Raw genomic sequence first — 122511 nt, forward strand, 5'->3', positions numbered from 1 at the left:
CACTGTCTGTGCAGAGTTTGCACATTCTCCCCGTGTCTGCGTGAGTTTCCTCCGGGTGCTCCGGTTTCCTCCCACAGCCCGAAAGACGTGTTGGTTAGGGTGAATTAGCCATGCTAAATTCTCCCTCAGTGTACCCAAACAGGCGCCAGAGTGTGGCGAACAGAGGATTTTCACAGTAACTTCATTGCAGTGTTAATGTAAGCCTACTTTGTGACACTAATAAATAAACTTTAAAAGGCATTGCAGTTTCCTCCCACAGTCCAAAGATGTGCGGATTAGGGTGATTGGTCATGCTAAATTGCCCCTTAGTGTTCACAGGACTGGCTAGGGTAAATATATGGGGATAGGATTGGGATTGTGGTCGGTGCAGACTCGATGGGCTGAATGGCCTCCTTCTGCACTGCAGGGATTCGATGACCTTTTTTCAAAATTTGTCGATAGGCCAGAAACAGCTTTTCTGACGCGGTTGAAGGAGAACTCTCTCTCCTATTTTGTGTGAGAGGGTGACTATGGGCCGGGGGGGGGCGAGGTGGTGATGGGAGAGGGGCGACGCAGAGTGCCTGCACTTTACAGCCTGCCTTTAATGAAACACTTCCTCTCAGAGTGAAATGGGCCCCTAATGGATACGACTTTGACAACGGACTGAGAGACTGCCTCTGCTACAAAAGGCTACGTCAATTACTACACAGAGAGGATGAAAGTGTAAACCATTTTATAATTGAATCCATCCATCAGCCCGCTCGTCAGCTTGTCCACGTGACTCCAGGTCCAAAGAGGCAGAGGCCGAGGAGAAGTGTTGACTCCCAGGCAGGGAAGCCTTCGTTGTCACACCAGCTGAACTGTGCTTAAAGCAGCAGCTCCACAGATAAACTGGACACCTGGAGCAGGTCAATAAAGGTCTTCCTCACACCACACCGTCCAGTTTTATCCCAACCTGTCTGAATTCATTCAGCTCCATCCTCAGGCAGCTTCTCCTGAGCAAGGAGAAAGGATTGCAGCCGGATTTTCCAGCCCTGTCTGCCATGCCGGGATTTATCTGAACTACCGATGCTAATGGACCTCTGGCTGGTTCGCTGCAGTGGGATCTCCGGAAGCTAGTGGGTGTTTACTACCAAATAAACCTGTTGGATTTTATCCCTGGTGTCGGGAGACTTCTTACTGCGTTTACCCCAGTCCAACACCGGCGTCTCCACACCCATGACATGCCTCAGAGTAAATCTCCCGCCTGCCCACTCGTGGTCAACCAGTCCACAAGGCTTTGAATTTAAAAGCCCCGGCCTGGTGTTGCCGTCGCTCCATGGACCTGAGGCTTACTCATTCCTGCAACTTCCCAAAACCCCTGCAGTACGCTTGTGGCTTCATAAGCCTCTGGTGAGGCCACTTGAGAATATTGTGAACAATATTTGGCCCCGTACCTAAGGAAGGATGTGCTGGCCCTTGGGGAGAGTTCAGAGGAGGTTCACGGGAATGAAAAGCTTGACGTATGAGGATTATCTGAGGACTCTGGGTCTGTGCTCGATGGAGTTTAGAAGGATGGGGTGGAATCTCGTTGAAACTTACAGATTACTAAAAGGCCTGGATAGAGTGGCTGTGGGAAAGGTGTTTCCATTAGTCGGGGAGACTAGGATCCGAGGGCACAGCCTCAGAGTAAAGGGACGATCCTTTAGAATAGAGATAAGGAGGAATTTCTTCAGCCGGTGAATCTGTGGAATTCATTGCCACAGAAGGCTGTAGAGGCCAGGTCACTGAGTGTCCTTAAGACAGAGAAAGACCCCCCTCCCCCCCACATCTTCAGCTATCGCAGCTTAGCCTCTAATTTCAGCTTCTCTGCCCTTTGGCCATTCATATCTTCTATTCTCTCTGTGGGCTGCCATTAGCAGCCTTTCCCCTGGTTTCTGTGGATCCCCCTGCAGTATAAATATCTCCCACTTTCTGTGCCTTTTAGCTTTGACAAAGGGTCACCTGGACTCGAAACATCAGCTCTCTTCTCTCCTTACAGATGCTGCCAGACCCACTGAGGTTTTCCAGCATTTTCTCTTTTCGCTTCAAATTCCAGCATCCGCAGTGATTTGCTTTTTATCCAGAGATAGGTAGGTTCTTGATTGGTAAGGGATCAAGGGTTAGAAAAGATAGGAGAATGGGGTTGAGAAACATATCAGCCATGACTGAATGGCGGAGCAGGCTCGATGGGCCGAATGGCCTAGTTCTGCTCCTATTCCTTATGGTTGGAGATTACGGTGACACACATCAGCTTGGTCCTCTCAGCTCACCTGAGGGAAAGCCTGGTGATCGTTGCTTTACAGACTGGCACAACGATTAGCAGCATGAATTCTAGAACCTTCTGGAGAAAGGTTTTGATTGGGAAATTGAAGTTACCTACTGTGGAAGGCTGAGCAGGTTGGGCCTGTGCTCACTGGAGCTTAGAAGATCGAGAGGTGAACTTACTGGAACACAGGTAAGATTCTGAGGGTACATGCCATCCATCTTTTGAATGGACCTACCTTGCATTAAGTTGATCTTTCTCTGCACCCTAGCTATGTACCCTATAAGATTCTGAGGATGCTGAGGAGGTAATTCTTTTTGTGGGGGCTCTAGAACAGTTTAAAGATAAGGACACTCCCACTCAAGGCAGAGATGAGGAAGAGATTCTTCCCTGAAGGTCATTCATAGTTGGAGTTCTCTTCCATAGAAAGCAGTGAATGTTGGGTCACTGAGTATATCCCAGGGTGAGCTAGATAGATGGGTGATCGACAAGGGAGTCAAGGGGAAAGGTAGCAATGTAGCTTAAGGCCAGATTAGCCGTGATCCTATTGAATGGCAGTGTAGGCTCGATGGGCTGAAAGGCCTACTGTTCTTATTTTGTATGGTCTTACATAAGTGCCCATTGCTGCTTCATCAGATGAGAAAGAGAGACAGAGACAGGCAGAGGGAGAAATCTCACCAAAATATAATGGAGTGTTGGTTCAGATAAGAAAAACAACGGCCGAAAATTTGCCAAGTGATTCCGAGGTGGCTGAGATTCCCAGAATGGAAATCTCCATTGTCCTCAGGTGGAATTTTATGATCTCGCCTGAGCGAGATGTGTGTTTCTCTGGAGATAAACAGGCCGTTTTTCTCTCCAGATCTTAACGCAGTATGTCATAAAAACATTTCTTATTTATTGACTACAGCTCAGCCTTCAACACCATTATTCCCACAAAACTCATCTCCAAACTCCGTGGCCTGGGCCTCAGCAACTCCCTCCATGGCTCGATCCTGGACTTCCGAACTCACAGACCCCAATCAGTAAGGATAGGCAACAATATCTCCTCCACAATCATCCTCAACAGCGGTGCCCCATAAGGCTGTGTTCTCAGCCCCCTACTATACTCCTTATACACCTATGACTGTGTGGCCAAATTCCCCTCCAATTCAATTTTCAAGTCTCTTAACGATATCACCGTAGTGGGTCAGATCTCAAACAATGATGAGACAGAGTACAGGAATGAGACAATCTGGTGAATGGGTGCGGTAACAATAATCTCTCCCTCAATGTCAACAAAACGAAAGAGATTGTCATTGACTTCAGGAAGCGTAAAGGAGGACATGTCCCTGTCTACATCAACGGGGACAAAGTAGAAAGGATCGAGAGCTTCAAGTTTTTAGGTGTCCAGATCACCAGGAGCCCGTCCTGGTCCCCCATGCCAATGCTATAGTTAAGAAAACTCTACTTTCTCAGAAGATTAAGGAAATTTGGCATGTCAGCTATGACTCTCGCCAACTTTTACAGATGCACTATAGAAAGCATTCTTTCTGGTTGTATCAGAACTTGATAAGGCTCCTGCTCTGTCCAAGGCCACAAGAAACTGCAAAATTAGCCTAGTCCATCACTCAAACCAGCCTCCCATCCATTGACTCTGTCTACACTTCCCACTACTTTGGCAAAGCAGCCAGCATAATAATGGATCCCACGCACCCTGGACACTCTCTCTTCCACTTTCTTCCGTCAGGAAAATGATACAAAAGTCTGAGGTCACGTACCAACCGACTCAAGAACAGCTTCTTCCCTGCTGCCATCGGACTTTTAAATGGACCCACCTTGCATTAAGTTGATCTTTCTCTACACCCTCGCTATGACTGTAACACTACATTCTGCACTCTCTCCTTTCCTTCTCTATGAACGGTATGCTTTGCTTGTATAGTAGGCAAGAAGCAATACTTTTCACTGTGTGTTAATAATGTGACAATAATAAATCAAATCAATATTGAGGAGATGTGTTTCATGCCATGTTTAAGGGGTCTGTTGATCAAAACAAACAATGACCTCCCCCCCATCCCCAGCCCACCATGGTGGTCTTGGAGGCTCCCCTTACATATTCACAGAAAAGATTAGTTAAACATCGGCAGTACCTAATGGTAAATTGCAAAACTTGTGTTCTTCAAGGACCAAGAAAATCCCGCAATAAAATATCGCCATGAGGATCTAGACCATTTATAGAATGATAGAATCCCAACAGTGCAGAAGGAGGCCATTCAGCCCATTGAGTCTGCACCGACCACAATCCCACCCAGGCCCTATCCCCATAACCCTGTACATTTATCGTAGCCAGTCGCCCAGACAACTTAGCATGGACTATCTACCTAACCCGAACATCTTTGGACACTAAGGGGCAATTTAGCATGGCCAATCCACCTAACTGCACATCTTTGACAATAAGGGGAAATTTAGCATGGCCAATCTGTCTAACTAGCATGTCTTTTCGACTGTGGGAGGATACCAGAGCACCCGGAGAGCCACACAGATACGGGGAGAATCCTCTTGCAAGAAGCACTAATGGCCATGTTTAGCCTCACTCAATAACAACGCACAGTTCTATGGATTAAAAAATTCTCATCAAACTGAAACCTTCCCGCGTTTGTGAGCAGCAGTTTAATTAAGACCGGATCGAAAGGAAAGAAGGAAGGGCAGCACTAGGAAGTGAGGAATTCTGCAGACAGAATTTAAATTCAGCGAGAGCTGTTATTGATTGCATTGTGTCCGTCAACTCCCCCAGATCTCTGCTATAAAAAGTAACAAAGACATACAAGCGAAGGAATGAGAGGTAGAAAGAAAATGCCACGGGAGAAATCACAAGGAATACTCAGGAAAATATGTAATATGTAATTAAAAAAGGTTTGGGTGTCCATTAAGCCCAGCTACTGGCCTGACTGTGAGGGATACTAAGAAAATGGCATTCACATGATAGATCCCTAGAGAGTTTCAGCTCTCTGCTACCTTTTGTGTGGGCTCCCTGCTTTCTCTCCTCATTTTAATAAGCTCTCTTGTTCTAGATTGTCTTATTGGCACGGCTGCACAGTAGTAAGCCCTGCTGCCTCACAACGCCAAGGACCTGGGTTCAATTCCCAGCTTGGGTCACTGTCTGTGCGAGTTTGCATGTTCTCCCCGTGACTGCGTGGGTTTCCTCCGGGTGCTCTGGTTTCCTCCCACAGTCCGAAACACGTGCCGGTTAGGTGCATTGGCCGTGCTAAATTCTCCCTTAGTGTTACCCGAACATGCACCGGAATGTGGCGACTAGGGGATTTTCACAGTAACTTCATTACAGCATTGCCTTCTTGTGACTAATAAACAAACTTTAAAATCCGCAGTTTCTCTATAACTGCCCTGGCAAGGCAGATATCGTTTTCTACCCCCAACCCCCACCCCCCCAGCCTTCCTAACACAGGGGAATGTGAGTCTGGCCTATACAACCTGTTGTCATAGTTTAACCCTGTTAAAACCAGTCAATCTGGACTGTACCTCTTTCCTGACAAACAGTCACCCAGACTCGAGATATTGACTCTGTGCTTTCTCATAACACCATTAGATATAGGAGCAGAACTAGGCCACTCGGCCCGTCGAGTCTGCTCTGCCATTCGATCATGGCTGATAAGATTGTCGACCCCATTCTCCCACCTTTCCCGTGTAACCTTTGGTCCCCTTACCAATCAAGAACCTATCGAGCTCTGCCTTAAATACACTCAATGATCTGGCCTCCACAGCCCTCCCTGGCAATGTGGACCACATTAGGCCACAGACGCTTGTCAGACCTGCTGAGGTTTTCCAGCATTTTCTGTTTTTGTTTCAGGTTCCAGCATCCGTGGTCATTTGCTCTTATCTGAGCGATTCTTTGTCAAGATTCCAGGCCCAAACCTGAAAGCAGTACGTACGGAGGCACTTTGTCTATGCTTAAGATGCTTGGAGAGCTATGTGTTCTCTTCCTCAATCTCCTGCTTGACCAAAGAGGTGAAGTGCGATACAGGTAGGTTGGGGGTTTGGGGTGCGTACTGCCCCTTTAAGAGTGTGGGTCATGTGATCTCCTGAAATAGGGTTAGTTCCTCCCTGGGTGGAACCTGAGTAAACTGCCTAGGATCTGACTGTGGGACAGTACGCAGTTACAGTGGGAGGCGGTGGCCTAGTGGTATTGTCACTAGACTATTGATCCAGAAACAGCTAATGTTCTGGAGACCTGGGTTCGATTCCTGCTACAGCAGATGGTGGAATTTAAATTTAATAAACATATCTGGAATTAAAAGTCTGATGACTATGAAATCATTGCTGGAAAATCCCATCTGGTCCACTAATGACCTTTAGGGAAGGAAATCTGCCGTCCTTACTTGGTCTGGCCTACATGTGACTCCAGAGCCACAGCAATGTGGTTGACTCTCAACTGCCCTCCAAGGGCAACTAGGGATGGGCAATAAATGCTGGCCAGGCAGCAACACCCATGTCTCACAAATGAATAAAGAAGAATGTTTAGCAGTGCATGAGATGACTTAATTGAAACTTTCGTGATTCCGAGGAGGCTTGACAAGGTGAATGTGAAGAGAATATTTCCTTCTGATGGAGAATCTGGAAACGGGGTCACTGTTTAAAAATAAAGGGTTGCCCATTTAAGACAGAGATGAGGAAAAAAATTTTATTGAATTCAAATTTTTATTGAATTTAAGCACTGACCATCTCCAAAAAAAAAGAATCTAACCAACTGTTTGTGGCTTTTAACTGTTATTGCTGAATTCCTGTCCCCAGCCCAACCCCATTAGCAATGTCCTGGGGGTTTCCATTGACCAGAAACTGAACTGGGCTAGCCTTATAAATACTGTGGCTACAAGGGCAGGTCAGAGGCTGGGAATTCTGCAGTGTATAACTCATCTCCTGACGCCCAAAGCCTGTCTACCATCCACAAGACACAGGGGGCAATGCAGTGGCACAGTGGTTAGCACTGCTGCCTCATAGCACCAAGGACCCGGGTTCAATTCCAGCCTTGGGTGACTATCAGTGTGAAGTCTGCACGTTCTCCCCGTGTCTGTGTGTGCATTTCCTCCGAGTGCTCCGGTTTCCTCCCACAGTCCAAAAGACATGCTGATTAGGTGCACTGGCCATGCTAAATTACCTTTTGGTATCCTGGTAGGTTGGATGGACGGTGAATGTGGGAGGTTACAGGGATAGGGCGGGGAGAGGGCCTGGGTAGGGTGCTCTGTCGGAGAGTTGGCGCAGACTCGATGGGCCGAATGGCCTCCTTCTGCACTATCAGGATTCTATGATTCGATGAAATTGGATATATATGAGAAAAGAGTGAGAAAAAAATTAGAGCAGCGATTGAACTTGTCTTCCAAAGAAATAGCACATGTAAGATGGGCTGAACGGCCTCCTTCTCTTGCTGCATCATTCTATTACAGCTTTGAAAGCCTTTATCTTAGATGCAATGAAAAATCCTCACTCAGTTGTCTTAGCTCTTGACCATCAAGGGTAAATTTGATTACACAGATTACATAGAAGACCATTATCTGATTTCCTGTTATCGGAACCTTGGCATTTTCCGAACCACATTAACCTAAGCCAATTATCCGAGCTCCCTTTTATCCAAACTCATTTGACTCCAGAAGAGTTTGGATAATAAACATATTATGACTTGGCAGAGAAGGTTAGCTGGCTGGGACGGGAGGAAGGGGGGAACGAGGGGAAGATAGTCATTGTCAGTCTGATGCTCCATCTCGTGGGCAAACAGGTTACTGCAGAGCTGCTGCACAAAACCTTTCACAACTTCTTTCATTCATTCGTGGGACGTAGACATTTATTGCCCATCCTCAGTTGCCCTTGGAGGGCAATTGAGAGTCAACCACATTGCTGAGGCTCTGAAGCCACATAGAAGCCAGACCAGGTAAGGACGGCAGATTTCCTTCCCTAAAGGGCATTAGTCAACAAGATGGGTTTTTCCGACAATGGTTTCATGGTCATCAGTAGATTCTTAATTCCAGATTTTTTTATTGGATCCAAATTCCACCATCTGCCGTGGTGGGATTCGGACCAGGATCCCCAGAACATTAACTGAGTTTCTGGATTGATAGTCTAGCGATAATACCACGAGGCCATCACCTCCCCATTAGCATCTTCGAATCATAACCATTGTTGCAGTGTAGGACACAGGGCTAACAATTTGCCCCGTAGCAAATCACAACTTGATAAAGAGCAGATCATCTATCTTCGGATTGAGGGATAACTGATGGACAGTCGAGGGCGGCACAGTGGTTGGCAATGCTGCCTCGCAGTGTCAGGGGCCCAGGTTCAATTCCAGCCTCAGATCACTGTCTGTGTGGAATCTGCAGGTTCTCCCCGTGTCTGACTGAAGCTTTCAAGGAAGTGACCTGGCGTGTAGATGAGGGTGGTGCAGTCGGTGTAATTTACATGGACTTCAGTGAGGATTTTGACAAGGTCCCACACGGAGACTGATGAAGAAGTGGAGTTTGCACATTCTCCCCGTGTCTGCATGGGTTCCCTCCGGGTGCTCCGGTTTCCTCCCACAGTCCAAAGACGTGCAGGTTAGGTTGATTGGCTATGCTAAAAAATTGCCCCTTGGTGTACTAGGATGCTTAGGTTAGAGGGATTAGTGGGTAAAATATGTAGGGATATGGGGATAGGGCCTGGGTGGGATTGTGGCTGGTGCAGACTCGATGGGCCAAAGGGCCTCTTTCTGCACTGTAGGGTTTCTATGATTCTAAGAAGCTAAGAGTCCGTGGGATCCAAGGCAATTTGGCAAATTGGATCCAAAATTGGCTTAATGGTAAGAGGCAGAGGGTGATGGTCGAAGATTGTTTTTGTGACTGGAAGACTGCGTCCAACGGTGTTCCACAAGGATTGGTGCCAGGACTCTTGTTGTACATTAATGGTCTGGTTGTGAATGTCATGCACTTTGGTCACAAGTATGGGAAGGCAACTTATTATTTATAGAGGGGGAGACTTAGGGGTGCTCTGGTGCAGAGGGATCTGGGTGTCCTTATTCATGAGTCACAGAAAACTAGCATGCAGGTACAACAGAGAATAAAGAAAGTGAATGGAATGCAGGCATTTATAACTAAAGGAATAGAATATAAAGGTAAGGAAGTGTTGTTGCAACTATACAAGGCATTGATGAGGCCGCACCTGGAGTATTGTGCACAGTTTTGGTCCCCTTATTTGAGGAAAGATGTAGAGACATCGGAGGCAGTTCACAGGAGGGTCACTGGATTGATTCCAGAGGTGCGGGGTTTGTCGTATGAACAGAGATTGAACAGTTTAGGCCGATACTCTCTGGAATTTAGAAGAATGAGGGGAGATCAAATTGAGATAGACAAGATGATAAAAGGTATGGATAAAGTAGATGTGGAGCGGATGCTTCCTCTTGTGGGACATTCTAAGATGAGAGGTCCTAGTCTTAGGATAAGGGGCAGCAAATTTAAAACAGAGTTGAGGAGAAACTGCTTCTCCCAAAGGGTTGTGAATCTGTGGAATTCGCTGCCCCAAAGTGCGGTGGATGCTGGGACAGTGAGTACATTTAAGGAGGAGTTAGACAGATTTTTAATTGGCAATGGGTTAAAAGGTTTTGGGGAGAAGACAGGAAAGCGGGGATGAGGAACATATCAGCCATGATCGAATGGCGGAGCGGGCTCGATGGGCCGAATGGCCTAATTCTGCTTCCGTATCTTATGAACTTATGAACATGCATAGAAGGTGCAATCAATAAGTTCGCAGATGACACAAAAATTGGTGGTACGGCAAATAGTGAGGAGCAAAGCTTAGATTACAGGATGGTATCGATAAGCTGGTTAGATGGGCAGAACCGTGGCAAATGGAATTTAACCCTGAAAAGTGTGAGGTAACACATTTTGGGAGCACTAATAAGGGAATATACAATGAATGGTCAGACCCTAGGGAGTACAGAGGATCAGAGCAACCTTGATGTGCATGTCCATAAATCTCTGAAGACAGGTAGATGAGGTGGCTATGAAGGCATGTGAGATACTCTGACATCTAGGCTCTGATATCTAGGGACATGCACATCAAGGTCCCTCGATCTCTGAAGTCAGGTAGATAAGGTGGTTATGAAGGCATGTGAGATACTGACCTTATTAACTGAGGCATTGAATAGACAGGGAGGTTATGATGGTGCTGTATAAAGTGCTGGTGAGGCCACAGCTGGAATAGTGTGTGCAGTTCTGGTCACCACATTATAGGAAGGATATGATTGCACTGGACAGGGTGCAGAGGAGACTCACCAGGATGCTGCCTGGGTTGGACTATTTCAGCTCTGAAGAGAGGCTGGTTAAGTTGTGGTTGTTTTTGTTGGAGCAGAGAAGGGGAGAGGGGTACAAAATTATGTGGAAAATAGTTAGGGGTAGATAAGAAGTAACTTTTTCCCTTAGGAGAGCAAAATAACCTGGTGAGGGGCAGGGAGCATAGATACATAGATTTAAGATTGGGGCAGGAGATTTAGAGGGGGATTTGAGGAAGATCTTTTTTCACCCAGAAGGTGATGGAACTCACTGCCTGGAAGAGTAGTAGAGGCAAGAACTCTCACAAATTTAACAAGTACTTAGATGGACATTTGAAACACAATAGGATACCAGGCCATGGACCGAGTGCTGGAAAATGGGGTTAGAATAGATAGGTAGACTTGATAGCCAGTGCAGACATGATGGGCCAAAGGGCCACCTTTTGTGCTGTAAAATTCTAGGTGCGTTTTGGAAGCAGTTCAGAGAAGGTTTACCAGACTGATAACTGGAATGGGATGAGTTGCCTTATGAGGAAAGGTTGGGCAGGCTAGGCTTGTATCAGCTGGAGTATGGAAAAGTGAGGGGCAACTTGATTGAAACGTATAAGATCCTGAGGGGAGTTGACAGTGTGGCTGAGAGAATCTATAACTCGGGGGGGGGGCTGAGTCAGGGGTCACCCATCTAGGACAGAGATGAGAAAATAAAGATTTGGTATTTGAGGATGGAGAGACTTTGGAATTCTCCTCCTCAGAGGCTGGTTGAGGCAAAGTCTTTGAATATCTTTAAGACAGACGTAGATAGGTTCTTCACAAACAAGGTGAAAGGTTATTGGGAGTAGGTGGGAATGTGAAGCTGTCTAGGGCAGTGGATAGAGGAGAGCCGGTGGATGTGGTCTTTCTGGATTTTCAGAAGGCGTTTGACAAGGTACCTCACAAGAGGTTATTGCAGAAGGTCAGGGGACATGGAGTTGGGGGTAGGGTGTTAGCGTGGATAGAGGATTGGTTGTCAAATAGGAGGCAGAGAGTGGGGGTCAATGGGTGCTATTCGGATTGGCGGTTGGTGACTAGTGGGGTGCCCCAGGGGTCGGTGCTGGGGCCTCAGCTATTTACCATTTATATAGATGATCTGGAGGAGGGAACCGAGTGCAGGGTGTCGAAATTTGCTGATGACACCAAGATTGGGGGAACGGCAAATTGTGCAGAGGGTGTGGAGAGTCTGCAGAAGGATCTAGATAGGCTGGGCGAATGGGCCAGGAAATGGCAAATGGAATTTAATGTTGGCAAGTGTGAGGTGGTCCACTTTGGTAGGAAGAATGGTAGGAAGGACTATTACTTACGTGGCGAAAAACTGCAGCAGGCGACGGTGCAGAGGGACCTCGGGGTCCTTGTGCATGAGTCGCAAAAACCCAGCTTGCAGGTGCAGCAGGTGGTCAGGAAGGCAAATGGGATGCTGGCCTTCATAGTGAGGGGGATTGAATATAAAAGTAGGGAGGTCTTGCTGCAGCTGTATAGGGCATTGGTGAGGCCGCAGCTGGAGTACTGTGTGCAGTTTTGGGCGCCGCACCTGCGCAAGGATATTTTGGCCCTGGAGGGAGTGCAGAGGAGGTTTACTAGGCTGATACCGGAGTTGAGGGGATTGAGCTATGAGGAGAGGCTGAATAAACTAGGCTTGTACTCGTTAGAGTTTAGAAGAATGAGGGGAGATCTCATTGAGACGTATAAGATGATGAATGGGATGGATAGGATAGAGGTGGAGAGACTCTTCCCGCTCAAAAAAGACAGTAGGACTAGGGGGCACAGCCTCAAGATAAAGGGGAGGCGGTTTAGAACGGAGTTGAGGAGGAACTTCTTCACTCAAAGGGTGGTGAATCTCTGGAATTCTCTGCCCGTTGAAGTGGTGGAGGCTGCCTCGCTAAATATTTTTAAGAAGCGGGTTGATGGGTTCTTGATAAGAGAGGGGATTAAGGGTTATGGGGAGAGGGCGGGAAAGTGGAACTGAGCCACAACAGATCAGCCATGATCTTATTGAATGGCGGGGCAGGCTCGAAGGGCTAGATGGCCTACTCCTGCTCCTATTTCTTATGTTCTTATGAAATGAGATCAGTCGTGATTCTATTGAATGGAGGAGGAGGCAAGAGGGGCCAAATGGCCTATTCCTGTTCTTAATCGGTATGTTTATACGACCCTCTTCCCTATGCTCAAACTAACATGCCATATATTAGGTCTATCATCCATGACCTTGTCTTCCAATGCTTCACAGTACATAGAGGGCAAGTCATAGAAACTCCACAGTGCAGAAGGAGGCCATTCGGCCCACTGAGTCTGCACCAGCAGTAATCCCATTCAGGCCCCAACCCAACATATTTACCCTGCTAATCCCTCTAACCTACGCATCCCAGGGCATTAAGCGGCAATACAGCATGGCCAATCAACCTAACCCACACATCTTTGGGAGGGAATGGGAATACCCGGAGAAAACCCATGCAGACATGGGGAGAACGTGCAAACTCCACACAGACAGTGACCCAAGCCGGGAATCGAAGCCGGGTTCCTGGAGCTGTGAGACAGCAATACTATCACTGTGTCACTTCATATCATCCACATCTGAATGTTATCTGGAAGAATCATTGTCCATGGTGTGATGATACTATGCCTTCAAGAAATGTATTTTAGTCAAGTTTCTGTTTTAACAATCTGTTCTAACGGTGCCATTTTGATTATAACCAACATCCTGTAGTGTTACTGCAGCAGCGTAATTGCTCTTACTTGCTAGAATGTTTGTTTTAATCAGGACTAACATTGCTCTGTTGTTCTTAGTGTTCCCCTGGGATTTTGCAGAGTAGGACTTGATTGAGTTGATTGACAGTAATGTCAGATGACTGGACGGAGCTGGGCTTACACAGAGAACTCAAGCTTAGAAACTTGGAAACTTTAGAGAGAGGTAGTACTTTCTTTCTGTCTGGAAACTGGGATCCAGGTAGACAACATCCACTGCCCTATGCTCATCAATCATCTTCATCACTTCCTCGAAAAACTCAATCAAGTTTGTGAGACACAGCCTCCCCTTCACAAAACCATGTTGCCTCTCACTAATATGTCTACTTATTTCCAAATGGGAATAAATCCTGTCTCGAAGAATCCTCTCCAATAATTTCCCTACCACTGAGGGTGAAAGAATCAATTACTAGGGGGCACAGGTTTAAGGTGTGAGGGGCAAGGTTTAAAAGAGATGTAAAGGCAGGTTTTTTACACAGAGGGTGATGAGTGCCTGGAACTCACTGTTGGGGGAGATAATGGAAGCGGATACAATAGTGACTGTTGAGAGGCTTCTTGGCAAATACATGAATAGGATGTCCCCAGAAGAGTAGGGGGTTTTAGTTGAGTCGGGCAGAATGGTCGATGCAGGCTTGAAGGGCTGAATGGCCTGTTCCTGTGCTGTAATTTTCTTTGCTCTTTGTCCTTCGAAAGAGGCAGCACAGGCAGTAATGGGCCGAATGGCCTCCTTCTGTATTGCAAAATTTCTGCTTTGCCTCTGCACTCTTCCACCATCCCTAATTTTTAATCACACACCTTGGGTCTTCAGCCAGCTTGGCCCCCAAGCTCTGGATTTCCCACTGTCGACTCCGTTTCCAACCCACCTCTTTGAACAAGCTTTAAGCAATCTGGCCTGGTCACTCTTTCTGTGGTTCAGTGTTATCATTGGGATTGATAAGGCTCCCGTCAAGTGCCACTATGGATGTTTCACTGTGTTAAGACACACTACTGTCCCGTTTCCCCCCTGAGAATCTGAGTGGGCAAGGAACGGTAGATCCATTGGCCTCGGGTGAGAGTTTACGGTTTTGGGATGAGCGAGGCGGTAAAATCCTGCCCTAGAAATACAAGCTGTTCTTTTCAATAGGGGATTGGCAATGCAATGCCTCTACCTACATTCATTTCCCTGTATGTGGGGAATCCTCCCCCACTACACTGGGGACCTGGGTTAGAGACTAGTGCATGCAGCAGTATCATAACCTCTTCACAGGCCTCCCAGATACTTGCTCCATGGACCATGTCTGTGTACACTGTCAATAGGCTGCACTCTCTGGTTAGTTACCTGAAAAACTCTCTACTGATGTCTCGTTTGGACTTGAGTCCCACACTCTGGATTTACGGGCACCCGATGCAGAAGGGGGAAGGTGGAGGACCTCCTCATGAACCTGCTTTTGGGCCCCACCAGGTCTAGACAATGGGCGACTGAGGAGTTTAACCAATCCATCTGTCTGCCCTTCTACCGTGGCTATATACGTGTCCCCGGACAGGGACCTTGTGGTGTCCCAGGTCTTCCATGCTCGTTGGGCACTGCAGGGGACTGGGGTGTGTTATCGATCCCTTTAATCACATTTTAGTTGAATGTTTTAAGTTTCCTTTACATTTTGGTTTTTGTTTCGGGCCGTTCCCTTCTTTTTGGGGGCTGCCCCTCTTGCTTTGTCCCTGAGTTTGGTTGGCAGCAGAAAGGAATATCTACATTCATAGAAACATAGAAGATAGGAGCAGGAGGAGGCCATTCAGCCCTTCGAGCCTGCTCCACCTTTCATCATGATCATGGCTGATCATCCAACTCAATAGCCTAATCCTGCTTTCTCCCCATTACCTTTGATCTCATTCGCCCCAAGTGTTATATCCAGCTGCCTCTTGAATACATTCAATGTTTTGGCATCAGCTACTTCCTGTGGTAATGAGTTCCACAGGATCTCCACTCCCTGGGTGAAGAAATGTCTTCTCATCTCCATCCTAAATGGTCTACCCTGTACCCTCAGACTGTGACCCCTGGTTCTGGGATCCCCTACCACCGGGAACATCCTCCCTGCATCTACCCTGTCTAGTCCTGTTAGAATTTTACAAGTCTCTATGAGATTCCCTCTCATTCGTCTGAACTACAGAGAAAATAATCCTAACCTCGTCAATCTCTCCTCATACATCAGTCCCGCCATCCCGGGATCAGCCCGGTAAACCTTCACTGCACTCCCTCGAGAGCAAGAACATCCTTCCTCTGAAAAGGAGACCAAAACTGCACACAATATTCTAGGTGTGGCCTCACCAAGACCCTGTATAATTGTAACATCCCTGCTCCTGTACTCCAAACCTCTGGCAATGAAGGCCAACATGCCATTTGCCTTCTTGACCGCCTGCTGCACCTGCACGCTTACCCTCAGTAACTGGTGCACAAGGACACCCAGGTCCCTCTGCACACTCCCCTCTCCCAATTTACAGCCATTCAGGTAGTAATCTACCTGTTTGTTTTTGCTTCCAAAATGAATAACCTCATATTTATTTAAATTATACTGCATCTACCATTATTAGCCCACTCACCCACCCTGTCCAGATCATTCTGAGGGATCTCTATATCCTCCTCACAGTTCGCCCTCCCATCCAACTTGGTATCATCTGCAAATTTTGACATGTTACATTTTGTTCCCTCATCCAAATCATTAATATAATATATATTAAATCTAGTATTCACTCTTATTAATAACTCTGTGAGTAGTAATCTTGTCTCAGTTAGAAGATGTGGATTCCGATCCCCACTCCAGGCATTTGAGCACAAAATTCAGATCCTGCCTCCAGTACAGCAGTGAGAAAGCCCTGCATCATTGGAAATGTCTTATTGCAAGTGGGTACGAGTGATCCAATGACTTTCCAGAGCAGGGCCATTGCTGCTTGTGGAATCTTGCTTTGTATTTGGGGCAGCACAGTAGCACAGTGGTTAGCACTGCTGCTTTAAAGCGCTGGGGACCCGGGTTCAATTCCCAGCTTGGGTCACTGTCTGTGTACAGTTTGCACGTGGGTTTCCTCCAGTTTCTTCCCGCATTCTGAAAGACGTGCTGGTTAGGTGCATGGTGCCGAACTGTTACTGTGGCGACTAGGGGAATTTCACAGCAACTTCATTGCAGTGTTAATGTAAGCCTTACTTGAGACTAATAAATAAACTCTACTTTTAAATTGGCTGTCAGGTTTGCGACAGTTGTGGCCCACACTTCCAAAGTACTTTCTTCATTGGTTGCAAAGGGAGGCGATGGCCTAGTGGTATCATCACCAGACTATTAATCCAGAAACTCAGCTAGTGTTCTGGGGACCCAGGTTCGAATCCCACCACAGCAAATGGTGGAATTTGAATTCACTAAAATAAACATGGAAGATACCATTGTCAGAGAAAACCCATCTGGTTCACTAATGTCCTTTAGGGACGGAAATCCTTACCCGGTCTGGCCTACATGTGACTCCAGAGCCACAACAATGTGGTTGACTTTCAACTGCCTCGGGCAATTGGGAACGGGCAATAAATGCTGGCCCAGTGAACGACACCCACGTCCCATGAATGAATTAAAAAAAGCACTTTGGGACATCTTGGCATTGTGAAATGTGGTACAGGGATACAAGGTATTTCTTCCTGTGGGTCTGTATCGTCCATTCTGCAAATATCGTAGCCAGTTCTGTGCAACAAGAAATAAGGGCAAGGTTCAAGGGTCAGAGGCAATGAGACAGTGCAGAAGAGAGAGTGTGCGGTGATCTTTGTAGAAGACACAAGACTGTTAACAAAAGTTTCAACCGGGATATTACTGTACACTTAAACTGTAGAAGTAGCATTTAGGAACGGAGGTTTAAAACCAATAAAATGTAAATTTATAACCAAGGTCAGAAATCAACATGTGGATGCAGCTTCCAAATAAACTAGTGGAGTCAAAACCCTGGAATGGTTTGAGAAACAGTGTGATACTACAGTAGAGTGAGGGGTGGATCTCATAGAGCCGCCACAGTGCAGAAGGAGGCCATTTGGCCCATCAAGTCTGCCCTGACTGTCTGACAGAGTATCTTACCCAGGCCCACTCCAAGCTCTGTCTCCGTATTTACCCTGCTAATCCACCCAACCTGCACATCTTTGGACACTAAGGGGCAATTTAGCCTGGCCAATCCACCTAACCTGCACATTTTTTGACACTAAGGGCCAATTTAGCATGGTCAATCCCCTAACCTGCACATCTTTGGAGTGTGGGAGGAAACCGGAGCACCCAGAAGAATCCCACAAAGACACGGGGACTCACAGACAGTGACCTGAGGCTGGAATCAAACAGGTCTCTGGCACTGTGACGCAGCAGCGCTAACCACTGTGCCACCATATCTATCTCTGGATAGATAGACTAAGATGGGCTGAATGGCCTTCATCATCTGCCTGTGGATTGGCCACACTAAAATAACTGCTTAGTGTCAAGGCAATTAGCAGGGTGGATACATGAGGTTACAGGAATAGAGTCTGGGTGGGATTTTTGTTGGTGCATGGCCTCCTTCTGTATTGTAGGGATTCTACAATCTACAGCTTTACTGGGATTGCAGTTGTGTCAACATAGCTGGTGTGCGGGTGGTGGTACTCGAGGAGCTGCTTCATACAAGAAATGGCGTTGGACTGGGACAAGCACAGTAAGAAGTCTCACAATATCAGGTTAAAGGCCAGCAGGCTTATCTGGACGCATGATCTCCTTGGAGATCTTCTCCAACCTCTCTCCACGATGTGGCATCTCCTCGTCATGGCTACCATCAACACCACAAACTGCCGGCTCCAAGTGGAGAGGATCTGCAAGAAGATCTCACATCCAAATTATCCTGTTGGACTTTAGCCTGATGTTGTGAGACTTCAGACAAGAAACACAGATCTTAAGCTTTACAACAGGGCCATCGTGTGGAGGCAGCGGACCATGACAACTGCTGCACTGACCTCAGAGAGACACCAGCCACACAATTCCAGGCGGATTCGCTTTGCCCTTTGCCCTTTGCCCCAAGTCATCTGCTGGCCGTTGGGTTCATATTTCTCATTCATATTTTATTCATGCACGTACTTGGTTTGAATGTTCCCTATGTGCAGATGCTGTGTACAAGCATATTGTACACACACTAACCTGATCTCACACGCATTCAACCCACGTTTACACCCTTCCCAAATTCACACTCCGTTTTCCAGGACTGAGAGCCCTCTGGGGCGGCACGGTGGCGCAGAGGTTCGCGCTGCTGCCTCACAGTGCTGGCAACCCAGGTTCAATTCCTGGCTTGGGTCACCGTCTGTGTGGGGTCTGCATGTTCTCCCCATGTCTGGGTGGGTTTCCTCCGGGTGTTCCGGTTTCCTCCCACATTTCAAAGATGTGCGGGTTAGGTGATTTGGCCGTGCTAAATTGTCCCTCGGTGAATCTGCGGGGCTGCGAGGGGTAGGGTCTGGGTGGGATTGTTGTCAGTACAGACTCAATGGGCCGAATGGCCTCCTTCTGCACCGTAGGGAATCTATGAAAATGACAATCCTGATGTTTAGGAGTGAATTTTCCCATTGTACCCGCCATAGGAATCAGAGAAGGGGGGATGGGGCTGGAGAGGGAGGAGGTGGGGAGAGGGAGGGATGGACCATTCAAAGGGCCATCAAATTCAGGTGGGATTTTCCAGTCTTTCAGCGAGCTTGCCGGGAAACCCCATCCTTTAGCTTACAGAGTGATTAGCAAGAAAGGAAGCACAATGTTGCTGTCCTACACCATTTGGAACTCAAGGATGCCCCAGCCGACATATAGAAAAAGATGTTTTTCCTAAAGGAACGAACCATTCCAGATGAATGTGGTGGAGTTGGAAAGAAAAGGCAAGGGGAAAATCCATTCTATTGATTGAGGCTGCCTTCCTCCATACCCACAGGTTGGGGTGCCACTGCCCCAACTGAAGAAGGCCAATACTGATGTTTATCCTGCTCACAGCTCGCATCCGGTTTATCTTATTCATTTGTGAGACTGGAATCTCGCTAGCTGGCCAGCATTTATTGCCCATCTCTAATTGCCCAAGGGTAGTTGAGAGTCGACCACAGTGCTGTGGCACTGGAGTCACATGTAGGCCAGACCAGGTAAGGATCACAGATTTCCTTCCCTGAAGGGCATTAGTGAACTAGATGGGTTTTTCTGACAATCGACAATGGTTTCATGGTCATCAGTAGATTCTTAATTCCAGGTATTTCTACTGAATTCTGCCGTGGTGGGATTCGAACCCAGGTTCCCAGAACTTTAGCTAAATTTCTGAATTAATAGTCCAGCGATAATACCACTAGGCCATCATTTCCCCCTCTTTAGGTAACTGCCGTGACTCAGTGGTGGCAATAATGTCTGGGTCAGAAAATATAAGGTCAAACCCTGTTCCACCTCACAATATCCAGGCCTGCACACTTCCATGTGTGTGTGTGTGACATTGTGAGAGATGCCCTCTTTTGGATTAACCGTTAAACCAATGGTCCATTTACCACACAGAGTGCGTCATTTTATTTTAGTTCCAGGGAACTTGGCATCTCTGGTTGGACCAGCATTTATTGCTCATTCCTGAGGGTGTTCGAAAGCCACATTGCTGAGAGCAGGAATCACATATAGGCCAGGCTGGGTAAGGATGACAGATTTCCTTCCCTGAAGGATATTAGTGAGCCGGTTGGGTTTTTCCAACAATTGACAATGGTTCCACGGTCATCAAACTTTTCGTTTCACCATCTGCCCTGGTGGGATTTGAACCTGGGTTCCCAAAGCATTACCCTGGGTTTCTGGATTGCTGGTCCGGTGGTAATACCAGAATGCCATTGCCTCCCCTTGAATGTGATCAGACGTACTTGAGAGGGATTGAGATAAATACATAAAGGAGAAAGTAATGGGATGATAGATATTTGGTCTCTTAGGGAATTAAGGGATATAGGGAAGAGGCTGGAAAAGGGAGTTAGAACTGGGATCATATTGAACAGCAAAGCAACATAGAAACTAGAAGCAGGAGTAGGCCATTCAGCCCTTCGTGCCTGCCCTGCCATCCATCTTGATCATGGCTGAACATCAAATTCAATATCCTGATCCCTCCCTTCCCTCATATCCCTTGATCCCTTTAGCCCCAAAAACTATATCCAATTCCTTTTTGAAATGCTACAACATTTTGGCCTCAGCTACTCTCTGTGGGAGTGAATTCCACACATTCATCACCCTCTGGGTGAAGAAATTTCTCCTCGCCTCAGTTCCTTCTCCTCAAACTTTGACCCCTAGTTCTGGACTCCCCCCCCCCACCATCGGGAACATTCTTTCTGAATCTATCCTGGTTAGCCCTGTTAGAATTTTACTTATAAGTTTCTATGAGATCTCTTCTCACTCATCTGACACCAGTGAATATAATCCTAACCGACTTAATCTCTCCTCATATGACAGAGCTGCCATCCCAGGAATCAGCCTGGTAAACCTTTGCTGTACTCCCTCTATAGCAAGGACATCCTTCCTCAGATAAGGACACCAAAACTGCGCCCAATATTCCAGGTGTGGCCTCACCAATACCCTATATAATTGCAGCAAAACATCCCTTTCTCTAGCTGGCTCAATGGGATGAATGGTCCCCTCCTGCTCTTATATCTTGCGGTATCTTGGGACAGGAAGGCTATGACAGGTGAGAACCTGGAAACTATTGTTATCACAAAAGAGATAGTGTTGGGTAGACAAGTCTCCTGGTCCTGATGGAATGCATCCCAGGGTACTAAAAGAAATGGCGGGAGAAATAGCAAATGCACTAGTGGTAATTTACCAAAATTCACTGGACTCTGGAGTGATTCCCACAGATTGGAAAACAGCAGATATGATGCCACTGTTCAAAAAAGGAGGTACACAAAAAGCAGGTAACTATAGGCCGGTTAGCTTAACTTCTGTAGTAGGGAAAATGCTTGAATCTATCGTCAAGGAAGAAAGGTATCTGGGTATAAATTGTCCCATTGGTAAGATGCAGCATGGGTTCATGAAGGGCAGGTCATGTTTGACTAATCTGGTGGGATTCTTTGAGAACGATACATGTGCAGTGGACAGTGGATGTGGTGTATCCGGATTTCCAGAAGGCATTTGACAAGGTACTGCACCAAAGACTGCTACATAAGATAAAGGTGCACAGTGTTACGGGTAATGTATTAGCATGGATAGAGAATTGGTTAACTAACAGAGTGTGGGTAAATGGGTGTTTTCTGATTGGTGATCAGTGACTAGTAGTGTGCCTCAGGGATCAGTGTTGGGACTGCAAGTGTTTACAATTTACATAGATGACTTGGAGTTGGGGACCAAGCGTAGTGTGTCAAAATTCACAGATGACACTAAGATGGGTGGAAAAGCAAAATGTGCAGGGGACGCTGAAAGTCTGCAAAGGGATATAGATAATCTAAGTGAGTGGGCGAGGATCTGGCAGATGGAGCACAATGTTGGTAAATGTGAGGTCATCCATTTTGGTAGGAATAACAGCAAAATGGACTATTATTTAAATGGTGAAAAAATTGCAGCATGCTGCTGTGCAGAGGGATCTGGTGCAGGAACCTCAAGGAGTTGGTTTGCAGGCGCAGCAGGTAATTAAGAAGGCAAATGGAATTTTGTCCTTCATTGCTAGAGGGATGGAGTTTAAAAACAGCGAGGTTATGTTGTAGCTGTATAAGGTGCTGGTGAGACCACACCTGGAGTACTGTGCACAGTTTTGTTCTTGCTTGAGAAAGGATATACTGGCTCTGGAAGGGGTGCAGAGGAGATTCACTGGGTTGATTCCGGAGTTGAGAGGGTTGGCTTATGAGAGACTGAGGCTATAATCATTGGAATTCAGAAGAATGAGGGGAGATCTTATAGAAAGATATAGGATTATGAAGGGAATAGGTAAGATAGAAGCAGGGAAGTTGTTTCCACTGGTGGGTGAAACTAGAACTAGGGGGCATAACCTCAAAATAAGGGGAAGCAGATTTGGGACTGAGTTGAGGAGGAACTTCTTCACACAAAGGGTTGTAAATGTGTGGAATTCCCTGCCCAGTGAAGCAGTTGAGGCTCCCTCATTGAATGTTTTTAAGGCAAGGATAGATCAATTTTTGAACAGTAAAGGAATCAAGGGTTATGGTGAGCAGGCGGGTGAGTGGAGCTGAGTCCACAAAAAGATTGGCCATGATCTTATTGAATGGTGGAGCAGGCTCGAGGGGCCAAATGGCCTACTCCTGCTCCTAGTTCTTATGATAGGGTGAGATGATGCACCATAGAAAGCATTCTTTCTGGTTGTATCATAGCTTGGTATAGCTCCTGCTCTGCCCAAGAAATACAAGAAGTCATGAATGTAGCCCAATCCATCACACAAACCAGCCTCCCATCCATTGACTCTATCTATACTTCCCTCGGAAAAGCAGCCAGTATAATTAAGGACCCCACTCACCCCGGACATTCTCCCTTCCACTTTCTTTTGTCAGGAAAAAGGATACAAAAGTCAGATCACGTACCAACCAACTCAAGAACAGCTTCTTCCCTGCTGCCATCAGACTTTTGAATGGACTTACCTTGCATTAAGTTGATCTCTCTCTACACCCTAGCTATGACTGTAACACTATATTCTACACTCTCTCCTTTCCTTCTCTATGAACCGTATGTTCTGTCTGTACAGTGCGCAAGAAACAATACTTTTCGCTGTATACTAATATGTGACAATAATAAAACAAATCAAATCAAACAAAAAGGGATGGGAAGAGGCTTGTGTGGACCATAAAATGTAGCCCTGAGCAAAAGGGCCTGTGTCTCTGGTGTAAATTCAATGTAATGTGGGATATTGCCTGCATTCTTAGCCTTCAAATGCAAATAGAAAATGCCACATTTGAACAAGGGAGAATGACTCTGTAATCATAGAACCATAGAATTTACAGTGCGGAAGCCTGCACCGATGACATTCGCACCCAGGCCCTATCCCCATAACCCCACGCATTTACCCTAGCTAGTCCCCCTGAAACCAAGGGTCAATTTAGCATGGCCAATCCACCTAACCTGCACATCTTTGGGCTGTGGGAGGAAAGGAAAGTATTCCCATTTATCCAGCCAATCCACTAACTGCATTTTGATATCACCTCATGACGTTTTGATGATTACCCGCACATTAACCCGGATAAGCACTTGCCGAGTGAAGATACAGGGGTAGATACAGTGAGAAAAAGCAGGAGGGTCACTGGCCTGGAATGGAATTTGGACAGATTTGGTGTTCCACATCCCAAAATTCTGCTTGTTTAATCTCTTCTTCACATTGTCCAATATTGAGAGATGTTTGAACAAGTCCGGTTAAAACTCTTGTGTATTAATTCAAATCCATTCATTTCATACCCATCGTTCACACAGTACACATTTGCCAGACTTTTACCCCGGAATCGGGGTGGGCGAGGCTCACAGAATGACATTCTCTGTTGGCCTCGGGTAAAATTCCAGCAATTATCGTTGTCTGCCAAATTAATTTGCCATTTGTCTATCCAGCAGTAAAATCAATCTAAATCCTTCCTCTACCAATGCATCCGCCATAACTACTGCTCCCCCTATTTCAGTGTTACTTGCATTTTGAAAAGGGAAGGCCGACAGAAACTATCAGTTCTGGATGATTAATGGGCTAAAACTCATCCATCTCGGCTCCTGCAGCAATAAGTTTTGAAAACAGAATATTACTGAGAAGAGAGATGTGTTGCTGGAGTTTTACATCTTGCACTCATCAGGACAAACGTCCAGAATTCGAAAATTCGAAACCATCACAATTGTGATGCCAGGTACACCTTGGCAACTGGCTGATCGAATCGAACAGCGTGTTCCTCCTGCTGTAATCCTCCAGCTTCATGTTTGCAAAACCCAAAACAGAAAACGACAGGATTCTACGGGGGGGGGGGCAACACTTGCTAAACGATCCCGAGTGTGCCAATAGCTACACTGTAAACCAACTTAGGATGGTCAGTCAACCTCATCACAAAATAAGAAGTAAAAAGAGGCTGGAAATCCAAAATAAAATCAAAGTGCTGGAAAAATGCAGCAGGTCTGGCAACATCTGTGGAGAGAAAAACAGTTAACATTTCAAGTCCATATGACTCATCCTCATAACCTTACAACATAGTTCATTTACACAGTAAACCGAAGGAATATGTTCAACTTTTCAGCCTTCACCAAATCAATTCAGAACATGAGAGGTTATAATTCCCTGTTGTTTTCACAGTGACAACAACACTGCCAGAGTCAACTTGCCGTTCAATAGTACCCCCCGCCCCCCACCTTCCCCTTTTCTTGTGTGGTATAAATTGTGATCATTTGAAATTTGGCATTCCTGCATTTGTCCTGATGAGTGCCAGATGAAAAGCTTTGACAGCATGCATCTCTTTTCAGCCCAAAGGGTGATTGCACCTGGGTCTTGCCCACCCATTAGTCTTGTATGTTCATATACACAGGAGAGTTGGTGACAAAATTAAGGCACAGTAAATATCCATTATACATAGTAAGATAGGTAGATGTTAGACAGATATAGAGAACATTTGTAAAAATAGCACCTTGAATATAAATATAGTATACAGAGGGAGAACAATTTGCAGACAATACGTGAAGGGGACAATAGGAGCATGGTTAGCTGCAAAGTGAACCTTAATGGAATTCAGGAGGGCACTGACGGGTTAGTATGTTAGATGAATAGAAGTTGAACAAGATTTAATGCAGGAGTAATGTTCTGGAGGGTGGGGAGGGGGGGAAGATAAAAGGAATCATGAACAAATGGTATAACTTGGTTAGGTGCAGTGGAACAGAGGGACTTTGCAATTCAAGATACACATTTGAAAGCATGTAGATACATTCTAAAGCTGGTACAGTGTACAAGGCAAAGGAGAGGTTAAATCTGCACATTCATTGGTTAGCCCAGTTAAAATATTGTATCCAATTCTGGTCACCTACTTTGGTAAGACCATCAGTTAGCAGGCACAGAAGACACTCCCTAAGGCGGGCAGGGATGAGAGGCTTTAGTTACAAGGAGGCAGTAGAAACTGGAGTAAGAAGATGCTGGAGAAACTCTGGTAGTATCCAGGAATTAAGAACACGAGTAAGCAGATTCAGCCCTTCGAGCCTGCTCCGTCATTCAATCAGATCATGGCTGATTTCTCCCTGGCCTCAAATCCACCTCCCTACCTGCTCCCCAAACCCCTTTGTCCCATTTTTATAATTAGAATGTATCTATCTCCTTTTTGAAATCATTTAACGATTCCGATTCAATCGCACTACAAAGCAGCGAGTTCCACAAATTTACCATCTCTCCTCATACATCAACCCCTTCGTCCCCAGAATCAGTCTGGTGAACTTCCTCTGAACTGCTTCCATTGCCACCACGTCCTTTCTCAAATAAGGGGACCAAAACTGGACACAATAATCCAGATGTGGTCTCACCAACACCCTCTAACAATCACAACAGCAATCTGTAGGAGGGAAAGCAGAGTTAACACTTTGGCTTTTTGTCAGAACTGAAGAGAGGAAGAATGTGTTGGATAAAGTGTAGCTGAGAAAGAGATTGCAAGACCTAGTGTGGCGAGGCCTTGTATGGGAGGGTGAGGCAGGGTTATAGTTAGTAATAACATGTACAGGATATTTAAATTTAACTATACAAGGCATTGATGAGGCCGCACCTGGAGTATTGTGCACAATTTTGGTCCCCTTATTTGAGGAAAGATGTAGAGACATTTGAGGCATTCACAGGAGGTTCACTAGATTGATTCCAGAGATTTTCGTTTGCCGTGTGAAGAGAGATTGAACAGTTTAGGCCGATACTCTCTGGAATTTAGAAGAATGAGGGGAGATCAAATTGAGATATACATGATGATAAAAGGTACGGATAAAGTAGACATGGAGCGGATGCTTCCTCTTGTGGGACATTCTAGGACGAGAGGTCACAGTCTTAGGATAAGAGGTAGAAAATTTAAAACAGAGTTGAGGAGAAACTTCTCCCAAAGGATTGCGAATCTGTAGAATTTGCTACCCTGGTGGATTACAGTGAGTAAATTTAAGGAGGAGTTAGACGGATTTTTAATTGGTAATGGGTTGAAGGGTTATGGGGAGAAGGCAGGAAAATGGGGATGAGGAGCATATCAGCCATGATCGAATGGCAGAGTGGACTCGATGGGCTGAATGGCCTAGTTCTGCTTCTATATCTTACGAACTTATGAAATAGAGGTTTAAATGGAGGAGAAAGATCACAGACTAAAGTTGCCAAACTTAACCCAAGGCTGTGACGTACCCAATCGGAAGATGAGATGCTGGCCCTCCAGTTTGCATTAGGCTTCACTGGTGCATTGCAGTGGGCCAAGGATGGGCATGTGGGCATGAGAGCAAGATGCAGAGTTAAAATGGCACGCAGCAGGAAGGTCAGGATCACGCATGTGGACTGAGCGAAGGTGGTACACAAAGTGGTCACCCAGTCTGCGTTTAGTCTGTCCAATGTAGAGACTGCGTTAGGCGCAGTGAAGGCACTGAACCAAACTGAAGCAGGTGCAGGTGGAACGCTGCTTAGCCTGGGAGGAAATGTTTGGGGCCTTGAAATGGTGAAGAGGGAGGAGGCAAACGGACAGTTGTTGCACATTCAGTGTTTGCAAGGGGAGAAGCTGTGCAAAGGGGAGGAGAGGTTGGATGTGGACCAGTGTACCATGGAGGGAGCAGTCCCTGCGGAACGCTGATGGGCACAGAGTGTGTTTTGTGACAGCATCATGCTAGAGGTTTTGGAATTGGCTTGTGGAATGTGAAGCCTAACGGGTATCCATAAAGACACCAGCAAAACTTGATGGGTTAAAAAAAAGGCTAACTGTTGTGCACAGACTGTGCAGAGAAGAACAGGCACAGGAGCTGGTTGGACTGTAGCTGTTGCTAATGCCTTAACACGATGGTGTATGAACACAGACTCCTGTCCGTCATGCTCCTGAGAGAAATATATCCCCCTGACAGAGACACGGCTCCCTGAGTAAGAGATAACTCCCTGAGAATGTGTGACCATGATTGATTAGTGCCTGTCCTGTGATTATGTGACTGAAGACACATCAGTGCCAGCAGGGTCTCTATACAAGGGGAAATAAAGAAACATCAGCAGCAGTAACCCAGGACCAAGCACTGCAGAACAAACAACAAGACCCTGAGTCCAGGACTTGGAGATATCGGAACAAAACCCATCGGCAAAGGGACTGATCACCTCACCTGGGGTAGTATCCGATTCCAAGTTGTAAGTTTGGATTTTTTAATGAAGCTTTTGATACCTTTTGGATACTTTGTATTGAACGAAGGGGCTAGAGGTTAGATACTTTGTGTATAACAAAAGAGACTAGAGGTTCGATACTTTGTGTGGAATGAAGAGGCTAGAGGTTAGATACTTTGTGTATAACAAAAGAGACTAGAGGTTAGATACTGTGTTGAAGGAAGAGGATAGAGGTTAGATACTTTGTATTGAATGAAGAGGATAGAGGTTAGATACTCTGTGTTGAAGGAAGAGGATAGAGGTTAGATACTCTGTGTTGAAGGAAGAGGATAGAGGTTAGATACTCTGTGTTGAAGGAAGAGGATAGAGGTTAGATACTTTGTATTGAATGAAGAGGATAGAGGTTAGATACTCTGTGTTGAACAAAGTGAGACAGGGGTTGAATACTTTGTATTTGACTCCTTTTGGAGTAGCGTTGTGATACTTTTGTAGTAACTTGGTAAGGTAAGGGAGACTGGTGCACAATAACTGAGAGTTTGTATGTCTTTGCCCATAACATCAGTTGATCCCATATCTGTGGGTCAATGGATAGAGAGTAAAGACAGGGGCTTTTTTTCGTCAGATAAGTTCAAGACAATGCTGGATTTGAATAAGGCAAATAGACAAAGGCCATTTTGACTGCTGGTACATCACTAATTGGGACTCGGAAATATCAGAAACCATGAAATGCATGTGTCAGCAAGGACAATATGCTTTCCTAGCATGGCCGACAGCCACTCTCAAAGGGGAAATTGCAATGTGGTTTGAACAGCTGCCAAGAGTCACACTGAAGACAGTTGGACTGGGGAAAGAATGAGGAAAGGAACAACAGGTGACAGAGTGGCCTCCGATGTTTTCAGACTGACGGAGGAGTTAGAAAGGAGATGGTCTGTGTCCACGGAGGGGCCTCCAGACATACTCACTAAAGGCAGATAGCCAGGGGTCAAGTACTAAGGAACTGAGTATGGCATTGCAGGAAGTTCAATGACCTCGCAGGAGGGGTAAAGGTCAGTGAGCACGCCGTGAAATACCACATCCCACCAGCTTGTCCCACCAGCCTCAAGCACCACAAAAAAAATCACCCCCACCCCCCCTCCGGCCCCCCAATCAGGCTACAAAGATAACTTCAACATGCTCTGCCACTGCCGCTCACTCATGGCACTGCTGCAAATGTTCCAGCCTTATCTCAGCTCACCACGTACTCAGCAATGACCCAAAGACTTTGCACTGCGCTCACGGGCCTCTTTCTTGCATAGCAAGTTGGCACACACCCAGAGGCAGCAGGAACATGGAAGGGAGCTGGCATGTCCCGACAGTGCTGGCCATTATTTGGATGCTGTGGGCATTGGCGTGGGGAAAGTCATCAAAGAGGATGGTTATCCCCTCTCCTTGCATCCCAGCTTCCTCTTCCGATTTACAAGTTGGTGTAAGCATGCTGTTCTCATTACCCTCCCCACCATCATCTCAGCCCTACCCTCGGATATCCTGAGTGCCCGCTGTGTGTGTGTGTGTGTGTGTGTGGGGGGGGGGGCAGTGGGTGTGGTAGTCTGGAGTCTGTTACATACACGATGCAACATGGGACCGGAGTCCTCAACCACATCAGCAACAGAAAAGCTCTCATCCCCTGTGAGCCAACCGTGGGTTTGGTGTTAACTCAGATGGAGCTGGCATAGCAGGTTACCGCAGACTGAAGGCATCATGGCTGCTGCCAGGGTAACACCCACTGCTGCGAGGATACAGGCCTTTGGTTACTGAAGGGGGTAATCTCCCCTGGTTGAATGACTGAGAAGATGTGACATGCAGGGCCCTCCAGAGCAATATGCCTGCTGTCAATGGCACCATGGATCACAGCGACATTTGCGATCATAGCAATGCTTGGCCCAGTGGATGGTCACTCTGCATGAAGGGACCTGAGCAGGAGGTGGCATTGCCCCTTTGGCACAGATTGAAGTCATACACTTGGACGTTCACCAGCCACCACCGGACAGTAATCGGGAGGGGAATCCTTTGCTCGTTCTTCCTTCTCCTGCACCACATGCACTCCCCCAGGGATAACGTGGCGCCCCATCTGCCCCAATGCTGACTACAATCCGGTAACTCCGCACAGACAGGGGTGGTCAAAGAGCGGCACTGCGGCACAATGGTTAGCACTGCTGCCTCACAGCACCAGGGACCCGGGTTCAATTCCCGGCTCGGGTCACTGTCTGTGTGGAGTCTGCACATTCTCCCCGTTTCCTCTGAGTGCCCTGGTTTCCTCCTACAGTCCAAAGATGTGCGGGTTAGGTGCATTGGCCATTTTTAATTGCCCCCTAGTTTTCATAAGACCATAAGACATGTGAGCAGATAGGCCATTCGGCCCATTGAGTGTCGGAGCAGACTCAATCATGGCTGATATGATTCTCATCTCCATTTCCCACTTTCTCCCCGTAACCCTTGATCCCCTCATTGAGCAAGAACCTATCTATCTCTGTCTTAAAGACACTCAATGGCGGGATTAAATACATGGAGTTATGGGGATAGGACCTGGGTGGGATTGTTGTCAGTGCTGGCTCGATGGGCCGAATGGCCTCCTTCTGCACTGTAGGGATTCTACGGTTCTCTGAAAGTAGGGTCACCGGGTCTAGCTGGGGGCTGAGACCTGACAGAGGTCTTCCAATGTTAGGAAGCTCGAAAAGGATTGATGGTAGAGAAGATGCTTATCTGAAACAAGAGGACATAAATATAAGGCAGTCACTAACAGCCAGCCTGAGAATCTTTAGGATGTGGAAGTGGCTATCACAAGGAAGTGTAGAGGCATGGAGGGGGAATCTGGAACAGAACAAGTAGATGGAAGGATGGAAGGAAGGAAGGAAGGAATGGAGGAATATAATGCCAGGATAGGTGGAGACGGCTGGAAGACCCCTGGTTCACGTGCAGTGTAATACCAGCATTGACCACTCGGCCCAGCTGCCTGATGCTGGCCCATACATTCTCAACAAGGGAAGCAAACAAAAAACGTGTCATTTTAGGATGTGGTTCGTAGCACATTGGTTCACATTTTAACTCGAGAGAGACTTTAAATAAAAACACCTGGGCTCTTTATAAAAATACAGGCTGCAATTTCTTTTACCCACAAATTCCCTGAAGTACTTGGTACAAATAGAAATAAAAAAAAACAACTTTGAAATGAGACGCGTTTGGGGACAGGTTGACATTGTCTCTCTGGTCTGCCCCTCACTTTCTCTTGCGGGTGCCCTGGCGGGGGCTCTGACGCAGGGTCACCTTCTCCCTGCCGGTGGTGTGGCCGGCTTCCGCCCCCCTCCTCACTGTCTTCGGCCCCGAGGAACCGTCCTTGTCGGGCAGGGCCCGGTAGCCGGAGCGCAGGCGGGGTTTGCGGGGCGGGGGAGGGCCGGCGGCCGCCCCCGTCGGCAGAGGAGCCCCCCCGGAATCGGACCGCGGGCCGGAGAGGGCCTCCTCCCCTGAGGCGGCCCCCAGCTGCTCCTTCTCGGGCGCCCGCCGGCCCCGCGGGCCCACGTAGACGTGGAGCTTGCCGAAGGGGGACTCGGGGGTGTCCCGCCTCAGCGGCGAGAGGACGGCGCTCTTCTGATCGGCCGGGCGCCGGGGCGGCAGGGACCCCTCCGAGCCCATCAGCGAGCGGGACAGGGAGGGCTGGCAGGAGCTGGAGGCCGTGCCCGTGCTCTTGGACAAGCAGTCGCTGCTGGGGCTCTCGCCCAGGGCCCAGTCCTTGGTCTTGAGGCTGCCGGCGGGCCAGGGCACCGGGGTGTTGCCGGGGTGGGGGAGGCTCCCGCCGGCCGCTTTGGCCCCGGCCTTGGCCCGGGGCTTGGCCGCGCCGCCCTTGTGCTCGTCCGGAAGCTGCCCCACGTTGATGTCCGGGCTGAGGCTGCGGAACAGCTGGCGCACGTGGTGGTGCGGCGACCCCCTCAGGCGCTCGCTGCTGAAGGTGCTGGGGGGGCTCTTCACGATCCGGTTGGTGGCCGGGTCGTAGTACCTCACGGGAGACTTCTTGTACTTGTACTTGGTGGGGCTGGCGCTGTCCTCCGAGGCCTTGGAGTTCCGCTTGCCCTCCCGGGAGACGGCCTGAGCGGCGGAGGTGAAGTCCGGCGACGACAGCACGTAGATGACCGTCCGGGGCTGGACGGGGCTCATGATCTTGCTGTAGGCCCTGGGCAGCCTCAAGGAGCACAGCCTGGTCCTCATGTCGGCCTTCTCCTCCTGCTCCGGCCCGGCCCAGACGTTCTCCGGCTCCTGCTCCAGCCTCCGGGACTTCTTCTTGACCACCGGGTAGCTGGCCTCGCTGGTCTGGGTGCCGTGGCTGACCTTGACCACCTGGCACCGGGACGCCAAGCGGCAGTGCCGCAGTGCCAGCTTCTTGTCCGCCTCCGGCTTGCAGGGAGGAGGGGGAGGTTCGGCCTCGTCGTCGCCCTCTGGCAAGCATGGCAACATCTCGGGAGGGGCCTCCAAGCTGGTTTCCGCCAAGCCCTTGCAGGTGACCTTTGCGGCCTCCTTCACGTCAGGTCCTTGCTTCTTCCTCTGCTTCTTGCCGTGGTTGGCCAAGGACTCGCTGTCAAAGTAACATAAATATCGGCCCTCCTTGAACTCCTTGACCAGGGCCTCCACCTTCAGGTCGTCCTCAGCCATGATTTCCGACCAGGTCTTGCCGGCGAAGGAAGCCGGCACGTTCGACAGCGACCGGAGCTTCTGCTCGCCTTCGCCGGGCTGGGGCTTCTCCTCGGCGCGCTCCGCCTGCCCGGCGTTCCCCGAGGGGACGGGGTTCTCCTCCTCCATCTTGTCGCACTCCTCCGGCTGGAAGTGGAGGACGGAGCTCAGCTGCGTCTTGTAGTCGCGGTCCTCCAGGGTGATCTGGGCGTCGGTCAGCATGCCCACCTCCTTGCTGGCCACCCGGGAGCAGTCCTTCTCCACCTTGAGCGAGGCGTCCCACTCGGAGCTGCTGGAGGAGCGCAGCTGCCCCAACTGGCTGCCCAGGGAGCAGATGCTGCCGCCGGAACTGCCATCCTCCCCGGCGCCCTGGCGGTGCCCGCCAGACTTCCGCTCGTTGGAGAGGGTCAAAGACAGCATCTTCCGGAAGCAGGAGGCGGTATCCCGCATGGCCTGCTTGTTGCAAACCATCTCGCCGCTGTTCGAAGAGGCGCAGGGACGGGGCTCTCCGTCTGGGGGCCATTTTGACACCGGGCCGCCGCTCTGCAGCCCCCTCTCCACCGCCTTCCTTTTCTTCTCGAGCTGCACCCCTTTGGCCGAGCTCTCGCTGTCGCTGTCCTGCGACGGTTGCCGGTTGCAGTACTTCTGGATGACGCTCTCGATGGTCTCGGAGACCAGGTCTTCGATGCGGTCCACTATCTTGGCCTCCTTGAGGGTACTGAGGCAAGTGACGGTGTTCCTGCCGTGCAGCTTGCACTCCTCCGCCTGGGCCAGCCCGCCCACGCAGCGGGGGCTGGTGGCCCCGCCGCAGTCCCTGAGTTGAGGCAGGGGAGACCCCGTTTTGGCGCCCTGAGAGTTGACGTTGTGCAATTTGGAAAATCTAAAAGTTGGCCCTGAGGAGACGTTGGGCAAGTTCATCTGAGCGGACACGGGGCTGCAACGGTCGTGCAGCTCACATCTGGGCGGACTGACAGCCAAGGCCTTCTCGTGGTCCTTTATCCCTTTCCTGGCAGTTGGCTTGTACACGCCCAAAGAGACACGATGCCCGTACTTGTCCATTTTATTGCACGATAGGACCCCCTCACTCACGCCCAGGAAGGCATTCCTGCATAAGCCTTTATGACTCGGGGAGCTGATGTCCGCTGAGCGCTCCCCAGGCACTGGTTCCTTAATCACGCCGTCTCTTTGACTCCGCAGAGGCCCAGCATTCACTGGGGACGTGCTGCTCCCTTTGACCCGGTTGTAACTCATCGCGTTCCTCCCGACCAGCTGGTGCGCCGATCGGACGGATTCGTTATCCGTGCTGGGTAACTCCTCCCTGGTCCCAACCGTGTCCTTGTCATCTTGGTAGGAGTGTATGTCTGCCAGCTCCTTCTTGGGCAGAAGCGGGGCACTGATTGATGGCAGATCCATGTACGTTGACCTGGGGGGGGGACACAAAGACATTTTAATACATGGCCGGGGAGGAGGGAGGAAGGGGGAAAAAAAAACAAATCTTACCAGAAGGAGTTATTAAAGATAGTTCTTGGTTCATATTGATGCCAATGGATGGAGCAAATTGGTATGGCGGGTTGGCACGCTACCACCACATGGATCACAATTTATTGAGCATCCTAACTCTGGCAGGGAGGATTGACTCAAACCCCATGTTTCCTCCGGGTGCTCCAGTTTCCTCCTACAGTCCAAAGATGTGTAGGTTAGTGGATTGGCCATGTTAAATTGTCCGCTTGGTGTCCCAAGATGTGTAGGTTAGTGGATTGGCCATGCTTAATTGCCCCTTAAGTGTCCCAAGATGTGTAGGTTAGGGGGAAATGCATGGGATTCAGGGAATGGGGCAGAGCCGGGGTAAGATAGTTTGCCAAAGAGTCAGTGCAGACCTGATGGACTGAATGGCCTCCTTCTGCACTGCAGGAATCTCCGATTCTCTAATCTCTCATTCCTGTTGGAACGGGATCTCGCGGATTCCCTGGAAGAGTGCCTGGCATTGAATCCTGCCCACATCCATTCGCAAGCAGCAGCAAACAGGGAAGGACAGACATTTTAGACAGCACTTCAATAAATTCATTTTCATAAAGTACTGAAACATTATGGAGGGACACAGTTGGAATTGGGGGGAAACACAACAATTCGGCCAAAGGCATCTCCAATGAAAGGAAGGTGCTTTTCCCCTTAATAGAGGGGTCAATAACCAGGGGGGGCACAGATTTAGAGTCCGGGCAGGAGATTTGGCCAGGTTTGAGGAAAAACTTTTTCACCCAGAGGGGGTGGGAATCCGGAACTCATTACCTGGAAGGGTGGTAGAGGCGGGAATTTTCACAACATTTAAGAAGCATTTAGATGAGCACTTGAAACGCCATAGCACACAAGGCTATGCAGCAAGTGCTGGAAAATGGGGTGAGGAGAGATGGCCAGCACATTAACAATGGGCTGAATGGCCTCTTTGTGCTATAAAGCTCTATAACTCTTACTTGGGTCTTAGGATAAATTTCAGCATTCTGAGCCAGTCCACTTTTCAAATCATCACTGCCCCTGCAACCCTGGAAGGCTTAGCATGAGATGGGTAGATGGAGTTTTTCACCCACTCTTTCCTAACTGTCGAAATACCCCCGGTGCTGGATGCTTTACAACTCAGGCAGAATGTTGGCACAGTGGTTAGCACTGTTGCCTCACAGTACCAGGGATCCGGGTTCAATTCCAGCCTCGGGTCACTGTCTGTGTGGAGTTTGCACATTCTCCCTGTGTCTGCATGAGTTTCCTCCGGGTGCTCTGGTTTCCTCCCACACTCCAAAGATGTGCAGGTTAGGTGGATTGGCCATGTTAAATCGTCCCTTTATGTCTAAAGATGTGAGTGTTAGGTGGATTGGCCATGCTAAATTGCCCTTTACTGTCCCAAGATGTATAGGTTAGGGAGATTAGCCATGCTAAATTGCCACCCTTGTGTCCAAAGATGTGAGGATTAGATGCATTGGCCATGGTAAATTGCCCCTTAGTATCCAAAGATGTGCAGGTTAGGTGGATTGGTCATGCTAAATTGCCCCTTAGTATCCAAAGATGTTTGGGTTAGGTGAATTGGCCATGTTAAATTGCCCCTTAGTTTCAGGGGCTTAGCGGGATAAATACGTGCGGTTACAGGGATAGGGCTTGGGTGGGATTGTAAGGCTCAATGGGCCAAGTGGCCTCCTTCTGCACTGTAGGGATTCTATGGATTCTAACATTACAAAGGCATCTAATTTTTAATTACCTGTTGTCTTTATATCGGGAAGGGTGGTACTGTATAACATCCTGCAGGAAACGCTCCATGAGGCTTTTAGCCGATCCCGGATTCCGGGAATCACTGGCAAATTGCTTGTGCCGAATGGTCTGGAGGTGCTGCAATAAAGGACGGGTCATCGTTAGTGAGCATCATTAACCAGCACTGCAACATTTCACTCCAACCCATTTCCCCGCACCCCCCATCCCAACTTTCCTCTACAATCTCCTCCTCCCTCCCCTAAAAATGGTTGACTTTTGCTCCAAACATCAGCAGTTTTCTCATTTAACTGCCCATACCATCAGACAGATCCCCTACAGTGCAGAAGGAGGCCACTCAGCCCATCGAGTCTGCACCAACAACAATCCCACCAGGGCCCTATCCCCATATAACCCCACTATTTACCCTTCTAATCCCCCGATAGTAACAGGCAATCCACCTAACCTGCACATCTTTGGACTGTGGGAGAAAACCTGAGCACCCAAAGGAAACCCACTCAGACATGAGGAGAATGTGCAAACTCCACACAGACAGTGACCCAAGGCCGGAATCGAATCTGGGTCCCCGGCGCTGTGAGACAGCAGTGCGAAGCACCGTGTTACCATGCTGACCCTTAGGCAATCGGCAAGTGGGTCTCCCACCCCACCCACAGCTGAACCTGATCCCAGTTCATTTTCATGGGCTCCTGTACGTAGCAATTAACTACACAATGATCTTAGCCAGAAGGCAGAGAGATGGCATGGTGGCATAGTGGTTAGCATTGTTGCCTCACAGCGCCAGGGAACTGGGTTCGATTCTGGCCTCGGGTCACTGTCTATGAGGAGTTTGCACATTCTCCCCGTGTCTACTGCTGCTTCCTCTGGATGCTCCAGTTTCCTCCCACAGTCTAAAGGTGTGCAGGTTAGGTGGATTGGCCATGTTAAATTGCCCCTCAACGTCCAAAGATGTGTAGGTTAGGGGAATTAGTGGAATAAATATATGTGGGGTGATGAGGATGGGTCTGGGTATGATCTTCTGTCAGAGTCAGCACAGACTGGATGGGCTGAATGGCCTCCTCCAAAGATGTGCAGATTTAGTGGATTGGCCATGCTAAAGTTACCTCTTAGTGCCAGGTGGATTAGCTGGGTAGATACTTGGCGGCACGGGGATAGAGCGGGGGTGGGATTGTTGTCGATGCAGGCTCGATGGGCTGAATGGCCTCCTTCTGCATTGCAGGGATTCTAGGGGTAGGTGAGAGGGTCACAATCAGATCAGCCACGATCCCACCGAACAGCAGAGTAGGCTCGATGGACTAAATGGCCTCCTTCTGCACCGTGATTCTGTGATTCCGCTTTGCAGAGGGAGGTGCCCCTGTGCACCCTCCCTGCCCAGGTGAGAGTCAGCGCAGGTTGGGAATTGTGCCTGGGATCTTGCTGTGTTGCATAACTAACTGAGCCAGTGGGAGGGCTACACTAAATTAAAAGCAAAATACTACGTATGCTGGAAAACAAAGGAGGGAGAAATAGTGTTAACTTTTCAAGCCCTATGTGACTCTTCAGAGGTTACACACTTAGTTTTAGTCTAAAATCTCCAAGAGGTAGACACTTGGCCACAGTTTCATTAGTTTGACATGAGATGCTAACCAAGCATTATCTTGAGGCAAACTGGGTGATGTTTATTTATTAGTCACAAGTTAGGCTTACATTAACACTGCAATGAAGTCAGTGTGAAAATCCCCTAGTTGCCGCACTCCGGTGCCTGTTTGGGTACACTGAGGGAGCATTTAGTACGGCCAATGCACCCTAACCAGCACATCTTTCAGACTGTGGAGGAAACCAGAGCACCCAGAAGAAACCCACGCAGACACGGGGAGAACGCGCAAACTCTGCACAGACTGTGGTCCAAGCCGGGAAACGAACCCGGGTCCCTGGCGTTGCGAGGCAGCAGTGCCAACCACTGTGTGCCACCCAGTGTGGGGCTCCCTCAGTGGTATACTGGAATGTCTGCCAAGGTGACGCGTCTGAGGCTGCAATCCTCCGACTTACGCAAGCAGCGCTCCAGGGTGTGATGAATGGGGCCTGCATTACGGAGGGACTGAATCTATATTTTCCACGTTGTAACGGAGGGAAACTCAACCCTTCACGTAAAGGCACTGCCGCGCCCACCCACCATGCCTCACCTGATCCAGACAGGTATACAACTCCTTACAGCAGGCACAATATCCCCGCCTGCTCTGCCTTGGGAGACTGTCTGGCATGGGCTGCTCCGGGTACGGTCCATCACCACTGCAAAGGACAAGAACAAAACATTAAAGACACATCGCATGGGCAAACTGGCAGACTGGGCAGGAGTTTAAGCGGAGCCACTAAGCAACAGGACGCAGCAGAGTATAAGGAGCCCACGTGACACTTCCGCCAATACAGTCTCACCCCTGCAGAGAAGTGCTTGTGTGAGCGCAGCGGTGAAAAGGTGAGCAGACGAGCGATCGAGAGACTGGAGCTCAAATCCCAACTTGGCTCCTTTCAGAATTTCAGCTCAGTTTGAAGCCCGAGGATTAAAATCCTCGGGATTTTAAAGGATTAAATCTAAATTTTTTAAAAAGTGACCATGAAGCCAATGGGAACCCAATCAGTCCACTGACATCCTTTAGGGAAGGAAGACCTCTAGTCTGGCCTAGAACCGTACTGTGATTTCTCAGCCTTTTGGCTAAAATCAAGTGTCGGATTGAGCCCGGGATGGGATGGGATGGGATGCCTTATCTTGTCAGCCTGGATCTTGTGGGCAGAATTCTCTGGCCGTGCTGGTCTAAAAGCTGGAAATCCCAGCCCGACTGTCAACGGGATTTCACATTGTCCGCAACCCGCGGGATAGGAGAATTCCGGCCTGGGTTTCTCTCTCTTGTGGACACTGAATTCAATTTGAATTGGCCTTTGGAAGCAAGCAAGGAGATGGGTTAAGGCATGTCCTGTTGACTCTGCACGCTGGCCTCACAACTCTGAGAAAGGGATAACATTCAAAAAGTCCCACGCCACGACTGCATCTTAAACCGCCCGAGGCAAGCCTCATCCCATCAGAGCGACTAGGGATGAAGAATAAATCTCAGTCTCACAATTGTCTTTTAAAGAGAGTTTAGACAGTTACATGGGTAGGATGGGTATAGAGGGATATGGGCCAAACGTGGGCAACTGGGACTAGCTTGGCGGTTAAAATAAAAGGGGCAGCATGGATGAGTTGGGCCAAAGGGCCTGTTTCCATGCTGTAAACCTTTATAACTCTTAAGTGACACCGACAGGAATAAATTGGAAAGTAAGAAAGCATATCTCCAGTCTTTATGACAGTTTTATCACACAGCATCCCCAAGTGCCAATTTATATTTAGTGGCTGAATACACTGGCCATTTACCTCCCAATTCATCATAATGCATAGGTTGGAATCACTGCCACAGTTCACACACTGTGCTATTGTATTGTCACTCACTGCCATTGTCTGCCCTTCTCTCCTGAAGGCACCAGCTGTGCTGGGCACTGCTTCCATTCAATGCCCTCTGTCAATAGGCCAGTGTTGTGGGATGGGAGCAGTGTCCCTTCCTGTCCTCACTCTTTAGCTGGGGGAGGGGGAGGGAGGGAGGGAGTTTCCACAATCGGGAACAGGCAAATGGATGGTGTATGCTAAGATCTGAGATACACCAAGGCAGCAGGGTGGCACAGTGGTTAGCACTGCTGTCTCACGGCTCCAGGGACCCAGTTCGATTCCCGGCTTGGGCCGCTGTCTGTGCGGAGTCTGCACGTTCTCCCTGTGTCTGCATGGGTTTTCTCCAGGTGCTCCGGTTTCCTCCCACAGTCCAAAGATGTGCGGGTTAGATACCATGTTAAATTGCTCCTTGGTGTCCTGGGATGCATAGGTTAGAGGGGTTAGTGGGCTAAATATGTGGGGTTATGGGGATAGGGCCTGCATGGCAATGTGGTTGGTGCAGGCTCAATGGACCGAATGGCCTCCTTCTGCACTGTAGGGTTTCTGTGATTCTGACGATGATCAGCCGCCTCTTCAAGCACCGTGATTGGGAACCAGGACCTTCCTGGAGATAACCCTGCGGTAGTTGACCAGATGTCCAAGGTGTTACAAGCATGCCATGTTGCCCTCACATTGATAAAGACAGCACACATAGCGTTCAACTGAAGGGAGATTGTGGCTTAAAAGGGTTAATAATCACACAAGTTTAAAAATCACATAAGCTGCAAGCTGAATCTCACTCACACAGGGAAAACTAGGTGAAAACCGCAGGGTCTTGATAAAAGCAGACCCAGATAAGAGTCAAAGGAACCATTTAATTGGACAATGTGCAGCTGCAGCTCATGTTTGCCCATTAGAACAAGGGTCAATAGATATCCCATTGGTCAGAGATATGGCTATCATTGCACACACAAGTTATAACTGGACACTATACCCTTATGTATGCCTGATGTAACCTTAATCAATAACTCTGAGTGGATAGAGATAACTCTGAAAACAGGATTGGTATATGCTAATTACGTGTAATCAAATTTGAAACTATAATTGCTTGTGTATTTCTGAATTCTGCAGCTAGTTACAGCTAGTTACCCGAGACCTTCCAGCGTCCCAGCTATATAGCTTGATTAAAACGGCTGTTTAAGAGAACGCTGTGACTTGGTCTGCATGCTTGAAGGGATAACATCAAAGCCCGCAATATTGTTCCTGCTGGAAAATAACCAATCCCCAGATCCGCACTAGGTTATGGGAAGAAAGCAGGATTAGGTTATTGAGTTGGAAGAACATCCATGATCGTAATGAATGGCGAAGTAGGCATGAAGGGCCAAATGGCCTCCTCCAGCTCCTATCTTCTATGTTTCTATGTTAACCTCTTCCCTCAGTGAGACTCTTAGATATCTGGCGCAACGTGAACACTTCCCCCATCCAAAATCCCTGTTGACGGTCATTCCCCAGGGCAGTAATCTCTCTTGGATACCATTTCTAATTTCCCTCCTTAACCATCTAATTGGACATTCCAGCCCTGCCGACCGCCTGCCCAACCTGCTGCCTTTCCTGATGGATCCCGATCCATATTCATTCACCCATGTGTTCCATGGAGCTGGCCAACTTACCTAGCACTGTCATTCATCTCTGCGATGCACTCTTTTGCTCACTTCCTGGTGCACCTGTCACACAGATCAAAGGAAAATTTAATGTCACTGAACCCGTGCCTTGTAACATTTTATTTGGCAGCACGATGACACTGTGGTTAGCAGCAGGTTCAATTCCCAGCTTGGGTCACTGTCTGTGCGGAGTTTGCACATTCTCCCCGTGTCTGCATGGGTTTCCTCCGGGTGCTCCAGTTTCCTTTCACAGTCTAAAGATGTGCGGGTTAGGTGGATTGGCTATGCTAAATTGCCCCTTAGTGTCCCAGGATGCATAGGTTAGGGGGATTAGCCAGGCAAATATGTGGGATTAGGGCCTGGGTGGGATTGTCGGTGCAAACTCCTTGGGCTGAATGGCCTCCTGTAGGGTTTCTATGATTATCAGGCACTTCCTTACATATTGTCCCACATACAACGATCCCAGCTATTTCTGTAAGTATTTGGAGCATCCTGCACTACAAGAAACCACCTCCATTAATACAGCGTCTTTCCATGACTGTAATGTTCCACAGTACAGCTAATAAAGTACTTTGTTTGAAGTGGTCATTGTGGGAATGAAAGAGAGACAGCAGCTAATCAAGCTCTGATGATAAGCAATGAGATAGGTAACAGGTTTTTTTTTAATGTGTGAATGGTTGAGAGGTTAATATTGCTCAGCACACCAACTCCTACTCTTCAAATCATAACAACGCGGGATCTTTTATATGCACAAGGGGGACACAAAGCCTCCGCTTAATGTCTCATCTGGGAAATGGCACCTCCTTCAGTGAGCCAAGGTTTTCTATACAAGTCCTGGAGTGTACAAGCCAAGATACAGCATTTCCCCAGAGTGCAACAGTGGATCTGGGATGGATAATTGTATTTTCCACATGTGCATCCTCAATAGTTCTACTGTTTGCAGACAATTAGTGCATGGCAAGGTCTGTTTTCTTTATTATAACAAGAATTAAAGTTTAAAGTTTTTAAAGTTTAAAGTTTTTAAAGTTATTTATTATTGTCACAAGTAGGCTCACCTTAACACTGCGATGAAGTTACTATGAAAATCCCCTAGTCGCCACACTCTGTCACCTGTTCAGGTACACTGAGGGAGAATTTAGCATGGCTAATGCACCTAACCAGCACGTCTCTCAGACTGTGGAAGGAAACTGGAGCACTCGGAGGAAACCCATGCAGACATGGGGAGAACGTGCAAAGTCCACACGGACAGTGACCCGAGGCTGGAATCGAACCCCGGTCCCTGGAGCTATGAGGCAGCAGTGCTAACCGCTGTGCTGTCATAGTTAATTACACTGATTACAAAGAGCTTTGGGACATCCATGTAAGATGCGAAATAAGTCTAAGTATTTATCTAAAGTAAATGCAAAACACTGCAAATGCTGGAATCGGAAATGAAAACAGAAAATCTCAGCAGGTCTGACAGTCTCCGTGTAGAGAGAATAGGGCCAATGTTTCGAGTCTGGATGACCCTTCATCAGAGCGAGGTCCTATGTCATAGCAACAACTTCCAGCTCCTTGGCTCTGACGAAAGGTCATCCACAATCTTCTGCTTGGTTCACAACTGCTCCAAGTTTTGTATCATCTGCACACTTTGATATCGTGCCATGTAAACCGAGGTCATTAATATACACCAGGAAAAGCAAGGCTTAACCTCCGGAGGGCAATGAGGAGCAGGGCCTGGGCAATTTGAATTGGAGTTCCATGTTCCTTCCTTGCTTATCATCCCTACAACTGTTGGTCAATTACAAGAAGAAAATGGATATTTAATTATGCTATGCTTTAAAAGTACTTTGTTGGCTGTACATACACAGAGAAGAGGCATTGTGGTTAGCACTGCTGCCTCAGAGCGCCAGGGACCTGGGTTCAATTCCAGCTTGGGTCACAAACTGTCTGTGTGGAGTTTGCACATTCTCCCCATGCCCGTCTGGGTTTCCCTCAGGTGTTCCAGTTTCCACCCACAGTCCAAAGATGTGTAGCTTAGTGGGGATTAGCAGGGCAAATATATGTGGTTACAGGGGTGGGCCTGGGCAAGATGCTCTGTCAGACAGCCAGTGTAGGCTTGATGGGCCAAATGGCCTCCTTCTGCACTGTGGAAATTCTATTCTATATCTCCTCACACACCAAAGTTCATAAGATCTACCAGGGGCAGCACAGTGGTTAGCACTGCTACCTCACAGCACCAGGGACAGGGGTTCAATTCCAACCTTGAGTCACTGTTTGTGTGGAGTTAGCACATTCTCCCTGTGTCTGCGTGGGCTACCTCGAGGTGCTGCGGTCTCCTCCCACAGTCCAAAGATGTGCAGGTTAGGTTGATTAGCCATGCTAAATTGTCCCTTACTGTCAGGGAGATTAGCAGGGTGAATATGAGGGGTTACGGGAATAGGGTCTGGGTGGGATTGTGGTCTCTTTCTGCAATGTAGGGATTCTACAATCCAACCAAATTATGCTGTGGGATTGGAAGCAGGAGTCAGGGGATATAAAGAGCTCGGTGGGAGTTATATCAGAGTCGATAGCAGGTCTTGTTTAGCTGAAAGCAAGATGTGAGCATATCAACAATGCCACACTTCCTATCCACGTCACAGCGGGGAAGCAGAGAATAGAAATGAAAACATGCCTTATCTGGGGAGGAATTAAACCCAACAGACGCAGTTACCTGAACTCCACTTTCTCCCGTACATCCAATCATCCTGTCAACAATGAAGCTGGACTTTTCAGGGTCAGCACAGTGGTTAGCACCGCTATCTCACAGCGCCAGGGACCCAGGTTCAATTCTGACATCAGTCACTGGCTGTATGGAGTTTGTACATTCTCCCCGTGTCTGTGTGGGTTTCCTCCCACAGTCTAGAGATGTGCGGGTTAGATTGATTGACCATGCTAAATTGTCCTTTAGTGTCAGGGGATTAGCAGGGCAAATATATGGGGCTATGGGATTGTGGTCAGTAAGACATGATGGGCTGAATAGCCTCTTTCTGCACTGTAGGGATTCTATGATCCACTCTCCAATCATCCCGTTAACAGCGGAGCAATCTTTGAACTTTTCAGCACCAGCTTTAAAGGGAACTAAAATATTTCTCAAAGCCCTGGACTCGCTAGGTGGAGTTTGGATCAAACCCAAAGCGGCTTTCTCCAGAAAGCAGATTGCTGGGTTAGCAACCGTCAAAGACAGCCTTCTTCAGCAGGCTGTTGGAGAGATTGAAGATAGGGCAGCTGCCAGCCCTTGAAAGTCTCTGAGAGAGACTGTTATAGATAGCAGGCATCATTCTGTGTAACCACAGGGAGGGAGAGAGAGGAAAAGTTGAAAGGTTACTAGAAAACATGTCTGCCTTATTAAAAAGCGGCCGTTTGAATGAGATCAAAGTGATGAGTGCGTAAAATTGACTGGACCCAGTCCACAGCTCAGGAGAATGCTATTTAGAATAACCAATGGATTTTTAACCTGTGTAGCCTGAAGCAGAATTGGCCATTCTGAATTACAGTACTGATTTAACAGTTGGGCGAGTCTCTGTAAGGCTATTGCGGCGGTGTGGGGGAGCGGTGGGAGTTCTCCCTGCCCGTTGCACTGTTCTAGCTGCTGGGACACAAGCGGCTGTGTAGAGGCGGGGGGGATGCGATTAGTCCCACTGTCACTCTGCACAGGGAATCGGTGAGAGAGGGAGGGTGGACAGTGATTGGGGCTGGCCGGTGGGGTGGTGGGGGGCGGGGGGGGGGTGGGGGGGGGGGGGGTGGTGTTGGCCCGCTAGGGAGGTCGGGGCTGCCGGGGAGGGGGCGGAGAGCAGGATTGGCCAGCGATCGGGGAATGGGGGTGTCGGAGGGGCAGCGATGCAGGGTCCCGGGCTAGCCAGCTGTTGGGAGGCCGGCAGTGCGGAGGCATGCGCCGATCTCGGTGCAGACAGATCAGCACACGCGCAGTGGCCCACTCAGCACTGTGCTGCTGGCCTCCCCAGCGGGAATAGGCTCCAACCACTGAATTTCAGCCCGATTCACACTGAGGCATTCTGCAGTGCACAGATTGTGGGAAATTCAGTTTGAAACTTCCGCTGAAAAGACCAACGGAATTTACTCCAGTTTTTACACAAACCCGACAGATTTTTTTTGGGAGAATTCCACCCATAAGTGATTTAATGTTACTGTTACTTTGGAAAAATTTTTAAAACCCTTGATTAATCTGGCTTCAGGTTACTCTGAAGAGTTTTGAGTGCTAAAACATTAACCCAACATACATCTACAATCAGGAGCCTTCTCCAGTTTATAGCTTATGGGTGCACTGAGTCTATGATGTATAGAATCCCTACAGTGCAGAAGGAGGCCACTTGGCCCATCAAGACTGCACTGACTCTCCAACAGAGCATCACACCCAGGTCCTTGCTCTATAACCCCACATATTTACCCTGCTAATCGCCCTAACCTACCCACCTTGGGATACTAAGAGACAAATTAGCATGGCCAATCATCCACCTAAACTGCACATAAAATCACAGAATCCCTACCGTGCAGAAGGAGGCCATTTGGCCCATTGAGTTTGCACGGACCACAATCCCACCCAAGCCCTGTCCTCATAACCCCATGAATTTGCCCTAGCTAGTCCCCCTGACAGTAATGGGCAATTTAGCTTGGCCAATCCACCTAACATCTTTGGACTGTGGGAGGAAACCAGAGCACCTTGAGGGAACCCACGGGGAACGTGCAAACTCCACACGCACAGTGACCCGAGGCCGGGAATTGAACCCGGGTCCCTGGCGCTGTGAGGCAGCCGTGCTAATCACTGTGCCGCCGTGCCATCCTAAATATATGGTATAGCAGAGCGTCAATATTGAAGCAGTCATGGTGCTGCCATGTGTAGGGAATTGCATTTTGGAGGACAACTTTTATGGATAACTGCTCCATTCTTGAGCAAGGAGTGAGCTGGCTTTTTAACATATGCGACACCAGCCTGGGCTCAGGATACATGCCCTCGCCCTTTTGTGTACACAATTAAGAGCGATCAATGTACCCTCCAGCAGACTGAGCCTACACATTTCTGCTGGTGTGATGCTTTCTATCTCAGGGGAGTTAATTATGCACGTTAACTAAATAAAGTGAAAAACGGAAAACCACACCTATTTTTGAATGCCTGATATTTGATACTCTGAAAATAGCCAGGTGCAATATTAGAGAGAAAACCACATGGAATCTGAGCTTTCAGAAGACAAGAAAGAAGAAAAGGTTTTGTTACATAAGGTAGTGTTCCACATCAGTGGCTGTTTATACAAGGTACCTAATGACCTCCCTGGTGGGACTCACTTAGTGACTCCTCTCAGTAATTGCAAAATAATCTACCTAGCCATGTGGTTTGCCCTTCCCAGGGCAGGGTGTTGTGCTCCAGGAAATATATTTCTACACCGCCTCTCACAGCCTCAGGACATAGACAAAGTAGAATCCCCTACAGAGCAGAAAGGAGGCCATTTGGCCCATCGAGTCTGCACTGACCCTCCGAAGAGCATGTCACCCAAGCACATCACCCTGCCCACCGCCGCAACCCAGAACACCCATCATGGCTAATCCACCCTAACATATACATCTTTGGACACTAAGGGGTAATTTAGCACGACCAATCCACCTAACCTACACATCATTAGACACTATGGGGTAATCTGGCATGGCCAATCTCCCTAACATACACATCTTTGGACACTAAGGGGCAATTTAGCATGGTCAATCCACCTAACCTACACATCTTTGGAGTGCGGGAGGAAACCCACACAGACACAGGGAGAATGTGCAAACTCCGCACAGACAGTGACCCGAGGCTGGAATCGAACCACCATGCTAACCACTGTGCTGCCGGCATCTCAAAGTGCTTTGCAGAAAACAAAATGCTTTGCTCGTTGGACACAGTCACTGCTGTAATTTAGAAAACAGGGAGGCTAATTGGACAGGACAGTTCACTTCAAAGCATCAGCCAAAAAGGATGACACCTCCTGACCTTGCCACTCGTCACCACCCTGCAAGTGACAGCCTGGATTCCCTGGAGCAGGGCTCGAACTCATGACCTTCTGAACCCGAGACAAGAGTGCGACTGACAGAGCCACAGGACAAAGTAATTATCATGAACCCAATGTGCTGAGTCAGCAGCGAGGCCTTGTCAACTCAGATTACCAAGATATGAATCCCTTCATTAAAATAGCAGACTGTGCTGTCTCTCAGGCATTCAACACGGCATAACTTTGAGGATTGTTCTCCCTTTTAAAGTTTATTTATTAGTGTCACAAGTAGACTTGTAGGCTATTTCCTTTCCTTTTTGTTAAAAAACCTTACCTAGGACATCATTTCAAATTGCCTGCATGACAATCACCAGCAATAACAAGCCTCTAAGCATAACTAGTTTATTTATTGTTACACGTAGGCTCACATTAACACTGCAATGAAGTTACTGTGAAAATCCCCCAGTCGCCACACTCCGACATCTGTGTGGGCACACTGAGGGAGAATTTAGCTGAAGCACCTAACCAGCCACGTCTTTCAGACTGTGGGAGGAAACTGGAGCACTCAGAGGAAACCCACACAGACACGGGGAGAATGTGCAGACCCCGCACAGACAGTGCCCCGAGCTGGGAATCAAACCCAGGGCCCTGGCGCTGTGAGGCAGCAGTGCTAACCACTGTGCCACCATCCACAGTGTGTGGAATGAAGAATAAAATTTACAGGACCATGGGAAAAGAGAAGGACTTATTAGAGGGTGCTTTCAATGAGGTACAAAGGCCTTGGGTGGCTAAGAAGAAGCGTGAGCTAAAAGGCATATTTGCGTGTTAAATTTGACAAAAGATCATCTGGACTTGAAATATCAGCTCTTTTCTCTCCTTACGATGCTGCCGGACCTGCTGAGATTTTCCAGCATTTTCTCTTTTGGTTTCAGATTCAAACATTCGCAGTCATTTGCTTTTATTAAGAAGATGTGTGGTCCCTGCTTGGGTTCTTTATACTAGCAGGATAAATATGTGGGATTACAGGGGGTAGTGCCTGGGTGGCATTGTTGTCAGTGCAGGCTTAATGGGCCAAATGGCCTCCTTGTGCACCGTATGGTACATCTCTGATCACCAACTCTCCTACCAGCTCCTCCTCAATCTACTTCCGTCACAATTTTACACGCCCGTTACGCCACCCCTCTGTCCGAAGGAGAATAATCCAAACTCCTCCAGGGTTTCTCCGTAAAGAAGACATCTCTCAGGCGTCTTTGAGGGCAAGGGCCAAGGTTGAGAAGGCGGGGTATTCATGAACAAACTGGTTTGGGAATTGAACCCGCGCTGTTGGCACTGCTGTGCATCACAAATCAGTCGCCAGCCAACTGAGGTAACTGACCCCTCAGGCAGTTTCACAAACTGATTGCAAAATTACTGATAGACACAAGGCACAGTAGGAAAAGGATAATTGATGGGGAAATAACATATTTTGTCCATAATCAGCCAGCAATTTCAGGGAACAGTCGAGTGATTAAACTATCATGGGGTCCCTCCATCCCATCCTTCAACCCCTGGTGAATTTCACCAACTCACCTCTTCGCTTTGGTCTGGAGTGCAAATGATTCATGGATTTGGCTTCGCTGGTAGCTCATCCCAAGCTGCCATTCTTCAAGTAGGGTCCTGGACAACAAATATCAAAGAAGTTATTCAAATGGTGAAGACCATAGCAGAAGAGCCTAACGCCCTCCCCACCTCTCCTGACACACTCACAGCAGAGACACAGGACAGTGCTCAGGAGCTGAGCTTGTTTCAACACCAACGGGTGGTTTGTTTTTTTCAAGCAGAGGTGTTGCAAGACTGCGAGCCAACAGAGGCCAGTGAGTACAGAGCCAAAGGGGAAAGAGGAATCATAGAGGTTTACAGCATGGAAATGGCTCAACTTGTCCATGCCACCCAGTTTTTAACCACAAAGCTAATTACCCATGTCATAGAATCCCTACAGTACGGAAGGAGGCTATTTGGCCCATCAAGTATGCACCGACAACAATCCCACCCAGCCCCTATCCCCACAACCCCATGCTAGTCCCCCTGACACTAAGGGGAAATTTACCATGACCAATCCACCTAACCTGCACACCTTTGGACTGTGGGAGGAAACCGGACCACCTGGAGGAAATCCATGCAGACACAGGGAGAATGTGTAAACTCCACATAGACAGTGAATTAGGGAATTGAACCCGGGTCCCTGGCGCTGTGAGGCAGCAGTCCTAACCACTGTGCCACCTACATTTGGCCCATATCCCTCTATATCCATCTTACCTATGTAACTGTCTAAATACTTTTTAAAAGACAAAATTGTACCCGCCTCTGGCAGCTTGTTCCAGACACTCACCACCCTCCGTGTGAAAAAAATTGCCCCTCTGACCCTTTTGTATCTCTCCCCTATCACCTTAAACCTATACCCTCAAGTTTTCATCTCCCCTACATTTGGGGAAAGATGTTGGCTATCTATTGATCTTATGCGTGCCCTTCATTATTTTACAGACTTCTATAAGATCATCCCTCAGCCTCCTACACTCCAGGAAAAAAAGTCCAGCCTCTCCTTATAACTCAGTCCATAAAATCCCGGTAGCATCCTAGTAAATCTTTTCTGCACTCTTCCTACAATGGGGTGACCAGAACCGTACACAGTATTCCAAGTGTGGCCTTACCAATGTCTTCAGCGAGACGTCCCAACTCCTGTACTCAACGTTCTGACTAAGGAAACCCAAGCACGCTGAATGTCTTACCTTGGGAGCAAGTGGAGGTTGACGAGGGCTGGAATAGCATGTCATGGCCCTGATAAAATCAGGTTTTTTTTTATTTCATGATTTGTGGAATTTACAGCGTCCCCTAAATTGCAGCTACCTGATTTTGTGGATGTTGACTCTGACGAGGCAATCCAAACCCACAATGCACAACAATCACAGAGGAGAATGTTTATAGCAAAAACATTCTAAACCACACAATAGACAAAGCCAATGTTCACAATGTGAATAACCCAAGCAAAAATCACACAGCTTTCTTAGTCAGCCAGGCCTTTTGTACCCGATTGAAAGCACCCTCTAATCAGCCCTTCCCTTTCCCCACGATCCTGTAGATTTTCTTTCCTCGTTCCACAGTATAAAGTTTATTTATTAGTGTCGCAAATAAAACTTACAACAACGCTGCAATGAAGTTACTGCGAAAACTCCCTAGTCGCCACATCCTGACGCCTGTTCGGGTACACTGGGGGAGAATTTAGCACCTAACAGCACGTCTCTCAGACAGTGGGAGGAAACCAGAGCACCCAGAAGAAACCCACGCAGACACGGGGAGAACATGCAAACCCCACACAGACAGTGACCCAACCCAGGAATTGAACCCAGCTCCCTGATGTTCTGAGGCATCAGTGCTAACCACTGTGCCACCTGAAAATTAATTTCCCTGCTAAAGTTTATGACTGAATCCATCTCTCCACTTTCAACCAATGCATCTCCTGTTCCTTTATCAATTATTGGCCTCAGATCCAAAGCTGTGCAGGTTAGGTAATTGGCAAAGCTAAATGGCCCCTTAGTGTCAGGGGGATTCCCAAGGTAAATATGTAGGACTATGGGGATTAGGCGTGTGTGGGATTGTTGGAGAATGTTATGGAGAGAGGTTGAGGGAAAGGTGTACTCTGGCAGAGTCAGTGCGGACCTGATGGGCCAAATGGCCTACTCTGTACTGTAGAGATTCTATGAGCTTCTAAGTGCATTAACCCAGCTACACTGGCATAGATGTTGTCCTTTGGTGAAGTTCATTAAACAGAAGTTCCAACTGCCCTCTCAGAAGGATGTTGAATATCCATGACATTATTCTGGCCCCAAGAACAATGCTGATCCTCTAACAGACAGTCACCCACCCACACACAGATAATCGGGTCTTTTTGGTTTGCTTGTTTGAAAAAGCAGACATTGAATTAGCAAGTGAGAAATGATTCACTTGACTCATGGGATAAGGGACTTACCTTAGAAGAGGGAATCATAGAACCTTTAGTGCAGGAGGTGGCCATTCAGCCCATCAAGTCTGCACCAATAACAGTCCTACCCAAGGCACGTAATCCCACATATTTACCCTGCTATTCCCCATGACACTAAGGGGCAATTTAGCATGGCCAATCCACCTAACCCTCACATCTTTGGACTGTGGGAAGAAGCTGGAGCACCCGGAGAAAACCCACACAGGCGCAGGGAGAAGGTGCAAACTCCACACAGACAGTGACCCAAGGCCGGAATTGAACCCGGGTCTCTGGCACTGTGAGGCAGCAGTGCTAACCACTGTGCCACCGTGTTGAACGGGTTAGGACCCATCCCCTTTAGGAGTTTAGAAAAACGAGGGATGATCTTAGTGAAAGTCTTGACAGAGTAGATACAAGGAGGATGTTTCCACTAGAACTGGAGACAAAAAGATATTTAGTTTAGAAAGATGTCATGTGTCAGCACAGGCTTGGCAGGCCAAAGGGCCTGTTCCTGCACTGTACTGTTCTTTGAGGCAATTTAGGAATAAGACGTCTCAGTTTTGAGACTGGGATGAGAAGTTCTTTGAGGGCTGCTAATCTTTGGAGTTCTCTTCCCCAGAAAACTGGGGCAGCTAGGTCATTGAATTTACTCAAGCCCTGAGGTGGCATGGTGGCACAGTGATTTGCATTGCTGCCTCATAGCGCCAGGGATCTGGGTTTCAATTCCAGCCTCGGGTCACTGTCTGTGCAGAGTTTGCACATTCTCCTCGTGTCTGTACAGGTTTCTTCCAGGTGCTCCAGTTTTCTCCTACAATACAAAGATGTGCGCATTAGGTTGATGGGGCAATTCAGCATGGCCATTGCGTCAGGGTGACTAGCAGGATAAATATATGGGGTGATGGGATAGGGGCTGGGAGGGCAGAGTTGGTGGGTTAAATGGCCTCTTTCCGCACTGTAAGGAATCTATGATTTGGAGTTAGACAAAATGGACGGGGGCGGGGGGAGGTATCAAACAGGAAAGAAGTCAAGTCATAATCCTATTGAATGATGAAGCAGGCTTGAGGAGTTGAATAGCCTATTCCAGCTCCTATGGTTATTATCACATCACTGCATGCAAATACTTCCTGATATTAAAACAGCGACTACACCTCAAACATACTTAATTAGCTGTAAAGCACCTTGGGACGGCACAGTGGTTAGCACTGCTCCCTCACAGCACCAGGGACCCAGATTTGATTCCCGACTGGGTCACTGTCTGTCTGGAATCTGCACATTCTCCCCGTGTCTGTGTGGGTTTCCTCCCACAGTCTGAGAGACGTGCTGGTTAGGTGCACTGGCCATGGTAAATTCTCCCTCAGTGTACCCGAACAGGAGCCAGAGTGTGGCAACTAGGGGATTTTCACAGTAACTTCACTGGGCTGATAAGGTAAGCCTACTTGTGACAATAATGAATAAAGGCACTATGTAACTGTTTCTTTCAACCCCCTATTCAACTTTAGGAAATGGGACTCATGTCCGTGAACCTCAGAACTTCATTATTTAATTAAAATATCCTATTTAAGAACCTACTTCAATGGACACAGAGTGGTGATTGGCAAAAGTGTTACTTGTTAATCTAGGAAAGAGAGTATGAAGTACACAGGCTGGTTAAGTTCATTTATTAGTGTCACAAGTGGGCCCACATTAACACTGTCCACTGTACAAGGTAGCTGTACCTGATTTGACAGAGCCAGAGGTGAAAACTTGCTTTAAGTCCTAGAATACTCGCTGCTAAACCACTCAATACAGAACTTAACAAAATGAAGTGTGTGTGAGAGAGATGTTTGACGAAATAAACTGCTTGTGTGATATTTTAATCACGACATCACTGCACCTGTATCAGATTACTTCAAACCAATATGGTACATCTGATAACTGAGTTGGGAGCAGCTAGATTGTAACTCTAATCAGCAGCTAACACTGCAAAAGCTCCAGAGCTGCCACCAGATCCGTGCCAGCCATTATATAAGAATCAGTCTAACACAGGGATGTACACACATTGCAGCCCTCAATCCGGTTAATGCAGGAGGAAGCTAGAGCTGCTCAGGTTGAAAAGATCCTAATAGAAACATAGTAAATAGGAGCAGGAGAAGGCCACTCGGCCCTTCAAGCCTGTTCCACCATTTGATCATGGCTGATATTTTTCTCATCCTCACTCTCCTGCCTTTTCCCCATAAGCCCTGATCCACTTATTAATTAAGAACCCATGTCTGACAGAGTTGAAGAGAAGATCCTATTGGAAACATAGTAAATAAGAGCAGGGGGAGGCCATTTGGCCCTTCAAGCCTGCTCCACCATTCATTATGATCATGGCTGATCACCCGTCTCTGTCCATACCCCTCGAAGTCTAGAAACCTATTTCCTTCTTAAACATATTTACAACAATTCATCCGAAAAAATGTGTTCAATTCAAACACAAGCCTGGCCTCTTTGCTGTCACACTTGTGCACAATAATGGCAGATCTTCAGGGCAGAGTTTGTACATTCTCCGTGTCTGCATGGGTTTCCTCCAGGTACTCTGGTTTCCTCCCACACTCCAAAGATTATAGAATCCCTACAATGCAGAAGGAGGCCATTCAGCCCAGCAAGTCTGCACCAACCACAATCCTACCCAGGCCCACTTCCCTAACCCCACACATTTACCCTGCTAATCGCCCTGCCACGAATTTAGCATGGCCAATCAATCTAACCCACACATCTTTGGACTGTGGGACAAAACCGGAGCACGCGGAGGAAACCCACACGGACATGATAAGAATGTGCAAACTTCACACACAGTGATCCGAGGTCAGAATTGAACCGGGGTCCGTGGCGGGTTTGGTTGATTGGCGATGCTAAATTGACCCATTCAGAGGGATTAGCAGGATAAATAAGTGAAGCTACAGGAATAGGGCCTGGGTGGGATTATAGTCTGGGCACTCAATGGGCCGAGTGGCCTCCTTCTACACTATGAATTCTACATTTCTTGATGACTTTTTTAAAATCAAAAGGTGTAAAGCTTTTAGTTTGAAAGCACTCGCTTCAGGCAGCTGAAAAGATAAAGAAAACACATCCAACCTACAGGTTTTTGAGCACAGGAGAGCAGAGTTTACAATGGAGTGCGAGGCGTGTGTGTGTGTCTGTGTGTGTGTAGCTCTCAGCCAGAACCCGAGTGCAAACAACTGCTTCTTTTGCCTTTGGGACAAACTACTTTTTTTTGCCCCAGAAAAGAGAAAGCGTTTAAAAATGGGACGACCAAATCTCGTATTATCCCAACCCTCCTCCCCAGGCTAGTGACAGCTAAGCGCTAGCCAGATCTATGGGAGGGTGGGGGGCGGGGGGGAAGGGGATTAAGATTCCAGTGATCCAAGCAGATCAAAACAAATCCTATTTTGTTTCAGGGACAGATGTAATACATAGCTGAGGATAGTGGGATCTGGTTTGCCTAGACCCCCCCCCCCTCCCCGACAGCAAGCTGAGTGATCTGCCCTGTCTGGGGGTGGAAGGGAAATGTATCTATTTGGTGGAAATTGACACCCGCGCGCAAGTTGTAACATTGAAGTTGCAACATTGAAAGTAACAAGTAATTGCATGGGCGCTGCTTCCAGACCAAGGGGGGGGGGAAACCTCCCCTCCCACACTGGTTTCTTCCAATGGAGCAGCCTCTTCCCATGTTCGCCCCCCCACTCCCCGTCCTACCCCACCCCAGCAGGTTGATATCGTTTTGCCCCCTCCCCCTTACCGTGTCTTTCGGGCGCGCTGAATGTGCTTCCACCCTCACGGTCAGAGTTCAGCCTCCCTTCCCTCCTCTACTTCCTGGCCACTCTTAAAGGGGCAGCCAAGCTTCCCCCATCTTAAACTGCCAGCCGACTCCAACCCCGTCAGGCCGCGCCCACTGTTAAAGGGATCCTCCGCTCGGGTGTCTCTTGACAGGCAAAGAGAACGCCCGCCCTCCCCCCCCCCGGCTCCGGGGGAAGGGATACAAAGCGCCTTACAGAGCTAGCAACAAGCTGGAGATCTCTCTCTAAATAAGCTAAAAATGCTGAAAGCTCTCGGCTCATCCAACAAGCGCTTGCGAGGCGCATTTTGATATTTGCATTAGTTTATTTAGTGTCACAAGTAGGCTGACATTACCGTGCAGTGAAGTTACTGTGAAATGCCCCCAGTTGCCACATTCCAGCACCTGTTTTAAGTACACAGAGAATTTAGCACGGCCAATGCACCTAACCAGTATGTCTTTTGGACTGTGGGAGAAAAGCAGGGCACTCGAAGGAAACCCACGCTGGCATGGGGAGAGTGTACTGAGTCTGCACAGCCCCAAACTGGGAAGTGAACCGGGATCCCTGGCACTGAGAGGCAGCAGTGCTAACCACTGTGCCACTGTAGCTCCTCCACCCACCCCCTCTTCCCGAGGGCAATACATATTCAAACTGACCAGCTCCCTCTGGAGTCCACGCAAGGCTCGACAGATCTGACAATATGTGCTCTCAGTAACTCTTCCACATTAACCAATGATCCAGATTGTTCTCAAACTGGGATAGAGTCATCCAGACTCGAAACGTTACGGCCATAGAAAAGTTACAGCACAAAAAGGTTATTCAGCCCATCTTATCCATGCCAGCCCAAGGACAGTAAGAAGTCTCACAAAAAGTGAATTTAACCTGGTGGTGTGAGACTTGTGTGTTTACCCCAGTCCAACGCCAGCATCTCCACATCACGACAGCCCAAAGACACCCAGGTGCCTTTTCTAGTCCCACAGCCTTGCAGTTTATAGGTCTCTGCCTCCACCCCCAACTCTGGTGAATTCCAAACACCCACTGCTACTCTCAATAAAAGTTTCATGTCTCTTCGTCCTCTTCTGCCACTTATCTTGAATCTATGTCCCCTGGCTCTAGAATGCTCCCAAGGGAAACAATTTTATCCTGTCCATTTTCTTCCCCTCAATCAAGTCACATGCTCAGCCTTCTTCATTCCAAGGAAAATAACCCTAAACTATCTAACCCCTCTTCGTGGCTACACACAGCTAACTCCAGGCATTGTTCTCTCTCTCTCTCCACAGACCTGCTGAGATTTTCCAGCATTTTCTGTTTTTGTTTGATTTCAGCATTCACAGTAATTTACCTTTGTAATTAGGATGGGGTTATTTGGGAGGGGGGGGTAAGAGAGGAGAAAAAAAAAGAGGTCCAGTTGGAATGAATAAACCAAGCACCAATGTTCACTCAACATCCTCTCTCCAATACCTGGGAATGACATATGGGTTTTATGCTTTTGGACATAGGCAGTCCAGAAGGAGGTCATTCGACCCATCGAGTGTGTGGACCGACACACAATCCTACCCAGGCCTGATCCCCATGCATTTACCTGAGCTAGTCCCCTGACATTAAGAGGAAATTTAGCATGGCTAATCCACCTAACCCACACATCTTTGAACTGGGAGGAAACCAGAGCATCTGGAGGAAACTCACATACATAGGGAGAATGTGCAAACTCCACAGTGACCCAGGCCAGGAACCAAACCCAGGTCCCTGGAGCTGTGAAGCAGCAGTGCTAACCACTGTGCCACCATGCCATCCCAAAATCACTGGTGCACTATGGTAAAGCATCAATTGTTCTTAACTGCCTTAGTTCACCTAGCCATCTCATACAGCATAAATAATGTAGGCATGACATTTTGATGGATAATTGTGAAGGGCAAAAGAAAAATGTAAAGATGGGTTTCAGAACAGGGGCAAGCACAGGGAAAAGGAAGCATTGTGACTTTTACTACTTCTGGTAACTATCCTCAGCCGCTATTGTTCACTGCTTGGGTAGCAAAAACAAATAAGGAAGTTGTGCCCCCTCCCACTACCTGACAAAAATGTTAAACTGAAATGCCAGATGATGGCAATTGAATAACTAAAACACAACATTGGAAACTCAGCCTGACTGTATCGGTGGAGAGAGAATAGAGCCAACATTGAGTCTGGGGTGACCCTTCAGAACTGAAGACAAAGCAAATTGGATGAGATTTATACTTTATGGGTGGGGTTTAAGACCAAGATGTTATCAAGAAAAAAGCTATGTAAACAGCAGAGATAAAAGCTCAGAATGGTGCTAATAGCACCATTCTTAACATTAGCTCTCTGTCCACAGACTGTCAGAACTGCTGAGATTTTCCAGCATTTTAATTTTGATTCAGATTCCAGCATCTGCAGTAAGTTGCTTTTATGGTAATTGGAGAACACCTGCCAATAGTGAATCAAAGTGCTCACACTGCAAAGCAGCATGACTACTAATGAGGTCAATGCAGCATCATTCACTCAATACACCTGCTCAAATTAGATTGAGGTTCTCTTCCCCCCCCCAGGGTTAGTGAAAATTACTGCTCGTGATTTCTTCAAAATATAACACTGCTATGTGACAAAATTGGTGGTGATGGTTGTGGGGGGAGGAGGCATGGGATGGGGTATGCATTTTCAGATGACTGATATTTGGACTGGAAGTGAGTGTTACACCATTGTACACAGCAAGTCACTAGCTGTGGAAAAAAAACTGATCCCAAAAGAGCCTCCTGCCAAAACAAATCAGGATAATTACAGCTTAGAAGATCGACCACTGAACTCACTTTTTGCTATGCTGAATCAGTGACTTATACTGAATGCTTGATGACCTGGTAAAATTTTGCCAACTACTTGCAAAATCGTACAAGTTTTTCATCAATTGAATCACCTCAGTGCTCCAAAGTTTTACTGGGCTAATTCATTCAATATGTTCAACGGCAATCTCCTTTGTCAATAATAGATCAACTTTTATTTAGTGTCAAAAGTTAGCTTACATTAACACTGCAAATTACATTACTGGGAATTATTTAGTCACCACACTTTGGCACCCATTCAGGTGCATGGAGGGAGAATTTAGCATGGCCAATGCACCTAACCAGCACGTCTTTCAGACTATAGGAGGAAATTGGAAGAAACCCACAGACACGAGGAGAACATGCAGACTCCACACTGACCCAAGCTGGGAATCAAACCCAGCACAGGAGTGAAGAATTATTTGCTGTAGAATAGCTCCTTGGCACATTACAATTTGATTGTTCCAGACATTATTTTCCATACCAGTGTTAGATTCTGGAGAAATTCAGGCAGTACCTGCGAGCATGAATGTAGCACTGTATGGCAACATACATTCCAAGTTCAGCATCAGTTTTGCATAAGATTTAGCAAATTCATTATTGAAAAAGAAAAAAGCTGTATTAATATAGCATCTTTCACAACCTCCTGAAGTCTTTGACAAAGGGTCATTTAGACTCGAAACGTCAGCTTTTTTCTCTCCTTATGGGCGCTGCCAGACCTGCTGAGATTTTCCAGCATTCCCTTTTGGGCTCCTGAAGTCTTACAAGCGCTGGTCAATTTTGTGTGTAGTTACAATATAGAAAAATAGGCAACAAATTCAAACCAGCAAATCCTGCAATGTAATAGCTTTACTGATGCTGGTTAAGGGACATGTCTTTAGCCAGGGAGATGGGGTGGGGTGTATTAATTTGCTCTTTCGATAATGCAAATAGGATCAAGATCCATCAACATCCACTTCAGGAGCAGGCAGCACCTATGCTTACAAAAATGCTGGAAAAGCTCTGTAACCTGACAGCATTTGTGGGAAGAGAATAAAGCCAATGTTTTGATGATCCTTTATCATATCCTTATGCCTCGCCTGAAAAATGGCACCTCCAGTAGAACAGCAGGCCCTCAACAGCAAATTGGAGGTGTCAGCCTAGATTTGTTAAGTCTCTGGAGTGAGGATTGAACCCACAGCCTTTAACTCAGAGCAGACACTAACAAATAAAGTTTGACCCTGAAAGAGACAAATCAATTGCAGGATTTTATCTGGCTGCCCATTAATATCTTGTGTAGGGGAGGAGAAATGTCTGAAGGATGATCCAATAGGTCAAGACTTATTGGAACAGAAGATTTCCTATTGTGGGAAAGATTGTAACTACAGGCCTTCAATACAGGGTTGTCACCAAGAAATCCAATCAAGAATCCAGAAGAGGTCTTCATCAAAAGTATGGCGAGAATATGGAGTTCAGTACCATAAGTATATGAAACCAACATAGATTCATTTAAGGAAAAAAAAAATCAGACAATTAAAGTTGAGGGAATATAGTTGGTTACAACAGTAGATTTAGAGGAAAGATAGGAGGGGTTCAAGTACAACACTGGCATGGACTGGTTAAATGGCCTATAGAACATAGGGTGGAAGGACATTACAGCGCAGTACAGGCCCTTGATGTTCTGCCGACCTGTGAAACCAAATCTAATGCCCGTCTAACCTACACTATTCCAATATCATCCACATGTTTATCCAATGACCATTTTAAATGCCCTTAATGTTAGCAAGTCCACTACTGTTGCAGGCAGGGCATTCCACACCCTTTCTACTCTGAGTAAAAGAGCCTACCTCTGACATCTGTCCCACATCTATCACTCCTCAATTTCAAGCTATGTTCCCTCGTGCTAGCCATCTCCATCCGAGAAAAGGCTCTCACTGTCCACCCTATCTAATCCTCTGATCATCTTATATGCTTCTATTGAAAGAACTTATTTTTTCCAGGTCTGCATTATTTCCACATAGTTCTCTTGTGCTGTCCATCACGTGAGACTGACATTAACAAATTTTCAATTCATAAGAATTTGATCTGCAGTATTGACATTGTTCTGAAATTTGAACCTATGGACCCTCTCAAGCCCTCAATTCTGAGAGCAAAACAAATGGACAATCAACTTGTGAATACTTGTTCACTGCCTCAAACACAAGTAGTTTGATTGAAAGCAGTGACTTGTATCAAAAGCCAATGAACACAAGGGGTGACTGGTGGCTTAACTCATAGGTTCCACAAACTGATGGGGACTGGCTTATCCTATTTAGAGGCAAAGGGGAATCATCAAATACTTCCAGTTAGGTTCATTAAGTAGCTGTACCAACACCCAACTACCCAGCCAAGATAAACCAGCTCAGTAGATGGAGGACTGAATCAAAGGTATGCTTTGCATGGTATACCAGAGAATGCCTTTACTAGGATCCAATACCCATCAATAACAAACCCATGTGGTTCACCAATGTCCTTTAGGGAATGAAATCTTCCAGCCTACAATGTGACTCCAGAGCCACAGCAATGTGATTGACTCTCAGCTGCCTTTCAAAGGCAATTAGGGATGGGAATAAATGCTGGCTAGCCAGTGATACCCATGTCCCACAAATGACTAATAAAAAAGTTAACTTGCTGGAAGAGCAAGGTTCCAAAATCAGTTTTAATAGCAAGAATAAGAAAGCAAACACCATATTTTACCATGCATCAAGGTTTTGCAGCAATTCTTGGCTTCCACATACTTGACTTCACAGGACTAGTGAAAGAGCAGAGTTCTTTCATTATACAACCGGTAGCACAAAGTCTATCTTGCAAGCAGCATTAAGGTCACTGAAAGTCAACTTATTTCTTTCAGGGTCTGCATTATTTCTACAAAATATTGCCACCCAAGGCTCTACCAGAATTGATTATGACACCAGGAAACCCTCAAATGTTATTGTGCTTTTTTTTTTCAGTAATGCTACTCTTTGCCCCACGTAACAGTAGCAGTTAAATCTCTCTCCTCTGGGCTATGCAAAGTTTAATGTAATAATCTACTGGCCAAGACAGCAGGTGCACCATTCCAAAAACTAATCTTGCATTTCAGTTCCATAAAGCAAATGGTAAGCTGGAAATCTTACTATTACCCTCATTCCCCCCAGCCTATTTCAATATCTTTCAATTTGTATGCAAGTGCCTCAAACTCTACTCTCTAAACCAGCAAAAAAATAGGCCAAATGCAACAGGGGCAAGCAAAACGACATTATTGGCAAGTAAAATCAGTCCTGCCATATTCAACTTTTAGTCAGTTTGACCCAGTAGCAGTAATGTTATGCCCAGGTTCTCTTTCAAACCAGCCATCAAAATCAAGGTTGGCATGGAAGATAACATACACGATGTGAACAGCAGCACGTTCTTACTGCTCCAGTCAACACTTGTCCTTAAAAATTAACAGGTTGGATTGGTTGGTCAGTCAATTCTCAGTTGCTGTTTAAGGGTTTGGAGTTGCTGCTGCCCTAGCTTCAATAAAACGGATTATATTTCAAATTTAACCACTTGAGCTGTGAAGTGGAATGGAGCCCAACAAGGATATACAAAAATCAAATTCTTTTCAAAAAGGGTGAACATTTCAATAAGTCATAGCATTTTCTTAACAGCTCAGATTTTTCAATCAATGGCTAAGCAAGAACCTCAATGGTACATCAAAGGATCCTGATTTGTTGCAAAATATTTGCAAACATTTCATTTTCACAATTTCTTCAGGGTCAGGTTGCTCAAGTGTATTCATTGTTAAATACTGTTACATGACATTAAATACCCTGTTAGCAACTTTTAAGACTTCTCTGGATAGACACATGAACAAACAGGGAATAGCAGGAAATGCAGCTGATCTAGATAGGACAGTGTGATTGGCACAGGCTTGGAGGGCCAAAGGGCCTTTTCCTGCGCTGTACTGTTCTTTGTACACCCCAGAGAACAAAGCTTAACTTTTCATGGGGTTTGTATCAGGGATGAAAGAGCAAAGGAGGAAAATCAATCTACCTCTCTGCTTGTTGCAGCTCACACTGCAGCTTGTGTAAAAGGAGGCAATGACAGGCTACATGTTGATCTATGTTTGCACTGAATCCTTGAGTTGCAGACAGATTGAGGGGTAAATGACAGAATGCCAACCTCCTCGAGGTCCCCAGTATCACAGTCAGCCATTAATTCAAGAAACACTGAAGGCACTGGATACAGCAAAGCTTATGGGTCCTGACAAAACTTGTACTTGTGAACTAGGCATGCACCTTGTCAAACCATTCCAGCAACTGTTGACAATATGCCAAGTTGCCCAGGTGTTCAGGGTCTATGAAAAGCAGGACAAATCCTAACTGGACTGTTACTGCCTAGTCAACATTGATGGGACTGGGCTGTCAACAAAAACAATAGCCTGCACACTAACACCAGCGTTGGGTTCCATCATGGCCACTTTATTCAATCTCATTACAGCCTTTGTCCAAACATGGACAACAGTACTCAGGAGGCAATTTGAGTGACTGAACTTGACATCAAGCCTTAGCAAAAATGGTTATTGGCTGAAAACACTCCAGTGGTTGAAGCTTCACCTAACAAGGAGGTTGCAGATGGAGATCAACCATCTCAAACGCAAGACATCACTGCTGGAATTACTAAGGGTAGTGTCTTGGATCCCACCATCTTCAGTTGTTTCATAAATGACCTCTCCTCCCTCAGTCAGAAGTAAAGATGTTGTTAGATGATCTCCATGTTCAGCACCATGCGTACAATGCTTCAGACACTGCAATAGGCTGTATCCATATGCAGCAAGGCAACATACAGGCCAAGGGGCAAACAACATTCACACTATACAAGGGGCAGGCAAAGAAAATCTCCAACGAAGGACATCTAGTCATCTCCCTCTGACATTACCATCACTGATACCAACACCCTCTGGTCAACATTGACTATAAACTTAACCAACCATATACTTTTACATGGGGTCAGAGACTGGGGATTCTGCAGTAACTCATCTCCTGGGCAGCAGAGCAGTTAGCACTGCGGTCACACAACACCAGTCTGTGGAGTCAGTACGCTCTCACCATGTTTGCATGGGCTTCCTCCAGGTGCTCCAGTTTTGTCCCACAGTCCAAAGATATGCAGTTTAGATGGATTGGCCATGCTAAATTGCCCTGTGTCAGAGGGATTAACAGGTAAATATGTAGGGTTACAGGGATACAGCCTGGGTGAGATTGTTGTCAGCACAGGCTTGATGGGTTGAATGGCCTCCTTCTGCACTGTAGGAATTTTATGACTTTGCAAAACCAGTTATTTGTAATCAGGTGTGTGGCAGTATATTCTCCACTTACCTGGATGAGGATAGCTCCAACACTCAAGAAGCCCCACACCATCCAAGGCAAAGCAGGCCACACTGCACCTTCACTCAGGTGACAAGTCAAAACTTGACTCTAATCTGTCATGTCACAAAAGATGAAAGTAAACTCCATCCATTAAATGCCAACCAATTTCAATTTTAAAAGCTCCCAATCCGATCAAATTTTAAACCATGAGGCATGAAAAGTGGTGACAGTCATTGATTGAAATCAAATGAAACCTGCTAAAATCAGTGGGAATCGAAGAATTTATCCCAGAGCAGTTTGGTCTGTTGCAGTGACAAGTAGATTTAATTTGCATTACCAGACTAGAGTTACTAACTATAGAAAGCACTGTCATTCAAATTAAGAACCACCAAAGCGCAAGCCTGTTAATTTTTACTACTGGCAGATTATTTTGAATTTGAAAAGTCCTGCACATTGTGGAGAGCTGCCAGTTATGCACTTGACCAGTCTTCAAAGTTCAACTGCCAATTGCTCCAACAAATCTAACACCAGAGGAATAAACTTGCATTGTCAAAATGGGCACAAGCGATATTCCACAGGAAGGAAAACAGAACTAGTTGTATCAAATTTTGTAAAAGGTTGTCACGCCTTGATGCAACTTGTGCAGTATGAGTGGAGGCCCTGAGAACGTATGCACCTTTCCAACACCTCCAACAAATGCCAATTTTAGGAAGACCGGAGCAAAAGAAATTCCAGGACAAACTTCTGATCTCCCAATCAGCTTAGTTGGTCTTCTGAATTTCAGTCCCACAAAACAATAAGACACAGGACCAGGTCAAGCTCTGGACAAGCCAATTTTTATTAAATGTTCATTAGTTGCTGTTTTACACTTTGTTGAAGGCTGCCACATCAACAGATTGCACGTAATCTTCAAATGCAGTGATAGTTTCTTCCAGCATATCTGTCCCCACCTGAAAAGAAATACTCTGTTAGAATATTCTAGGATTTAAACTGCAAGAAGAGTTCACAATATATTCATATGCATTTTGAAGCAACCAAGCTGCAGTTGGAAATTAGAACAAACAATAAAAGGAAACCAATTGAGGAAATGGGGAAACCAAGTCAAAGAACTGCAGTTAACTCATTCTTCACCCTGAATTCAACTGAACTCAATTTAACCAATGGTAGTTTATACAATATTTTAAGTTGGAAGCACTAAGATTCCACTGCATCCAATCAGCAAACAAATTCTTGATAACCACAAACATCATTATGCATCTTCAACAGCAGATAGATGAAACTAGTATGTCAGATTTGAAACCAATTCCTACTCAACTCTGGGATCTCTGATGCTTTCTCCAAACCCTAGGGTTACTGGGATATCTCAAAGTACATGGAAACAACGTGAAGGGACTGCAACTAGACTCTTAGGAATCCCATGGGCATGTTATGTGCTCACCACATTCAAATCCAACCCAACCTAATGTTCCAAGTCCTATTTTAAGTGTATGCACGAGGACCACCAAAACCAGTGCTTTTTAGTTTACCTGTCTCAGTAAACAAGCATCATATTCTTGGCAAGAGTGATCTTTGAATTGCAACAGCACTGTTACACAGTAGTGTGAGTAGATGCAGCTAATACAAGCTGTACAAACAATTTCGACATTCAATCCTGACAGCCTGAAACAGTTCTTAAGAATATAGGACTGAAAGAAGCTTCCAGGAAGGGAAAAAGGAAACCCTACCCATAGAACTCAAGAAATGTGCCTCAAAGTACTGACGTTCCCATGTTATTTTAATCCAAAGTCAAAAATTAAATACTGTACCCTGCCATCTCAAATTTTCACATATTTCTGAAAGGGAAGCATGGCCCATATTTTCACATTGATTTCTCCCCCACCACCCACCCAATGTTCAGGCTGCCAAGACTACTGAAACCAAAATTTGCATCAACACTCACTTCAACCACCTTCCTTCCCAATGTTCTGCAACCACAGTCAGCATAAAAATCAGTTGAGACAAGAACTGTAACACTTGGGTTTGGCCGCAAAGAAACACTGAACACATTGATCACCAATCTTTTCAGCAATATCAGTTTAGCACGTTATCAAACTTGCCAACATTTCACAATGGATTAAAATTAATACATGCAAAGCACACCAGTATCTTAGTATAAACTTTTGAAGCATTAGCTATTTAGAAATGGAAATGCAGTTGCTTTGTTGAAATTTGTTTGCTAAACAGTAACTGAAACCACATTCTTACCTTGTCGTCTTCAACTACACATTGAATCTGTAGTTTCTTAATGCCATAGCCCACTGGAACTAGTTTGGCTGCAATGGAATAGACAAGCTTAGAGAATGCACTAAGGCAACTACCCTCCCATAATCTCAGATTCAAGCAGCAAAAAAAAAGCCAACTCTTACAGGCAATGTCTACACCACTGCATTCTGATCAGTACTTTCCTGCCAGTTTAGTTTGCAAAGTAAAGCCAATTCCACCTCCAGGAATTAAAACCTTAACATGGCAATGAGGTGTGGAAAATTCGAATTAGTTAACAATAAACAAAACCCACCTTTTCTTCACCTTTATATTTTCTGAACTGCATTCTGACATTCAACTGTTTCCAGTTAATCAATAGTTCAGGAAATCTAGATATGCAAGTTTGTCACATCAAGAAAAATGTAAATGGAGCTGGAAGAGTTCAGTTGTTCTGGATAGAAGGTCACATACAAGTTGCATAAGACAAAAAGGGATAGAACCAACGCCTATGAAGTACCAATTCTTGATGCAAAATCTACATGCATCACTTGGGAAAATCTACCAAAATAAATACAAATAGTGTCTATTTTATAAAAAACTGAACCATGTGTCAGGATTCAGAATGCTGACAACGCAACTTAAGTGAAAACTAACTTATCAGGATCATGGCCAATATTCCTGCCTTAAGCTGCAACATAATCAACCTGACAATGAAAGGCTCAAGCCAGTATGGTAATTAGCACGCAGATGGCTGCAACTTCCAAGTCAGGGTATGAGAATTTGGAGTGTTGTGGTGGACGAGATATTGCATCTTGCAGTCAGAAGGGGGTTGGCTTATGGCACCCTGGTGTTATGCAACACCTGGTGCAGGTCAGTCAGCTGGAAGCCTAAAACTTGTATTTGCCCAGGCTGACAGTGTAAAGAACCTGCTAAATATTGAAGGTCCGAAAAGCTGGCCTAGTTGTGCATCTGTCAATGGTGCAGCTCTCAATAGAATCACAACCAGAGACCGTCCTGATTTGCATTTGTTAAACAGAAATCAAATAATACTCACAAGAGCCCCAGACTAAGCCATCCATTACCACGGAACGTACACACTCCTCCAATTTGGCCATATCAGTTTCATCGTCCCATGGTTTCACATCAAGCAAAATAGATGATTTAGCAATGAGCGCTGGCTCTGAAAGCAAATATCATAAATTAAGTGTGGCTATTCCATGTTAAGGTTCAGATTCCAATTACATGCACCACAGTAATGTAGCGTATTTACCTCAGAATTAGTTTCATGCCTCAAGTAGATGTCGATGTCTATGTACCACCCTACTCTAATCTCAGCTGCATATCCTTCTAGTCCTTTCTCATGCATTTTCCTGGTTTCTTTTTAAAAGAAACTTCAAAATTGCAATCTCAAATGTATTAACAATCTAGAATCCAAAATGCCAATTAAAATGTTAATAACAATGCAAGTTGAATTTAAATAGTCCACAAACGCTCAAACACTGAAAAATGTTGCAGTTACAATAGAATTATCATTGGAATACACACTTAATATGATAATTTATTAACACGAATATCCACAAACACAAGTTTTAAAACACTCAATCTCCTCCCAACTTCAGAAACACTGGTTATGTCAGATTACGTCAATTCACATCACTGACTCAGTCGAAAGATGGTGAATTGGAATCATCATTAAAACCATTTCATTTCACAGCTCTACCAGCATAAATCCACTTAGAGGCTACAGGGTATTCTCCATACACAATGTATTACACTAAAAATTAAGCCTTTTTTCCTGTGTGCTCTTGCTATCTAGTGAGCATCTATCCGACTCAAACTGTCCACAAAGCTGTTTTCTTGAGGTTCTGTCAGTTATGTGAATCATATTTCTGAACATTACCACAGCATTTGCATAACACTAATTGATACCAAGACCCATATTGGGTGACAGCATAATGAAACCTTCTTCAGATCATTATACATTAATACATACTTTTGGATTTTTTAGCTTCATATTGAGCTAGCCGCTCTTCCTTGATCCTCTTGGCCTCTGCACTTTCCTGCAAGAAACAGATGGATGCAACGTAACTGCACTCACAGTGGAGCTTTAAAAATACAATTAAATATCGGACTGGTTTTGTCAGACTAAGAGCATAATCATTAATTCAGCCGAAAGATGGTAATTATAGAATCATCATGAAAACCAGTCTCAGACACCAGGAAACTGCAAACAAACCAAAGTGATAGGCCACTGGCAAGATTAGTTGATTTGGAACTTAGGCTTAACTTCTCACGTTACTGCCAAAATAGACAAATGGCTGCTAAACTGAGACTTCCAACTGATCATGATCCTAGAGACAGATCACAATTTGTTTGGCACTAACTCAACATATCCAACAAACATCAAGTCTGAAACTGTTGAATCATTATAGTTGGAGACACTTTGTATCTCCATCATACCATAGATTTTAATGGCAGAGTTTATGGACTGGATTACTTAAAATACAAGAGGTCTGAAAACATTGAATTCCAGATTCATGAACAGTGTTTCAACCTACAAGAGAACAAGGATCAGAAAAATGGAAGGGGCTAATCCAAAGATCACCCAACACCACATCTAGCAAAAGTAGCCTCAATTTGACATTTGTCTCAGATACTCAGGTCAGAAGAAATTCAGTCAACACGGGTCAAAGTCAGGAAAAAGAGTTGCACAGAACCCACCTCCTCATCATCAGATCCAAAGAGATCAATGTCATCATCGTCATCTTCCACAGTTTTTGCTGGTGTTGTATCTGCTACATTTTGTGGGCCATATTTACCAAGTGGCTGCTTAACACCTGGAAGACTGTCAGTGGTTTAAAGGTCAGAAATGCAATAAAAAAAGTCAACTATCAGAACTGAAACTAAATTGTACTGGTTTACACAACCATAAACTGCCAGTTGTTCAGCATTTGCAATCTCACCACACCATGCTGTCAACCCTCCCTCAAGTTACCACAGGAGGAATCAGAATCTGCCTCCAAATATACACAAAATTACTTGATAGAAAATCTCTGCTCCAGTGATCCCAACACAACTTTTTCTAAATTACAAAATATTTCATGGTCAGTAAAGCATACTGGAACACATGGCTCTAAAAGACATTAATGATATAAATGCACATCCTATCAATTGTTTCAAAATCATTTGATTTCTAGTAGGATATCAAGTTAGATGAGAGACTTTTAGAAGGCAATAAACTGTCAGAATTGCCAAAAGAATATTTCAGGCCATGTAATACAAATGCCAGTTCAGAAAATTGTAGTCACTTAAATAAATTTGTGACAGGTCCAAGAGAGTGACACCAACTGGAATACTCTGGAAGAGCTGATGCAGGTTCAAATGACCTGCTACTACACGATATTATCCTAGGACATATCTATTGCCAAGTGATTAATTCAAGCAAATCAATATCAGCCTGAAAGCAAACAGCAGCAAAATTAGAGTATTCCAAATTATAAACCCATTAACATTTTTAAATCTATCAAAACATAATTGAACTCAAAACAGCAGTTAGATTTTTCCTCCTGTTAAGTCAACTGAAGTGGCACACTGGAACAAGCCTGAATTATGCATACAACTATCCAATGGCACCATTTAAAGAACAGCATTCACCTTGAACATACACTTCTCAAATATCACGAAAACAATCGAGAAGTTTATGCATCTCAGCATTTTATTGATAATCTTACCAATGAAATTACTACCCAACAGTTACCATTCCAGTTACACATTATGTAAAGCACCCGAGTCAAGATAAAGTATCAGAAACAACTTGCAGTACGACATACCAAGCCTTTGTGCTTTCATAGGACAGGATGTGATTGTACCACCGGAGTGCATGGTAGAAGTCAGCCGAAGGTGGAGCATCAAGAGCTTCAAACACAGCTATATCAGCTTGAGATGGAACATACCTTCAAAGAAAAATATACCGGTCAACAAAAACAAACTAATAAGCAAATGGAGTTGCATAACTACAGTAATTTGACTACTTATTAGTTTTGATTGTGGTGGGGAGGGGAGGAGGGGAGAGAGAGAGGGGTGGGGGGTGATGGGAGGAGGGGGGAGAGAGGGATTGGGGGGTGATGGGAGGAGGGGGGAGAGAGATGGGAGGAGGGGGGGTGATGGGAGGAGGGGAGAGAGAGAGGGGGCTGTTGGCGGTGGGGGGTGGGTCGGGGGAAGAGGGGGGGGGGGGGGTGTACTGTTGTGCGATGTATAACGTGTGCGATGGTTGGGCCGCAGGAGGCCCACACTGAGCACCTTCCCGGCGGTGCCATTGTCTCTACTCCACAGCCACCACCCCCCGCCCCCTCCGGGACAGGGGAGGACGGGTAGCCGGGAGTTGCCCCCCCACATTAATTACCCACCCCTCGATGTAGCTCCGATCTGCCAGATAGTCGTTGAGCAGCTTCAAACCGGAGGGGGATTTGAGGTCTCCGAAGCCCATGTTGTTTTATGTGGAGACTAAACACGCGCCGGGGCCGTTACTGAGAGAAAGGCCGGCAGGCGCCGCCAGCCGCCTTTATATACCCCGCGGAAACCCGGCCCCGGGGAGAGGGAGCAAAACTAACACCAAAAATCACCATAACCACCAAACACTTTCCTCACTCCCCACACTGACTCAGCGTGAAACGGCCAATTAAAAAAAAATAATAATTGCTGAAATCAATCTGAGGAAACCGGCGACGGGGATCACGTGGCATGGCGACTGACCGAAGCCGCCAACAATTTTTATCCCTCCCGAGTGTATTTTTTTAATTAATTCCTTTTCGTGACGATTTTAAAGGAAGCGGGATAAATAAGGCGAGATTCTGGTAACGTTATTTGAATTTATTCTTCGTGCCGGAAGGGAGGCGGAAATTACCGAGCGGGCGGCGGCGATCGGAAGGAGCCGAGCCGGGACCGTTAACGGTGTTTTTTTTAACCCCTTCCGGTTTTATTGTCATTTTATCTTAATTTTTTTCGTTGCCGGTTTTTAAAAGGAGTGGGAGAAGTAATGCGGGATGTGTCGCTGGAAATTATTTTGCGCTGGAGCTTCCTGTCGGGATAGGCGGAAATTGCCGAGCGGTGATCGGGAGGCGGGGAATTGCCGAGCGGCGATCGGGAGGCGGAAATTGCCGAGTCCCGTGCCAGAGCCGCCATCACTGTTCTGGTTGAGGAGGCCGAAGAGCTGGAGTGGGGTGGCGGTCTGATGAGAGCGTAGCCGCAGTAGCGGCTTGATCCTGGACTCTTGACTGATTTGGGGTAACTGACGATTTCCCCCACCCGGTGATGGGGAATCTGGAAAGACCTGGTGCAGCTGTGTCCACCCTTCCTGGAAGTCTTGCTGCCACCCAGCTTTGCCCTTGAGCCTGAATTCCTGAGAGGCTGCACAGCAGCCCTTGCAGCACAGCCCGGTCTGTGAAACCCTCCTTACGTGGAGCTGTCTGTTTATCAAATGGAGCTGTGGCTGGGACGGATTACCTGTACTGATGCAACTCAGTTTGCAGTCCCCCCCATCCCCCCAACTATTTAAATGGGGGCTCTGATTTATTGTTGTCATATGTATTGGTATACAGTGAAAAGTGTTGTTTCTTGCGCACTATGCAGGCAAAATATGGGTGCCACAGCAGATAGCTTTGCTGCCGCACAGCGCCAGGGTCCCAGGTTCGATTCTGGGCTTGAGTTACTGTATGTGCAGAGTCTGGACCCTCCCCGTGTCTCCTGCGGGTGCTCCGGTTTCCTCCCACAGTCCAAAGATGTGCTGGTCAGGTGGATTGGCCATGCTAAATTGACACTTAGTGTAGGGAGTCTGGCCAGGGTAAATGCATGGGGTTGTGGGGATAGGGCCTGGGTGGGATTGTGCTCACTGCAGACTTGATGGGCTGAATGGCCTCCTACACTATAGGATGCTATGAATCATGCAAACAAAAAAAAAATCCTCTTCAGGACCTTCTCATGTTGTTAGTTGTGGGTACAACCCCTGCTCTGCAGACTTGAGCTAAAAAGTCTTGAACTGCCATTGCATGCAAGGCGACAGACCAAGTGCTAGAAAATGGGATTAGAATAGATAGGTGCAAGATCCTGCTGGCATGAGCAGTTGTGACATCCTACCCATTGACTTTTTTATTGGTTCATGGGATGTGAGCATCGTTAGCAAGACCCGTTACTTGTTGTCCATCCTCAGTTGTCCTGGAGAAGGTGGTGATAAATTGCCTTCTTCAGCTGCTGCAGTCCATGTATTGTCGATACACTCACTGCATTGTTAGGGAGGGAGTTTCTGGATTTCAACCCAGTAACGGTGAAGGAATATGGATACAGTCCCATGTTGTGTGTCTTGGAAGAGGCCTTCCAAGTTGACCCAGAGTACAAGATGCTCTCATCTACAAGACATACGGAAGAACTCACCAAGGATCCTTAGATTGCACCTCCCAGCAATAATTTCTTTTCCATCTACTCTGTGTATAAGTTGACCCATCCTTTACAGCCACAGATCTGCAGTATGTCATGGAGCTTTGCAGAACATTTAACAAATATCTTAAAATGGACGTTCTCATGGAATGGTTACAGCAGAGAAGGATACATTTGGACCATCACAGTGTTGCTTCAGTTTACTGCGAAATAAAACCAGCCTGGGTGAACAGTCCTCCAAAATGGTGAATGCTGTTGATGATAGACTGGCCCTTCTTTGATGTTGATTTGACGACTTCCAACCCCCCCCCGAGCAGGTCTGCCATTATCATCACCAGCTGCCTGGAAGATCCCACTGTCACCAATGTGAATCTCTATTGAAACAGAAGCTGCAGGTTGCAAGATTCAATGCAGCACTAAAAGGCAGTGAGCCTGATTATGTGATTGTGTGGAAACTGATTACCGAAATAATTAAATAATGATTCCAATGCATTAGGATGAAGGCAATAACAATGGCCGTCTCCAACAAGAAAGGATCGAATTATTGCCCTTTAACATTCAATGGCATTACCTTCGCTGTACCCTCCACTATCAACATCCTGGGAGCTCCCATTGATGAGAAATTGAACTGAACTAGCCATACAAATATTGTGGCTACCAGAACTGGACAAAGGCTAGGAATGCTGTGATGAGTAATTTACCACTGACACCCGCTGCTCCCCAAAGCCTGTCCACTGTTCGTAAGGCACGTGTCAGAAGTATGCTGGAATACTCTGCACTTGCCCGGTTGAATAAGCTGTGACAACATTCAAGAAGCTTGACCCCATCCAGGACAAAGCAGCCCTGCCTGATTGTTACCCCTTCCACGAACATTCAATCCCTCCACCACTGATGTTCAGTGGCAGCAGTGTGTACCATCTACAATACGTACTGAGGAACTCACCAAGAATCCTTAGGTTGCACCTTCCAGATATAATATTCATACCATCTAGAAGGACAAGGGTACACCACCACCTGCGAGGTCCCCTCCAGACCACTCACCAACCTGATTTGGAAATATATCACCGTTCCTTCACTATCGCTGGGTCAAGATACTGAGATTCCCTCCCTAACAGCACAGTGGGTGTATCTACACCTCAGGGACTGCAGTGGTTCAAGAAGGCAGCTCACCACCACCTTCTGAAAGGTAGCTCAGGATGGGCAATAGATGCTGGCCTGGCCACATTCCATGAAAATGAATTTTTAAACAAAGGTCAAACCTGAAGATAATGAAATCACAGATGAGGGTTTTGACAGGAAGCAAGCTAAGGCAGAGCTGGAGATGGGGTCATGTTACACAGCTGGAAGTTTGTGTAAATTGATTCTAAGTGAATGCTTCCTTTGCAGGTTGCAATCATGCTGCGGTTACCTGTGATTCGCAGGAAGTTAACTGGCGTTTCCCAGACTGCCAAAGACATCCTGGGAGCAAAGAACAATGGTATGAACAGTAGTATGGATGAGAAGTGACTTTCCCTCTCTGTCAGCAATTTCAATGTATTGCAATTAATGTTGTGTGAACTTTTTAGACTTCCATGCACAGATTTACTGGGGCATTGTTAAATGATAATTGTTATGGTGTTTCAATTAGTAATGAACTAATTTCTCATCGATTTTTTTTTTCTCTACATTTTGGTAATGCTAACCAAGTCAGATTTATTGACCTTCCTTGTTGCCTTGATGGGTAGTCAGCTGTTATATCTGATGGGCTTGCTAAACCCCACCAGAGAGCTTTAACTGTAGGCAGAGTGTGGAGCTGGCGTCATGTGTAGGTCAGACCAGCTGGCAAGGTCACTTCTCTGAAGGGCAATAGTGAAACATTTGGATTTCTAAAATATTCCTTGCATGGACATTTTGGTTTATTTTCCCAAGATGCCAGTCCACAAATGACTGAATTTATTGATTCACTTTTACATCTTATTATGGGGGCAATTTGAAATTGCAACTCTGGGCTACTGGTATTAAAGCTGCTATCCTATGTTGCAGCATTACTGTCTCCTGAATACTTTATGCTTTGCTCTAAATTGTCCCAACAATCTGGAAGGGACTTCACCTTGCCCCCTTGTGGGGCACAGTGTTAGCACAGCTGCCTCACAGCACCAATGATCCAGGTTCAGTTCCCAGCTTGGGAATTCCCACTGTCTGTGTGGAGTTTGCATGTTCTCCTCGTGTCTAAATGGGTTTCCTCTGGGTGCTCCAGTTTCCTCCCACAATCCAAAGATGTGCAGGTTAGGTGGATTGGCCATGCTAAATTGCCCTCGTTTTGGGGGGATTAGCAGGATAAATATGTGGGGTTACAGGGATGGGGTGGGGATTGTTGTCGGTCCAGGCTGGATGGGCCGAATGGCGGCCTCCTGTATTGTAGGGATTCTATGATCTCAGTGGTGACCTTGAGCTGATTCCCAGGACAGAGTCAGGCTGAGAGGAAAATCTTTTCACCCAGAGGGCAGCGGAAGTCTGCCTGAAAGGGTGATGGAGACAGAGACCCTCATAACATTTAAGAAGTATTTTTAGATGTTGCGCTTGCGATGCCAAGGTATACAAGGCTATGGGCCAAGTGCTGGAAAATGGATTAGAATAGATGTGGTTTGTCTTTGACTGGCACAGATGTGATGAGACAAAGGGGCTATTTCTGTGCTGTGTACATCTATCACTGTGTCCCATTCCTAAGAGTACTTGATGTTGAAACTCATCCAATTCTTACTCTGCTGCTACCCACACTTTGAGTGTAACATTTTAAAGTGGAATTTTTTTGTCTTACGTTTTAAGGGTATGCATGAGCTTTGGCTGAGAGATTTCTTGTGAGTGTTTTTATTATATGTCTCTTTTGGCAGGGAAGGTGTGTTATTAAATTTATGATTTTTGCAGTTAATACAAGACAAAAGGTTGTTCTCTTAAACAATTACTTCTAAAGTTGAATAGAATTTTTTTTAAAGAAATAATTTGGTGCTCAACAGCAAGACCTTGTAACTCCCCTTATTTGTTTAATTGTCTTGGTTGCTATTAAGGCTTTTAAGATATATATTTCTGATGTCTTTGGTACAGGTAATCTTGTATCTGCCGTACCTGCTCTGTGCTTAGTTATAGAGGTTTACAGCATGGAAATGGGCCCCTTGGCCCAACTTGTCCACAGCACCCAGTTTTTACCATTAAGCTAGCCCCATTTGCCTGCATTTGGTCCATATCTCTCTATGCCCACCTTATCCATGTCACTGTCTAAATGCTTTTTAAAAGACAAAATTGTACCCGCCTCTACTACCACCTCTGGCAGCTCGTTCCAGACACTAAGCACTCTGTGTGAAAGAATTGCTCCTCTGGACCCTTTTGTATCTCTCACCTATGCCCTTTAGTTTTAGATTCCCCACCTTATGGAAAAAGATATTGACTATCTACCTGACCTATGCCCCCTTAGTATTTTATACATCTCTATAAGATCACCCCTAAGTCTCCTAAGCTCCGAGGAAAAATGTCTCAGTCCATCCAGCCTTATAACTCAAACCATCAAGTCCTGGAAGCATTTTAGTAAATCTTTTCTGCACTCTTTCTAGTTTAATAATATCCTTTCTATAATAGGGTGACCAGAACTGCGCCCAGCATTATAAGTGTGGCCTTACCAATGTCTTGTTCAGATTTACAGGACATCCTAACTCCTGTATTCAATGTTCTGACCAATGAAACCCATGCATGCCGAATGCCGCCGTCACCGTCCTGTCCACCTCTGACTCTATTTTCAAGAAGCTATGTATCTGTACCCTTAGATCTCTTTGTTCTGTAACTCTCCCCAGTGCCTTACCATTAACTGAGCAAGTGCTGCCCTGGTTCAACCTACCAAAATGCATCACCTCACGTTTATCTAAAGTAAACTCCATCTGCCATTCATTGGCCCAATTGATCAAGATCCCATTGCAGTCCTAGATAACATTCTTCACTGTCCATTATGCCACCAATCTTACTAAGCATACCTCCTAAATTTTCATCCAAATCATTAATATAAATGACAAATAACAGTGGACCCAGCACCAATCTGAGGCATACTGCTGGTCACAGGCCTCCAGTTTGAAAAACAATCCTCTACAAGCATCCTCTGTCTTCTGTCATCTCGCCAATTTTGTATCCAACTGCTTCTACAGAAAGCTGTATGCTTTTAAACAGCGCTTTGCAAATTGTCAGTCTCAAAAAAGCCAGTTGAAAAATTTCAGCTCCTTGTCCTGTATCTGGATTTTTTTTGAAGTGCATGTGTCAAACAAGTACATATAATGGAGCTGGGAGTACTGCCTAAGATTTGCTTGCTTACATCAAGTGCCAATGTCAAACTAGTACGTGAGTTATAAAAAATTATTAATATGGATAAAGGCAAAATACTCTGGATGCTGGAACCTGAAACAAAACAGAGCTCTGATGAAGGGTCATCCTGACTTGAAACGTTGGTTCTATTCTCTCTCCACAGATGCTGTCAGACCTGCTGAGGTTTTCCAGCAGTTTCTGTTTTTGTGTAATTAGTGTGGAACTGATTTCATTGTCCTTTTTGCAAGTGATGTTTTGCCTTAAACACGTGAAGAATTTTGCATTATTATTTTTCAGTCTTTTGATCTCCACTTTGTTGCAGCATTTTTTAATTTCAGAATCTCTCTCTGCTCTTGCTCACTGCTGTGCCCCATCCAATATTCTGAATTTATGATCATTCTTACCACCCATGCTTCACTAGTTGTCATTCTTTGCCCAATCCTCCTTCACCTTCAGCCATTCTCTGTTGTACAGATTTATAAAATCTGTTGGAAGGTGGTGAGGATAAGCCTAGCTCTGTGAGCAACACTCGTGTTTCCTGAATCTCAAAGTCTTGGGTTCAAGTTCCACTTTATGACTCGAATAAAGTCACATGAAGGGACGGCATGATGGCACAGTCATTTAGCACTGCTGCCTCACAACAGCCAGGGACCCGGTTTCAATTCCGGCCTTAGGTCACTGTCTGTGTGGAGTCTGCACGTTATCCCTGTATCTGCATGGCTTTCCTCCGGGTGCTCCGGCTTCCTTCCACAGCCCAAAGATGTGCGGCTTAGGTTGATTGGCCATGCTAAATTGTCCCTAGTGTCAGGGGGATTAGCAGGGTAAATATATGGGGCATAGGTCCTGGGTGGGGTTGTGGTCAGTGCAGACTCAATGGGCCCAATGACCTCCTGCATTATAGGGATGCTATGATTCTATGATAAATAACCTCAGATGTCATATTTCAGGGCTGCATCACCCTTCAATTGCGACCCCAGCTATCACTTCCCTTTTGAAAGATCCTTTGACATAATTTGAAAAATACTCAGATTCTGCTGGTGTCCAGGCCAATGTTCTGCCCTAACCCAAAAAATTGGTCATTCATCCCATTGCCAAATGTGGGGTCTTGATGTGTAAAATGATTGCTGTGCAGCAACGCAGGCTTTGTGTCATGAAAATAATTTACTCTATGAAGTGATCAAGAGGGATGCGATAAAGCATTATATCCCTCAAACTTTCTTCAAATCAAAATATCAGACCATTATTTACCAGCTTGTGCATTAATTGCAATCATTGTCTATACCAGCAGAAACAAGAAGTTCAAACACATTTGACCAAAGACATGTAATTGAGACCTTAAAATGGCCCATCATTGTCAGCCAACAGCAGTGGTTGCAACAGGAATGGTGCTGTGTGGAGTTTTACTGGCAAAAGTTTATTTTATGCATCAATCGCAGATCAGTAGTAGGACTGTTGCCTCTGAATCACAAGGCAAAGGTGTTCAGATTCCACAAGAGATTTCAGCATACAATTTCAGTTTACACTTCAATACTGAGGGAGTGCCACATTGCCGAAGGTATCATATTTCAAATGAAACATAAAAGGAGCCTCAGATTAACCTTCTCAGATGCATACAAAGCATACCGTAGCACTATTTCAAAGAAGAGCAAGGCAGTTTTCTCTTGTCCTGTCTAATATGATAATCAAGACATGATTACCTTGCTGTTTGTGGGAGCTTGCTGCGTTTCCCACATTACAACAGTGACCACTCTTCAGAAGTATCTCCTTCGGCCGCAAAATACTTTGGAACGTCATGGGCTGCCACAAAAGGAGGCCATTTGGCCCATTGTGCCTGTACTGTCTTTTTGACAGAGCTATACAATTATCTCACCCCTGCACTTACCATAACTCCTGAAAATCTTTACCATATCTCTTGATATTTTGTCCATCTTGCATCCCACCACAAAAAAGTCACTTGCTTATGTGCCATAATTTGGCAACTACTATTCAAGTGCGTTATTCGTTGATGTACTGCAATCCTAAAATGGCACCTTGTAATTCTGCAACCTGTTGGTTGCTCTCTTGTATTTTTTCAGTTCGCACCACTGCTACAGCAGCTAGCAACCTGGTTGAAGTGTTCGTTGATGGCAAGCAAGTGATGGTGGAGCCTGGAACCACTGTCCTACAGGTACGGTACCTGACTCTGTCAGTAAACCTAAGCGTTGTGAATTGTGACTTGGGCCATGCTGGTAAGGGTTAAGAGGAGATTTCTGCAGTGAGTTATTTTGGCACGGAAGGAAGCCAAAGGGCAAATAAGACTACTGGAATGGACGACAATAAGCACAATACTAATGTTTGTCGTCATTTGATCCTGTATCCCTGGACTACCCGAGCCACAATTAGGACCCAGTTGCCTGGGCTTTGAGAGTTGAATTGATGAAGGAAAGTGTACTGGCTGAGACCCATAAAGTTAAATTTGGGTTTCCTTGCTGCACGTCGATGTGTTTACTGCTCTACTTAGTAGGAGAGAGAGCCACATGTCCAGACTTGAAATTGAAAATGTTTTTGACTTCCCATTGCGTGGAGCCTTGTAACTGTTGATAATTTCAGCCAAGTTCCCATTAATGTGTAGATATCTTGAAGAGAGCAGAGAAGTTGGGATTGTTCTCAGAGCAAAGAATGTTAGCGCATTCTTTATTGGGAAATCAGGTGCATGTACAATGGCGCCCTCTGGCATTCAGCAGCCAGCTTCCTGGTGTGAATAAGCTCCACCCACTCCCCCTACTGGCATGAATAATCTCCACCCACTCCTCTACTGGCGAGAATCACACTTTGCCTCACTCTTTCTCTAAGTGGCATAACGTAGTGTTTGAGGGCTCACCCAAAAAATGGGTGTGATTCTCTCTCGTTTGCATGCTTGTTCAGCACTTAGAATTTTTTTGGTAAGATCGCTCCCTTTGTGTTTAAGTCGAGCCTGGCTTTTCCAGAATCCAGGTCCAAAATATGTCAAAACTGAAGTATAATCCTGGAAATGTTAATGGTTCAAATGCATTATTAATGTACGATAATGAAAATGAGTACTGGTAAATAAATGCTTAAAATATTTATGCATTTAAGTTTTGTTTTCATTTATTCAAGTTATTGAAGTGAAATCTTTATTGTTGTTTGTTTTTACTTTATTCCATTGCAACTTTTTTTGGATTTCAGTTGGATACAAATCAAGCATACATGCCAACCCTTCAAACTAATCATCTTTGGAAAATGTTGACCTCATGACTTACGGACTAAAAAAAAGTCCTAAAAATTTGAATTTTATAAGATTATATAGAAATAGTGGTATTCAAAATCATGAGGGATTTAGGAGAAACTTTCCACTATTCGGAAGCTCTGTAACCAGAGTACCCTAATTTAAGCTGACTAGTGCGTGAACTAGGGGAGATGAGAATTTTCTTCAATGCAACATATTGTTAGCATTTGGAACGCATTGCCTGAAAGGGTGGTGGAAGCAGATTCAATAATCATTTCAAAGGGCAATCCAATATATAGCAATGTGAATGGAAAATTTGTCCCATTGAGTCTGCTCCGCCATGCGATAAGTTCGTGGCTGATCTAGTTGTGGTCTTGATTGCATTCCTTTGTCTGTCCCCCATAATAAAATCCTGCGCAGGGTCAACGGGCCTTCTCATTGTCCATTCCGATCCCCGTGGCGGGCGGGACAGTAAAATTCCAGCCATTAGCTCAGCACTTCTCCCCGTTCTAAACAAGAGAACTTTGCCAAAGAAATGTAAAATGGATCTTAACTCAGGAAATAACATGACAAACCTGGTCCCTCTTCTGATTACAGGCCTGTGAGAAGGTTGGCATCCAGATCCCTCGGTTTTGTTACCATGACAGGCTGTCCGTTGCCGGGAATTGTCGAATGTGTCTGGTGGAAATCGAGAAGGCACCCAAGGTAACGGGAGTGTTTGTGTTTTATGTTGCAGTGGGGAGGGGTTCCCAACTGGATATATATACTGGAAAAGATGGGGCAGCATGGTGGCACAGTGATTAGCACTGCTGCCTCACAGTGCCAGGGAACCGGCTTCAATTCCAGCCTTGGGTCACTGTCTGTGTGGAGTTTGCATGTTCTCCATGTGTCTGTGTGGGTTTCCTCTGGGTTTCCTCCACACTCCAAAAATTTGTGAGTTAGATTGATTGGCCATGTTAAATTGGCCCTTACTGTTAGAGCGATTAGCAGGGTAAATGTGTGGGGGGACGGGAATAGGGTCTGGGTGGGATTATTGTCAGTACAGATTTGATGGGCAATGGAAAATGATGGTACTGGGAAATAAATTCCATTTGTCATGAAATGGGCTAATTTAAGGAGGGGGTCTCCATGCCAGTGGAAGCAATGGTGGTCCTGCAGAAGGAGAACTGGGAGAAAGGATTTCTCTGTCACAGGGACAGAGTGATTTAGAATGGGAAATGAAAATCTTAAACTTATCCATTCAGCACTATAGCAGGCCATTTCAGCCATTGTACCAGTAGGCATTCCCACTGAAGGTACAAAATTTCTTATCTCTTTTCCCCTCCTTCCCTTCCTTTCCCTCTCTGCCTTGCCTACCATTCGTTGCTCTGTTCCAACACAGAATTGCCACCTGTACATGGATGCTGTGCTGTGGTGGCAGGGGCACTGCACATCAGTGACAAAGGAAGATTATTGATAAAGAAAACCTTTCTTTACTAGTAACTTTTGAAATAGTTTAACTTCTAAAGCAGACCATCCCCTTTTTAAAATGAATTGTGTAGGAAGTGTTATAAATATTGAATCTAGCCCCCCCATAATATTGAAGGGGTAACTGTATAATATATATATATTTGTTATTCTGACTCAATATATTACTATTCTGTTATTGATGTAAGTTGACGACAAATTGTGTTGTCCTTTTTGGTTTTTTTAAGCCTGTGGCTGCCTGTGCTATGCCTGTGATGAAAGGGTGGAACATCCTTACAAACTCCGAGAAAAGCAAGAAAGCAAGGTATCGAATGTATGAAACCCCTTCATAGATCGTTCTGTGAACGTGCAGTTACAAAGGACTGAAAGCACCCTCTTGTCTGCAAAGTTCAATTGCAATCTGATCTTAAAAAAAACATAAGAACTAGGAGCAGGAGTCGGCAATTCAGCCCCTTGAGCCTGCTCCGCCATTCAATCTGATCATGACTGATCTCATCTCAGCCCCTTCCTGCCCGCTCCATGTAATCTTTCATCCCACTAACCCATCTATCTCCTCAAATTTGTTTAGTGTTCTGGTGTCCACTGTACTCTGTGGTAGAGATTTCCAGAGATTCATGGCCCTTTGAGTGAAATAGTTCCCCCTCATTTTTGTTTTAAATCTGCCACCCCTTAATCTAAAACTATGGCCTCTTGTTCCAGAACATCCAATAAGGGGAGCATCCACTCTACGTCTATGCTGTTAGTCTCCTTTAGCATCTTATATACCACAATTAGATTTCACCTCATTCTTCTGAACTCCAGTGAGTATTGACCTAAACTGCTTAATCTCCCTTAAGACAAACTCCTCGTCCCTGCAATCAAGCTAGTGAAGCTTCTCTGAACTGCCTCTAATGTATTTACATCCTTCCTCAAGTAATGGGACCAAAACTGTGCGCAATACTCCAGATGCAGTCTCACCAATGCCTTGTACAGTTGCAACCACACTTCCCTATTTTATCCTTTACTCCATTAGAAATGAATGCAAAAATACCATTTGCCTGCCTTATTATCTGCTGTACCTGTATACTAACTTATCGCGACTGGTGTACGAGGACACCCAAATCCCTCTGCACCGAAGCATTTTGAAGTTTCTCGCTATTTAGATAATAAGTTGTCTTTTTATTCCTCCAGCCAAAATGAATAACCTCTCACTCATCCAAGTTAAATTCCTTTTATTCATGAAGGAAATTGTAAACTGGTGCGATTAATGTCCCTGACAAATTTTGAGAGATGCGCAACAGAAACCTTTGGAAAAAGGATAGGGAAAATAATTTGCAAGTGAATGGAAGAAACATCTGCGGGTGGCATGGTGGCACAGTAGTTAGCGCTGCTGCCTCACAGTGCCAGGTACCCTGATTTGATTCCTGGCTTGGGTCACTGTCTGTGTGAGTTTGTATGTTCTCCCATGTCTGCGTGGGTTTCCTCCCACACTCCAAAGATAGGTGGGTTAAGTTGATTGGCTAAATTGACCCTTAGTGTCAGGGGGATTAGCAGGGGATCATGGAATAGGGCCTGGGTGGGACTGTGGTCGGTGCAGATTCAATGGGCCAAATGGCCGCCTCCTGCGATGTAGGGATTCTATGATCTCCACTGTATTATGGGATAGTAAAATGTAATGTCTTTGGTGTAGATTGAAATATGTTGTTGAGATACAAACTGTCCCTCAGTTGGCATACCCCAGGAACCTCAACAGGCTCTAATGATGCATTGTGTGTTATTGGAACATTCACTGTTCAAAACAGAACAAGAAGATAATTTCACTTTCCTGTACATATATATTGTATCAAGCTCCATTTAGAGTCAGAGGTCCGTAGTATGGAAATAGGCCCTTTGGCCCAACTTGTCCATGCTGCTACTTTGTTTTTAACCTCTAACCAGTCCCAATTGCATATGTTTGGCCCGTATCGCTCGATAGCCATCTTACCATTAACTATCTAACTGCTTTTTAAAAGACAAAATTGTACCTGCCTCTACTATTACCTCTGGCACCTTGTTCCAGACACTCACCACCCTCTGTGAAAGAATTACCCTTCTGAACCCTTTTGTATCTCTCCCCTCTCACCTTAACCCTATGTCCTCTAGTTTTAGACTCCTCTACCTTTGGGAAAAGATATTGACTATCTAACTGATCTTTGCCACTCATTATTTTATAGACCTCTATAAGATCACCCCTCAGACTCCTATGCACCAGAGAAAAATGTCCCAGTCTATTGAGCCTCTCCTTGTAACTCAAACCATCAAGTCCTGGTAGCAACCTAGCAAATCTTTTCTGAACTCCTTCTAGTTTAATAATATCCTTTTTATAATAGGGTGACCAAAACTGCGCATGGTATTTCAAATGTGGCCTTACCAATGTCTTTTACAACATCAACAAGACACCCAACTCCTGTATTCAGTGTTCTGACCAATGAAACCAAGCATGCTGAATGCCTTCTTCACCACCCTGTCCACCTGTGACTCCACTTTCAAGGAGCTGTGAACCTGTATTCCTAGATTTCTTTGTTCTGTAACTCTTTCCCAAAGGCCGACCGTAAACTGAGTAAGTCCTGCCCTGACTTAATCTACCAAAATGCATCATCTTGCACTTGTTTAAGTTAAACTCCTTCTGCCATTCGTCAGCCCACTGGCCCGATTGACCAAGATCTCATTGCAATCCTCAATAACCTTCTTCACTGCCCACTATGCCACCAATCTTGTTGTCACCTGCAAACTTACTAACCATGTCTCCTAAATTCTCATCCAAATATAATAAACAAAGAACAACCCAGCACGGGAAACAGGCCCTTTGGCCCAACGAGCCCGCGCCGCCGCATCACCCTACACCTATTCTACCCTGCGTGTCTACGAATGGAACCCCTAACTTAGCCAGATTCAGGGGAGAATAGTGTCAATTTGGTAAAACCAATCAGCCTAAGAGCACATCTTTGGGGTGTGGGAGGAAACCGGAGCGCCCGGAGGAAACCCACGCAACCACAGGGAGAATGCGCAAACTCCCACAGACACAGGCCCAAATCCATGTATCTGCACAGCTAGCAGTGCTAGTCACCGAGCTGTTGCGGCGCCCGTCTACCGGTCCAGGATCAAGCACACACACCGACACGAAGTACTAGGCCACTCCCGGAATTTCCAAGAGCAGCCCACGCACGACCCACCGTGTGCGTGCCCCTCGTTTGACACGAGATGCACCTCCACCTGTGGAATAAAAAGACAAAAACGTTAATGACACGCAAATGTGGACCCAGCACTGATCCCTGAGGCACAGGCCTTCAGTTTGAAAAACAACCCTCTACAACTATCGTCTGTCTTCTGTTATCAAGCCAATTTTATATTCATTTGGCTGCCTCCCACTGGATCCCATGAGATTTGATCTTATGCAACAACCTACCCCTGCAGTACCTTGTCAAATGTCTTGCTAAATTCCATGTAAACAACATCAACTGCACTGCCCTCACCTTGGCTACCCCTTCAAAAAAAACAGTCAGATTTGTGAGACATGATTTTCCACTCACAAAGCCATGCTGACTGTCCCTAATCAGCCCTTGCCTCTCTAAATGCCTGACATCCTTTCTCAGAATACCATCTACCAACTTGCTCACTGGCTTGTAGTTCCCAGGCTTTTCCTTGCAGCCCTTTTTAAACAAAGGCACGACATTTGCCACCCTCCAATCTGTGGCTGTCAATGACACAAATATATCTGCTAGAGGACCCGCAATTTCCTCCCTACCTCCCACAGTGTCCTGGGAATCACTTCCAATCCCGGGGATTTATCTACCTTGATAATACCTTCATATCTGTTTTATTTTAACAGGGAAGGTGTGATGGAATTCCTGCTGACTAATCATCCATTGGACTGTCCCATCTGTGACCAAGCAGGAGAATGTGATCTCCAGGTACCACTACAATTGATAGTGATGAATAGGAAAGATTGTTTCCTATGAGTGAAGATGCAACAGGATAAAGATGTCATGATTCTAGTGAATTCCAATAATTTTGCTTACATTCTATGCCAAGGACCATTTCACCTATGAACTGTTGTGTATCTGCCAATTCTGTGTTGTCCAGGTGTCAGACAGAAGCTGTTCTATTTTCAAAGCTTCATTGCTATCGGCTGAAACACTGTTGTTTAGACACATGGGTGGCATGGTGGCACAGTGGTTAGCACTGCTGCCTCACAGCGCCAGGGACCCAGGTTCAATTTCGGCCTCGAGTGACTGTGGAATTTGCATATTCTCTCTGGGTCTGCGTGGATTTCCCCTGGGTGCTCCAGTTTCTCCCTACAGTCTCCCAAAGTTGTGCAGGCAAGGTGGATTGGCCATGCTAAATTGCCCCTTAGTGTCAGGGGGACTATCTAGGGTAAATGCATGGGGTTATGGGTGGAATTGTGGTCTTTGCAGACTTGATGGGCTAATTGGCCTCCTACTGCACTGTAGGATTCTGTGATTTTACCCCTTTGAATAAACTGTGGACTGAGAAAATTGCCTCACGGTGCCAGGAACCCAGGTTCGATTGCTGGCTTGGGTCACTGTCTGTGTGGAGTTTGCACATTCTCCCCATGTTACAAATAGTTAAGATTATTAAAATAAAAATGAAATGGGGCAAGAAGATGAGGATCCTTTGATTTGTCTCTCTTCGGACTCAAGTAATAAAAAGTGGAGTGTTTTTATGCCTAAGAACCTAGACAACCTCCATGATGTGGTTTATCTATGAAGTTTTGTTTGTGGGTTTCTCAGGTGCTCACCTTTACATGAACTGTAATATGGAACATGCAGGACTGAAGATCGTTACAGACTAGTGTGAGATCTCCCATGAACACAAAGCTGTGAGCCATGCACACGGAATTACCTGCTGCCCTCTAAACACATTGGCTGGCAAATTGCCACCTTAATTGATAACTTGTCTCTCCCCCATGAACAGAGTTAACTGTTCACGCTAGCTGTTGAGATGGTTTCCAGCTGTGTGTGTAGCATGACTCAAAAAAAATGTTCTAACCCCAGAAAATAAACACACACACCCCATGATGAAGATTCCAGTGTTTGTCCATGCTGAGTAATGGAGGTTACCATACTTTGTCTGATGGTATTGATTCACCTGCTATTAATGGGGCATGCGCAATAATGTTCACAATGATGTCAGGTATTTGTATGATTTAAGTAAATGATGCCAAGATTATTGGTGTACAAATGATGATAGATTGCAGACTTGTGTTCTCTTGAATATTAAAGATGAAGGGGTGATCTCATTGAGGCAGTGAAGGTGTTTCATAGAATCGCTACAGAACAGAAGGAGGCCATTTGGCCTATTGAGTCTGTACCGACGACAGTCCCATCCAGGATCCATTCTCATAACCCCACACATTTATTCTGCTAATCCCTTTGACACTGGGGTCAATTTAGAATGGGCAATCAATCTAACTTGCATATCCTTAGACTGTGGGAGGAAACTGGAGCACCCAGAAGAAACCCATGCAGACATGGGGAGAATGTGCAAACTCCACACAGACAGTATCCCAAGGCCTGATTTGAATCCGGGTTCCCGGTGCTGTGAGGCAGCAGTGCTAACCACTGTGCCACCATGTCGCCCACCTGTTTGAAGGGTTTGAGAAGGTGTTTTGACTTGTGAAGCCCAGAACAAAGCTTAACCTTAAAATTAGACCTGGGCCATTCAGGGGTGATGTCTGGAAGTTTACTCACACAAACAGTGGTGGGATTCTACTCTGGAGAATTCTCTGTCTCCTGAAAAAAACTTGCCATTGGAGAGCAATTAAATGTTTCAAAGCCAAGACTGATACAGTTTTGTTAAGTAAGGGTGACAGGAAGATGGAGTTAAAATGCAGATCAACTATTATCTAATTGAATGGTGGAACAGATGTGAGGGCCTCAATTGTCATTCTTCATGACAATCGTGAATCTTTATCCCTTTACAAGTATAACTTGAGATATTTGCAGTATTTTGCTCCTTAAGTATGCTCCCTCGGAGTGTTAAAACACAGCTAATATCGAAGATGTTTGCCCACTGTGCGATCTCAACTGGCCCATCAGTTGGCTGCACAAAGTGAACACGAGTTCTCAGCCAGAAATGAAAGAAAAATCCCAGCAAGTAACATGTGGCCAGAGTTCTTCAAGCAGCACTTGGAAGAACAACATCTGTGGAGTGCCAAGAAAGGTGCAGAGTCTTTTGGGAGGAGAGCTAAAGCTGTAGGGAAAGTGGGAAAGGAGGAAAGAAAGAACAAAGGAAATTACAACACAGGAACAGGCCCTACGGCTCTCCAAGCCAGCACCAACCACGCTGCCCATCTGAACAAAAACCCCAGTTTTTTTTTTGGAGGGGGTGCAGTAGTTACAATGAGGGTGAGTAAACTAAACCAGACTCAGAACTGAATGGAATTGCTCAATTTTTTACGAAAATACCACGTAGGAATTCTGTTGGCTTTCAGGATGAAATTGGTGGAGATTGAGGTGATGAAGGCACGAGACAAGGAACTCTTGCGCACTTATTTGTTAAAGCCTATTTCTATTCAGGACCTAATGAGAATTTTAAGAATATTAAAACTGGCACTGGATATAAATCCAGCAGATTTGCTGTATGACATTCTTTAAGATAAAATTAATTTCAAATGAGTGCTGCAGATAAGTTTTGTTAAGTTGCACTGGTGGCGTTTGAGCACTTTACCCTCATAAGCCACAGAGCTGAATACCATGGCACCCCAGGGGTCACACAGCTATGTACTTATTAAATGCCTTGTGTCTGCATACATTTCCTGTCGTGGCACTGCAGTTAGCACTGCTGCCTCACGGCGCCAGGGACCTGGATTTGACCTGGTCTCGGGTGACTACCTGTGTGGAGTTTGCACATTCTCCCTGTGTCTATAATTTGATTTGATTTATTGTTGTCATGTGTATTAGTACAAAGTACCGTTTCTTGCGTGCTATACAGACAAAGCATACCGTTCGTCGAGAAGGAAACAAGAGAGTGCAGAATGTAATGTTATAGTCATAGCTAGGGTGTAGAGAAAAATCAACTTAGTGCAGGGTAGGTCCATTGAAAAGTCTGCAGTAGCAGGGAATAAGCTGTTCTTGAGTTGGTTGAGACGTGACTTCAGACTTTTGCATCTTTTTCCTGATGGAAGAAGGTGAAAGAAAGCATGTCCAGGGTGCATGGGTTTCCTCCATGTGTTCCAGTTTGCTCCCACACTCCAAGGAGGCGTGAGTTAGAGTGATTGACCATGCTAAATTGCCCTTAGTATCAGGTGGATCAGCAGGGTAAATATGTGGGATTATGGAGAGAGGGTCTGGGTGGGATTGTTGTCAGTGCAGGCTTGATGAGCTGAATAGCCTCCTTCTGCACTGTAGGGATTCTATGACCCTCCATGTCTCGATTTTATAGTGGAAATTGCTTTGGTAAATACGTTATTCTGTAATGACACTGCCCACCAGTGAAAGTTCTATATTGTAATGTGACAAATTTACATAGGCAGAGAAAACCTGAAATTGAAAATTAAATAGTGCAGGCAGGGAGTTGTAGCATTTTGAATCTGCCAAACTCAGTTTGATAGTTCCAGCCATTCCCACTTGTGTTCTCTCTGTTATTTGCTGCCTGTTGTCATTCTTATTATGTATTTTCTGTGCGATATTTGTAATTGGTGTAGGACCAGTCAATGATGTTTGGCAGTGATCGGAGCAGATTTACAGATGGCAAGAGAGCTGTGGAGGACAAGAACATTGGACCTCTTGTGAAAACGATAATGACGAGGTGTATCCACTGCACGCGCTGCATCAGGTACCTGCCCAAAGTCATTTTATTTTATAAACACACTGCTTGCTGTTACAAGCATCCATTATAGACCGGAATATCAACTGGGGCAGCTCAGTGGCACAGTGGTTAGCACTGTTGCCTCAGTGCCAGGGACCCGGGTTTGATTCCCGGCTTGGGTCACTGTCTGTATGGAGTTCTCCCCGTGTCTGCGTGGGTTTCCTCCGGGTGCTCCAGTTTTCTTCCACATTGCAAAGATGTGCGGGTTAGGTGGATTGACCATGGTAAATTGTCCATTAGTGTCTGGAGGATTAACAGGGTCAATAAATGAGGTTGCAGGGATAGGTTGGTTGGCCATGCTAAATTGACCCTTGTGTTAGGGAGGTTAGCGAGGTAAATGTGTGTGGGATCATTGTCAGTGTAGGCTTTAAGGGCTGAATGGCCTCCTTCTGCACTGTAAGGATTCTATGAATTGGGTACTCACTGTACAGTGTTGGTTGTGAATCAGGTTAGCATGTATTCACCTGAAGACCCACTGCAGAGTCTGGAAGATAAAATGTAGGCTAAGATTCCAGTGCAGCACTGAGGGAGTGCTGCTCTGTTGGAGGTGCTAACTTTCAACTATGGTATTAAACCAAGTGCCCATCTGCCTTTAAGTGGATGTGAAAGATCCCATGGAACTTTTTTGAAGAAGAGCAGCACAGGTGGCCTGAGAAATATTAACCCCTGAGCCAACATCATTCAAATAAATTGGTCACTTTCCCATTGTTCCTTGTGGGAGCTTGCAGTGCACACATTGGCTGCCTTGTGTTTGTTTTATTAGTCATAAGTAAGGCTTACATTAACACCACAGTGCAGTTACTGTGAAATCCCCTTGTCACCATGTTCTGGTTCCTGTTCAGTACACTAAAGGAGAATTTAGTACGGCCAATGCACCTAACCAACACGTTTTCAGACTGTGGGAGAAAACCGGAGCACCTGGAGGAAACCCACACAGACGTGGGGAGAATGTGCAAACTCCACACAGACAGTGACCTGAGGCTGGAATCGAACCCAGGTCCCTGGCACTGTGAGGCAGCAGTGCCAACCACTGTGCCACCATACCACTGCATTATAGCAGTGACTCCAATATTTCATTGGCTATAAACTGTTTTGGGACATCTTGCGATCATGAAGGGTGCTCCGTAAATGGCATCTGAATGATGACTTTGACACAACCATGATAAAACATTCACTTTACAATTTGTGACGGCTCAGACGCTGTACTTAGTGAGCTCACAGGCACTGGAATTGGGGAGATGGAGATACGTGGTTTCCGCACTGTGCGATATCTGAAGGGGAATCTTTATATTTGATGGGCAGTGTGAAAAATGGGGAACTGTCCCATTTCCCTTTACTGAACACAAACAATTGTACAGAAGGAAAATGTAACTCTTACTCTTCTACAGGTTTGCCAGTGAGGTGGCAGGCGTGGATGACCTGGGCACCACTGGAAGAGGAAATGAGATGCAGGTTGGCACGTACATCGAGAAGATGTTCATGTCCGAAATGTCAGGGAACATCATCGACCTTTGTCCCGTTGGAGCTTTGACATCTAAACCTTATGCCTTCACTTCCAGACCATGGGAGACCAGGTGCAGCATTTCTTTAACTGTCAATGAGTATACCCCTTTGCAGTATCTGGTAGCAGTTATGCATGTTTGTACATTCTGACTGTATACGCAACAACAAAGGTTTGGGGTTGCTGATGTGATGCACCATGTAGTGTTAGGGGTACAAGGATACACCAATTACTTGTCTCCCTGGTGAAAAACGTAGGAACAAAATACATTGTACAACCTGTTTCACTATATCTGCACCTCAATTCCATTTACCTTCCTTGGTTCCACATCCTGTAAAAATCCATCATCTTCCTCCTATATTCCTCTGAACCATGACCCCACCATCCACCGTCAACACACTGTTTGCAGAATTGTCATCAATCTCTTCACTGGCTTCCCATTTCATACTTCCCCAACCCTGTATAAGCTCGCTTGCACCTCCTTCCCAATATCCTGGTAGACCTGTCACTTAGCGTGTTCCTGCCCCATTAAGCTGATTTCTTCCTACCATGATTCAATTTTTCTCTCTCCAAGTCCGGTCTCTGCTCACCTACATCTGTGATTCTTGATGCATTCCGTTGTTTTAGAAGTCTCCAATTTCCTGGCCCTATCCGTGTCCTCTTCGTCACGAATGCCCAATCTCTCTAACCTCCATCACCCTGAAGGCATTCGGAGAGCTCTCTGCTTCTCCCTTGAACAGAAACCCAATTTGTTTCCTTCTGCCTAACTGAAATTGCTCTCTTGTTGAACAGTTTCTGCTTTGACTCCTCACACTTCCTGTAGTGCTGCTACGGATACCCACACAGGCCTTGGCAATGTCTGTCTATCTTATGGGATATGTGGGACATCCTTGTCTGATCCTACTCGGATCCCCTCCCCTCTCAGCTGGCTGTGTCTGTGCTGTGTCCTGCTCTCGCACTGAATTGAGAAACTTTGTCAGCTTCCGATTCCAATTTCTACCTTTTCCCTTAGTTTCACAAGATTCATCTGACTCTTCCTTTCCCTTCCTTGACTTTTCTGTCTCCCTTTCTGGCAATAGGCTACGTGAGTTGAAATCTCACCTTCAGCCAAGACTTGGTGAGTTGTATACCACCTACAGAGACATGGGAAACCTCAAGATTAGGATTTCGTAGAATCATAGAATCCTACAGTGCAGAAGGAGGCCATTCGGCCCATTGAGTCTGCACCGATCAGGATCCCACCCATAACCCCAGGCATTTACCCTACTTAATGCACCTAGTGTTAGGGGCACTCTAGCATGGCCAATCCAATTAACCTGCACGTCTTTGGACTGAGGGGAAACCGGGGCACTTGGAGGAAACCCAAGCAGACTAGGGGGTGGGGGGGGGGGAATGTGCAAACTCTGCACAGACTGTGACCCAAGCCTGGAATCGAACCTAGGTCCCTGGCGCTGTGAAGCAGCAGTGCTAATCACTGTGCCTCCATGACGCCCATATGTTAAAGTGACAGTGTTCCAGCCGATAGCAATGAAGGTATTAAAATGAAACAGCTTCTGTCTGACACCTGGACCACACAGCATTGGCAGAGACACGATAGTTCATAGGTGGAATGCAAGCAAACTTGTAGGAATCCACCGGAATTATGACATCTTTATTCTGCTGTATCATTACTCATAGGAAACAAAACCTTTTACATTTGACAAACTGAATCCAATTGTAGTGACCTGCATCTGAATAATATGGTAGTCTCTCTAACTCTGGCGTTTGTGTATAGTTTCATTGCAGTGTGCTGTGTTTTCAGGACCTGTTTAAGAATAAGGTGTGCTTGGTGAACTTAATGCTAGAAGCTTGTCACGGTTCTTCAGCCTAAAATGCCCCACACAAGGATATATTTACCTCTGTCATAACAGTCATAACTCTATTACAACAGGAAGACAGAGTCCATTGATGTGATGGATGCCATTGGAAGCAATATTGTTGTGAGCACGCGAACTGGGGAAGTGATGAGGATCCTGCCACGGTTAAACGAAGAAGTGAATGAAGAGTGGATCTCTGATAAGACCAGGTGATGAATTTTAACCCAATGGGATATTTTGTACAAAGCATTGCCCATAAAACCCTCCAGCTGTTTCATGAATTGACATGGAGCAGGTAGTATTGAGGAGGCAGGGAGGCTGGACAAATTAGGAGAATGGGCAAAGAAGTGGCAGATGGAATACAAGTGAGAAAGTGAGGTTATGACTTGGTAGGAAGAAGTCTATTTTCTAAATGGGGAGCAAATTCAGAAATCGAAAGCACAGACGGACTTGGAAGTCCTGTTCAGGATTCTCTTGAGGTTAACTTGCCGGTTGAGCTGATAGTTCGGAAGGCAAATGCAACGTTAGCATTCATTTTGAGAGAACTAGAATAGCAAAGGAGAGATGTACTGCTGAGGCTTTATAAGGCTCTGGTCAGACCACATTTGGAATATTGTGAGCAATTTTGAGCCCAATACCTTAAGGGAGGATGTGCTCCTCTGGAGAGAGTCCAGAAGAGGTTTACAAGAATGAAAAGCTTGACGCATGAGGAGCTTTTGAGGATCCTGGGTCTATACTGGATGGAGTTTTGAAGGGGATCTCATTGGAATTTATAGAATGCTGAAAGGCCTGGATAAAGTGGACGTGGGGAAGATGTTTCCATCCGTAGGACAGACTAGGATCCAAGGGCACAGCCTCAGAGTAAAGGGATAAATAACCCTTTAGAACTGAGATAAGGATGAATTTCTTCAGTCAGAGGATGGTGAATCTGTGGAATTCATTGCCACAGAAGGCTGTGGAGGCCAAGTCATTGAGGGTATTTAAAACAGTTAAATAAATAGATTCTTGATTGGTAAGGGGATCAAGGTTATGAGGAAAAGGTGGGATCAGCCATGATTAAATAACAGAGCAGACTCGATGGGCCGAATGCCTAATTCTACTCCTATATTTTATGGTCTTATCCCAGTAATTTTTTCTTCCCTCGAGTTGTTATCAAATTTCCTTTTGAAAATTGCACTTGAGTTTGTGTCCACCTATTAGGCCGTGCATTCCAAACCCTGACCACTTATTGGGCAATAGATTTTCTTCATAGAATGACAATGGTTGAGGGACGACCTGCTAAAAGTGTGCAAGATTATGAAGGGCTTGGACAAAGTGGAAGCTTTTTCCCAGGGTGGAAGAGCCAGTTACTAGGGGCATATGTTTAAGGTGCAAGGGGCAAGGTTTAAAGGAGATGTACGAGGCAAGTTTTTTACATAGAGGGTGGGGGGTGCCTGGAATTCAATGCAGGGAGAGGTAGTGGAAGCAAATAGGATAGTGACTTTTAAGGGGCGTCTTATAAATGAATAAGATGGGAATAAGGGATACGGTCCCCTGAAGGATAGGAGGTTTTAGTTCAGTCAGACAGCATGGTCCGTGCAGGCTTGGAGGGCTGAAGGGCCTGTTGTGCTATAATTTTCTTTGTTCTTTATCTCTGGTTCTTTTGTCAATCGTTTGAGATCTCTGCCCTACAATTATTGACTCTCCAGCCATTGTAAATAGTTTGACTTGATATGCTCTATCTAAATGCTTCATGATTTGAAACACCTCGATTAAATCCTCTCGTGACAGTCTCTGCTTTAAGGAGAAAAACGCCACTCCTCCAGTCTGTCCACATAACTCCCAATCCCTCAGCTCTCAAACCATGTGGCTAGATGGGCAGTATACTAATACTGGTAAATTTACATAGTATTGGGTTAATTTGATGCAATGGTCCTTAACATAAACTTATTCCATATTGGTAATGCATTGCAATGAAGGAATCAATAAACATGATTTGAGTTGATTTATTATTGTCATATACATTAACAAAAGTGAAAAGTATTGTTTCTTGCACGCTATACAAGCATACTGTTCATAGAGAAGGAAACGAGATAGAGCAGAATATAATGTTACAGTCATAGCTAGGTTGCAGAGAAAGATCAACTTAATGCACGGTTGGCCAATTCAAAAGTGTGACAGCAGCAGGGAAGAAGCTGTTCTTGAGTCTGTTGATACGTGACTTCAGACTTTTGTATCTTCTTGCCGCAGTAGAAGGTGAAAGAAAGAGTGCATGTCCAGGGTGCATGGGGTCCATAATTATGCTGGTTGCTTTGTTGAGGCAGCAGGAAGTGTAGACAGTGTCAGTGGATGGGAGGCTGGTTTGCATGATGGATTGGGCTACACTTGCGACCTTTTGTAGTTCCTTGCAGTCTTGGGCAGAGCAGGAGCGATACCAAGCTGTGGTGCTTATACACAGTAACATTCAAACGGAATTGTAAATATACTCTCTGCTCCCAGTTCTTTAACGTGGTGATCTGATTTTTTTGGGAGAGAATCTTATTTAATTTGAAAATGGGTGTATTTTTAACCTTGACTGTCTTGATCTGCAGGTTTGCCTATGATGGCCTTAAGCGTCAGCGTTTAATTGTTCCCATGGTCAGGGGTTCTAAAGGGCAGCTGGTGTCTGCATCCTGGGAGGAGGCATTAACACAAATCGCTGAAGCGGTAAGGAAAGGCTCATAGAGAGCTAAACCTGTTCATCAAACGTTGTGGTGTGGAAGATTGAGGAAGATGTTCTGTGGTGGAGCACACTGCAATTGATCCAACACAGAATCTACATCTTATCCTTACTCCTAAACACTTCTCTTACCTCAGCCTTTCCCATCTTGTCCTCTTCTCCTATCACGCAGTTCCCTGAGACTCTCCCTGACAATAGTTCTCATACCGGTGTGTCTGTAGGATATAAGATATAGGAGCAGGATTAGGCCATTTGGCCCATTGAGTCTGCTCCACCGTTCGATCATGGCTGATGAGTTTCTCAACCCATTCATAGAATCCCTACAAGAATTACAGAATCCCTACAATACAGAAGAAGGCCATTTGACCCATCAAGTCTGCACTGACCGCAGTCCTACCCAGGCCCTATTCCTGTAACCCCTCAACCTCTCATATTTACCCTATTAACCCCCTGACACTAGGGTCAAGTTAGCATGGCCAATCAGCCTAATCCGCATGTTGTAGGTAAAATAATACCTCAGACTGTGTAAGCAGTCAAACTGCTTAAACAGTGGTTTTTATTTCAAAGCTCTGGTGTTCATTCAAGAACTTTGGGAGAAGTAGGAGTCTTAGTGTCAATCACGATTCCAAGTTTCCCATTCCAGTCAGAACTCTGGGTCTTCCTTCCTTGGTTGTGGTACAGCCCCAGATTTAGTCACGATTCACAGTCCAGCTGTCAGCTGCAGTCAGCAGACTCGGTCACGATTCAAAACCTTTCTGCAGCAGCACTGACATTCCTGTCTTTGAACTTACTTGTGCAATCCCGGCTGTCCCAGCAGACTCTTGTTAAAAGCTGGTATCGCGATCTGCCATCAGCAGCTGTCAAAAGCCGGTATCGTAAACTACCATCTGTGTAACAATGACTACTAACACAAATAGGTAAGATTTGCAGAGTCTACAAAATAACAGTCACATTAAACTATCTGTCTTTATAAAAATGTGAGTTAAATCATGTAACACGTGAACAAATAACTTATGTTAATGCCAGGAGCAGTATAAGCTTGAGAAGATCAGTCATGATGAAGGGTTATATTTGTGACATATTCTAGGTACAAAATGCATTAGCCCTTTCCTTACTTCACCGCACATCATTGGATGTGGTAGGAAACCAGAGTACCCAGAGGAAACCCACACAGACATAGGAAGAAACATGCAGACTCCTCATAGACAGTGACCCGAGGCTGGAATTGAACCCAGATTCCTGGTGCTGTAAGCAGCAATGCCAACCTCTCCCACTTTTTCTCCTGTAACCTTTGATCCCTCCTTTACCAATCAAGAACCTGTCTACCTCTGTCTTAAGTACATTCAATGACCTGGTCCCTACAGCCCTCTGTGGCAATGAATCCCATAGATTCACCACCTCTGGCGAAAGAAATTCCTCCTCATCTCGGTATAAAGGGTCATCCCTTTACTCTGAGGATGTGCCCTCGGATCCTAGTCTCTCCTACTAATACAAACTTCTTCCCCATGTCCACTCTATCCAGGCCTTTCACTATTCTGTAAGTTTCAATGAGATTCCCCCCTCATCCTTTTAAACTCCATCGAGTACAGATCCAGAGTCCTCAAACATTGCATACTGGAAGCAGATTCTACACTAACATTCAAACAGAATTGCAAATATCCTTGAAATTGAGAGGTTGTTGTGTTGTGGGGAAAGAGCAGGGGAGTAGGACTAACTGGATAGCTCTTTCAAAGTTGTGATCCAGATATGATGGGCTGAATGGCCTCCTGTGCTGCCTAATTCGCTGAAGTCCAGGATATTTTTCCCTTCGTTTGGGGAATAAGGGGGTGGCATGGTGGCACAGTGGTTAGTACTGCTGCCTCACAGCGCCAGGACCCAGGTTTCATTCCCGATTGCGTCACTGCCTGTGAGGAGATTGCACATTTTCCCCGTGTCTGTGTGGGTTTCCTCCCACAGTCCAAAGATGTGCTGGTTGACCCGAACAGACACTGGAGTGTGGCGACTCGGGGAATTTCACAGTAACTTCATTGTGGTGTTAACGTAAGCTTTACTTGTAAATAAATTTTAAACTTCCCCAACCCAATCCTCTTATTTAAATCCTAATGCTGTGGCTGCAGTTGCAGGGAGTACGAGGTAAAGGCGTGGCTGCTATTGCCGGAGGAATGGCTGATGCTGAGGCACTTGTGGCCCTGAAGGACTTTATCAACAGGTTTAACAGCGATGCACTGTGCACAGAGGAGATCTTCCCGATGGCTGGAGCTGGGTAAGAGAGCAGTTGTACAGCTCTGGAGCGTACAGTACAGATGAAATATCACAAGTTGCAGTAGGACAGTGACACACCTTGAGTTATTTGCTCTTTCTGATGTTTCTTAGTTTGGTTCCTGAGTGTTCAGTAAACGAAATAGACCATCGTCTAAATAGCGTATTTTAAAACCACTGGATGTCCCAAAGTGTTTTCCAGCCAGTGAAGTGTGCTCACTGTTGTAAAGTTGTGGCAGGAATTCGTTACTACCTTGTCAATTCATTGCAGCCCCCCATAACCATTCATGGGGTCAGCTATTCCCTGATGTAGTTGGCAGGGCGGTGATGTTGAAGCTGAACTTCAGCTCTTCCGCAAAGGAGAATTTGTACCAGTTGAACTGTAACACTGCAGGGTTTGTGGAGGCTGCCTGCACAGAAAGGAGTAGTGTGTGGCAAAACTCAATCCTCAGCTTCCTCTCTCTGGACTGATATGGACTGGCCTGTCCCAAGTGGGAGTGAGGTGGTTTATTCAGTCAGTATTGTGTATCTCTTACAGAACTTTCAGTCTAGGGGAAGCAGGTATGCAGTCGGCCTTCAGGCTACACTGCTGTACAGCGTGGCCAGATTACCCTGAAGTTTTATTTTCTTTCCATTATTTTCTACCCCACTTTTTCCTGCCCGTCTTGCAGCAGCATTTCGACAAGTGAAGAATTCCAGGATCAGACTGCTGTCCAACAACCACCCCATCTGTATGCTGGCACATTAATGGGCTTCTTTACCTTCATCCAGATGCTGTTGGGTTGAAGCGTCAGTTGGCAACACCCCTGCCTCAGAGTCAAAAGCGGTGTTGAATCAACACCCATTGCAGGGCATTGGAGCATCCTTCAGCAAGCACTTGTTGGGTGTGTGTGAAACTCTGGAGGTTTGATACAGCTCTGCATGTTGTTGGAGAGCAGGAGCCACTGTGGGGGGAGCACTGCCACATGTGTAACTCAATACCATATGAACACATGAATCAGGAGCAGGCCCCTTGACCCTGCTCCGCCATTCAGTAAGATAATGGCTAATCTGATTGTAACCACAGTTCCACATTCCTGCCTAACTCCCCACTTCCCCAATTAACCTTTTGCTTCCAACACCCTGTTTCATTTTTGTTGCACTTATTGCCCATTCCTGGAAAGATAATGACTGTGTGCCCATTTCCCTGTCTGGCATGGCGTGCCCCTTCCCCCAGCTGTTGGCATGGCATGCCCATTCCCCATGATTATATGTAAAGCAGATCAGATTAAGAGTAACAGGATGCCATTCCTGAGGACACAAGTCAACCATCTGGGTTTTACCAGAATTCCTCATGGCTGTTTTGTTTGATGCCATACTACAAACTCGCCAATTTATTGAAATTTTTCACTGTTGGACATGACCCGATTTGAATAAATGAATTCTGACTTCCTTGACATCCATGATGTCATTGGCGCTGCCATTGCCAAATTCCCCAGCATGAATATCCTGAGGTTCAGTATTGATTGGAAATTGAATCTTTCCTTCATGGTCAGTGGGCCAAAATCCTCAACGCTTCCTGAGCAGCACTGTAGGAACAACTTCACAATGCAGACTGTAACACATCAAGAAACAGATCCTGGACAATCTAGGATAGGTAATAAATGCTAGCGCTGTTTACGTCCCAAGGATGAGTAAATTGCGAACAAAATAACCAATCCAGCAACAGAATGTTGAGAGGGATGCGGACCAGAGGCTAAGTAAGGGAAGGTTAGTCACAGTGAGTTGGTTGAGTGAGAGGGAAAGGCACTAAGGTGGGAACAACCTTCTTTTGCCCTGGAGGCCAAGGAAGGACAGAGGAATAAGGTGCTGTCTGCATTGGAGGGCCATTCTATAAAAAGCTGCTGGGGGTATTTAATACATGGACTGTTGACAAGAGAAAGATGACCACTTCGATGTGAGCTATCTACTGTAATGGAAAGGATTATGTTTGAAAACAGTCTACAGTACCCAGTCATCTAAAGACCAAGTACAGTAAGCATAAGCGATAGGATGTTTACAGAAATAAAAAGCGAAGTGTTTTCTTTAACGTTGACTTTCTGCTGTTTCCAAACAGTACCGATTTGCGCTCCAACTACCTGCTGAACACCAGGATCTCTGGGGTGGAGGAAGCTGACCTCCTGCTGCTGGTTGGCACCAACCCGCGCTATGAAGCCCCACTTTTCAATGTTCGAATCCGGAAAAGGTGAGTATGTGAACGTTCACTAAATTGCAAAAGGAAGCTTGAATAATCTGGGTGCAAATGGCTTCTGTTCTTAGCTTTTTAATCTTCTGTTTACCCATTGGCATTGGCTGACATAGAATGAGCTGCCAGAGAAAGTGGTTGAGGCAGGTATAATAGCAATATTTAAAAAGCATCTGGATAAGTACATGGGTTGGGCAAGGATTAGAGGAATAGATGCCAAACACAGGCAATTGGAACTAGCTGGGAGGGCATCATGGTCAGCATGGACTAGTTGGGCCAAAGGGCCTATTTCCATGCTGTATTGCTCTATGGCAAAGTATCTGACAAAACAGCAATAACAATTTGCGTTTATGTAGTTCCTTTCACATCATACAATGTCCTAACACCCTTCAAACAAATTTGATCCTAATTTACAAGATGAAGGTAGATGATCATACATTAAGTCAAAGAAAGTAAGTTTTAAGAAGCATCTTAAGGGAGGAAGGAAGTGTAGCAATGCAGTCAGATCTAGGAAAAGAATTCCAGAGCTTCCAGTCAGGCTGAAGGCATGGCTGTGAATGGTGAAGCAGTTAAATTGGAGATTGCAAGAGGCTGGAGTTACAGGAGTGTAGGGATCTTAGAAGTTTGTAGGATTGAAAGAATTGCACGTATGTAGAATGATAGTCATTAAAACTCAAAGCTCTGACCAAATGTTTGGTCACCTATCTTAATATTTCCTTATGTAACTGGCTGTCCAATTTTGTGTGGTATAAAGTGCCCTGGAATGTTTTACTATATTAAGAGGCATTGAATAGATGCAGGTTTCTGTTTCCTGTGGCTGTGTTGGTGGTAAACCTGCCTTTTGGAATAGAAGATTTGGGTGAAATATGCCATGGACAAACAGGTTAGTAGATCCTTGATCTCATGCTTTATTTTTTGTTGGAGCTCTTTGACACATTTGTCTTTGTAATTGCAGTGACATCTTTGTGCAAGGCACTTGGAGACATTTTGATATGAAGTGTTAAGTATTATAATATTGGTTGTGCGTTGTTACTCCAGAATTTACTTGAGGTTACACTCAAGGATATGAACCCCGAAAATCACATGGCTTTATCTCAGATACAAGCTGTACTGTTTGATGCGCGACGTGGTTAAGATTTGTAACATTTTGCGAAAATGGTGCTTGGTCTGCACCATTAACAGCTTTCAGTACAGTGGTTCACTTCCATCTTCCTGGATGCCTCTTCCTTCTTACTGTGGACAGGATCAGACTCCATTGTCATCTCTCTCCCTTCTCTTCCTCGACCACACCCAGCAATTGAATATTTTGCAGACACTTATTGTCAAGGCTAGCATGTAAATGGCATCTGTGGGAATATGTTCCAACTTCAATATGATCACCTTCATGAGAGATGAGAGGGAAGTGGGGGAGAGCATCTTCTTTGTCAGGTTCAGGAACTGCAGATTTTTTTATGTCCTTTCACAGGATGTGAGCATCGCTGACAAGCCCATCCCTTATTGCCTTGAATTGAGTGCCTTGTAATATCCTTTCACAGAATTGTTATGGTACAGAAGGAGGCCATTTGGCCCATCGTGTCTGCACTGGCTTTCCAAAGTATTTTGGCTTAGTGCCGTTCCCCTGCCTTTTCCCCGCACCCCTGCACGTTGTTTCTATTCAAATAATCATCCTCTTGAATGCCTCAATTCAACCTTCCTCTACCACATTTCCGGACAGCGCATTCCAGACCAGAACCTCTTTTTCTCATGTCACATTTGTCTCTTGCAAATCACCTTAAATCTTTACGATTGGAAACAGTTTCTTCCTATCTATCCTGTCTAATCCCCTTGTGATTTTTGAACATCTCTATCAAATCTCCTCTGTTGCCTTCTCTCCAGTCCCAACCTCACCAGTCTGTCCTCATAACTGAAGTTTCTCACCCCTGGAACCATTCTTGTAAACCTCTTCTGCACTCTCTCCAATGCATTCATATCCTTTCTATAATGCACCGCTCAGAACTGTACACAATATCCCAACTGAGATCTAACCAGTGTCTTGTATAAGTTCAGCGTAAGCTACTTGCTCTAGTACGCTATGCCCACATTAATAAAGTCTAGAATACTATCTGCTTTATTAAGTGCTGTCTCCACCTGTCCTGCCATCTTCAATGATCTGTGCACACATCCACCCAGCTCCCTCTGCTCCTGCAACCCTTTAGAATTTTACCCTTTAATATTGTCTCTCCATGTTCTTCCTACCAAAATGCATCACCTCATACCTGTGCACATTAACTTCATCTGCCACCTATCTGCCCAACCCCTAAAGGACATTACTGAACTGGATAGGTTTTTACAAGAATCAATGATAGTTTAATGGTCACCATTATTGAGACTAATTTTATATATCCAGATTTATTTAATTGAATATAAATTCCGCTAGCTACCAGGGTGGGATTTGAACCCAAGTCCCCAGGGCAATAACCTGAGCCTTCAGATTGGTAGTCCAGGCATTATCATTATATCACTGTCATCCCACATTTGTTGCTTCTCTGGATTAGTTTTGAGATTTCTCACAATGGATCATTATGTGGTACTAAATCAGTGAATTTTTAGAAATGCATGAGAAGCTACAATAGCAGTAACAGGCCATTCAGCCCAACCTGACTGCTCATTGATTACTTTTCATGCAAGCAAATAGTTCCATTCACACTTAGCCACCCTGCTCCCTTTATTGTTTTCATTCTTTTTCCTTCGCACACCTGTCCAATCTAGTATTATCCATGTCCCACAGCAAAATCTCTGCAGCCTCCACACTGCAAACTTTCAAAAATCCAATTGCTGAGGTTAGTGTAGGGACAGGGAGGGAGTAAGCACAATGTCCATCTTGCTGAGGTTAGTGTAGGGACAGGGAGGGAGTAAGCGCGATGTCCGTCTCACTGAGATTAGTGTAGGGACAGGGAGGGAGTAAGCACAATGTCCGTCTCGCTGAGATTAGTGTAGGGACAGGGAGGGAGTAAGCACAATGTCCGTCTCGCTGAGATTAGTGTAGGGACAGGGAGGGAGTAAGCACAATGTCCGTCTCGCTGAGATTAGTGTAGGGACAGGGAGGGAGTAAGCACAATGTCCGTCTCGCTGAGGTTAGTGTAGGGACAGGGAGGGAGTAAGCACAATGTCCATCTTGCTGAGGTTAGTGTAGGGACAGGGAGGGAGTAAGCACAATGTCCGTCTCGCTGAGGTTAGTGTAGGGACAGGGAGGGAGTAAGCACAATGTCCGTCTCGCTGAGGTTAGTGTAGGGACAGGGAGGGAGTAAGCGCGATGTCCGTCTCACTGAGATTAGTATAGGGACAGGGAGAGAGTAAGCCCAATGTCCGTCTCGCTGAGGTTAGTGGAGGGACAGGGAGAGAGTAAGCACAATGTCCGTCTCGCTGAGGGACAGGGAGGGTAAGCTCAATGTCTGTCTCACTGAGGTTAGTGGAGGGACAGGGAGAGTAAGCTCAATGTCTGTTTCCAATTGCTGAGGTTAGGGTAGGGACAGGGAGAGAGTAAGCACAATGTCCAGCAGCTAGCTGCTGAGAGAAAATAAATGTTAACTTTAGAGAAATTTTGAAGGATCTGGACCCACCTTGTTGTTGTTCCCATTGCTATTTGACCAACAGTTCCAGCATATTCATTTTTAAAAATTAATTTCTGGGATGTGGACATTGCTGGCTATACCAGTGTTTTTTTTTCCTGGATAAGGTAGTGATGAGCTGCCTTCTTAAACCACTGCAGTCCCTGAAGTGGAACTACACCTACAGTGCTGTTAGGAAGGGAGTTCCATGATTTTGATCCAGTGACAGTGAAGGAACGATGATACGTTTCGAAGTCAGGATGTTGAGTGACTTGGAGGGAAACTTCCAGATGGTGGCATTCCCAGGGATCTGCTGCTCTTGTCTTTCCAATTGGTAGTGTAGAAGGTGCTGTCTAAGGAACCTTGGACAGTTCCTGCAGTGCATCTGTAGATGGTACACACACTTTCACTGTTTGGCAGTGGTAGAGGGATTGAATGTTTGTGGAAGGGTAGCAATCCAAACTGGACGGTGCTAAGCTTCTTGAGTGTTGTTACAGCTTTATTCATCCAGACAAGTGGAGAGTAGTCCAGCACAGTCCTGATGTGTGCCTCATGGATGGTGAACGGGCTTTGTGGGGGTCAGGAGATGAGTTCCTCGCTGCAGGGTTCCTAGTTTTTCTTCCGTTCTGGTAGCCACAGGATTTATATAGCTAATCCAATTCAGTTTCAATAGTAATGCCCAGGAAGTTGATAGTGCAGTTCCTTCTATTACCATTCCTTCATTGAATTAGTTAAAGACCCAGTAATCAGGTGATGTGTAACAGTTTACCATAAAAATGCTTTCATCCCTGCCAAATGTTTGTCTTTTTACAGCTGGGTGCATAATGATCTCAAAGTGGCTTTAGTTGGGACAAATGTGGATTTGAGTTACACCTACGATCATCTTGGAGACTCTGCACAGGTGTTACAGGAGATTGCCTCAGGAAAGCATCCTTTCAGCCAGGTACACCTCAGCCTGACCGTGTGAAGTTCATATTTTTTCATTTTATTTTAATCCATCCATAATTCACACTTCAGTTAATAATGTTGCTGACCGTGTTATGTTCTTGAAGCCGTTGGTACGGAATTGACCTCTGTGTCTGAGCATAGTGAATGTTGACTCCTTTAAAACTCTTGAGAAGAAATTTGTCTAGATCTCATCGGGAGTAGACTGATTTCCCCTAGGGAAATGATAGACGGAGACACCTAAAACACGACCTTGATTGAGTGAACCAATATGCTTCTCTCAACAAATCAGTGTTTTCGTAGAACGGTGTCTGCTCTCTGATTCACTGTGGTTTCTGTAAATGGACCTGATCACTCACCATCTAAAAACTAGAATCCCTACATGCAAAAGGGGGCCATTCATCCCATCGAGCCTGCACTGATCACAATCTAACCCACGCCCTACCCCTGTAACCCCATATATTTACCCTGCCAATCCCCCTGACACTAGAGTCATTTTAGGATGGCCAATCCACTTAACCCACACATCTTTGGACTGTGGGAGGAAACCGGAGCACCCGGAGGAAACCCACACAGACATGGGGAGAATGTGCAAGCTCCACACAGATAGTAACCCAAGGCCGGGAATTGAACCTGGGTCCCTGGCACTGTGAGGCAGCAGTGCTAACCACTGTGCTGCCCTTTTATTAATCTGCCTTTACAAAATTTTGTACCATAGAGAATCAACGCTTAGCATTTCTTTAATAAAAAATTCTAAAAGATGTGCTGATTAGGTGCTAAATTCTCCCTCAGTGCATCTAAACAGGTGCCGGAGTGTGGCAGCTAGGGGATTTTCACAGTAACTTCATTGCAATGTTAACGTAAGCCAACTTGTGACTAATAAATAAACTTAAAACTTGAACTTCTAAAAGGTTTCCTGTTTTTTATGTAATTTTCTGCTTAAATATTTCAATTGGTGATTAAACATCATAAATTCTTGGACCAGCTTCAGTAATCGACAAATATATGGTTAAAAAGAAATTGAACAGTGGAGATAATTGAAAAATAATAGTGTCAGATATAAACCCTGCCTGCATTTAAAGACTTCCAAACAAAACTAGCTTATATAAAAAGAGCAAACTTCTGATTTCTTTCCACATTGTCAGTGCATTTATCGAACAAAGCTCTTAAATATTCACTGTGAAAAGGTCGCTTAATTTTCCATTCTTTTCAGCGTAGACTTCCAACATTGAGAAGTTCCATGATCGACCCAATGTCTTCTGGAAGCTCCTATTTTTTTTAAACTGTTCACTTGTTTAAATCGGTTAATCAAACAGAAAACCTATTAAGTGCAAAATTCAAAATACAAAACTTTGTTAAATAATTCATATACGTTCATGCAAATTCAGAGCTCTGCCAAAATACACACCTACACAATACCCTTTCTTGTCGGGAAGGCACGATGGCATAGTAGTTGGCACTGCTGCCTCACAGCACCAGTTCTAGCCTTGGGTGATTGTCTGTCTGTGCAGAGTCTACAAGTTCTTTCCATGTCTGTGTGGGCTTCCTCCAGTTTCCTCGCACAGTCCAAAGATATGTCAGTTAGGTGGATTGGCCATCTAAATTGCCCCTGTGCCAGGGGAATTAGCAGGGTAAATATGTGGGGTAATGGGGATAGTTCCTGGGTGGGATTGTTGTAGGTGCAGGCTCAATGGGCTGAATGGCCTCCTTATTCACTGTTGGGTTTCCATGATTCTTGTCACTAAAAATTAACTCAAATCACAGGATTCCTGGACAATTCCAACTGACTTAGACCCCATGGAAAGCCAACCTTACAACTGTGCTCCCATCAGCAATTTAACATTCCATTGACTGAAACACCCCTTTGATCTCTTCAACAATTATCTACCTGAACTTTAAATAATATCAGCAGAATTCACACTCGTGGCAGCTTCTGTTTGTGCTTGTACAGACATGTTGGTGGGGTGCACTGTGTTTCTGGAGATGCATTTACTTGGGTCGTACAATGGTTGGCCCTGCTGCCTCACAGCTCCAGAGACCAGGGTTCAATTCTGGCTTCAAGTCACTGCCTGTGTGGAGTCTGCACGTTCTCTCTGTGGGTTTGCTCCAGGTGCTCCGGTTTCTTCCCACACTCCAAAGATGTGCGGGTGAGCTGATTGGCCATGTTAAATTGACCCTAGTGTCAGGAGATTAGCTGGGTAAATATGTGGGGTTACAGGAATAGGGCCTGGGTGGGATTGTGGTTGGTGCGGACATGATGGGCCGAATGGCCTTTTGTACTGTAGGGATTCTATGATCTATGAAATGCTGGAGTCCTTGTTGCAGTTATAAGCTAAACACATCAATCTGTTTTGGTTAACTGTTTGGGAAACAATTTAGTTAAAAGAACAAAGGCCAATGAATTGATTGTTCAGTGTCCCATTACCAGATTAAAGTTTGAGATGTGTGTTTTAGCTAGGAAAATTATCTCCACTTTGACCTAGATAGACAATCATGTGGGCAAGGAAGTTTAAAGCCGGAGTAGTTTTGCACTGTTATAAATACAGCTCAGGGTGCGATTAGAAAGCTATAAAATTGTTCCTAAATTGAATGCAATGTGAAAGGGTAACAAACAGCGACACTGACATTAACCTCTCTTCTTTCTATTCCACCTCTACTGCTAAACAGGTCCTGGGCAAAGCGAAGAAGCCTATGGTGGTGGTGGGTAGCTCGATTCTGCAGCGGAGTGACAGTGCAGCAATACATGCCGCAGTCAGCACCATTGCACAGAATGCCCGAGCAGCCAGCGGAGTCGGAGATGACTGGAAAGTTTTGAACGTCCTCCAGAGGTTAGCAATGTGATCGTTGATGCAGTGAAATTTGGGGCGTGAGTCTTGGGGTTTTAAGTGGTCCGCTCCCTAAACCTCGCGGGTTCCAGCATTAACGTCGCCCATTGCATAACTCCTCCCAGTCAGAACACTGTTGAATTTAGTCAGACCATAGCATGGGATCTCATTGAACTTCATGTACAATGCTGAAATAACTTGAATTTTTATAGCACCTTTCACGATCTCAGGAGGTCCCGAAGTAGTTTCCTCCGGGTGCTCTGATTTCCTCCCACTGTCCAAAGATATGCTGGTTAGGTGGATTAGCCATACTAAATTGCCCCTTAGTGTCCCAAGACGTAAAGGTTTGGGGGACTAGCGAGTAAATATGTGGGGGTTACGGGAATGAGTTGGGCCTGGTAAGATGCTCTGCTGAAGAGTCGGTGCAGACTTGGTGGGCTGAATGGCCTCTTTCTGCACTGTTAAGGATTCTATGACCATGTCTTGAGAGGGAAGTCTTTGTTGAATTTCCTATCTGAAGACAGCACTTTCGATTTTGCAACGTTCCCTCAGCGTTTGAGTGTCAGTCTATATTTTGTACCCAAGTCTTTGGAATGGAGCCCTCTGACCCAAAGATGAGAGTGCTACCCACTAAGCCACAATTATAATGCAATATTGAGTTGATGATTTATGGTTTACAACACGGTTTGAGTGACTTGCTGATAGCTTGTGCTTGCTCTTGAGAGTTGCTGAAAGAGTTTTATAACACCCCTACAAACTGCAGATCTCCCAGGGCACTATTGACGGATAGTCAAACAATATACAGTTTTGGAGCAAAAACCTAGCAGGAAATATCTATGATGTTTATGTGAAGTATGCAATGTACACATCACTTTCTATGCACTACAGCCATTAAAGATACCTCTTCCATCTGACACACACAAGACATCACAATTCAAAGTATTCCATTGTGTTAAAATGATCGGTTAAACATAAGAAAACTACAGACCATTCCAGTACCTTACAGTTGTGTTTGCTTAGATTACTATGTTGACTGTCTCTCAGAAACTGGGTGTGAAATGCAAGGTGCTGTATGAAAGCAGGTTTGCTCTGTCGAGTGGCACTGGCAGGTCTTTGTTTTTCACAACCTATTATGTACTTTTCCTGAGAGATAGTCACTGTCATAATGTAGGAATTACAGCAACTAACAATGTAGCACTTCCCCAGTACTGCACTAAACTTAGGTAATGTGCTTGAGGCCTGGAGTGGTGCTATCAATGCAGCAAATCTGTGATCAGATGATTAAATTGTTGGACACTTTTTTAAAAAATTAATCGTGATGTTACATTACATAAAATTTATAACACTTAAGCAACCTACTCAATCCAATTGGTCCATGCTCCACATAAGCCTCCTCCCATTTTAGTTGACTTTACCCTTGCAATAGATCAAAGAACAAGGAAAATCACAGCATAGGAACAGACCCTTCAGCCCTCCAAGCCTGCACCAACCATGCTGCCTGACTTAACTAAAATCCCTCACTCTTCCGGGGACCATATCCCTCTATTCCCATCCTATTCATGTGTTTGTCAAGACACTCCTTAGAAGTCACTATCGTATCTGCTTCCACTACCTCCCCCAGCAACGAGTTCCAGGTACCCTGACGCTCTGTATAGTATCCTTCTATTCCTTCTCCGTACTGTGTGATATCCTTCTGTTCCTTTTTCCTCTCATCTCTTTAACTAGCACCCCCTTAAATATCTTTATGCTATTTGTCCCAAATACTGCATGCAATAATAAGTTCCACATTTTAACCATTTTGTGTATTTTTGATGTTAAATTTTGACTGTGTCCTTCCATTTACCCCAACGAACAACTCCGCAATTTTAATCACTCTTCAGTCTTCCCTCTCCAAGGGAGAAGACCCAGGGACTGTTCAGTCTCTTCTGTTGTTGATGCTAATCCCAAGGTGGGTCACGCAGGAGGCCTGTCTTGGCTCTCTCACTAACAGCTTTAGGGTGTGCTGGATGATCCAGCAGCCCGTGCAGTTGCAGCCGTCATTTTCGCCCAGTTTCTGTGGCATGTTCCCCATTGGAACTACAAGCATATATTTGGATGGATCCAAGATTATCACTCCGAATCTGATAGAAACTTGTAAAACTCTAACAGGGTTAGACAGAGTAGATTCAAAGAGTGTTCCCAATGGTGGGGGAGTTTAGAACTAGGGGTTATAGTTTGAAGGTCAGATCTTTTGGAACTGAAGTGAGGAAAATTTCTTCACCCAGAGGGTAGCGAATGTGTGAAATTCGCTGCCATAGAAAGTAGTTGAGGCCAAAACGTCTGATTTCAAGAAGAAATTAGATACAACTCTTAGGGCTAAAAAGATCAAAGGAAAAGGGGGAGGAGGGGAAGGATCAGGATATTGAATTTGATGATCAGCCGTGGTCAAGATGAATGGCGGAGCAGGCTCGAAGGGCTGAATAGCCTACTCCTGCTTCTAGTTTCTATGAAGTACAACATAAATGTGGCAGCACTGAGTTTGGGATTCTTGTGGAATTGTAAACCATTCCCTGGGTTTGAAATCAGCATAGGTGCCATCCTTCAAATTCTTCAACTGACTTGTTCTAATTCACTCGTAGCAGATTCAGAGAATGATGCCCAGGTCGAAGAATACTTATGTGGAGAAACTAGAGAAGGTGGCATTGTTCTTGTCTTCAGGCAGAGAATGGTAACAGGAGATTTAATTGAGATGATTTAAAATTATGAAAAGATTTTAAGATATGGAGAAATGGTTTCCAGTGGCAGGAGGGTTAGTAATCGGAGGACATGGGCCTGATGTGATTTCCTTTCTATGCAGTGAGCTGTGATGTGGGATTCACTATTAGAAAGCGTTGCAAAAGTAGATTTAATAATAGCTTTCAAATACTTAAAGTCACCAAAAAGTATTTGAAGAGCTATGACTCAAAAGAACAAGGGAGTAAGTTGGATAGTTCTTTCAAAAAGCCAGCAGACGAGCTGAATGTGTTTCTGTGAAACTATCCAGCATTTTGGGGTCGAAGAACACGGTGGCACAGTGGTTACCCCTGCTGCCTCTCAGCTCCAGGAACCCACGTTCGATTCCCGGCTTGGGTCACTGTGTGTGTGGAGTCTGGACATTCTCTCCATGTGTGCATGGGTTTCCTCCGGGCACTCTGGTTCCTCTCTCAGTCCGAAAGATGTGAAGATTAGGTTGATTGGCCATGCTGAATTGCCCCTTAGTGTCCCAGGATGCCTAGATTAGAAGCATTAGCAGGATAAATATGTGGGGTTACGGGGATAGGGCTAGGTGGAATTGTGGTCAGTCCATACTTGATGGGCCGAAGCCTCCTTCAGTACTGTAGGGATTCTACGATTGTGATTTATTGAAGCAAGGTGAAAGGAACTGTGGCCCTTGATCTGGCCTATGTTGGATTTTGATTTGGTTTGATTTATTATTGCCATATGTATTGGAATACAATAAAAAGTATTGTTCCTTGCGCACTGTACAGAAAAGCATACTGTTCATAGAGTACACGGAAAGAAGGAAAGGACAGGGTGCCGAATTTAGTGTTAGAGTCATGGCTAGGGTGGAGAGAAAGATAACTTGTTAGAATCCCGTTGTCGATTGTTTATTTGGTACAAAGTTATAAAGCTTCTACCCGTGTCTTCCTGCAGGGTGGCCAGTCAGGTAGCGGCTCTGGATTTGGGATACAAAGCTGGTGTTGATGTTATACGGAAAAATCCGCCCAAAGTCCTGTTCCTTCTTGGAGCAGACAGTGGCTGCATCACACAAGAGGATCTTCCAAAGGACTGCTTTATCATTTACCAGGGTAAGTGTCAGGGCTACTGTCATTACACGTACTGGTGACCCTTTGACATGCATTGGTGGCTGGTATTGTGGGTACTGACTCTCTACATAATCATAAAGAGTTTTTGACCAAGGCAGAAATTGAATCATAAAAGGGCAAGTATAGTTGATGAAATCAGCTGGACTGCTTCACCAGGGGCGCACTGGAGAAGAATATTCAAGGGTATCCTTTCTTGCAATGAGCCCTTGTTCTGTTTTTGGAGATTACGTGACAGAAAAGATTTTGGGATGGGAGGATGTATCCAGACTTGATTCTTCAACTGTCATGTTGTGGGACATACTTGATGCTCTTTCCCTGCTTGTCATTTCCCTGTGTTGATATATAACAGCCTTGTGTCAGGAAAAGCCCAGCCATTTTATCACAACATCTGCACCTTAACAAAAATCCCATCTTTGATTGTCAGCAGCATAGGGGTGGCACAGTGGTTAGCACTGCTGCCTCACAGCTCCAGGGACCCGGATTCAATTCCGGCGTTGGGTCACTGTCTGTGGAGTTTGTATTTTCTGCCCATGTCTGAGTGAGTTTCGTCCGGGTGCTCTGGTTTCCTCCCATGGCCAAAGATGTGCAGGTTAGGTGGATTGGCCGTGCTATTTAATCCTAGTGTCAGGGGATTAGCAGGGTAAATATGTGGGGTTACGGGAATAGGGCCTGGGAGGGATTGTGGTCAGTACAGACTGGATGGGACAAATGGCCTTCTTCTGTACTATAGGGATGCTATGAAATCCTATGAAAACTCCATATCATGAGAGATTTGAACAGCTTTAGTTCACAGAATGTACCCCAGGTAGAGGAAGTTCTAGTCTCTGACAGCCGATATCTAATGTCAGTAGCTTAAGGAAGAGAGACTTCCATCCATTAAGCATCTTCAAAACTTTCAAAGCATTTCACAGCCTATTATGTACTTTTCCTGGGGGATAGTCACTGTCATAATGTAGGAATTACAGCAACTAATATTTATACAGCATGTTTCCTCAAATATCAGTAAATTAAGTGACCAAATCATTTGATTTCAATGGTGGTTAAGAGATAAACATTACCACTACACCAGCAGATTTCACAAGTGCTATGGGATCGTTTACACTCCACCTGAGAGGGCACATAGAGCAAGGTTTAACCTCTCGACCAAAAGATGGCACTTCTGACAATGCAGCACTCCCTCAGCACTGCACTGGAGTGCCAGCCTGGATCATGTCTCTGGGGCAAGAGTGCTGCCATTAGCAGACACATAATAGACCCGCACTTGAGGCTAGTCCACAGTAAAGGTTAACCATGATTGGGAACTTCGTGGAACCTTGTTCTGAGACACCACAAGACAGACAGGTGTAGGAAGTAGAAATATTGCAGCACAGCAATAAATGGCACCATGTTTAAAGCCTGTTGGACAGAGTCGACCAAGCTATCCTCTATGTTGCAACAAGCTGCCTGATACCATGATACTGACTGTGATTGCTGACTGTATTTGCTTTGTGTTATAATCCCTCAATTTGAGCATGAAAGTCAAAAGAAAAGTCTTGGATTTCACACACAGCCGTGTCAGACAGTCACTGGTTGTTCATATTTCCCTATTTAGGACACCACGGGGATGTTGGCGCACCTATGGCAGATGTGGTTCTCCCTGGAGCAGCTTACACAGAGAAAAATGCCACATATGTCAACACAGAGGGCCGTGCCCAGCAGACCAGAGTGGCAGTGACAGCACCAGGCTTGGCCAGAGAAGATTGGCAGATTATACGTGCACTTTCTGAGGTAAAATGGAGTGTGTGGGGAGCAGTAACAGGAGCAGGCCATTTAGCATCCAGTCTATTTGACCATTCAATTAGAATGTGTCTGATCTGAACCCCACAACCTGGTTCCCCATCCCTTCATACCCTTACTGAACAAAAATCCATCAATCGCACTTCAGAAAGTTTCCCTCAAAGCTTCTTGGAGGACTGAGTTACAGATTTCCACAAGTACTAACTTGATCATCAAATTGTACCAAAGTTCTGGGACTAGAATTTCATTTTGGAATTGGAAGATGGGACCCATCCCGTCCTCGTAATCCCTCCTGTGTCTCAAGACGGTCAGAGGGCAGGATTTTCCCAGGATCAAGGCCCCAGACCTGGAGATGGAGCAAGTCCAGAGCAAGCAGGTTAAAAGGACTGCCACTATTCCCAGAAAACCTTGGTCTGGCGCTCCCAGTGCAGTCAGCAGCCCATCTAGATACTGTTAAATCTTCTGACCATTTTCAATACCACCTCACCCATTCATTCATGAACAGGTCACAGAAGCCTAATCGTAACTATTGGAAGCTATTGAATAATCCATAAAACTCCGAATAAACAAACTCTTCAAGCCGGCTGTGTAAACAAATTCAAGCATTTGTAAAATGACTGGGCAGGGCATTGCAAATAAGAGGCTGTAAAATTCCTCAAATAAACAAACTGACCTGAATTGCTACCTCAATATATGTCTGAACTGAATAAAGAACAAGGAAAATTACAGCACAGGAACAGGCCCTTCAGCCCTCCAAGCCTGCACCGACCATGCTGCCTGACTTAACTAAAGCCCCCTACCGTCCTGGGGACCATATCTCTCTATTCCCACCTTATGTATTTATCAAGACGCCCCTTAAAAGTCACTACTGTATTCACTTCCACTACCTCCCCCAGCAATGCGTTCCAGGCACCCACCACTGTCTGTATAAAAAAAATCTGCCTCGTACATCTCCTTTAAACCTTGCCCCTCACACCTTAAACCTGTGCCTAGTAATCCACTCTGTCCATGCTTCTCATAATCTTGTAGTCTTCTATCAGATCGCCCCTCAACCTCCGTCATTCCAGTGAGAACAAATGAAGTTTCTCCAACCTCTCCTCGTAGCTAATGCCCTCCATACCAGGCAACATTTTGGTAAGTCTTTTCTGTACCCTCTCCAAAGCCTCCACATCCTTCTGGTAGTGTGCCAATCAGAATTGAACACTATATTCCAAGAGCCGTCAAACTAAGGTTCTATAAAGCTGCAATGTGGCTTGCCTATTTTTAAACTCGATGCCTCAGCCGATGAAGGCAGGCATGCCGTATGCCTTCTTGACTACCTTTTCCACCTGCATTGCCACTTTCAGTGACCTATGTACTGGTACACCCAGATCCCTTTGCCTATCAATACTGTTAAGGGTTCTGCCATTTACTGTATATTTCCTATTTGTATTAGACCTTCTAAAATGTATTACCTCACATTTGTCCTGATTAAACTCCATCTGCCATCTCTTCACCCAAGCCTCCAACCGATCTATATCCTGCTGTATCCCTCTGATGGTCCTCATCGCTATCTGCAAAATCCACCAACTTTTGTGTCATCAACAGACTTGCTAATCAAACCTGTTACATTTTCCTCATATATATTACAAACAGCAGAGGTACCATCACTGATCCCTGAGAAATGCCACTTGTCACAGCCCTCCATTCAGAAACGCTGCTATCCTCTGTCGTCCTTGACCGAGCCAGTTTTGTATGCACCTTGCCAATTCACCTCTGATGCCGTGCATCTTCACCTTCTGCACCGATCTGCCATGAGGGACCTTGTTAAAGGCCTTGTTGAAGCCCATGTAGACAACATCCACTGCTCTACCTTCATCAATCGTCTTTGTCACTTCCTCAAAAAACTCGATCAAGTTTGTGAAACATGACCCCCCTTCACAAAACCATGTTGCCTCTCACTAATACATCCACTTATTTCCAAGTGGGAGTGAATCCTGTGTTGAAGAATTCTCTCCACTAATTTCTCTATCACTGATGTAAGGCTCACTGGCCTGTAATTATCTGGATTATTCTTGCTACCCTTCTTAAACAAAGGACGAATGTTAGCTATTCTCCAATTCTCTGGGACTTCTCCTGTAGCTAGTGAGGATTCCTAGATTTCTCTCAAGGCCCCAGCAAATTCCTCCCTTGCCTCTCTCCGTATTCTGGGATATATTCCATCAGGCTCTGGGGACTTGTCTATCTTAATGTTTCTCAAGAACCCCAATACCACCTCCTTTTTGATCACAACATGACTGAAACAATCTACACATCCTTTCCCAGACTCCTCATCCACCAAGTCCTTCTCTTAGGTGAATACTGACACAAAGTACTCATTTAATACCTCACTCATTTTCTCTGGCTCCATGTATAGATACCGTCCTTTGTTTTTGAGTGGGCCAATCCTCTCCCTGACTACCCCCTTGCTTTTTATATGTGTATAAAAAGCCTTGGGATTTTCCTTAATCCTGCTGGCCAATGCTTTTTCATGACCCCTTTTAGCCCTTCTTACTCCTTGCTTAAGTTTCTTTCTACTTTCCTTGTATTCCACACTTGCTTCGTATGTTCCAGCCTCCTGGCTTTGACAAATGCTTCCCTTTTCTCTTTGACCAGGCTTACAATATCTCTCGTTATCCAAGGTTCTCAAAACTTGCCATACTTATCCTTCATCCTTACAGGAATGTGCCAATCCTGAATCCCTATCAACTTACACTTGAAAGCCGCTCACGTGCCAGATGTTGATTTGCTCTCAAACATCTGCCCCCAATCTACACTCTTCAGTTCCTGCCTAATGTTGTTGTAATTAGTCTTCCTCCAATTTAGCACCTTAACTTGAGAACTACACTTAGCTTTATCTATCAGTACCTTGAAGCTTACTGAATTGTGGTCACTGTTCCTGAACTGCTCCCCTACTGAAACATTGATCATCTGCCCGGGCTCATTCCCCAATACCAGGTCCAGTATGGTCCCTTCCCTAGTTTCAAGAAGCCTTCCTGGATGCTCCTTACAAACTCTGCCCCATCCACACTCCGAGGACTAAGTGAATCCCAGTCAATATAGGGGAAATTAAAATCTCCCATAACAATCCTGATACTTTTGCACCTTGCCAAAATCTGCCTACATATCTGTTCCGCTATCTCCCGCTGACAGTTGGGTAGCCTATATTAAACCCCCAACGTTGTGACTACACCTTTCCTATTCCTGAGCTCTCCCCAAATTGCCCTGCTGTATGAACTCTCCGAGGTGTACTCCCAGAGTACAGCTATGATATTCTCCTTAACCAGTATTGCAACACCTCCTAACCCATTTATATCCCCCTGTATCCCGCCTGAAACATCTGTATCCTGGAATGTTAAGCTGCCAATCCTGTCCTTCCCTTAACCAAGTCTCTGTAATGGCAACAATATCATAATTCCTAATACTAATCCAAGCTCTTAAATTCATCTGCCTTACCTGTTACACTTGCATTGAAATAAATGCACTTCAGTCACCAGACCCTCTTTGATTAGCATCCCCACCCTCCCTGCTGTTTCTTTGAGTCTTATTGGCCTTACTCTCTGGTGCCCCTTCAGTTAATTCACCTTTGCTTTGGTTCCCACCTCCCTGTCAAACTAGTTTAAATACTCCTGATACTAGTAAACCTCCCGACCGGCATCAATCCGTCCTCCTTGTACAGGTCCTATCAGCCCCAGAAGAGACCTCAAAGGTCAAGGCATCTGAAACCCTCCTAGTTGTTTAGCCACATGTTGAGCTGCAGTATCTTCCTATACCTAACCTCACTAGCACGTAGTGCAGGGAGTAATCCTGAGATTACAACCTTAAGTCCTGCTTTTTAACTTTCTACCTAACTCCCTAAACTTCTGCTGCAGGACCTGATCACTCTTCCTACCTGTGACATTAGTATCAATATGTACCACAACCTCTGGCTGTTCACCCTCTCCCTTCAGAATGCTTTCCCTCTGTTCAGAGATATCCAGGACCCTGGCACTAGGGAGGTAACATACCATCCTGGAGTCTCTTTCACATCCACAGAAGCACCTATCTGCACCCCTAAATATCGAGACCCCATAACTATTGCTCTAGTCCTCTTTGTCCCCCACCGCTTAACAACAGAGCCAGCCGTGGTACCACTGCTTTGACTGCTGCTGCTGTTATCCCCTGATAGCCCATCTCCCCCAACAGTATCCAAAACAGTATACTTGTTAGAGAGGGGGATGACCACAGGGGATTCCTGCACTGACTGCCTGCCCCTTCTGGTGGTCGCCCATCTATCTGCCTGTGCCTTTGGTGTGACCATGTTTCTAACGCTCCTATGTATGACGTTTTCTGCCTCCTTCATACTCCTAAGTGCATCCAACTGCGTTACATTAGAATACAATACATTAGAACAATGGGAAATAGTTAAACGTTTACACATTGTCATCATACTAAGCTACTCTTTCAATGGTCTGAAATGTACATAAATGAATAATTAAGTCTTCTCTGTGGTATTCCCCTTAGAAATTGCACATCTGCATATTTGTGATAACCAGAGTGCTGGGGGAGAAGAAGTAGCTAAAACTGACTACTTTAACATGGCCATTTTTGCACTGATCCTTCCTCCTGCAACATCCGCCAATCTTTTCTCAAATTGGTGATGTGTCAAGCTCTTCAGATCGGGACTGAGTTCCTAATCTGTCTTCTGGTCCTAATTTAGTCAAGCTGACACAGTTCCTTAACGAAATGCACTGTTAACTCTGGTACAAAGGAAGACCGAGGAGTCTTTCCCTTGTATTTAACCGCGAGCGTCAGTTCCTCTGGCACTCCCAAAGGTAGGCAGCTGACTGATAGCACTCTGTGTACTGCTGTTGGACTTGTAAATAAAGGGATTTTGGTGAAGGGACTTCAACTCCAAAGACTTATTAAGACAAGCCCCCAATCTTCTGAGCCATAGCCAACACCAGGGAACCAGTCTGCAAATAACCTTCCTGATCTGCATGTTTCAGTACAACACTGTGGTATACTTATCCGGCTGAACTCTTGAGAGAATCTCTTTCTTTGCTTTCAGTTTAAAACCGAGTTAGTCCCTCATGTTTATCCGGACCAAATTTCCAAATAAGGGCTGACCAGCAAAACTCAAACAGCGGGGGTTTAATTGGAATTTGAAAACGTGGTCTTGTGCATTTTGAATGCTTTGTCCCTCCACAGGTGGCTGGTGTAACACTTCCGTATGAGACTCTGGATGAGGTCCGCAACAGGCTAGCCGAGGTAGCTCCAAACCTGATCTGCTACAATGACGTAGAGGAGGCCAATTTCTTCAAACAGGCAAATGAGCTCGCAACGGTCAGTGTGATTTCACTGTTAGCCTGGTAGAGTTTGCATGCTGATGTATCAACACACTTTGCTCCGTAGCTCACGTATGATCGCATGGGACTGTAACAAAAATAAATTGCATTTATATGGCACCTTTAATGTAGAGTCATGTCAATTAATCCAAAAATGGGAGAGGTTTGTGTTTGGGGGGCGGGTTTGAAAAAGCATTTTCGAGGAGCATCTTCATGCTTCAAGGGTGGCACGGTGGTAACACTGCTGCCTCACAGCGCCAGGGACCCAGGTTCAATTCCCTTGGATGATTGTCCGTGCAGAGTCTGCACGTTCTCCCCATGTCTACATGGGTTTCCTCCGAGTGCTCTGGTTTCCTCCCACAGTCCAAAGATGTGCGGGAAAGGATGATTGGCCACGCTAAATTGTCCATAGTGCCAGGGGGACTAACAGGGTAAATACGTGGGATTACGGGGATAGGGCCTGGGTGGGATTATGGTCAGTGCAGACTCAATGGGCAGAATGGCCTCCTTTTGCACTGTAGGGATTCCATGAGAAGAGACGGAGATGCTTATGCAGGAAATTCCAAAGCATAAGATGGATCAAGGAAAGGCAATCAATTGCGGAGTGAAGAAGGCACAAGGAATTGACAGGAATGAAAGCTTCTCATAATGGTGGTAAAGATTACAGAACTGGAAGAGACAGAGCCATGAGAATTTAAAATCTCCAAGCATACAGGGGGATACTCTTAGTCACTGAGAACTGAGATGATAGATGAATGGGACTTGGTGTTTGGAGAATGTTTAGAAAACAACACTGCCAGAATATCTCATACTGTATGTATTCACCTCTATTAATTAATTTTCCTCTGTTTGTTCCATTCCACCAGGCAGCCTCTGACCATTTCCTCTGCTCTTTTACAGCTGGTGAATCAAAAGCTCCTAACTGAACCACTTGTTCCACCTCAACTTACACTTAAAGATTTTTACATGACTGGTATGTAGACCTGAAATAGTCACTGGGATATTGTTTGAAACCCAGTGGAAATTATGCTCATCTTTTCATTTTATTTATTAGTATCACAAGTAGGCTTACGTTAACACTGCAATTAAGTTACTGTGAAAATCCCCTAGTTGCCACACTCTGGCACCTGTTCAGGTGCACTGAGGGAGAATTTAGCACGGCCAATGCATCTAACCAGCAGCACATTTTTCGAACTGTGGGAGGAAACCGGAGCACCCAGAAGAAGTCCACACACAGATGGGGGAGGATATGCAAGCTCCACATAGTGACCCAAGTCAGGAATTGAACCTGGGTCCCTGGCGCTGTGAGGCAGCAGTGCTAACCCCTGAGCCACTACGCTGCACCCATGGGGATGAGGATAAGATTTCCCTTCCTTTGATGGGCTAAATGTGCTACTCATTAGCCATAGCCATACTTATTGGACATGAGGCATCTTCTCTGCATTAGTACCATATCATTCTGTTTCGAAGGCCTGGATTTTGCAGTGTAGAGATGACAAAAACTGCAGTGTCGCTGCCGTCATGCCACTGAAACTGATGGAAACACTTGTGCTGGAATCTTACCAGTATTCACACAGGTGGGATTTTCCCATCCCGCTGCAATGAACGGAGATTGGGCTGGCCACCAAATTCTCCGAGTGCGATATGAACAGGCGATAGGATCACGTTCTTGGAATCCGCACTTGCACAGAGTAACGCTGAACTCCAGAAGTGTGTTTCACTGATTCTATACTACTACTCCAGAGGGTTGAGACCCACCCCATCTACTCATCAATTGCATGCAATTCTTAAGCAGTTGAGAATTTTCACTTTTACATTTAGTTTCCCAGTAAGAGTCATTGAAATAGTTGCATCTTATTGATTGAGGTGTAACTGGCCTTATTTAAAGGACAAAAGGAAGTCTGTGTCCCAGAGATCGCTCAGTCCTTGTGGGCAGTTTTCTTGGCGTTCTGTAGGTAGTGTTATTGCTTCACAGCAGACTGCAAAATTCAACCCAATGTATTGCACGTGGAAGGCACTAAAAAAAAATTGACGAAATTTACAAGGTATGCATAAGCCAGTGACAAGACTAATTCAACTTGCATTATTTACATTCCAAGTCTCAAGATGCTTCATAGAAACATGGTATGGCAGAGTGGCACAGTGGTTGGCACTGCTGCTTCACAGCACCAATGACTTGGGTTTGATTCCCGGCTTGGGTCACTGTCTGGGTGGAGTTTGCACATTTTCTCTGAGTCTGTGTGGGTTTCCTCCCGCAGTCTGAAAAATGTGCTGGCTAGGTGCATTGACCTGAACAGGCACTGGACTGTGGCGACTAGGGGAATTTCACAGTAACTTCATTGCAGTGTTAATGTAAGCCTTACTTGTGACTAATAAATAAATTTTAAACTTTAGAAATGCAAACCAGTGCCGATATAATGGAGGATATATCAGAGAGATGACTCACATTTAGTCAGAGGTTTCAAAGGATGATACTGAAGGAGTAGAGAGACAGATGTAGGGGTAGAAAGGTTTAAGGAAGGAATTCCCGATGGTCCCTAAGATGAGGTGGCACAGTGGTTAGCGCTGCTGCCTCACAACGCCAGGGACCAGGGTTCTGTTCCCGGTTTGGATCACTTGTCTGTGCAGAATCTGCACATTCTCCCGTGTCTGTGTGGGCTTCCTCAGGGTGCTCCGGTTTCCTCCCACAATCTGAAAGATGTGCTGGTTAGGCACATTGGCCATGCTAAATTCTCCCTCACTGTACCCGAACAGGTGCCGGAGTGTGGCGACTAGGGGATTTTCACAGCAAGTTTGTTGCAGTGTTAACGTAAGCCTACTTGTGACACCAATAAATAAACTTAAAAACAGAGGATCCACACAGGATCAGAAATGGAGCTCTTTACAGAGGTGATAGAGATCGGAACAGGCAAGGGTTTGCTGGAATTTGAACAGGGGTGAGCTGAAGTCAGTGCAGGATAGGGGCAGCAGAGGTTTAGATGGGCTGTTGTTGACAGTGGGGCGGCGGGGAGGGGGTGTGGTGAAGGATGGGAGACTGGTCGGCTGGGTGTGTATTGGATGAACTGAATCTGGAGGTCACAGTGTAATGGACAAACAGTCTATATGTTATCCATTGAAAGAGTTGCATTTGTGTGGCTAATGTTATGGAACTTCAGACAGCCATGGATGAAAATATTTTTGCTTGTTTTTCTTAATCTGCATATTCACCTGAAGATATTATAATTTTGAATGAGGAGTTATCCACCAGTGAGGCTAGGGCACTAAGCACAGCCCCTCCCAAGCCTTCAAAATTCTAGCTGGAGAAACCAGCCTGTTAGGAATTGAAGTGAACCTCGGACAGAACCATATGGGTTAGGTTGTCACGGCTCTGAGGCTGTATGTGGCATACGCACCATTGTGCAGATATCCTTGGCTGATATCATAACTCAAATCCTTTCGTGCAGATTGAAGGCACAACACAGTAACCTTCTGGCTTGAGAGTGAAGTCCATCAATAACAATGCTGCGTTCATGGGTTGTTTTGTACACTCCTTGCTCCAGGGAAAGGGCCCCATTGTATTTGTGCGACAGGTTTCAGCAGCAATGTCGACTGACTCAAGATTCTCCAAAGCCTTTTCCCTTACCGTTTCCCCTTTTCCTACAGATCCGATCAGCAGAGCTTCCCAGACGATGGCAAAGTGTGTCAAAGCGGTTACTGAAGGAGTCAGCGCAGTGGACGAGCCTTCCATCTGCTAACACATAACTGACAAAATGACGTCCAGGCATCCACATTGTGCTGCTCTAGTAGAATTCTGCGTAAATACATGTAAAGGACAGGCCTCAAATGAACTCTCACCTGGCTGTACACTTAGCTACTTGGTATGAGAAGGGAAACATGTCACACTCCACCCCATCCACGTGAAACAAGACTATTATTATTAATGTCTGTTGTGTTCAACAATATATATGAAATTCAGATAGCCCCGTACAATAATCAGCCTGTTCAATAAGCTTGTGATTATGCTGTATCTTGTGACCATTTATTATTTTGATGTGTTTCCCAAACCACCTCAAAGTATCAATTGTTCTTGTAAAACTGTTGTCAGGTTTTTACTGGAAATAAATCTATATCACAAAGAGTGAAGCCAGTTAAATATGTTCCGTGATTGATCTTTCATCATTTGGATCATGCACTGTTACTGCTATCTGTTATTAAAACAGATGTCCGGTGCAGAATCAGGGTGCCGTTGCATCTCTGGTCTCAACTCAGTCAATCCCTCACTTGTTAAGGCTAGAGCCTTGAAGCTGCCAGACCTGAGCTCTCCCGCCTCTGACCCTTTAACTAACTTGCGTTTACACCGTGCGTTGAAGGTGCTAAGACACTTTACAGGAACATTATGGAACAAAATTTTGGCTATGGACAAATTATTGCAATCAATTTTGGTTGGTATAAGCCCTAATGTAGACAGGCATGAATTAATAAGCAATCTCAGCTCAAAGAAAGTCACAACTGACTAGATTGATGGAATGGGAAGTTGACAAGTAGGTTGGTGAGACCAGTGTGGTGGATGCAATCAATATGGATTTTGGCGGGGCTTTTAACAAGGACCTACATGATGGATTGGTCACAAATATAAATACTCTTGGGATCCAAGGATAGGTGGAAAATTGGATCCAAAATTGGCTAAGGGCTAGAACCAAAGATTATTAGTTGACGTATGTGTTTGCAACTGAAACGTTACAATAAGTTTCCACAGGATTCCAGACTCGATCCCCTGCTTTTTGTACTTCATGCTAATGAATTAGACTCTAATGGAGGGGACGTGATTCAGAAATCTGTAGATTGTGAGAAGTTTAGACATTTACTTGACAGCGAGGAAAGCTTTAGTCTGCCAGGATACATCAGTTGGACAGGAAAGTGGCCAATGGAATTCTTGCATTTTGGGAGGTGCCACAAGCCGAGGCAATACACAGTAAGTGGAAAGATAAAGTAGTGTGGAGGGACAGACCTTGGCGTCTGTAAGAGGAATTTTCTGAGGTGTTCTGCTGGGGTGCCCTGTATTTAGTTGATCTCACTTGACCAATACATAACTATGTACTGTTGTTCATAGTCTATAGAATGAAAAGGAATTTATTTGCTAATGCATGCATCAGGAGAAAGACATCGTCAATGACTGTTCTCTCCGAGGTAATATCGCAATCGTAAAATTGTTCTGAACATTTCAATATCCTGCCCAGCCTTGTCGCTCAGACTGGACAGCCCAATTACAATGTTGCACATTATTACCTGAGCCAATAGCGTTCCACCTGTAAACAGGAGTAGGAGACCATTAGCTCACTGCCCCTGTAGGTTCCTCCACCGTTACCTAGGAAACCTAACCCAATCACGGTGTGCAAGGCCATAGCTATCATCCGTGAATTTTAACTGGTGAAAAGAGTCATCCTCTGCCAGAATCTGGTCTCTCAGCAGCTTGAGAGACTACTCCAGCCTTGCTACCCATGAACGAATCCACTCCCTTGTATACCAAGCCTATTAAACTTGCTTTCACATATCCAAAACAGATAAGA

At 45.6% G+C, this 122511-nt stretch overlaps 3 protein-coding genes across 4 annotated transcripts; 1 reads left to right on the forward strand and 2 right to left on the reverse strand.

Annotated features, from left to right (window-relative positions):
* Positions 1-30692: 30692 nt before the first annotated feature.
* Positions 30693-54431, reverse strand: zdbf2 (zinc finger, DBF-type containing 2). 2 transcript variants are annotated; one of them, XM_080198182.1, is made up of 6 exons: positions 54355-54431; positions 48170-48256; positions 40611-40664; positions 37670-37775; positions 35503-35630; positions 30693-33684 (listed from the first exon to the last, which is right to left on the reverse strand). In XM_080198182.1, exons 3-6 carry the CDS (start codon positions 40625-40627, stop codon positions 30819-30821), a joined length of 3117 nt encoding a protein of 1038 aa, XP_080054308.1. In that variant the 5' UTR covers positions 40628-40664; positions 48170-48256; positions 54355-54431; the 3' UTR covers positions 30693-30818. The 2 variants fall into 2 exon arrangements, with proteins under 2 accessions (XP_080054308.1, XP_080054309.1); XM_080198183.1 differs by lacking the exon at positions 54355-54431 and adding an exon at positions 53695-53737.
* An 8961-nt stretch (positions 54432-63392) lies between these two features.
* eef1b2 (eukaryotic translation elongation factor 1 beta 2) lies at positions 63393-69365 on the reverse strand. Its single transcript, XM_080198586.1, has 7 exons — positions 69221-69365; positions 68645-68767; positions 67536-67659; positions 66808-66874; positions 65869-65994; positions 64818-64885; positions 63393-63523 (listed from the first exon to the last, which is right to left on the reverse strand). Exons 1-7 carry the CDS (start codon positions 69298-69300, stop codon positions 63437-63439), a joined length of 675 nt encoding a protein of 224 aa, XP_080054712.1. The 5' UTR covers positions 69301-69365; the 3' UTR covers positions 63393-63436.
* A 591-nt stretch (positions 69366-69956) lies between these two features.
* Positions 69957-121097, forward strand: ndufs1 (NADH:ubiquinone oxidoreductase core subunit S1). The gene is made up of 19 exons (XM_080198585.1): positions 69957-70097; positions 72630-72720; positions 77639-77730; positions 79387-79494; positions 80484-80560; positions 84104-84185; positions 87941-88071; positions 89493-89678; positions 91536-91670; positions 94032-94146; positions 96277-96422; positions 98514-98642; positions 103043-103172; positions 105842-106002; positions 109672-109826; positions 111436-111611; positions 116829-116963; positions 117866-117938; positions 120608-121097. Exons 2-19 carry the CDS (start codon positions 72639-72641, stop codon positions 120697-120699), a joined length of 2205 nt encoding a protein of 734 aa, XP_080054711.1. The 5' UTR covers positions 69957-70097; positions 72630-72638; the 3' UTR covers positions 120700-121097.
* Positions 121098-122511: the final 1414 nt, after the last annotated feature.

This window comes from Carcharhinus amblyrhynchos, chromosome 11 (assembly GCF_965287045.1).
Source record: "Carcharhinus amblyrhynchos chromosome 11, sCarAmb.v2.hapA, whole genome shotgun sequence".
NCBI lineage: Eukaryota > Metazoa > Chordata > Chondrichthyes > Carcharhiniformes > Carcharhinidae > Carcharhinus > Carcharhinus amblyrhynchos.

Coding starts and splice junctions, on each gene's coding strand:
- zdbf2 (XM_080198182.1), bottom strand. Junction 35,631..37,669: donor TGTATACCTGTCTGGATCAG/GTGAGGCATGGT, acceptor CCTTTATTGCAG/CACCTCCAGACCATTCGGCA. Junction 33,685..35,502: donor TCCCGATATAAAGACAACAG/GTAATTAAAAAT, acceptor TCCCCCCCCCAG/GTCAACGTACATGGATCTGC.
- eef1b2 (XM_080198586.1), bottom strand. CDS start 69,300: ATGGGCTTCGGAGACCTCAAATCCCCCTCCGGTTTGAAGCTGCTCAAC. Junction 65,995..66,807: donor TGAAGCTAAAAAATCCAAAA/GTATGTATTAAT, acceptor ATTTGCTTTCAG/AGCCAGCGCTCATTGCTAAA. Junction 64,886..65,868: donor TGGCTTAGTCTGGGGCTCTT/GTGAGTATTATT, acceptor ATTCCATTGCAG/CCAAACTAGTTCCAGTGGGC.
- ndufs1 (XM_080198585.1), top strand. CDS start 72,639: ATGCTGCGGTTACCTGTGATTCGCAGGAAGTTAACTGGCGTTTCCCAG. Junction 80,561..84,103: donor GAGAAAAGCAAGAAAGCAAG/GTATCGAATGTA, acceptor TTATTTTAACAG/GGAAGGTGTGATGGAATTCC. Junction 106,003..109,671: donor GTTTTGAACGTCCTCCAGAG/GTTAGCAATGTG, acceptor GTCTTCCTGCAG/GGTGGCCAGTCAGGTAGCGG.